Source organism: Perca fluviatilis, chromosome 12, assembly GCF_010015445.1.
Source record: "Perca fluviatilis chromosome 12, GENO_Pfluv_1.0, whole genome shotgun sequence".
NCBI lineage: Eukaryota > Metazoa > Chordata > Actinopteri > Perciformes > Percidae > Perca > Perca fluviatilis.
Window position 1 is genome coordinate 24,611,036 of NC_053123.1, and position 144,179 is coordinate 24,755,214.

General features: G+C 40.8%; 5 protein-coding genes across 7 annotated transcripts; 1 reads left to right on the forward strand and 4 right to left on the reverse strand.

Moving 5' to 3' along the window:
* Positions 1-30,408: 30,408 nt before the first annotated feature.
* Positions 30,409-33,007, reverse strand: gdf3 (growth differentiation factor 3). The gene is made up of 2 exons (XM_039818016.1): positions 32,618-33,007; positions 30,409-31,564 (listed from the first exon to the last, which is right to left on the reverse strand). The coding sequence occupies exons 1-2, from the start codon at positions 32,904-32,906 to the stop codon at positions 30,711-30,713; spliced, it is 1,143 nt and encodes a 380-aa protein (XP_039673950.1). The 5' UTR covers positions 32,907-33,007; the 3' UTR covers positions 30,409-30,710.
* A 1,984-nt stretch (positions 33,008-34,991) lies between these two features.
* Positions 34,992-59,802, reverse strand: trappc10 (trafficking protein particle complex subunit 10). Its single transcript, XM_039818017.1, has 23 exons — positions 59,622-59,802; positions 56,350-56,431; positions 54,720-54,855; positions 50,811-51,010; positions 50,413-50,608; positions 49,610-49,721; positions 49,225-49,472; positions 48,817-48,963; positions 48,441-48,555; positions 47,855-47,931; positions 47,550-47,641; positions 46,695-46,835; positions 46,208-46,317; positions 45,326-45,858; positions 45,077-45,218; positions 44,339-44,497; positions 42,564-42,793; positions 41,886-41,986; positions 41,558-41,681; positions 40,223-40,387; positions 39,199-39,379; positions 38,253-38,447; positions 34,992-37,277 (listed from the first exon to the last, which is right to left on the reverse strand). The coding sequence occupies exons 1-23, from the start codon at positions 59,680-59,682 to the stop codon at positions 37,030-37,032; spliced, it is 3,795 nt and encodes a 1,264-aa protein (XP_039673951.1). The 5' UTR covers positions 59,683-59,802; the 3' UTR covers positions 34,992-37,029.
* A 384-nt stretch (positions 59,803-60,186) lies between these two features.
* Positions 60,187-67,976, reverse strand: cnga4 (cyclic nucleotide gated channel subunit alpha 4). Its single transcript, XM_039818316.1, is given in 10 exon segments — positions 60,187-60,191; positions 60,628-61,167; positions 62,368-62,533; positions 62,701-62,946; positions 63,065-63,263; positions 63,265-63,601; positions 64,298-64,404; positions 64,499-64,600; positions 65,579-65,700; positions 67,840-67,976. Coding segments are annotated over 9 exon segments (1,758 nt in total). The 5' UTR covers positions 65,635-65,700; positions 67,840-67,976.
* Positions 67,462-95,377, forward strand: fhip1b (FHF complex subunit HOOK interacting protein 1B). Its single transcript, XM_039818466.1, has 12 exons — positions 67,462-67,819; positions 74,978-75,489; positions 79,371-79,775; positions 80,046-80,276; positions 85,811-86,056; positions 86,568-86,734; positions 87,380-87,460; positions 88,054-88,217; positions 88,861-90,252; positions 92,067-92,245; positions 92,693-92,855; positions 93,404-95,377. Exons 2-12 carry the CDS (start codon positions 75,361-75,363, stop codon positions 93,706-93,708), a joined length of 3,462 nt encoding a protein of 1,153 aa, XP_039674400.1. The 5' UTR covers positions 67,462-67,819; positions 74,978-75,360; the 3' UTR covers positions 93,709-95,377.
* A 15,262-nt stretch (positions 95,378-110,639) lies between these two features.
* Positions 110,640-133,315, reverse strand: ankrd50l (ankyrin repeat domain 50-like). 3 transcript variants are annotated; one of them, XM_039818535.1, is made up of 5 exons: positions 133,070-133,315; positions 127,741-127,858; positions 127,041-127,624; positions 117,632-117,849; positions 110,640-117,291 (listed from the first exon to the last, which is right to left on the reverse strand). In XM_039818535.1, exons 3-5 carry the CDS (start codon positions 127,466-127,468, stop codon positions 113,735-113,737), a joined length of 4,203 nt encoding a protein of 1,400 aa, XP_039674469.1. In that variant the 5' UTR covers positions 127,469-127,624; positions 127,741-127,858; positions 133,070-133,315; the 3' UTR covers positions 110,640-113,734. The 3 variants fall into 3 exon arrangements, with proteins under 3 accessions (XP_039674469.1, XP_039674468.1, XP_039674470.1); XM_039818534.1 differs by lacking the exon at positions 133,070-133,315 and adding an exon at positions 127,947-128,139 and having other exon boundaries at positions 127,041-127,858; XM_039818536.1 differs by lacking the exons at positions 127,741-127,858; positions 133,070-133,315 and having other exon boundaries at positions 117,632-117,844; positions 127,041-127,179.
* Positions 133,316-144,179: the final 10,864 nt, after the last annotated feature.

The window sequence follows — 144,179 nt, forward strand, 5'->3', positions numbered from 1 at the left end:
AACTTCTACCATGTGCCAAGCGTGGAGGAGAACTACAGTGGCCGATGCAAAAATGTGAAAGACCCTATCTAGAGCAAGTGTTTGGTTTGTCCGTTCTGGGCTAACATGACGGTGCAACATGGCGGACTCTGTGGAAGAGGACACAACAGTTTTTTTTCAGGTGATTATGTACTAATGAAAATGTAGTTATTCATATTATATTATATTTCTGCTGATATATTGCCTTAAATACAACACACTAAAGCTTTAAGGCTCTGACACACCAACCCGACAGCCGACCGTTAGCAGAAAAGGCAGTAGGGCTGACTTGGTCAAAAAAGTACCTGAGAACACACTGAAGCGACGCCAACTTGAGCGTACGTTCTGCGCATGCGCGAGACATAATATGTCTCCATAACAGCAGGCGGCGCTAATCTGTATTGCCGCTCCAAAAATGAAAACCGGCACCTGACTGGACGAACGCGTCACGTGGGTCTGGCTTCTCCAGAATTTCAAAGCCAGACCATTATGGCGGCTCGTTCGAATTACGATCTCATATTTTACGAAAATAGTTCACCGAAACGTGTTTCTGAAAACATTTTAAGTGAGAAATAGGCCATGCAGTTGCTGAATCTGTCTTCATTTCTGCTCAACAGAGGTCAGTTTAAAAGATTTTCGTCAAATTTTTAGATACTCACGACTCTTTAGTCACGTTCATCCCGCATTTTTTACAGTATGTTTCTATCCTAACATTCAAGTATCTTTGTGACAAATTTCTCTTAAAGACTGTATTATTCAATGTGAAAAAGATTGCTGTAAGACAAAAGATTTAATGAGTTATAAGGATTGATTGATTGATTGATTGATTGGTTGATTGATTGATTGATTGATTGATTGATTGATTGATTGATGGATTGATTGATTGATTACAGTTTTAACCTTCAGGCTGATTAACTATGGCTTTAGCTTCATATTCAAATAGGGTATTGGCCTTTAAAGTCATTATATGATTGTTATTCCGTTACACCCTTAATCGTTATCCTATCATTAAGGTATGAGTCCTGAAATGTATAGAAATAACCATTGCTGTTTCAGCAGAGCCACCATGGAGAATCAGTCGCCTATTATATTGAGTTGTGATTAGAATTTATTTCCACGACTGTTTTGATGCCCTGTGTGACCAACCCCTTTACAACCAGTATGACCCAGCACATCTCACATTCTGGTGAGCAGTAAAGAAACACCACTAGCATTATTACAGCCTTCTGTGAATACACACAAACAAGCACCCACAAATTTATGCATGCAAGCAACGTGCACACATCTCCCCGGCAACTGTCTAGGGCTACTCTCCTCCTCTCTACTCTCGTTCTCTTGTTCTGCCTCCTATAATATATTTTCAGGCTGTTGTGTCTGCACCCACAGGAATCATGTAATAACAGCTTGTCAAGGCTTTTTGTGCTGGAAAACATTTGCATATTCAAATGCATTGAGGAGTAAAGCTTGCCATGGCTGATTCTCTAATGTGCATATTCACACAGTGGGTTTGTGTTCATGTCCTGCACAGCTAATGGATGCATCAGGCTCATTGTTTTTCAGAATTTTTTTCTGATTTTCACAATAAAATAAAACAGAGAGCGCTTGCCTGAATTTTTGTTCCTCACCTGCATATTTATACTTGTGTTTGTGCACGTCTAAATTCCCTCATACCAATGCACAAACACATTTCTGATTTACAGCCCGTTTATTCCCTGCCAAGAGACGCTATCAGCCTACAAATAAAAGATAATGGAGGCCAAGTACACACTGAGTGCACTGAGACCATTCCAACACTGCAGCTTTATCACATCCACACACACAGATGTAGAGATTTCGTTTTAAGGGCTTCTCAAATCATAGAAAAAAAACATATTTTCCCACTTAGCCTCAGCGGTTTCCAGTCATGCAAATGTACTTTCAATTTTACTTGCAGTTTAACGTTTTTAGATAACCGTCTCTGAGACTTATGCCGCTTCCCCAGCACAATAGAGCCAAATGGAATTTCATTTGTAGCATGCAAATCATTCAAAATGACATTTAAAAACTCAACAGCAATGTCTCTTTTTATAAACAATGTCCCAGTCATTCAGAATAATCCACAGACCCCACTGAAGAACTTTATTAAAATAAATCACTTCTGATATCACAAGCTGCTGTGGAGTTTTTCCATAATACACTGAATTCCATTCACTCCGTTGTGTTGTGGTGGAAGCAGAAAACTCAGCAGATATGACATAACCTTGTCAACAACAACAAAAACTATCTAATTAACTCTTATATATATATATATATATATATATAATAAGAGTTAATTAGAAACGTGTCTTTTTTGGAATTTGTGTGAATTTGTCAGGCTAATCCCAGATAATCTAGGGACAGTTCAATGATTTTTTTGCCAAAGTGAAGGTATATATAGGCAGTTACAGGTGCTAAGTAGGGATCAGGTTCAGGTGAGCACAAAGCAAAATGGGAACTTTGACAATCTTGCCGGGAAGGAGTGGAATTGGGCCGGTTATACTGCAGGGCTGTAGCCTTGGTAAACCCTGACGAACTTCCGGCAAATATGAGATTTGCTCTGCAAGTCAGTCTGGCGAAGAGCCCATTCAAACCCATTTCCAATGTCCCCAAAATCGAGGCCCAAATCAAAACTGTTAAGGCGGGCTTTACGTGACGACGATAGCACAGCGACGGCGAGCAACTTTCTGTTTACATTCAACATGACGGCTACCGAAGCGCAGCGTCACCCGGATCGTTGGTCTGATTGGCTGAACTATCCAGTGCGCCCAGAGGCATTTGAGCGGCGTCCGTTTGTGACGCCCCTTTGGAAATGAACCTTTCCCAGACCCACTCTCAGTTACAACTGAGAAGGGTCTGGTGTCAGCCAGGCTAGCAGGGCTGATGAGGGAAAGTGGAAACAGGTGAGTAGATGAATGAGGGAGCCATGTGACTAGGGCAGGTGGAAAAGTCTGAGGGAGACAGTGGACAATTAGTGAATGGCAATGAACAGGTTAAGTGAGAATGTGGTTGAAGGGAGTAAGAGAGAAGCAGAATATGACATGGAGAAATGGCTTTCAAACCTCATTTGTCACTCCTGTGGCTGAAAGGGAGAAAGATTCTCCAGCCATGTTGATCATCTTGTGGAAAGGCTGACACCAGAAGAGTGGAGGCTGTTAAAACAAATTCCATGGATTTTGAATAAGTCATTGTAGTGCATCAAGGATGGATGATACCGACTGCACTGTATCCATTTTACACAAAAGGAGAACCAGGACCATCATATGAGGAGCCCGGTGTGTCAGTGTATCCCTGGTGGGCCAGCTGCTTCAGAGAAATAGTCATGGCCTGTAAGGTCTTTGGAAGCTGCTTTAAATGGACTTGTCAATTAGAAAACACATAAACATTTATATTGCTTAAGGCTGAAATATGGAAAGCAATGAGCCTTTCATAAAACCCAATTGCTCTCCTAGTGTTGAGTCATCACACATTAATGACAATTTCAATACTGTCATTAGCACAGGCACACACACACACACACACACACACATAATGACGGTGTGCGCACTAGCAGCAGTTCTAATATTTCTACCCTAATTGTAATGGGTGATGTGACTCGTGGCTGTTTAGAGCTATTGACTGGAGCTAAAGACACACTGTTTGTTTAAGTCATCATTAACACAGCCTTCAATAAGGGTTACTGGCAGCAAACACTGATTAGTGTGTGTGGAGTGTGCTTGAGTAACAGTATGAAAGAGAAGAGAGAGTAAAAACAATTTACACTCTCCTTTTTCTCCGTTTGATGAAGGGAGGATTGACAGTTATGACATACACAATCGGATACTTTGGTTGGCTTCAGCAGGTCAAACCTCTAATCTGTCATCCCCAACTCTCCATATGTGACTGATATTTACCTCCGCCAAGGAGGTAGTGTTTCTGGTTTGGTTTGTCTGTTAGTTTGTTGGTTTGGTTGTTTGTCTGCTATGCCCCGCCTCGCATCGCCCCACTACGCCCTGAACTGCTACAACTACATTTATAGTCATAGTTCCACTATCTTTATTGTTACTATAATTGCCACTGTTCATCATTCCAACTGCTACAATTATTATGAAACATTTTTCTCTATATCTGTATATCTGTATCACTGTCTGTGTCTAAACCGGCAGTGACAGATGCCGCCCACAAAAAGCTTGGGTGTGTCGGAGGTTTCGGTCTAAAGGAAGTTGTTCCTCACCACTCGAGGTTTCTGCCTAAAAGGAAGTTTTTCCTCGCCACTGTTGCACCAAATGCTTGCTCGTGGGAAATTGTTGAGTCTTTGTAAATTACAGAGTGTGGTCTAGACCTACTCTTACTCTTGTTATGATTTGATAATCTAAATAAAATTGAATTTTATTGATTTGAATTGAATACAGGAAAACTACTATCCAGGTTTTCAAGATACTTGGTGGAAGGGAGTATGGAGGGAATATTTATTCATAATTCAAATTGAAAGTCCAAAGAGAAAACGAAGCAAGATCAAATTAAAAATAGTATTATTTTAATTTAAATAATAGTATTATTTTAATTAAAAATAGTAATATTTTACTCCAATACTACTATAATACTATTTTTTTATTTGATCTTGCTTCGTTTTCTCTTTGGACTTTCAATTTGAATTATGAATAAATATTCCCTCCATAAAGGGAGTAGCATGGGCCAAGGAAGAAACCATTTGATTTTGTAGCTAATTCTTTTTCGCATTTGTTAACATTGCGAGATAGAGCATTTGTGTTGCATTCATGTGGTGTTAGAATAATCAGAAAAAATGTTTCTGACAGGGTAAATTAACACTACATTAACATTGTGAGATACAGCTGCCTTGGCGGTGGTCTGCGCTCTCAGAGGGCTCTTCTAGTTGGTGTTATAATACACAAACTTGGGAGGCTTTTTTCAGACAAATAAACAAGTATAGAAGAGACATTTTTCTGGTTTGAAATCAACAGGAGCCCATGTATGGTGCATCTGTTGGATGGGTTAATGTTGATGTCTGAGTGAAGGAGAGAAAAGTCAAAACGTTAAGGTCAGAACATTACATCCATGGGACATACGTACACTGTATTAAAATGGGATCATGTCCAGTTGGATATGATGGATGGGATGCAGCGTATTGGATTACATGTATAGGCTACTGTTAAATTGATCAATACTTGAGTGGTTTAACATGGAAGACCTTGACCTGAATTGATCCAGCGGCATTTTTATCATGTTCCACTCCCAATGCATTAATGTTTTATCATTATCAAAATCTGGAGGCAACACTAGTTGGTAGCCAGGCCAGATCAGGAGGCAAGATCTGAAATGACAGTAGAGTTAGTGATAAAGCAAAACCAGATGAAAACAAAAAGTTGTTGGAATTCATGACACTATACACGGTAACCATCAGCCCGAGCAGCCATTGTTATGCCGAAGACATCACCATTTGTTGTGAGAAAATTTAGAAAACGTCTTCATTTTTAAATGGGAACAAAACTGTACTACAGTTTCTCACATTTATCTAAAACTGACACAGAATCTGAAAGTCAACTACTGAATATTTTTATCAGAATTTTACAAAGTTTAATGTTTACTTTAGCTTCACCCTGCCATTAGTAACGCACAAAAAATGTAAAGCTCTTTGATTGGATGATTCACAGTGGTATTCTCTCTTTCATTTTTATGTACCTTTTACTTTTTATCAAAGAACCACATATTTTCCAACACAGTTGTTCATCTTTTGCACTGATGACTCAACCAAGAGAGTCCCATGTTCATCTAAGCTGCCTTGGGAGTGCTCCAACTGTCAGTTGCCTAACATTGTTTATATAGAAAATTAATGGGACTTCTGGACACCTGAAATAACTCTGCCTCCTCCTTTGCCACCGCACAGTAAGTTAGATCATCTAAAAGCTTCCTGATCTCTGCTGTGTTCTCACGCTGGCTTTGCTGTTTTCTGCCCCACCACTCTGATCTTTCTTTCAGCCTCTTTGCTTCCTCCATCATTATTCTTCTCCCTCTCCATGTCCCAGTTCTCTCTCCATTGCTCTGCTCCCCTTTCCCTCTCACCCCGCCTCCCTACCTCCATCACTCCCTCCCTCCCTCCCTCCCTCTCTCCCTTCCTCCTCTCTGTCGCCTCAGGAAGAATTCAGCACCAACTGACAGTCTGATTTAGTTCCAATACCAACCTCCCATCTCTCTTTCTCTCTCTCTGTCTCTCCCTCTCTATTTCTCTCTAGAGAGAGGGTGTCGCACATTAATCTCTGCTGTAGCCATCTATTACCTTCTACATTCGAGCCCTGACCTAATTCCTCCTCGTCTCCAATGTGTCAGTAGGTCCAGGATATAGTGGCCCCAATGTAGTCCGTCTCCCTCTCTCTAATCCGGACTAAGTCTTTGTTTCATGGTTAATACATTTAAAAACACTGTCTCATATTATCTCACACCACTGATAAGACAAATTGCCCTTATATATAGTTCACTTTATTTCCCTAATCACCTCTTCTTTTCTCTGAAGGTGTTCAGATGCAGTGTGTGAGTGTGTGTGTCTAAAATGCTGACAATTATATATATTTCACTCTAATTGACAATGATTGACCAAGCGCTGTAGCATTATAAAATAGACAACTTCAGCCATTTTCAACAGGTCATTACTATTCCTCACAAGATCGAGATTTATTATGAGACTTGTTCCTAATCTTTACCACCCTCCTTTGGGTCTAAAGCCAAATGTACCCCTAGTGTTAGTGACTAATAATAATTTATTTCCATCACACTCCAATATATTGAGGCAAGGGCATTGTTAAAACCTCTGGTCCCCCAGAAACAGCTCACTTGGGTCCCCGAAACAGTAAATATTGCCAGCCCCGGAGGCCCAGAGCTGGATGTGGGTCTTTGCTCACCTATTTGCCCCCACCCCACCCCCTGCATGGAGGCGCTGATCAAGCTGATCTGATAATAGTTGTGCTCTCATGTGATGACTTTTATTGCACTTCTGAGACCATTCTAGTTAATTACACAATTCATTTTAATTAACAAGTAATCACCAGTTAAGCTGACACACATGCAGGTCAGGTAAAGTGGAAACTTTTTTTATTTCCACTTTAGTGGAAAAAAAACAATGAATATGCAAAGAATTTACAAAGAAAACAACAATGGATTAGACAAATAGAGGAAAATCTTCACAAAAACATAGTCAAACAACAACATAAAAGGCACAGCCCAGTAAAAGAATATAATCAATTGTGCATCAAAAATCTAGGAGAGGACTCTTCTGTTTAACTTTTTTTGCAGCCATTTTTTCTTCATTTGCTTATGTTTTTATTATTTAAATGTGTTTTCTTAGCTGCAGTCTGTGAGCTGTTGTCCACCTACTTTGCAGCTAGTTTTGGCACACAACGACACTGTGGTGCTGATCCAACATTATCAACATCTTTGAGGCTACAGTATGCGGGGTTGTTGTGGTCTATCCTCTATTATGTGGATGAAATAGCACACAATATCAACAGAACATCATTTTTCAACAGCTCATGTTAGAGTGTCCCTCAGCACAAAAGCGAAGCAGTGCCATATTATATGTGGATGGACATGTCGGACCTCCAGAGGTTTATACTTTCAAACGTTCTCCTTTTAGATCCAAAGTGCACTCATCACAAGGATTCCATCAGAAGCAAAAGCCAGGAGGGACTAAAAAGAAATGAAATGATCAGTTCAGGCTGCAGTCACACTGTGTTGGTATGTGGTAGATGGCACACTGTGTAGTCAGCAATAAAAGGTTGGCCTGAAGGTGCTTTGAAACACGTAGGCCAATAAACGAGATTGAAGGGATCAAGTTGAATGCACACAACACCATTCCTTGTTTTCGGAAAGAGAGCAACAGTCATCTGCAGTGACGTGCTTTCAAATGCCACTAACCAACAGAGATTCAAGTTTTACAACCATCTCAAAATGTAGAGCTCAACACAAACCAGATGTTGAAATGATTGATACGTTTGTTTAGTTGTTTTGTCCTGTCTAAATGAACATTTCTTGCCCTTTGGAATATTTATTCATTAGCGTCCCTCTTCCAAAATCCATTTTTTTCCTGTATTGTATATACATGTGTTCCCTTAGGGAAATGTTGATTTATCTGTTTCAACTGTTATTCTATTTAAAAAATAAATAAATTATCAAATACACGTAACTTACGTTTTTCCTTTTTGTTATGTTTATGCCATTATAACTTTGTGGAGTTAATCCTACTTCTGGCCATGGTTGTGCTTGTTAATGTTAGATGCAAAACCTTCAGATAGAGTGAAAAATTAGCTCACAGTGAGTAATAATTTGACAGGAGCAAAAAATGCCCAAAAATGGGTTAAATACTGGTTGTTGTCATTTTGAACACTGTAGCTTGCAACTTAAATTTGATGGAGTGTTTGGAACATCCTGAACATGCAGAGAAGTGAACTTTCGTTGTGGATGTGTTCATGGTTTTTGTCTGCTGTAAAAACTTAATAACATAACTTAGAGTTATAAGTACAGTGCAGAAGTGGAAGAAGTATTCAATTTACTTAACTTAGCAATACAACAGTGTAAAAAAAACTGAGGTAAAGTAAAGTTCTGCATTCAAACTTGTTCTTATATAAACGCAATATCAGCTAAATGTACCTAAAGTATAAATAAAGGTACTGAAGAATAACCCAGTGCAGTATAATATTGTTCATTGGATTGGAGCATTTTAATGTTGTAGCTGGTAAAAGTCTGACTATAGATTGAATAGTTTGATCTACAAAAATGCATCATACTTAATGAGAAGATAATATGTTTTGAATGCAAAATCCTTATCTACAGAGTAACTGTTAGTAAAATGTACATTATTTGCCTCTAAAATGTATCAGCGTCAAAGTATAAAGTGGCATGAAATAGAAATACTAAAGTATGAGTACCTCACTTTAATACGTGTTTGGGTTACATTGTACCACTAGTAGAGTGACAACAGTAACAGAGTCTGTAGATTCCATTGAAATATTGCACTACTTTAAAACATATTTTGTGTTTCTATCAACTAACCTTATATGCAAATATTCCTAAAAACATGACCAGATTACATAATTAATGGAGCACCAGTAACTCTGCTTCCCACCTGGCATGATGATTTGTATTAATATTTTTTTGATGAATGAATTTGTAGTGTCTTTATCAGCCTCCATGGTAATAGAGAGGTGGAGGGCATGCAGCGAAAGTCCATCTGGACTTAAAAGTACACCGCTGACATTCCTGCTATTCTTAGTCTTTATTGACATCAAAGCAAGTACGTCCAAAAATCTTTATCAGATCTTTTTTGATATCATTTTTCTCAGCCAAGCACAACAAGTCTCTCAAATGTCTGGATATGTGTGTGTGAAAACATGTGGACGAGACATGCAAAGATGCAAAGTCTTTTGCTGGTGTGCATTTCAGGTATTGACAGGGGATATTTTAGCGGGTGGAGGAGAACAGAAGGTATTTCTGGACTTTGGAGGAAGGTTTAGAGGTGGTTTGAAGGTTGGCGGATTAGAGGAGAAGGAAATAGGTTGACGGGGACAGAGGGATAGGAAAAAGGATGGAGGAAAAAAGATTTAGTTCAGGTGAGAGAGAAGCAGATGGATTTGAGGTGAAATGAGGAGGAGGGATAATCAACTCAGCACAGAGTGTAATGAAGAAGAGGGCAAGAAAAGATATTTAACTTTTGTCTCCTTATTCATTCCCCTCTGTGTGTGTGTGTGTGTGTGTGTGTGTGTGTGTGTGTGTGTGTGTGTGTGTGTGTGTGTGTGTGTGTGTGTGTGTGTGTGTGTGTGTGTGTGTGTGTGTGTGTGTGTGTCTCTTGTACATCTATCTTTGTGAGGACCAGCTTAAATGTTATACCTTGAGATTAAGGACATCAAGGACACTATAGAAAGTAAGAACATTTTGTCCTCTCCTTACTTCTTTAAAGGGCTGTTTGAGGGTTAAGACCTGGTTTGAGGATTAAGGTGTCAGTAATGGTCCTTAGAGGTGTAAAAGTACAAACAGGTGTAAAGAAACACCGCCTACACCATGTTCAGTCTTAATCTGCCAATAAGAATTTATCTAATACTCCCTTCTCCACATTCTCCTCTCTTTGTTTCCTCGCTCGTTTCCTTTCTTTTTTCTTCTATTCTTGTTTCTACTGTTGCTTTCAATGTTTTTTTAATTCTTTCTTCTTCTCTCTCCCCTTTTTCTCCTCTTCTCTCCAATGTTTTCTCTCCTATTTTATATTGCTTCCTTCCTCTTTCCCCTTTTCTTCTGTTACCTCCCCTCTATCCTTTCTTTAACTTGTGTCCCCTCATTGCTTCCTGCCTCTCCTTCCTTCTTCTTGTTTGCTCTTTTGTCTTCTCCTTAGCCTTGTTTTTGATGTCTCTTGGTTTCCTCTCTCCTCTCCTCTCCTCTCCTCTCCTCTCATCTCCTCTCAGCAGGATTATTGATGGCTTCTTATTCTCTGTGGCCGGGCAGACAGGAAACAGAGACCCCTGCAAAGAGTGAAACAGCATCACAACCCCTCAGGCAGGTGACCAGGTAAGTGACTCTTTGTGTGTGTGTGTGTGTGTGTGTGTGTGTGTGTGTGTGTGTGTGTGTGTGTGTGTGTGTGTGTGTGTGTGTGTGTGTATGTGTGTGTGTGTGTGTGTGTGTGTGTTTGTGTGTGTGTGTGTGTGATGTGGGATTTGGGCCCAGGTTGGAGTTATAGGGTTGCGCTGACAGAGGAAAAAAGGTAAAAGGGGAAAAAGAGGGAAAGGAGGAAAAGAATTCATTTTATCCAGTAGGATGAGAGGTTTATCTGTATGTGTGTGTGTGTGTGTGTGTGTGTGCGGCTGCATGCATGCGTGTGTGTGTGTGTGTGTGTAGAGTAACAGTGGACTCCTGCTACCTCCAGCCCCACAGGCCTCTCAGAATAAATGGATTTTCTTTTTCTATTCTAGGACACACTGGACCTTATTTCCTTCTCATTCTCCTCTCTCTTTCAATCTCTGTCTCCATCTCTGTTCTCCCCGAGCTACAAGAACATGCTCACAGATGTTTTAACCCTCACACTCGGCTCTATTATCTCACAGAGGACCATTAATAGACTTTAATTTAATTTAATAATACTTTATTACAGTAGACTATAAAAAGGAGCAGAACTGATCAAAGCAAGGCAAGTATCCCAATCAGTGGTGTAGTCTATTGTAGTGGGTATACTGTACCACATTACCTCATATCAAAGCATCAAAGACTAATATCCTGCATTCTGATACACTTTTATGCACCAATTAATGGTGTGAATACCTTTATTTATCCTATGAGAAGGAAAACACAGATGACATTCAAAATATATCAAAAATATAATGGAATATAAAGCAGTAAGGGAGCTTTCACATCAGGAGCCTAAGCCTGGATCACAAAAGTTGACCCCAAAGCAACGAGGACAAAATAAAATAGGCTACTTATATTAGTCTTAAATGTGTGGTGAATGGAGGATACTGGCATTAGTGTAGGCGGAGCATTTGGGCCTGGTCGCTACGCACACACTACGCACTGCACTCAGCGAGGTGCGGGTTGATGAAAGATGAGAGAAGTCTCTCTGCATGTTCTGCAGTGTTAGTTTAGTTTGCTGTCACATTACTCGACCCCGTATTGGTGAATACAAATATCTGAAGTGAAAGTTCTGTCACAAAAATATGTTGTTGCGTATCATTACACATTTTTAAGTGGGTTTATGGAAATCCTGGAGATTTCTTAGTGGGTATACTGCGTATACCTGCGTATCACGTAGACTACACCACTGATCCCTGATCATACTGATCATACTGTACAATTTCAAGTGAGGTTAGAACGCACTAAAAGGATAAGAGGGATAAACAAAATAATAGTAATAGCAAAATAATCATGAGCATCAGTATTGTTGCTATGGACAGACTGAAATATGTTAGGCACTGCTCTGTGTGTGTCCCATTTTCTACCGACAAGTCAACGTTGGCTTCGTTTAACCATGATCGTTCCCTGACCTTAACCACCTGGTTATTATAGTAACCATGACAACAAACCATGATGAGCCACGTTAACCCAAACCAAGATGTTTATCTAACTCTAACCAAGTCGTGTTTGTGCCTAAACCTAACCACACATTCACCATCATAATTTATTTGGAAAGTTTTGGAACGTACTGACAAAAAAGGGTTTCTATGCATTGTTGTGGAGGGCAGTTACAAACATCAGAAGACTTGTTGGTTCCATTATGGTGCCCCACTCATTTTTATGTACAATATTCAGGCTTCTACATCTTTGGGCCCATAGAACATAGAGTCCTCTTGACACAATGAGCGAATTCCTGCAACAGAGACAGGAGGACTGAAGTGCAAACAAATACACACCAGGAGAGCAGGGAGGATATAGAGAAATGTTCTCACGGCGATGGTACGGGACAGGTAGTCTTGCATTGCCAGACCCTCCTCAACAGCGCTGCAAAGGAGGGTCTGGCTAATCCACACAGCATTCCGGGATGGGAGAGAAACGTGGTCTGGTTTATTGGCATTTCTTTAAACGAATTACAATTGTCTTGGGCGGCGCCAGACAGAGCGTGAAGCCGCTGCAAAATAGCCTTGGGTGGTATGTTCTAAAGTTGTTTTAGTCGTGCAACAGAAAGCTCAGATTGGACAGATAGTCTAGCGAGCTGTCTGGATTTACCCTGCAGAGATCTGAGGAGCAGTTAACCATAGTTCTCATTAATCTACCGGAGTTTAAAATTCCAACACAAAGAAAGCAGAAGGTGACGGACATCCGGCCGAAAAGAAAGACATATGGCGGAATTTCCGGCGGCAACGGAGCAATCCCGGAAGCGAAAGTTAGTGGATATAGACTAAGGAACAGGCAACAGGTCAAAACACAGAAACAGATCTGGTACAGGTTTGGGTGGAAAGCAAAGACATAAGCAGCATTGACAATGTGGCGGGAAATGAGTGGAAATGGGCTGGTTATATACTGCAACGCTAAGTTTGAGAGAATCTGGCAGATGGATAGAGAATGGTAATGCAGGGAGCAAGGGAAGTGAGAGTGTGGGTGAGGGGAGTGACAGAGACCTTGTGACACCTGATGTATAATAATAAACAGTTCACTGATACAGCACACTTTTCATCAGACCAAATGCCTCATTTTGAGATAATAGAAGCAATTTCAGGATGTCTGTGACGTTTAGTCAATTTTTTTCAAGGTTTTACAGCTGCTTCTTTTGTTGTGTGTGTGTGTGTGTGTGTGTGTGTGTGTGCCTCGGGGACACGGTCGCGAAAACAACACGCAAGACCGCAACATTTTTTTAAATGTCCCGGGCTGTCAGAAGACAGGGTGGTAAAAATGCACAGCAGCAAACCATCGGTAAAATGTTAGCTCATAAATGCTCTGGTAACCTGGCTATGTAGCCTAGCTGCCTTGCTATGCTTACAATGAAATGCAATGTCCGAACATGCTAGTGGTTGACCTGTCGGCTAGCTGAATCATTTTGAGTGTTTAAATCTACAGTGGTCTATTTGGTGGTGTGTTTGCCCTGTTTAAGTTCGTGTCACATATAAACAACAATCCGTGTTGCTACAAGCGTCAATGTTCGCCAACAAAACATGTAATCAAACAAACACACAAGTAGCCTAGCTAGCTAGCTGCCTGGCTAGGCTACAATGAAATCCAATGTCCGAACATGTTGGCTAGCTGAAAAGTTTGAGTGTTTAAACTAACAATGATCTATTTAGTGGTGTGTGTGCCCTAACTACGTTTTTGTGTCATATAAAACACAATTTGTGTTGATAGAAGTACCAATGTTCGTGTAGAAACATTTTAATCTATATCATATAATCTAGCTAGTCATGTTATGATGGGAAGTGGAAGTGACTATGCTCTTCTTCTCCTTTTTTTTTGTGGATTTCTGTAGCAGAAACAGCGCCGCCATTTACAAATGGATTCGTTTGGACGCAAACATTCTTGAAACGAATCCAGGGAAAACGGGTAAAAAAAAGATTGTTTTGGTACGTGTGGACGTGGCCTTAATGACAGAAGCGTTATGTCATAAACGTTTATGACTTGTTTATAATGTTGATGACACGTTCATGACAGTGTCATGTTACTCTTATGTAGATACCTTCAAGTAAAGTGTGTCTATCCCTTCAGACATCAACAGTGTTAACGCAGTTTGTTATTGGCCCACAGGTAATGTCAGCCAAAACAAAAATACTGTTAAGGTTATTTTTCAAATCTTATCACCAGCTAGAGAATTGCTGAGTCCTTTATTAAAAAAAACATTTCATGGCATAGTGTCTTAAAGCCAGCATGAAAAACAGGATTCAAATTACAATGTTCCAGTAAAACTGCAACAAAACATCCCAAAGCTTTAATTCTCACCCCGAAAAAACATAAATGCACAAAAAAAGCCCAGTCACCTCTTCATATGAAAGCACTTTATCAAAGTCCACAAGGTTGCTTATTATCAAGTTTACATTAGCCGAACAGGATTAGCTTTGCTGTGTTTTGTGTTCATTACCGGTACTTCTTTGTTCTTGTAGGAATAAAGTCTGCACACATGATAAGCCACTGCCTGCCTCCAGCTTTTAGTTTCATTAATTTGAAAAGGTTGGATGTTGCAGCTTTACAGTAAGTAGTGCTCTTTCTTGTTTAAATAATGCTCCTCCAAAATTCTTTTTGGTAACACGAAGCTGCTGAGCTGATGTTCATGTAATCTTTGTCATTTAGTATTCACACGGTTTCTTAGTTCTTAGTAAAACTCCTACCCTTCAAGTTGACTTTTTATATTCTAGTGTAGGCGTCGTCCATCTGCTCCGGCTGTCAGCAGCTCTGAAGCCTGGAATCAAATCTACAGAGAGACAGTGAGGACGCTTGACATTGTCCAGAGGATCTCCATGGTGATAACTGCATTATGTCAAATCTTATAGTGGCTGGGAGAGCTGGAGAATGGAGGAGGAAGAGATTCAGTTTCATCGCAACATGCAGGTTGAATATGTTAAGATAATAGATTTATGTCAGTATTGATGGGAATGACATTGCACTGTATATTATAACTCTCACACACACTCGAATAAACCTAAAGATGATAATCAGTTCTCTCACTGGTTAAAAGCTCTGATTAATGCTCCCTGCAAACAAATGATTCAGACATATTAAACAATTATAATTACATACTTCATATACAGAAAATGCTCATTCAGCATTTCTATTATTGTCTTTCTGAAAACATTAAGAAATTGAAATCTTTGTGATTTAAACAAAGTTGAAGGGGCTGTACTTGACATTCAGAACATGAATATAGCAGTAAACGGGCGCCCATATAGCTCAGTTGGTGGAGCGGGCGCCAACATATAGAGGTTTAGTCCTCGATGCAGCGGGCTGGGGTTCAACTCCGACCTGCAGCCCTTGCATGTCATTCCCCCCTCTCTCTCCCCTTTCATGTCTTCTGCTGTCCTATCAAAATAAAGGTTGAAAAAATGCCCCAAAAAATAATCTTTAAAAAAAAAATATAGCAGTAAACAAATATTTTCTATGTAAAGCTATAATGGAGTAATGTCGTCCTGAGAAGTCACACTCGCTCTGTGTGTGTTGTAATCTAAACTACTCGCTGGTCCGCCACGCGTGCATGTTTATTATTACAGATTTTTTTTTTTCAAACTACCATCCTTATTAAACATTTGAAGCAAGCCATATGTCCAAGGCTGGATTTTTAGTCTTTAGCGTTGCTATAATTGTCAATGTTTGAATGAGCTTTTTAAGTTGAATAATTTTTGACTCATGTGGATGCATCTTCACCGTAATTCGTTCCACCTGGCTGCAAATCTGTCTGACTTTGTATCCAGTTGCACCACTAAAATGTGCTTCACATCCAGTCTAAACACACGTTTACTTTTACTTTGGCTTGAGTTGGAATTTGTCTCTTACGTTAATGTCCATGCTGCTCCATGAGCTGTTGCCCAACCCTGGTTTGTCGAAGAGCAAAAAAACTATAATGGAGAAACAAAATTCCAATACATGTACAACAAAATAGGTAATTTCAATCTAGCAGAATCTCAGTCAAAGTGAGACATCTGATTGATTTCGCCCTCTGTGGTTGAGGCTCTGCTGTTCTCTGAAATCATCCTGTTCTCTGTGGCATATGGCTTCACAGGTTTCACAAACAATCATGTTCAGTTGGATTGTTTGCTTTAAACCTGCCAGGAGCAGCAGATGGGCAGGGATAACTGATTTCAAGATAGACTGCCTGAACTTTCACGTTGCCTTGGGAAAATTCAAGCAATCCCAGAAAAGTAACCGAGATAATGTTTTCTACACGCTGTATGCATGTGGATAAAGTGCAGCCAATGAAGTTAAATCACGAGTCTGGACTCTGGTGGAGGAACCTCTTTGGCAGGAGGGAATACTAAATATTTTGGCATTGAAAGCCAAAGTGTGCCATGATATTTAAAGCTGCAGTAATGAAACCCAAATTTGCAGCTCCCTTTGGCTCTACGAAAAATTTTGGAAAGTCTTTCAGCTCATTGTTTTTGGTTGTACGGCACTGTATGGTTCAGTCTCATCAACCTCATTCATATCAAGCACTGATAAACCAACTGTACTCTACAAGCACAGCTCCAAACAGGAGACATATAAGTTACAGTTAGTGACTAGCTGGTGAACTTGTAACACATATGACAATGGATCCGGCCCAGCTTATATCCAGCTTACATCCAGGACATGATTAAACCTTACACCCCTGCCCGTCCACTCTGCATCAGCCAACCTGCTTGCTGCTCCTCACTGCGGGGGACACCTAATCACTCAACGAAATCCCCACTGTTTGCTGTGCTAGCTCCTAAATGGTGGAACGAGCTCCCTATTGACATCAGGACAACTGAAAGTCTACACATCTTCCGCCGCAGGCTAAAAACACATCTCTTCTGACTGCACCTTGGCTAAGAAGATAATGGTTGTTAAAAAAAAAAAAAAATTGCATTTACATGTGGCATTTACATGTTGCTCTTTGTAGTTTGGCTTATTTGAAGCTAATGTGCTTCTATGTGATTCTTGTTGTCCTGAGTTTGTACTTTCATGGTTGAATCCACTTATTGGAAGTCGCTTTGGATAAAAGAGTCAGCTAAATGACTTGTAATGTAACATAGAAGAACAACAGACAGCTTTTCTTTTCTCAGGAGGAGGTGGAGACCAAACCAGAGCTAAAAAGAGAGTGAATATTGGACTTACATTCACCAAGTGGACAGGAAAACAACTCTACTCACTAAACTATTGTTGTTGATTGGTTACTCATTAGAAACGGAGATAGCATTTTTGTAGAATTATGGTTAAAAAATAAATAATTCAATTGTGGATGACAGCATTTAAATACATAAATGACAGACACAGGAAATGTATGAATGAAAACTGTCAACAAGTAAAGAAGTAAAGAGAGTGGAAAGTTTCAAAGCAAAATATTCTGAAAGCCTCATTAGAGCACATCATTAGCACCCTGCTGGGCTGGTATATAAACTGTTTCAATAGTTTAACAGAGATTTAGTAAAGTGTAATAAAAGTAGTAAAGTGGTATAGCCTACTGTATATAACGTTTGAGCAAATGGTATTATGTAAAGCATGTGTTCATATTCATAAAGTCTGCATATCGGTCTATTTATCTTTGTGGTGCTCTTTTTTTGGTATGAAAATTGTCAAATTATAAAACAAAATATCAGCAAAACATACAGTAAATATGGTCACAGGTTGCTTCAGTAACTAAAATGTCAATGGCACCCTTCAGAAACTAATTTTGGTTAAACCTATTCTATAATTTCTGGCTCAAAATGCTAAAAGATATAAATATAATGTATTTATGGCCTACAATTCTCAGAGCATCATGATAGTTTCTCCTGCCTTCCTCACTGGCAATGCACATCTTTTAACCTTCCTTATTAATTATTTATTCTCAGAATAAATGGCTGACACTGTCAGAGAGTCAGCCATATTATATTTAAGACTCACACATAAAACTGTATCTTACAAGGTGGTGAAAGAATCATTTATATTGATGTGAACACTGGGCTCTAGCTTCACTCTGTGTATAAACACTGTACTGTTTTTGGTTATACTAAGTGTATTTATGTGTAATATTGTATTAAAAGAGGACTGGACAGCCCCCTGCATAAATGTGGTGCAGGATGTTTCTGTAAATCAGCTTTGTCAATGTTCCCTGGAGAAATTAAAAGGTTAAAAAAACACCCTTTTCGTCCTTGGGGAGTGGACAGGTGATCATCGCCTGCTGCCATTTTTCACAGACCTACAAACCAGACGCACCTCAGGCCTCGTGACAGACGTTTTTTTTTTCTAGAGTCAATTTTCTTTTTCTGAGGAGAAATTAATCACTTCTTGGTGTGAACGCCCACTGCATGCTTGTGTGTGTGTGTGTGTGTGTGTGTGTGTGTGTGTGTGTGTGTGTGTGTGTGTGTGTGTGTGTGTGTGTGTGTGTGTTGGATGAGTTAATATTCAGGTTGTGGAACGAATGCTAATTTAATCAATATGCTGTAAATCCGACTGGGTGCTTACTCATGCTGGTCTGAGAGTCCCAGCGGGGGGAAAAAACACTGAAGCAGTGTGTTCACACACACACATAAACACACACACACATACATACACACACACACACACACACACACCACACACACACACACACACACACACACACACACTGGTCTTCCCATCTATTCTGTTGTCTCTCTGGTTCAGGTTGTTGTGTGTGTGAAGATCTGAAAAGGTTTCCTGGCAGTATCCCCTCCATCACCTCAGACTCAGACAGTCTAAAGCTTCATTCAAACAGGATTTATTTCTCCAGAGGAGGTTCTGAATTAATATTGCATGTGTTGATTGTTGATTTTAATCAGTGCACCTGTGTGTGTGATTTTTCTCGCCTTATTCCAACAGTGATAAGAGTCCAAAATATGTTCTGGGTTTCCCCCGGAATTCTAAATGCCAACAGTGACTTTGCATGTTTTAGCCGATTTACTAAAAATCACATGCTGTTGTGGTTTAGATTTTTGTATGGCAGCCATTGCTTTACATTCAATTCCATGAAGTAAAAGAAAATCATGCAGTATACTGCTTAGACCTGACAGTGTATAGTAAATCATTATATCTTTCCTGCATTCATTGTTTGCCAAAGCTACTTTGATGTGTCTGATCACTGTGATGGACATACATAACCCAAACACATAAATACCAGAATTATTGGAAGATTATTTTTTTTTACAGGAATGGAAACCTATGGCTACTGGGAACTGTGGCAAAAATTTGATAACTGTCAGTAAAAATGTGAACTAAATGAACCACACTGCCATGCTCCTGTTTTTTTTTGTTTTTTTTGTAGGTTCTTCTCATGTGTTATGTCTTGTTTTACTTCCTTCCTTGTGTGTTTCATAATTGTCTGGTCCGTCTTGATGTTGTTGTTTTTTTAACCTTTATTTATCCAGGTATGTCGATTGAGAACAAATTCTCATTTGCAACGACGACCTGTCACATTCACACAGTTACACATTCATATCAGGAAGCTGCCCAGTACAACCACAGTCCAATCTGCTGGCCACTGAGCAGCTCTACTGGAGCGGTTGGGGTTAAGGGCCTTGCTCAAGGGCATGGTAATGAGAGAGGGACAAGCGCTCCTCTTTCACTTTCCCCACTCAGATTTTAACCTGCCGGTCTGGGGATCGAACTGGCGACCTCCCGGTCCCAAGCTCACTTCTTTAATCTTTAGGCCACCACTGCCCACCACTGTGTTTCACCTGTTCCTCGTCAGCCATCGTGTCACCTGTCCCTCGTTACGACCCTGCTTTCTTTGTGCTGTTCTCTTGTTTCAGTGTTTTAGAGTACGTTTACTCGTCGCCGGCTATTTTCCTAAACGGACATTTCAATCTCTACGTTTTCAAAAATAACATTGTGCACAGCTGTCAGTTTTCAGAAAAGTGTTTGTTTACACGTACCCGTCTATATATGCCGTCAATGCCGTGAAGAGCATGCCAAACCTGTAGGTGGCAGTGTTACCCAATCAGAATCCCAAAAATAGCAACAACAGCAACGAATCACTTCCTCTCTCTTCTCTTCCTCATTTCCTCGGCTGCCTAAACCTCCGTTGGTCTCAGTTTACGTGCAAACGTGCAAACAAAGTTTTCCAAAATCTCCACTCTGGCCAGAGTTTTTAGAAAGAATCGTTTTCAGAGGCGAATTCTCCGTTTGCGTGTAAACGAAGGGCACCAACGAAGGGAAATGTCTTTGTTTTTCTAAATAACCATGTACGTGTAAACGGGGTATGATTTTCTGTGTTTGTTCCCATCCTTTCAGTGTATTTTCTAGTGTTAAGTGTTTCTAGTGTTCTTGGTTTTTATTCAGCCTTATGTTTATTAAAGCTCACTTTTTGTTCTGCCAACCTGCCTGACTGGTCTCCTGCTTTTGTGCCTTTTGAACTCTCAAACCGTGACACACACAATATACAGAGTGCCACACAATACAAAATAAATATAAAGTCACACTATAAGCAGGATCAGTGTTCAAATTACGTGGGAGCCAGAGGGAGCCGAGCTCCCATAGAGTGTGGACTGGCTCTCATGAAAGCACCAAAGTCAAAAATCTGAGGGGGTCTCTCATATCTGAAGGTGTCTGCCATATGTGGCATTGTAATTTAATCTTAATCAATGCTCATTATCCATCCCTGTATGATCTCTTACCATTAAAGACGTTAAATTAAAATATAGGCTACTAGGGACGTAGACCTGAGCCTACCCTACGATCATGAATGCAGCATGACTGCACTTCACCACCACACCAAATGTGGCGGTGCTGCGGTTCAAATTCAACTCATGTTTAGTAGGCTACATGCTAACTCAAAGATTCGCAGAAAAAATATAAACGTTGGAGGCAATTAATCGGCGCGCAAAGTCCTTGAAATCCATTCTGCAGTAAACATCATATAGCCATGGCAAAAAAGAAATTGTGTAGCGATGACATTAATAGCACGACTAATTCACCTGTTGCAAGCCCTGTTAGCACACCTCCCACCGGGGGGGCAACGCAAGAAGCTGAAGAAATAATGTCCTCTCTGGCTGAAGATGATCCTGACCCCTCTCGCTCCTCTCTCCCATTTAATTGGAACAGCCAGCAGTGGAGAGACTGGAAGAGGCGATATACATGGCTGTTTGTTAAGGGTGGAAGCTTGGGCTGTGTCGCTAAGGTCGAATTGAACGGAGGAATTATGTTATTCTTCAGTAGCCTGAGTAACTTTAACTGTTGTTCATGTGAAATCTCAAAAACAGCCTGATGCTTTGTTTATAGACTATAAATAGTTTATAGTAATAATTTGTGGGTGGCTGTTTGCAGTTTGACCTATCTATTCCTGTCGATAAAGTATAATAGGGTAAATCCTGTATAGTGCATACACTTGTAGCTGTTATGTATCTTTGTAAGTCATTGTAAGTCGCACGTGCACGAACACTGAGCAGAATACTACATCATTTACACATCCTCGTTTTGATTCTACAAGTTAACAAAAGCCAAAATAACTTCAGGTCCCTTCCTGTACTGATTAAAAAAATGAAGTCATAGCAACAGGAGAACTGAGCCAATTTATTCTCCAGCAATTATATAAATGGAAGTCAAGACGGACTTTACATTTTCTGACATGGAGCTGTGTTACTGAACCGAGACCAATCTTCAAAAATATGGCAAAAGGATACATTAACCTGAAGAGGGTCAGTGACCTGCGTCTGACTATCTGACACAGATTAGATGCTCGTTAAAATCATATTTGTGTAAGAATTAATGTAAGTGTGTTGAACTCTATCAGCGTGAAGCAGCAGCTCAGCCGTATGGTTTGTAATTAAATACTCCAACTGCCACGGCCCCTCCAGCTGCAAACAAACACACATTCACACACCAACAGATACAGGCTGTAGGGTCAGGGGTAATGGTGTCACCTCTCTGTGTGTGTGTGTGTGTGTGTGTGTCTCCAGGTGAGGTGTTAAAGTGTGTGTTGGTGGAACCTGCTGTCCCCTCATTAAAGGACACCCACGGCCACAACTCACGCTGACATCCAGGGGCCGTATTCACAGAGAATTTTATTTTACCACCAGGAGTTCTTCTAAATGGCACTAAAAAGTTAAGAGCTAAGAGTTTTTCCTCTTAAGACTCATTCACAAAGCTGCTGGGAGCAACTATAACTGAGTAATGGATAATACTATTAAAGACAAGTATAATATAATAGTTTCTGTTTTATCCCTCTACACTTTTATCCCAAATTAGTTGACTTTAATAGAAATTTGCAGGGAAACCATCTAAGTTTTTACACAAGGTGAAACTTAACAGGTCAAGTTGTAATAACACAAAGCGGTAAGTTGGTGCAGTAGACAAATCAAGTTTACATTAGTAGTCATCACTAAAAATCATTAGTAAACATAAATTATTTATTTCTGGAGTCATGTTTTCTAAAATAAGCATGTTAAGTTAAAGCTTTAGTGCGTAACTTTTTTATATTAATCTAAGTCTGGCAACTTTTGCACGCAGAAAATCGAGTGAAGATAATTACCTCTTCTGAAGAGTTGTTCATGTTTTTTAATCCTGCGTGGAGGAGGGGTGGGGGTGGTGTGCGATCACGGAAGGCTTGTATCATGTGGATGGACCAACAGTTTTGTTGTCATTACTTAGAATGACTTTAAGAACAATGTATTCAATACATTTGTTCTAAAATATCATGAAGGACAACATATACATAACACATTGTAATATTCCAATGTAGTGTACTGCGCGGAAAATGTTTTACTCAGGAGACAGAATTACTAGTTTTCAGTATGTAGATGTGCCAAAGAACATTTTCTCACTGCCCAGAGGCCATCAGTCCCCACCCGGGTCTCGGTCATGGTGCAACAATAAATGTAGATTAAATGCAGTTCAAATGACCGAATGTAGCTGCCTAAACATCCAGCAAATACAGAGCAACATTAGCATTCATTTTGAGTTGTGTTTCTGTGCACCTGATGACTGTAGGTCCAATATTCTCCTTACTACTCTCCTATTCTTCTTTTAGCACTGTTTTGGTTTCCACCAGCTCCTGAGAAATATATCTGGCTCCTCAGCTGCAAAATGTTCCTCTGTCTTCAACAGCTAGCTGATAACTTTGTCAGCTTTTTTGCTGAAAACAACTGCCTAGGAAATAAAGGTTGATGAGAGTGACGAGACTGAACCAAACAGTAAATGTGTCATAAAAGAATTCATCAATTTTGTTGGAGCCTTAAACGTTACAAATTCTCATCCAACCTTTTAGGGATTTTCGCGGCACGGTGACGGCATTATCTACTGTGTAACAGCTGGTTCAGTGTGCATTAGAGTGTACATACATGTTCCGACATGCAAACGTGTATGTGTGTGACCGAAAGTGTAGGTTAGCATGTTAATGACACAGAGGCTTGTGTTACTAGGCAGGATACACAGTGATTCTATTATCATTGATTAGGTGACAGTGTGTGTGTGTGTGTGTGTGTGTGTGTGTGTGTGTGTGTGTGTGTGTGTGTGTGTGTGTGTGTGTGTGTGTGTGTGTGTGTGTGTGTGTGCCAAATGCATGTCGGTGTGATACACACTGTAAAAGGATTAGAAATATAGGAGCCAAGAAGTGTGTGTGTGTATATATTTGTGTGTGTGCGTGTATGCGTGCGTGTATGTGTGTGTGTGGTGACAGATCATTAGTCAGAGTGCTTGTCCTATCAGACAGGGTATTACTGTACTCACTATGGAGGTCAATGGAACGATGAGTCTGTGTGTGTTTGAGAGAGAATAAGTGCCTCACTGTCATCTTTGCCACTCATATGATCATCTACTCACATTAAAGGTGCGGTAACATCTAATGGAAGCTGTAAGCAAGCTACAACAACACTGACACACTATATTCGACATTGGGATTTGACAAATATTACCACTCATGATCAATACATTTTTCCAACACTTGAGTGTATCATATAGCCTCTAACAGCCTCTTACATCCCCAAAACACACACATCAACAATCACCAAAAACATGCCAAAAGTCAGATTCTACAGCATGCAGAATAAATTGGCAGGATGCCATGTTTCCTTCATGCTTGTTGCCTTTTAAAATAGAATCCTTAAACCTGCAATAATTCTTTGTCGATTAAAGGCAGCAAGAGTAGAAGAATGGAAGAAAGCTATGTACACTACACTGTCAATTTTTGATATGTCACTAAGCAAAGTTTGCTTTATTTGAAGTTGTGTTTAAGGCCACTAAGTGAATTTGAGTTTAAATTTCACTCTCCTTTTAGCTCTGTTTATGGTCTCCACCACCTCCTGAGAGAAACATATGACTCTTTAGCTGCTAAATCTATGTTCACCAGCTTGTCTGGACAGATATTGTACAGCAGGTTTTTAGAGCTTTTCACTGAAAACAACTGCCTGTGTGCCTGTGAAAACAGCACTATGAGAGCGGTGAAGGGTGAACCAAAACAGAAGTTGTGGGCCATAAAACCAAAACATTTACCAGAAAGTCGCTGTGTAAAGCTGAGGGGAGCTGCAGAGTCAGGTGATAAATAAGCTGTAGCAGAAATTGTACACACACTGATAATGTCAAATAGTTTCAAAACGAAGGTTGATCGCCAAATATGGTGTAAAATAACTTTGACACTTTTTTATATGTTCATGTGTGATTGCATTGAAATGTTAAGAGACCATGCTTGTATGGGAATTAATAGTGTTTCATTAAAGGCCCAATCTGTATTTGTATGTCTTTTCACAAACATTTCAGACATAATTGACATTACTGAAGAGTGTTAGCCTCAGATGGAAATGTTTTGTGCACAGCATGGGTTTAATTTGAAAATACTATATGGGTGTATATTCCTGGTATGAATACATCTTTGTACAGCACCAGCAAACATTAATCATAACGTTCATAAGTGCAAGTCTGTGATGATGGCAGGTTGCCATCATTTTTGATGATGGGGCAACTGCGTTGGTCATTGGAACAAATATACGGTTTGACTGTGTTTTGAATGACACACTTAGTGTTAAATAAAATGATAAACATTGAGCCCTACACAAACACATACACACACACACACACACACACGTCCCATCCTCACTACTGATGGGCTCTGCAGTGGTCAGCTCAGCACTTACCCACTGCTAACCAGCAGCTACCTCATGCTGAGAGTATACACACATGCACGCACGCACACACACACACACACACAAGCCAGTCAGCTCTGAAGCCACATTGCCCCCTGCTGGTTAATAGAATAACATTGCTTAAACTAAGTGTCAGAAATTATTTAGATCCTTTACTAAAATAAAAGTAGTTGAATAAAAAGTGCAATGTTATCCGCTGAAATGTTGTAAAGTTGAAGTAAAGTAGCTTAAAATGATATACTGTATATTCAGTAAAAGTACAAGCATCTAAGAATTCAATGTATGTACAGTGCTTGAGTAAATCCTGGTTACTTTCCACTGTTGTTTTATGGTTTCTCGTTTTCCTTTTCTTTCTTTTTGTTTGTATGATTGCTTTATTAAATGTCATGCTTTTCACCATAGAGTTTGGCTTACAATGTCTTAGAAAACTAGAAGGGCCCTCGGAGAGCACAGACCTCCACCAAGGCCACGCAATGTTAACAAAAGTGAAAAATAATTTGTGTATTTGCCCCGTGATTTGGATCCACTCCAAAATGAACTGGGTTCTCCCTTGGCCCACAACAATGGAGCCAGTAGTTTTTCCGTAATCCTGGTGACAATCAAACCAGCCAAACCGAAAACATAACATCCTTGATAGAGGTAATGGAAAGGAATTATTAATAAAAGTATTTTCATAATGCTTGTTTCCTGGTTCTATAGGGAGTCAGGGCAGCAGCAGATCCCAGTCGCTTCAACAATCTGATGTCTTGATGAATCAATGAAGTACCAGTACCTAAGAAAAAAAAACAGCTGTTATCACAAATAAGCAGAAGTTAAACATTCAAAAAACGTGCAGTATCTCCATTTTTTTTATACAACAATAGCAATCAGATGAGTAAGAAGTTACACGGCATGACATAAAGTATGCAGACAATTGAACAATACACCTATTATTGAACATGTCAGTCCAAAACATAGACAATAAACTGCTCCTATAACAGTCTCTGCTCTTCTGATGTCAGCCTTTCCAGTATTAGTGAGGTCCAACACTGATGTTGAGAGCCTCACAGTCAGTGTTGTAGTTCATCAGAAAAGTGTTCAAGGCCTTCCCCAAACTGCTGCCACAAAGTTGGAAGAACACTGTTCTAAAATATCAACGTATGGTGTAGCACTTATGATTTCTCTTCCCTTTAAAACAGAAATGGATAGAGGGCCTGGAGACAGAAATACAGTCAGGATGGCTGAGTCATACTGGCTCCGCAGGCTCCACCTTGACTGGTATTGATTATTCATTTCTCATTGACTGTGCAAATGTGGGAGAAACTGCAGAGGAAGGAAGAAAGAAAAAAAGCCATTATCCACTGTCCGATAACATCTGAACTGAGGTTATGATGCCAGTCAATAAAAGCACAGACTTTTTGTCAAAGTGTGTGAGAATGTACTCATTTGTGGTCAACAGGTATGAACAGTACATGCATTTTACCTACTGGAAATGCTAAATGTAGTTAGTAATCCTAGCCTAATCACCTAATTCCCAAATCAACCAGCTGTTAGCTTTGTTAACTGCAAGTAACAAGACAGTAGCTTGTGAGACTGCAACTCGGTCAGATTTGAATTACAGGAATCATTTCAGAAGTTTTATACTATCTTTTAAATTATTCAGAAGCCGTTCATTTTTTGTTCGTTTTAAAATGAGACAATCCAAGTTGAAATTTGGTGGAGTCTGTGATTTGTTTTTGGGGATCACCAAAGTCAATAAGATTCATCCTCTGGGGACCATGATTATCTGTCCCAAATCTCATAATAATCCATCTAACAGTTGTTGAGATGTTTCACTCAGGACCAAAGTGGTGGACCATAGAACAACGCTGCTAGCACGGCTAAAAAAGAAAGTGGTACTTTGTCCCAGACCCCAGGACCCAGCGAAAAAGGTTGAACTCTGTATCTTATATTCTGAGAGTGTTAAAGGAGCTCAGGGTGTCCCCAGGCTTCACCACTGACGTAAAGCTTAAAGATAATTTGACTCTGTGGCTCGTCTGTAACTCAGTGAAGATTCATTTGGGAGAAGGAGAGAGCGAGTGTTTTAGTTTTAGAGACAGGAAGAAAACACTTCTGTGAGTCTGACTGTTAGAGATAGAGTGTGTATTGTGGGCCCCAGAGGGTAAAGTGGAAATGACTTTGTCTTTGACAGCAAAGTACTGGTGAACAGCCTGAGGCTTCTTCCTTTTCCCGTCTATCTCTGTGCTGCCTCTCTCTCTCTCGCTCTCATCTTCTGTTTCAGTTCAGTTATGTTACACATCAGAGGAAAATAATAAAATGATTGGAAAAAAAACTGGCAGAGTAATAAACAGGAAGGGATGCAAAAAAAAAAAAAAAAAACCTAATGGTGGAGAAAAAACTTCACTGCTTTCAGATCTAACGTCTTTTAGGAATCGGAGAGGTCTGGATTGACTTTAATCTGTGGTCAATGGTTTTGCTGTGCAGCTCCCAGTTAAAAAAAAAAAAAAGAAGAATTAAAGAATTAAAAACAATAAAAAGTGAAAACTAAAACAAGTTTTAGTTTTGTTTAGATGACTATGTATATTTCAGTGTGAAGTAGGTGCAAACTACATGATGAAATATTGCAATTTAAATGCTGTTGAAAATCATCATGTAAAAAAACGTGCAAAGCAGTGTTTAAAGGGGCACTCTACCTCTTTTACACAAGGGCAGTTTACTGGTCATGGTTAGTCTTACTGACCCTATTGGTTGCATTATGGGAAATGAGGGACCCAGTGTTTTTTTTAAGCTCGACCCATACTAGGGAATAAAGGTTAGAGTATCACGGCCTCTACTACACAGATTTTGCCAACTTAATTAAAGTGCAGTGGAGTGCCCATTTATTGGGGTGTGGACGTGTATAAAAAAAAAAAGAGGGAAAGGGCACTAGCACTCTCTAGTAGCTGTACCTTCCTGCTATTTTCTGACTCTTCAAAGGAAAGTGTTTATTTCCTGCACACTGCCAGCACCAATGTTTTCAGTCACATTCACCACAAACATTGCATTTTCAAATCTGTTTCTGTTGCAGGATTTCTCATGAACCTGTCAACAAGGTGTGCATTAAACAACACTTAATTCACTTTACTTCTAGTCAAGATTCCAAACACACCAAAAAATGCCTAAAATAAGTTGTGTTTTAGGGACATTTCTATGAATTGATGCTCAGGGCATCTACAATATTTCCATTTGACATAGTTGTAGCAATAAAAACATACTTTCCTGACTTGGTTTGAAATATTTACATCAGTATTTGAGTCAGTAATGTTGTTGGAACCATAGACTGTATAGGTTGGAACAAGTGTGAAAATCAAAAGGTGAAAATTAAAAGTTCAAAAGGGTTGATAATGTTGTTTCAGAGCACTTCAAGACGGTTCTCATAACGTGGGAATGAAAGAGAGACAGTCTAGGAACCTTTAAAAGACATTTGGGAACGTTAGGGGAACCTTCTGGGAGCCAAAAACTACTCACTGAGTCTCTTCTTCTCTCCTCCTTCACACCCCAAACTCTGTCTCTTACTAATTAGTACTACCTGTCAGCCTCTCTTGGTTGCTGTGGTGACCAGCCGTCGTCAAGGCAACCCCAGTGCCTGTCTGTCTGGCACAGTGAAGGAGGTGGTGGCCGGTGGGGGGTGTTATCAGGCAGGAAGGTGAGATAAGAGTTAATTTCTCCTTTAGTAGATAAAAGGAGTAGCTGGTCCCCGTCAGTGAGACATTGAAACCACAGGAAACTGGTGGGGACACGTAAAGGCAGAGAGAATTGCTGCTGATCTCAATATTTCTATCAATATTGATTTTGACGTTATGTGAGGCAACAATCCCCAACAAGCAGTGAGTGAATATTCCAAAACGTAACAAATCTGCCAAGAAAAATATGATTGCAAAGCGAATGCATTGAGGATATCTCGTTTCCAATGTTAAGCAAATACTACGCTATATAATAGTTCTTTAAAATGAGCATTTGTTTTCCAAGAAGATGTAAGTTTTATCTTCAGGATACAATTATGATTTTGATAGTTGATTTATCGATTAGTAGATCAACAGAAATCATTTAAGCGCACATTGACATTCTCTGCTTTCAGCTTCTCAAATGTGAGATTTAAACTACCAGCTTTTCTTTTGAAGTAACCACTTACTTAAGCAGCATTGTTGCAATAAACCTAGAGCAGTACACTAGGGACAAAGGAGAGGAGAAGTAAAGACAAGTTGCTCAGTTTTAGATTAGCCAGCTGTCTGATAGGACATCGACATTTCAGTCTCATAAGGGTCTGTAATTTTGTTGGGGGAAGAATGCTGAAAATATAAACTCACTGGATGATATCCAATCTTCCTAGTGACAAAAAAAAAAATCACAGAACATAAGGTTTCTTTCATTAATGTCAGCACAAACCATCTAAAGATAACGCAGGATTTATTCCTCACATCTGTATTGCGGTTCCAAAGCACTGGTATCCGAGACGCTGTATAGTTGAAATTCTTGCAACACTGGATTATTTCCCCCCAATCCACTGAGGGGACCCATAGGAGAGGATAACCTGGCCAGTGGCCCCCATGTGATTTGAGTTTCAGCCCCCTTATCTTAAAAGGTCCAGTGTGTTTAGTTCTTCATTATCAAAATCTGTGTTGCCCGTTCACAAACTTGTGCTTTTTCATGAATATTTACCACCACCATCAATTACAAGTATTCCTTTTGGCTTGAAATTTTACATTTGCATTCGCATTAACTGGGGTAGACGCTCCATATTCATGCGCCATCGTGAAATACGTTAGCCGGTAAGGGACATAACATACAAGTCCGCCTTTTGCGTTTTCGCTGTCACATGATGAACTCACAGGTGCTGCTAATGCTGCTAATGGGTATCGCAGCTTCCCGACACCGGCAAGTTTGAAGAAAGAAACATGGAGGACCACACATATTCAAAGTCATAAATTCAAGAACAGGAGTCTTCTTCTTCGCCCAGAAAAAGGATATTGAAAAGAGCAAGAGACCGGCTTTTTGAAGCGTGAAGGCTACCGTAACTGTAATACGTACTTTGAACTGCGTGGTGCGAGAGTTGATTGCGATATATGAGCTCAACGCTAGATGGGAGAAATTCCTACACATTGGACCTTTAAGTGTGGATTAGTAAAGAAAGCTCCACCAAAATTAGAGACTTAAAAAAACCTTGTCTTTCAAATTCAGAAAAGTGTGGCTTTATTGCAATTTTTATTAACACCAGCCTTCATATTAAAAACAAAACAAATGTGTACATTTCTGTCAGAATACAAATGTTAAAATTCTAGGCTATATCATTGACTGCAAAGAACATTGTACACTGAAGACCTCGTCTGACAAACAAACAAACAAACAAACAAACAGCATCAAACAAACAAACAGTATTAAGAGTCACATTAAGAAATTGAGACTCCTAACTTTGGACCAAGAAAAGCTTAAAACAATAACTGGTGGATATTTGATAGTGAGAAATGTCCACCGACATCATCGACACCCGCACTCATCCACCACCATGTCCTGGTAATGTCGGAGCACCACGTTGTCGTTGTTGTCGTAGTAGAGCATGGAGATTGGGGAGAGGCGGATGGGGACGCAGCAGGGCTGTGGCGTGCCGTGCGGGTCCAGGGAGTGCACCAGGGTCTGCAGGATGGCGTGGTTGGTGCCGTTCAGACTCTCACTGAGCGGGAACGGGCACTCGCCGTGGCAGTAGTTGGCCATGTAACCCTGTGGAGCGATGATCCAGTCCTGCCAGCCCACGTCTTTAAAGTCGATGTAGAGGCGGCGGGCCTTGCACACGTTGCTGGGTGTCACTGGGAGGTGGACGGCGCTTCTTCTCTGTCTGGAGCTACACTGGTGGGGATTAAGGGACACGGCCACCAGCGAGGCCTGGATCAGCGGCAGGGTGAAGGCTGGTTCCAAAGGGAGCGAGTTCCCGGGGTGAAACGGAAGAAACTCCTTTGAATCTGTGCTGAGAGGAAGCAGCTCTAAAACCAAACCGTAGTTGCGTCCCGGTGTGCGCCAGCTCTCTGCCAGCGAGGTGAGGTCCATGGTGATGGAGGCGGGCTCAGGCTGCAGCTGGACTGACTGGGACAGCAGGAGTCTGCGGTTGGCCTGGGGATTGGCTCCCCTCAGCGTGGCTCGAAGCACTTTAAACAGAGACACGCCGAGGGCCCGGGGCCCCTGCAGGAGATCTGCCGATCTGAAGGGCTTCCAGTGGAACTTGATCTCCAGCTGAGCCAGAGACAGCAGCTCCACAGGCTGCAGGACGGACATGTTGAAGAAAAGCTGCTTCTCCAGACAGGCCTGACAGCTGCTGCTCCAGCCTGACATCAGCCTGCCTGCAAAACATCAGCGGGGAGAGGAGCATTTTAACAGCAGGGGTTTATTTAGGTTTTATATTTAAGTGGAGATGGGATGCATGATAACCGAAATCATGGAGAATAATCATTTGTCATGACCGATTACTTCTCTCTCAGACACACACACACACTGGGGTGAAAAAAGCACATTTGCAGTAGGATTTAGTGCAAACACCTTAAAATAACAAGCCTTTTGTGGTCTATTTTTATAGAAATGTTGACAAAAAATTAAGCTGACATGTTTTGACTGATTGCTCTGCCATGTTTTTGATAACACTTTGATCAATAAATAAGTGTGTATTCTCTCTCTCTTTCTCTCTCACCTGAGTGCAAATCTTGGCTGAATCTGCTTTTTTTTAAGATTTTTTTTTTTTTTTAGCTTTTCCGCCTTTAATGGACAGGGCAGGTGAGAAAGGGGAGAGAGAGGGGGAAGACATGCAGGAAATTGTCACAGGTCAGAGTCAAACCCTGGACCTCTGCGTCGAGGCATAAACCTCTAAATATGTGCGCCTGCTCTACCCACTGAGCCAACCCAGCCACAGGAACCTGCTGTTTTTCCTTTGCACAACCACAACACATATGGAATATGCCACTATAAGGCCAGTTACACAGTGATACTGATAAAAATGCCCTATTTGTGCGACCGAAAACCTTTAAATGTTATTAGCCAAATGGAAAGGAATATTATTGCTATGCAAGTACATGTGAATTATAAGGTCTATCCAAAACTCCACAAGTAGGCCTACTAATTTACGATTTTCACATCACATTTTATTTTCTTCAACATTGTGTGCAGATTTTAAGAAATGTATTTCAGAAGCATAATTACTAAACATATCTAAAAAATATATATGTTTGAGTTCTGCCTTTAATTAATTAGAAGTTTAAAAGGCAGAATTTACATTTGATCGTTCTCCATCCAGGCCTAAGTTGTGGTCATGCGGAAGCAACTACACTTCACATGACAACTTGAGCACATTTGGACTTTACAACCAGTCGCCATTAGCCTACACACTAAATATGATGAGCTACCTTGGTCTTGCACGTATCGGATGATGTTGCCGCGGACTCCGTACTCAGACACCGTGCAGGGGTCGCTCTCCCGGGCCTGGATGTTCTCTGACCTCCGGAACATTCTCCAGAGCGGGGAGGGGACGTGGCGCCGGGGCTGGTGGCTCCCCGCGGGCCGAGGCCGCTCGGAGAGCCCCAGGGAGCTGAGGAAGAGCCGCTCCTGGCTCCTCATCTCCTCCACATGTGAAAGAGCACGCACAGCGAGGAAACACGCCGCTAGCAGCAGCACAGGAGTCACGTTCGGCCTCATGTTTGATTGTAATACTCAGGTCTGTTGGGACCTCACCTGTAACGTTGCTCCCAAAGAGAGCGGGGCGTTTGTTTTACCCTGTGAAACCTCCCGGTGTGCAGCTGCATAATTATGGTAATGAGATGCGGGCAGACAGGCAGAGATAAGGTGAGTGGGGCGGGAAGAGACTTTTACCATATAGGTGTGAGATTCACCAAGCCCAAGAGTTTGAGTTATAGATGAAGAAGTTAAAATAGAAAGCTGGTGAATTGATTAAAGGGTCAATTTACTCAAAGTAGGCCCTATAGGCTATATCAAATTAAGATAGGCCTACTATAAGATATTATTACTGGGGTGGACATTACTTCAATTTCATTCAAAACAACAAATATTAGGTCTATTTAAAAAAGATATCCCCCAATGAAACCATTGTTAACATTGGGATGTTACTGGCACTACATAAAAGGTCAGGAGATACAACATCATTAGGATTATCATCTGGAGACCGCAAATGTCTGCCCCAAATTTTTTTGCAATTTGAACGATGCTAATGTGACTTAACATGATCAAAACATAGCAACGCCAGTTTGCCTGAAATCTTTCTCTCCTGCATGTTTACATCTAAAATCAGTTTTCAACTTAAAGTCATTGTTTGTTTCACCCCCCCTAATCCCTCACGAACACTGATTAGGCTAAACATTAAAACCACTTTGTGTAGAATATGAATACATAAATAAATAGGAAGAAAAAAAAAAGACAGACATCACTGCACACTACTAATGAGCATGTCTACCCGGTATCTATCTGCAACTAAAGAGAGATTGTAGCTAGAAATACACACACCAAAGCCAACAGGAAAAAAAGCTAGATCAGCACGTTAAACTAATGCTTGAGTTTATTCAGCAATATTTCAACCCAAAGCTGTGAGGTCTGCAGTGTGTTAGAGGCATTACTGAACAGTTCTGCCAGCACTTTATGAGTTTCTTACGCCATCTCGTGTCCATTACAGGTATTTCCTCTCTGTAATTCTACAAACTGACAGCACCAATACAAACAACCACACAGCTCTCACCAACAACCGTGTGTTGAGCTTATTTTGTTTTTTCAATGTATTGTCATTTATATAAGTGGTTCACAACATTTTTGGCATGTGACAACTCATCATAGTTTATAGTTCAACATTCCCCTTCAGATAGTGTTGTTTATATTTTTAAATGCCCAAGGCGGTAAAAACATCCAGTATTTCACAAAAAAAATAAATAATTAGAAAACAAAATTCACTTGTTTCTTTCTCATCCCTGATCTTGCAACCCCACAGATTTAGTCCTGACTCCCATGTTGGCAGCATCACATTTTAGTATCCAGCTCAGTCTTTGCAAGTCAGTGTTGTCTGTTGTCCCTCCACAAAAAGAACTTGGTGCCCAATTCCTACTTAAACCACACAATAATCACAGCTAAACTTTTTTTTTGAAATTGTAAAGTTAACATTTTTTCTAAATAAACACTTGGACTTAAATGTTTTTTTTTCCATTTGTCACTGAACTTCCAAAGATTATTGAGCTCCTTCTGCTTCGTTGTGCTCAGAAGGTTATAACTTATCCATAAAAAAAATAGTTTGTTTCGTCTTTTTTTTCTTATGTTACACTATATGGAGTTTAAAACCACTGTCAACATTCTTAATACTACAGCAAACAATACTATTTCAGACAAGTGTTCTTCCAACTTTGTGTCAACAGTTTGTCTCATACTTTAACATGACAATTCCTCTGTGCACAAAGTTGGATCCATAAATAATTGAGTTTGGTGCGAAAGAACTTGACTGGCCTGCACGTAGTCCTGAACTTAACTCCATTTAACAGCTTTGGGATGAACTGGACTGCAAACTGAGAGCCAACATCAGTGTTGGACTTCACTAATGCTCTGAATGGGAGTAAATTCCTGCAGCCAGGTTCCAAAATCTGGTGGAAAGCCTGAAACCATGAAAATGGAGGCCGATACAGCAGTAGATAAATGCACGTTTTAGACAGGTTTAACAATCACTTCTTGTGCGAGACCTTTAACTGTAATGTTCTTGCTAACATGCCGTTATAAACACCATACATCGAGTCAGTTCCAATGATTTTTTAATATAGTTGGAAATCAAAGAGGATTTTGATTTGAATCATTATTTACAGATCAGTATGTACAGTGGTCAGAGAGGAGCTGGAGGCTGTAGTTACACTGTGTGTGTGTGTGTGTGTGTGTGCACACCAGGGGGGAGGGAAAGGGGGAGGGTGAGAAGTAGCTGACATTCATGCTCTCAAATAAATGAATAAATAAATCCAATAAAGACTTATTACATTCATCTATTCAACACCTAACGGTATGTGTGCATAGCTCGGATATGGATTTGGCGACGCACACCCAAACACACAATAAATATACACACACTGTATATGAACAATCCACTGATAAGGTAAGACAATAGATAGACTATAATGTGCACTGGCTGATCTCACACACACACACACACACACACACACACACACACACACACACACACACACACACACACACACACACACACACACACACACACACACACACACACACACACACACACACACACACACACACACACACACACACACACACACACACACACACACACACACAAACTACAGCTGAACCCTTCCAGTCTATGAGCTGAAGAGATACACACGGCACACACCGCTAGACTCAGTCGGAAACTCTCATGTCGTCAATGGTTTTACATTTGAGAATTTTGTGCTGATTTTTGCATTTCTCTTTTTGTTCAAAATGAATACAGTTATCCAATAAATCTTACTTGTATGTTTTAAGACATTTTCATAATCACTGGCGACTTTGCTACGGAAGCCCTGAGAGGCAAGAGAGAATTTTCTTTTGAAGGGTTTGTTGTTGTAATACTCATTTCGGCCACAAGAGGCTGAAGTGCACCACTACCCCTTTCACCCATTTTCAGAGATGGGGCAAAAAAAGAACAACAAGAGAAAGAATTAGCCTGGGAATAAAAATATTTCCCCCCCCCCAGACGTTTTCAGATGAAATGAATAAAAACTCTCTCTTGCCTCTCAGGGCTTCCATACTTTTTTTTATCCTGCCTGTACAAAAACTATTCTCTTTGCTGTTATACTTGTAATAAAACTGATATTTAGAATACATTATTTAGTATAGTAATGTACAATTTTTACCAAAACTCTACTGTGGAGGGCGAGCAGCAGCTTGATCTAAATAAAACCTCGCTACAGGTAATAGTTTATGAATGGTTGAATAATCGATCAGCAAGCACCATAATTAGTTACAACGTAGCAGTATTAGTTTAAAATGTGTCCAAATTTAAAATACAAAAGGATGCGAGAGACAACTCAATTTCACATGACAACGTTACAACCGTCCAAAAGCTGAAATTTTGATCATTTTGGGACCATTATCAGGCTGATACTATGTAGTCTGTTGTCAGAATTAATATTCTACTTCAACATACATCAGAGGGAATGGTTTTCGTATTGGCAGGACAGAAGAGTCTGGATGGATGGATTTGTCTCCAAAGATGCATTCAAGTTTGTTAACCTTCCTCGTTTTGACTTCTGTAAAATTGAAGCAACTCGAAGACAACCATCAAGGCAAAAGTCTCAAATGTAAAAATGATAACCACTTGAGTGGCACAGGAACAGCACTTACAGCTGGACACACTCGATCAGCTACTTAAGTACTGGAACTTTGACTGAGGCGTACACACATCTAGGGCTTTGGTGCATCATGGGACAATCAGGACTGTTTTCTTCAGTTCGAAAGGAGCAGGACAGGCGCCGATCTGATTGATCAGTCCATATATATATATTTATAACTATAAATCCATCCAATGAGCTATGTACAAAGTATGGCAAAGAAACATCTTTATTTAAATTTTATCAGCAGATGTCATTGGCTCTTCACTGCGTCTAGTCTGTAATGTCTCCAGTGATGTGAACGTTTCATGCTTAGGGGTGAGTCCATGCCGGCAACCTGCAGCGGTCTTCGACAAGGACTCATGGACCCGATCTGCCCCAGAGCAAATGCTCAGCAGAGTCCACCCAGGGCCTGGGTTCAGTTCTATAAGAAGCGGGCGGTCTTGCCACCAGGGTCATGTAGCGTTGACCTCCAGGATGTGGTCGTCGGTGGCGGGCAGCACCAAGACCTGCTGTGCGTGGCTGTGGTTGAACACCTGTCCGGGGCTGAAGGGCTCCAGACGCGGCATGGCCACACCCTTCTGCTGCTGGTCACCGCTGCCCACAGAGTGCACGCTGCCCCGGCTGCGGATGCTCGCTGTGTCCCCCTGGTCGTCCAGCGCCTTGTCCAGCAGGGACAGACTGTCGTTCTCCACGCAGCTGTCTGAGGACGGGAAGAGACAAACTAATTACTGAGCGTCCACAGGATGAGAGAGAAGATCAACAAGTCCGCAGAAGTCCATTTGCTATAATGTTGTTTTCACATCCCAGGTCCATTAGGTTTTGACGGACCAGTGTGATTTCCACTCCATTTAATCTAAGCTTATTTAATGTATTCTGTTTGTTTACAAGTTGTCCAAAGCTAAAATTAAAGTTTGTCCTGAATGATGACTACATCTTTCCTAACAGACAGTGTTTTGGAGGTTAATATGTTGTTTACCTGACATTTAGCTGCCTCTTACTCTTTGAAGACATCATGGAACAACCTTCCCCTAAATAAGCAGCGGTCTCTCTTACCCTAACCCACTACTTGCTGCTTGAATGACATTTAAGTGGTTTTCCCTGGTTTTTCCTGCTACATAACATGGGACGAACATCTACTGAAGGCCATTTTACAGTTGTGCGTCAAATCGACGGCGCAGGGTCCGGCGTAGACGCAGACCCCTCTGCGTCTACGCCGGACCCTACGCCGTAGCCTGACGTGCACCTCTCGAAAAATGTAACTACACGTCGCAGCGACGCACGTAGCTCGGCCGTGGCTTGGTAGCGTTGCATTTCTCCCGACTCATTTCCTGGTTCTTATTCTCCATAAACAACATGAAATCAAGGAGAGGGTTAACTTCTCCTGCTACATATTTCCCACTGTAGTCAGAACGCACAGAGGAGACACTTTGTTTCTCTCACTATGACTCTAGAGTCGCTACTCGCTCCGAGCTCCGAAGGTAATCGCCGGCACTCTCTCACTTCTCTCTACCACACACTCCCCACACACACACACACGCAGCTCGACGCACACACCAGCGCACAAGTATAAACATCAGGCCACTTTTTAAGGCTACGGCGAGAGCTCTGCGTGGAGCCGACGCACAACTATAAAAAGGCCTTAAGATGTGTGGTTTTGTGTTTGGGGAGGTCTTACCAGGGTCTGGTTGAATGGCCACTGCTGCAGTGTGAGGCAGGTACTTCAGCACTTTGATCTTGGGGAAGGGCAGGTGTCCTGCAAACAGAGGCATCACCTCGATCTGCACCTTGCGAGTGGTGTCGGCCACCATCGGCATCAACACCATCCCCGAACTCTTCCCGCACACCGCCCAGTTACTGCTGCTGTCAGCCACTGTAGACAGACAGACACACACACACACACACAGACACACACACACACACACACACAGAAGTCACTGATGTTTTGTCTGTTCTACAGTTGGTGACTCTACAGGGACTCTAAATATCAACATATTTGTATTCATATGCATGCTTATATGATCTACAAAGTGATCAATCTACTTCTAGAAATATTTGCAAAAATTGCTAAACTCGCATCGATGAGCCTTTGCTGTGCTTACAGCAAACAGCTGACAAACACTTTTTTTTTTTACTTTTACAATTTTTTACTTTCAATATTGTCGGCAACTAATGAATATCTTCTTTAATGGTTAGCCTATCAAATATTTCTTTCATCTAACTGATTAATTTAGTTTTATTTCAGCACTCATTTTGTTTTCTTTTTGGAATTTTTATTATCTTATTATTATTATTATTATTATTATATATTCTTATTATTATTATATCTTCTTCTTCTTCTTCTTCTTCTTCTTCTTCTTCTTCTTCTATATTCTTATTAGATTAGTATTATCTTATTTACATTTTTATTTCATCATATAATCATTTGTCACACGTTACCAGAGCTTGAAGAAAGCTTAAATTTGATCTTTTTATTTCACATTTGAAGCGCAGATGATATACATCTTACTGAATAAAAGACTTCATTAATTGATAATTCATTTTTCAGTGCTAGTATAATCCCCATTCCCCCTGCTTGTGTTTTTCCATCATTTTAGAAAACCCAGATAATAAACCCGACATACCTTCATACATGAGTTTGGTGGTTTTGAGGCCATCGGTGTCAGTCTTGCTGTCCTCCGCCATCTCTCCCTCCGCAGGCTCAGTCAGTCGGGTTATACACACCTCCAGGCCACAGAGGTAACCGGAGCGACAGTGCTGCTCACCAGCAGGAGGCAAGATCTCAGCTCTCACACTGTACAACGTCTGACCAAAACAAACAGTGGTTATTTTTGGTGGAAAGAAGTCTCTTAATGTGGTAGGAGTGTTTAGATAACCAAAACTCACAAAATAGTATATGCATGTCTTTATACTACATGAGTAACATTTTCACTTATTCAAACCAGGAACATAATTGCCTGTCCAGATGTTTTAAAAACATCTAGATATTTAAGTGCCACATGCACATTTAAAGAGGTTACTTCCCCAACAAAAAGACACAAAAGAGGAGCGAGGAGTAAATTATGCCTAAATGTGTGCTGTCTCAGTCAGCAGAGATAATGAAAAAAGTTGATCTACAGGAGAATACATGAACACAATACAGAATGCCTAAGAGCCTTACTGCATTATTTACAATTATAGTTTTACATTTAGAATTGTCATCTATGTTTCCCTTTACATAAATAAAGATATTTCCAGCAGAAAACGGTAGAAATAGGTGCATCTAATTCACCAGAATGCAGGAAATTAAATGTTTAACGCTCAAAACTGGACACATTTGATGTGTCCACCGAAATGGAAACAAAACCTTTGCCTTGGTACCTGGCCAGCTGTGATTAAGCCAAATGTTTGTGCCATCTAACTAACATCTACAAACTGGGCAGCTAAATGAACAGAACACGGCAAACTGGGAAAGCCAATCACCGCTTTTGTGATCTGCGTGCATTGCCTTCAGTTTATTTGAATGGGTCTGGGCTAAGCCCCGCGCCTCATCAAGTCCTAGAAACGCCCCTGGCTCGCAGATGCGTCTGGCTTTCGCGACACAATTACAGCTTCACTTATCAAACTCTCAGGACAAAAGGGACACAATAAATGTTTAAGTGGACTTACAGTGACTCTCTCCAACTGGAACTGGTAGTGGAAGGGTTTGAAAGCAGAGACGTCTTGCTTGAGTGGAGAGAAGTTGGCAGAGAAAACACACTGTAGACAGGAGGGCAGGTCATCCTTCCACCTCACCTCCCACAAGCAGAACACGCTGTGCTTACTGCACAAAAGCTAAAAAAAAATTGCATAACTATGAATTAGTGATTGATGTAGTTTTGATGTTCTTTAACATCAGACGACACTAATGTGGACATATTTTCAAATGTTGTTTATTTGAGAAATAAGGACTAAAACGGGGCCAAAAACAAAAACCTTAGGATCCAAACTTAAACCAAAGCAATAAAGCAACTGTAAAAGTGTAAAATCTTTTCCTCCTGTTTCGGTCAGTGAACAACAACATTCTGTATAACTGCCATCATGGTAAAGACTAAAGAGTGTGGCTGAGTGGGTAGATCCTTTTGACCTATTTCCAGATACTCTGCTTGGTATTTGTCAATTCTGATTTTCTTTGTGAAGACCTCCACAGGGAGGCATCCAGGAGGATCCTGATCCGATGCCTGAACCATCTCAGTGGGCCACTTTAAATCCCTCTGGATATCGGAGCTCCTCGCCCTGTCCCTACGTCTCAGCCCTGCTAAAGAAACTCATTTTGGCTGCTTGTGAACACAATCATTATTTCTGTCACTAGTTCATGACCATGAATGCAGCTTGCAACATAGATCAACTGGTTAATCAAGAGCTGCATCCTCAGGCTGCTCCCTTTAGATGGAAGGCTGAAACTAAGGGGAAAAAATAAGTATTTTCATATTTATCCTCGTTATTGTGAACATAGTCTATATGGACGACATTCCACTTCCGGGATTGTTCAGGTGCCACTGGAAACTCCGCCGGATGTCCGTCATTTTTCTGCTCCTCAGATCTCTGCAGGGTAAATCCAGACAGCTAGCTAGACTATGTGTCCAATCTGAGCTTTCTGTTGCACGACTAAAACTACTTTTGAACGTACACATGTTCCACCAAAACAAGTTCCTTCCCGAGGCTGTTTTGCAGCGGCCCCGTCACTGAGCTTAGCGGCGCCCAAGACGATTGGGATTAATTTAAAGAAATGCCAATAAACCAGAGAACGTTTCTCTCCCATCCCAGAGTGCTGTGTGTAGCCAGACCCTCCTCCGCAGCGCTCTGGAGGAAGGTCTGGCAATGCGAGACTAGTAAACATGGCTGTAGAACCCATCTTACTCATATCGAATATTTTCCCATAAATATAATGAAATGTATACTGGAAGCCATCTATGGATCCATCCTGTAGTCAATGACATTTGTTTGATTTTTTTTTCTGCTCACCTGTTGAGTTTTAGTGTTGAGAGACTGCAGCTCCAGTGACGCATGCTGCTTCTCGGCCAGCTTTACTTCTGCCAGCGTGAAGTTCACATCTGACATGTTCTGCACACACACCTGGATGTACTTCCTGTGGGGTCAGGTCAAAGGTCACAGGTCAGGCACGTGTATGAGCAAATTGGGGAATGTAAATGGTAAAGCATGCTGCTAATTAAATTAGTAAAGGAGGTTTTTTACGATTTTATGTGTAAGTGAAAATATTTCCCAAGGATTCCCATGGTTTAACAATTAAAAATGGCATATACAGGTTATTTCTACGAGAATGGAGGCTCACCTGTTACCAGCAGAAAGCAGAGAGTGTTTGGTCTTAAAAGGGATGTAGAAGGTGAGGGCAAGCAGCGTGGAGTAGATGGACCACGGACAGTCGATGGACATCTGGGGACAGACACCAGCGGGACTTTACTATCAAATCTCTTGAAGTAGCTTATTTCAAACAGCTCTAACTGGCCTAATTACAAAGAGCAACTAAGGTTATTTTTTCTTTTTAATCTGCACCGGGTTTTTTTTTTCCCCAATTCAAATCATCGGTCTATAAAACATTAGAAAACAGTGAAAACAGTATCCTTGAGCCCAAAGTGACATCCTCAAATGTCTTGTTTTGTCTGACCAAAAACTCCCTAGCCCAAAATTATTCAATTTACTATAATGTAAGACAAAGAAAAGCAGCAATTACCGACTGCTGAGAATCTGGAAATATCAATTATTTAGCCATTTTTGTTTGAAAAATGACTTAAACAATTAATCAATTATCAAAATAGTTGCCGATACACTTTATGTCGAGCAACTAATCTATGAATCCATAATCATTACAGCTCTAGATTACCGTACAGATACCGCCTAAGCCTTTAAATCATAGTTGAACACATTGTGAGCTGCGCCAACAGAAATGTTGCTTCCATCGCTATTTCCCTGTCTCACACTTTGAAAGGGTGTAATTGTTTGAGAGGCTCACCCTCTGGTCGATGGCGGTCATGGGCGTGTCAGGGTGACTGTAGCTGCGTGGTCGATGGCGGACCTCCCCGTTGGTCAGCCTCTCATTGGCGGGCCGGTCGGACCCGGACGGGATGATGCACAGAACCTCCAGGAGGAACTCCACGGTGTGGTAAGGAGGGGTGGCGGGCAGGCTGATGCTGGTCACCTTCTCAGACGACTGGATGAACAGGGCGCTTTCACCCACCAACTCTGAACACAGGAAGGGGAATAGATAGCAATGTGAAAAGCTGTAAATGGGTTCGTCAGTGTGTTTATAGGCACACAGCTTTCTGCAGGAACCAGATTTTTACGAGTTGAACATTACGTACCCAAGAAGCATGGTCTGACAAAAACAAAGAGTGGTTATTTATGGTGGGAGTGTCTCCTAATGTGGTAGGAGTGTGTTGCGGCTGTAAGCAGTCCAACAAAGTGCGGCCGCGAGGGACTAAACACTGAGATGCATAAACACACTGTGACGCGCTCAAGATTGTACTGCAATGATTTATTCCTCCACACGTAAACTAGTACTGCAGTTACCAAATGTAAAGTATTTTTTTTGAGTCGAAAAAAGCTAGTGTTGCGGGTCAACAGAAAGTGTTCACTCCCAGGCTCACCCCCTCTCTGTCAAAGCCCAAAATGAACCAGGTGAACAGGTGAAGCAAACAAATATAATGTTATCACTTCTGCTCAAGCCGCGATGAACACGGCCACCACCTACAACATAAGTGCACAATAGGCCTGGACGATAAATCATTATAAAATCGCGATCTCGATTCACCCCTGTACACGATTTAACTTAGATTTTTTTTTTTTCCTCCTTCAATTAATTTAATAAAAGCATTTGACATTGACATGTTTTAATTATGTAAAGACATGTTCGAGGAGTTCAGATAGAGCCTGTATCAGGGCCATATTTTGTTCAATGTGTTATATGTCACTATTTTTGATAGCCTACTGTACTTAAATGGCCAGTATGTACTTTTATTTTCTTTATTCATTGAAACCTCTATGTTTACAGGCTTGTGGTGATGCGGAATGTGCTATATGTGCCAAAAAAATAATATCTACATTTGGTACTGCCAATTTGTTTTTGTTTTGTCACGGTTCATGTGTGCAATTAACATTACACTTCGTGAGAAACAAATCGTGGCAGAGAATCGGGATATCAATTCTAAGCTAAAAAAATCATGATTCATATTTTTCCCCGAATTGTGGAGGCCTAGTGCACAATATAATAATCAATAAATAATATAAAATGAGACCATAAACAACATACCTACAGAGTGCTTAGATAATCTAGAACTCACAAAATAGTATATGCAGGTCTTTATACAACATGAGCAACATTATCACTTATTCAAACCAGGAACATAATACATAGTAGTCTCATTTTTAATTTGCCTATCCAGATGTATTAAATACATCTAGATATTTGAGCAACTGACAACACAATTACTAGCCAGGCATCGCTAGACTATTTCTCAAATGCGTACTAGTCTAGTCTACATTCGGTAACTGATTGATCGATAACCCTGATTAGGGTTATTAAGAGAAACCAGTTAACAAAGGTAGATCTGTGCTGGAGGAACCAGATTTCATATTTCAAACATGGTTTTTACATGTGGCCTTCTGCACACAAAGATTTCAGACGGGGTAAGAATGACAGTAGAGAGATGGATTGTCAGGAAAGATCACTACTCCAACGGCGCTCCCTCAGTGGCGGATTCAAATAAAGCTTTTCAAATGTGTACTGACCAGCTGTTGGGTTGCTGATGCGGGCGGTGCAGCTGGTAGAGGGCAGGATGGGCATGGTGTCTGTGTTGCTGAGCTGCAGAGCGTCTCCCTTCTTCACTGCGTAGTGACCCGTCAACAGAGTGAACTTCACCATCTGAGGCAGACCGGCCAACAGTGGCTCTGAAAGAACACACAACCACAGTGAACAAAAACGCTTCACACATGCTGCACTGTGGTTTATATACAATCATAAACGTGATATGGTGGTAATCAGAGCGGCAGAAACACATGTGATGCAAGCTCAGGTGATGATCATACAAATATTTGCATGACAGCAAATGGAGAGTCAGCCCTGCATAATTATGTAAATACAGAAGGCTTGTACGGAAACAGTTAAATAATATGATACACGTTGCTGTCAAGACTCTAGACTTGCTACATGAGCATACCCAACTTATACTAGACAATGACATAAACACTCATAACGTGGTAAGCTGAAGAAGCCTGGGGGATAGTGTGACACGTTTTGGTTTGCCAGCTGCATGTTTGGTTTGTTCAATAAGAGAAATATGTGAAAAGCCGAGTGCAGCTCCTAAAGTAAGCAAGTGATATAAAATTGAGAAATCAATGTTGCGCAGTTTTAGTGTTTCATGGAATTAAGATCATGTAGTACACAGCAAGCACACTTGAAAATTGAAACCAATACCACAACCTCAGATTTTAAGCATTCACGCCAGCCATTATATAAAGCATTCAGACCTGAGAGAGGCTCCACGGTGAGTTGAGGCTCCTGAGAATAGACTTCATACTGGACCGATGGGTAGATATGAGGCAGTACAAACTGCACCTGACCCACCGTGGCATACAGCTGACGCAATGTGTAAGTACCTGGTTGTCCACTCTACAAAGAAAAGATAATAGTGACAGAGCAAAAGTGATTTTTGAAAAAAGGGTCACATTTTAGTGTAGTTTTTTTTTCATTTAAGGCGGCAGCAAAGTTTCTCTTACTGGTGCTGTGAATATGATGCTGTTATTCCCGGGCTCTAACGTTACATCCTGCACTTTCAGCATCTGTGCTCCTTCCTGGATGGTAACAGCAGGAGGGCTGACACAGTTGGGAGTGTCCGGCAGCGAGATGTTGTCATGAAGACGCATGACCAGATGAGTGTTTTTACACACCACTCCTGTAGAGTTGAGCGAATTGTCCGAAGGACTCCTGTCTTGAATCTCATCTAGCTCTAAAGGGGGACCAGCAGCTGAGGAGGAGGGCGGACCCGCTGACGAGTTAACTTGGTGAAACTCTATTGTCCCTGGGTTTGTTTGTCTCTGATTTCCCTTAGACCTTCCATTAGTCCCTCCACGCTCCAGGTCAAAGTGAATGCTAGCAGCTAGTTGCTGTATGTGCACTGCCACAGGCATCAAACATCGCAGAGTGAGCTCCACCTGCAGGACGGCTCCAGAGTGCACCGAGGCTGTAGCTGGACGGAACTGTAGCCGTGTGAGTTGAGAAAAAACACCCATGCTGAGAGTCACTTTGTGAGCTGTGGAGGAAGAAAATTAAATTTGGTGTTAAAGACCCCCAGAAAGCAGTGAACATCACAGACTGATGATATACAACAGAGTTTATGAGGTGGTTTTGCCCCTTTAACCCTTGTGTTGACTTCGGGTCACATTGACCCGTTTTCAATTTTTGTTTTATATCATAAAATATGGGACGTAGAAATAAGCGCTGAAAATGTGTACAAGAAAAATTTAACAATTTAAAACGTTGGAAAAAGCAAAAACAAACCTTGGAAAATAAGTGTTTTTTTCAAGGTTGACGGGAAGACAACACAAGGGTTAAGCTTTGTGTTGAGAAGGTAAACTTGTAATGATGGCATGATCACTTACACTGATCTTCAGACTTGTCTGCAAAGGTCAGAATTTCTTGACAAAAGTGCTTCCTCTCCTCCGTGGTCAGATTCACATCACCTGCCAACAAGGCACTGGTTTGCAAGTAGCTGCAGTGGGCTGTGAAGGAAACCAGACACTACAGTGCATTGGTACAAGAACACCACCTCTATCAGGTCAACACAGGAACACCTTTGTTAACTTGCCAATGCCCGAGCATGTTGGATGAGATTTTGGATCACCAATGGGCCAGCCTACTTTAACTCTGACTGAAAAGATGGCACAATACGACCAACTCAAAGCTGATTAATGTATTTCTCTAATGTACAGCACTATAAGGCTTTGACTATTTGAACAACTGCATATGCCACAGAACACTGAAGGTTATTTCCTTTTACAATTTAATCTTGGTACTACTGTAAAGTTGACATATTTGGCCCTTAATTGGTCTTCTGCCTATACATGGTGTTTGTGTTATGAAGGATACTCTTCAGTTCTGCCCAGCAGCTTCTGACACTCCGCAATCTGTTTCCTGGTGTGAGTGACGGGGAGGCTCCATCCCTCTGATACGTACGACTTCAAAGCTTCCTGTAAGAAGGTTTCTGCCCGCTCAGGGTCCCCCTTCTTCCTAATAAACGCACAAACAGACAGAAATACATCACCTTGTTTCTCATACAGTATCTATAGAAAAGCACATAGATAACTGACAGAATGTTAGCTTTTCCACATCCTTTTCCACAATGCTACTTAGAAGTGAAATTAATTTAATAATTTAAAGACCAAAGTAAAGGCAGACAACAGATAAGAGTATCTATACAATTCATGTACTAAGCATAAACAAATTAAGCTTTTTTTTTTTTTATATTTGTAAAAGGTATTATTTTGCCAATTAAATTGTTTTTAAAGGCTGACATCTACTGTGAATGCAGAATGATGAACTATCCATCTGCTTTTGGCTGGCATTGGGCATTGGGTGATGATAGTTATCTAAAAAGTGATGTCAAAAATCGGCCTCTTAAAAGCCACTTCAAAACCCAGCAAAAAGAAACCTGTCACTGCATGATATACTATAATAAATGTGTTTAAAATGTTACTTTCAACTGCACATTTATGGCTTCACATTTATTTAAAACCCCATTCACACCCATCGTACCACATTAGTGTTTTCATTTATTCTGCCTAATTAGACCTCTCCACAGGAGTGTGTGGGTGTTTACAAGCAGTAACTGATTGACAGTTCTGGAGAAGAGGCCTAATCAGCCAGAAGACCTGAAAATACCAGCGTGGAAGCGTAGCAGCTTTAACCCTTGTGTACCCCAAGGGAAGTAGAAGGATTACTTACATGTAGAACTCAGCCAGGCTTTTTCCCACCAGTCTGGCAGACCTCAGCCGGCCGATGGCCCTATACATCTCCATAGCAGCATGAGAGAGTTCCTGATGCAAGAAGTGGCCAACAAGGTGGTGGAGGAGGGAGAGGGTGAGAAGGGAAAAAGGAGGAGAAGGATCATTTCCACTGTGGTTTCCAGGAGATTACATCAGAAAATAATGATTTAAGTTTTGGGACAGAAATTCAGAAAATGTGTGTTAACTTCCTGCTTTGCCAACTACAGAAATACAACACCAAGCTGTGGCAAGATATTGACTTACAAGATAGTGCCTTTCAAAAGCTTCCACAGACGACAAGGCTTCTTTCAGCTTTTTGTAAGGGCTCTGCAAACTGTTGACTGTGGAGGATAACAAAAGGAAAATGAAAACAGGGCACAGGTCTTTCAAATATGAGTGTTCATTCGGTAAATAGTATTTGGAAGTGGAGTACAAGTACAAATGTCTGATAAAGTGAATATGTCTGATAAAAAGTTGGAATTAGTGCTGTAAAGTTTTGCTTTGCTGGCGTTTTCAGCCCATGGCCGTCTGCTTGTAGAAGAAATAAAGAAAAGGCAGGGGCAAAAGATAAGGAGAAACTGCACTAAATGGGTGAAATCCCAGATCAATCTGTCAGACACCCAGTCAGTCCTGAGTCAGCTGACCCACTGACGATCACACTGCAAAAGCTACAGGCAACAGACAACCACACTCGGCACAAAGATGCCCGACTGTTGGTGTGTCAGGGCCCTAGATCACAATTTATGTGTTGATGTCATCAATGGGAGGGGTTGGGACGCCTGTAAACATTACCACTCAGCAGGACTTGAAAATGAAGCTAGTTTCATTTAACAGCAGTCTGAAAACTCACCAGTCTCGGGCCTCTCATCCCCCAGTCCGGCCAGCAGATCCACAGTCCTGTTCAGGTCCTCTGATGTGGGTCCCTTCTCTGACACCAGGCCACAGAGTTCCCCCAGGGACTTCAGCTGGAGAAGACAGACAGGAAAAAGAAAAAAAGAATTTCATTTGAAAACGCTTTTATTAGTCGGAGAAAAACATTTTTACCAGCTATTAAGTGCTCACTATTTAAATGAATAAGTCTATTTAAATGAGCAAATAAATTCCTCCTCTTAAGTCAGAAATGTACTACTGCTATATAAAGAACAGGACCCTTGTCCTCTAAAGGTATCATGACACATCTTGGTCAATCGAAGTCAAAGCTACATGATTCAGTAATTTTTTGTTACCTTGTCAGTGGCGTAGGCCCACAGCCCCACGGTATGGGAGCAGTTTGCAGCTAACTGGGCCTGATCACAGCAGCCCTCGATCCTGTGCAGAACCTCCAAGCAGCTGAGAAACACCCAGCAGTCTAGCGCCCCCTCCAGCACTGACACCTAAACAACAAGAGCGACAACATACAGCATTAGGATGAGTGACACATTTAGTTCAGTCCGTTTAGGCTTTTTATGTAGGGTTGTTTAGGATTTAGGATGTAGCAATTCATATGTCAAACAGAGAATTATCCATTTTTATTTTGCGTTTTCTATAGATGGCTACAGATTTTGAATACATTTTGAGATTCAGCCTGTATAAAGTGCATGTAGTTGATTAAAGTGTAATATACATGACAGAAATGTCCCTTTAGGAGTCTGCACCTCCAGCAGGCGGAGCTCCTGGACACAGTTGTGCAGCAGCTCCAGGGCTCTCTGTGTGACCTCCCAGGGCCTCAGGAGGAAGATGAGTAAGGTGCACTGGCGGGAGAACAGGTAGCTCCTCAAATCTAACAGGCTGGCCTCTCCGCGCTGGATCCCATCCCTCTTCTCCATGTCGATGGGCCGCCGAAGAAGCAAGCCGTTCCAGCTGCGCACAGGGGCGCAGAACGATCCGAGCCAGTTAGCTGTATCTGTGGATAGAAATAGACTGGTCAGACCAAAACCAAAAAACTAGAATGGACCTTTGATCATGAAAACAAAAAATGCATGTTATTTTACTTGAGAGGACTGCCATATTGAAGCCAACCATTAGGTGGTGGTAACTTACCTCCAGCTCCAAAGTTAAGGACATATTGGGTAAAAAGGGCATCGAGTTCATCATACTGGACCAAGGCATCTTCAAACTGTTGTAGCATCTCAAAAACAAAGGCCAGCTCTTCCTACACACACACACACACACGAGAAACAACTGAACTGGGACACTTTAGCACCTTAATCCACAACACAAGGCACAGAATCCCTCTACATCACACTGATGAATAGGTTCTTGACTGAGAGCCCCACTGAGCACTCGGACTCTGATTCTCCACCGGGCGCGTCTATGCTGCTTTCGGTTTTGTTCCGGCCTCCCCCGCGCGCCATACCACACCGGGAGCGCCTCTGAAGCGGAGCGTCTTGCTGCCCGACTCGCAGGTTTTATTGTCTCTACAAGGTAAAGTAGTTGTCGCGTGTTTATTAAGTACGAGACTACAGTATATATGTGGAAGGTAGTGTGTGTGTGTGTGTGTGTGTGTGTATATGTATGTATGTATGTATGTATATATGTATATACACACATATATACACACTGTAGTCTCGCAGTTTCACTTCCTGCCCGGCTGTCCGAACGTATCGTATTATAGCGGAGAGCGGCTTCACGCACGCGCCATGGCCCAGCCGGTGGAATATCAAGCATAGGCAAGAATCAAACGGAGTCGCGGTGCCTCCGGACCGCAGCGCAGACGAGCCCGGTGCAAAATAGGGGTGAGGCTGGTTTGAGGAGACTGGACTGGACTCCGTTTCAGTCATTACACATCCTCTACTTCTTCTTTCTGTGCCGACGCATTCCTGTTGTTTTCCTACAGTATGTACCTGGACCATGAAGTATTCACAGAAGCTCCAGCCAGGCTGGGTGCGTTTCTCTCGGAGCGTACGCATGTCGTCTTCAAAGCGCCCCAGGTTCTTGGTGAAGGACATGAGGAGAAGAGTTCGCAGCTTGAGCAGCAGGGAATTCCAGGATTCCTGAGACCGAGATGAGTCCTTCAGAGGATCGGACAGCACCACACACCTGCGTCAAAGGGGAAATAACCTTTATATACTCAGGGAAGGTTGAATCAACATGGTTTCTTATATTCAGCGGGTATTGATTATGTTGCCTGCTGTGAGAGCATATAAAAACGGCAGCAATAAGTCCGTCTGTTACCAATTCTCATGGTCCTCTCCAAAAATTCACCAAAATCAACTTGTTTATAGGGTAGGAGTGTTCTCACCTGTCGTTCTGCTTGTTGCAAAAATCGCTGCGGATCTTGTCCACGATGGATGAGCGAGGCAGGATGTTGGTCTTGTTCTTCTTCTTAGTGTCGTTGGTCTCCACGACGATGATGACCCAGTCTGCTGAGCCATGAGCTCGCAAGCTGTTCTGCCAGCGCATCATGTCCTCCTTCACCGTGCCCTTATACACCTCTGTGTCCTACAATGACGTTACAAAATAATAGGTAAAATAATCATTATTTACAGCAGGAGGTTGGCAAACAGTATCCTCTCACTCTTGATTGCCTCATGTGAACCCCCAAAAATGACGTTAAAAAAAACAATTATACATGTGAAGGAATACAACATGAAAAACTCTTGTTGATACTGAATTTGGGGGAAATCAAGTCTTGTAGAAATTAATGATTGAATGATGAAAGAAAGGGAAAGGATACTTCTCCTTTAAGTGACCTGTATGTTGTACACAATGAGGAGGATGTTTCCACATCAGAAGATACCAGAGGACAGAAACTACAAAAAGAATGCTGGCCAGCAAGTTTACATTTTATAATAACTTACTGAATGCTGTGACTCAGTGAATGACTGCTACTTGAGGGAGTTCTTTTTAAATTGGTTGGGATGAGCAGAGGTGGCATGTATTAAGACAACTCTGTTATTACGCAACAGTGTCCAGTGGTAGGGAGAGGAACTGAAGCCCTGGTGTTTCACAATGTTTTGGAAGTGAACTTCTAGTTACATTTGGCAGGATCATTTTTGGGTTGTGAATCTTGGTGATCAGCCGATTGACACTGCACATGCAATCACGTGTTGATAGAAATTAGAGTCACAGTTTCAGTCACTAGACAGCATCTAAGGCACAATTATTGCAAGTGACAGTTAACCGTAAAGGAAATTTTCCTTTTAGATGATAGTTGTTTATCAGGGAAGTGGTGATTCCCGCTCTGACACAGTCTCGAAAATGTAACTTTAAATAATAAAACGCACAAAGGCAGTCTTTATTGCAGGTCTATTCTGTAGTGAATTGTAATACTGTACAGTAGATAATGTTGCTGTGCTCATCTGCGTACACATACGATACGCAGGCTCACTACTACCACACTGGAGGCATAGTTCTTAAGAAAAGTCATGAGTCACACGCTGATGACAGCACTTCCTTAAACTAACCTGCTGCTCAGCAGGTTCCTGTGTCCCTATTTCTTTTTTCCTATCTGCTTTCCCTAAGCAGTGGCCTTGCACAGTTGATGTCAAATTCAGTTTAGGTTGGTTGTTGCAGGCTCCTAAAAATCCATCAAGTGTGCACAAACGTGCTATTTTCTCCTTCCATTAAAAAATGCTCTACAACTATTTACATTTGAAAATGCTATTTTCTGGGTGTTGTATGGACAAGGAAATTAAAGCTTTGTGTGTGCCTGTTAACCTTACGAGTCATGGGAGTTATGTCAAAATACTCTTAAAGGGGTGATAGAATGATTATATAGGGTATTTCACACTGTTCCTTATGGTCTCCTAATGGGGTATGTAACATTGGTTGGGCTGAAAATGGCCTGGTTGATATTTTACTGGCCCTTATGCATCCCTGTGTTTTGGCCCTATTTGTAACAAGAGCTTTTCTTCCAAATATGGTATGGTCATGAATATTTAGATGAGCTGCGCGGTGATTGGTTGAGCGACTTGCCATACGCAGACATTAGAGACGCGCGCTGATTGGTTGAGCGAATCCCCAATACACATAAATTAGAGAAGCGACAGAATCTCATATTCCAGACACTGCAATGTTTCATTACCAAATTCACTTCTGAGACTTTTTTAAGCGAGAAATCAACTATATAAAGCTCAAATATGGGCCGTTTTACAAAAATTGATTGCTAATTGCAAATTTGGTAAGACGTGTCGGACTTTAGGAGCTCCACACAGTCTGACGAGAAAGCGGCAGCCTGCTGGGCTCCATACCCAGGGCAAAGTCACCCTTTGTGGATACTGCATACGGGGCTCCGCGGCCAGCTGCCCGCATAACTATATCTATAAATAATACATTTACGGTTTTGAATGTCCCAATGTCTTATAAAGCTAACCGATGTGTCCGATTTGATTTTAAGGCATTTTTATGACGTTGGCGTCTTTGTAGGACCGAGCAGCTGCTTGCTATATGTCCCATTCATTACAATGGGGAAATACCGCGGCTGCTAGCTACACTTTCGCCATAACTAAATTATATTTACAGTTTGAATTTCGTCCACACCACTTATACAACACATTCCCCAATGTCTTATAAAGCTAACCGTTGTGTCCGATTTGATTTTAAGGCATTTTTATGAACGCAAGGCGTCTTTGTAGGACGAACAGCTGCTTGCTATATGTCCCATTCATTACAATGGGGAAATACCGCAGCTTGCTAGCTAGCTCTCATTGGTGGACTCCATCTCACCGCGGATCTATCAATGAGACTCGCGGACAAGAGGCGTTTATTTCCCCGATTGTTTGTTTAAATAACTCAACACACATACCCATTATAAGATTAACTGGAACCTGCGGGCTGCGGTAAAAGATTGCGGGCGTAACAAGCTCGCTGACACTGCGGTCAGGGCGGCGATGTAGCAACCCAGGCAGCACCAACACCGGCACTAAACTCCGACACACAGTCGGAGAAAATTTGCAATTAGCCATCCTTTTTCGTAAAGCAGCCCATATTCGAGCTTTATATGGTTGATTTCTCGCATAAAAAAGTTTCAGAAGTGAATTTTGTAATGGAATAGCAGAGATCTGCGTGACCTAGCTAGATTCAGAAAACTACCTGATCTCAGGTCAGTTGTGTAGCCTATGTAAATATTGGGGCGTGACTGTTCTCTTAAGGTTCCGGATTTTGAGATGCTTGCGCAAGCAACTCAGCTTTGTTGGGATTCGCCCGTTTTCAGAGGCAGTTTCAAAATATGAGATTTTCATAGTAAAGGGGTGTCAGTGGGATTTTGAGCTTCTATGTATGTCCTATTTACCCACCGAACTGTCGTTATTCAACTATGACAGGGTAAAATCGGTTTTGCATTCTATCACCCCTTTAACTTATCTTATAGCTCTTACACTATGAGTTTGCATATCTTGCTTACAGAGCTGTGTGACCTATTTTTCCCAGATAAGATGCCCATAAGTACTCATCTATTCTTAGGAGGGTAGACAAGCAGACATTGCCTATACTCCAGAACACATGAAATAAACAAACTTTATGAAGAATCTGTGTGTTTTCTTGGGAAAAAGTCAGGTAGCAGCAATATTAAAAAGGCAGACTTTGTGTTGCCGCCACCGCCTCTCTAGGATTAATCAGTTTGTACGTTAACGTAACTGATGGCATAATAAAAGTGTTCTTATTGATGTGTCTTTATATTTATAGTGTCAGACAACTCAATTGTAATGGCCATAATACAGTCAACATTTAATCCAATCTCTAACAGTAGCAGCAATATCTTTCATTAGTCTTAGTTGACAGGAAGCTTTTATTGCCACAAATCAAGTCATTATGCACGCAACTGTCTGACAGCAAACACAGAAAGCTATCACAATAACCAAATCATCTGCACCGAGTTCGACTACTGAAACACAAAAGTGTTCACAGAGAGTTATATCATTAAAGCACTTGAGTCTTTGCACCAGATCTGCCAGCAGGATAGAGAAGAACGGAATAGAATTTAATAGAACAGTGCTTTATTGTCCCACTGGAACAGGAAGACAAACCTCCCTTGTATCTTAACACACTTTGTTCCCAGTATTGTTAATGAAATTACAATTGAGTGACTGAATGATGATGGTTGTTGTGCATGTGCACGCGCGTGTGTGTGTGTGTGTGTGTGTGTGTGTGTGTGTGTGTGTGTGTGTGTGTGTGTGTGTGTGTGTGTGTGTGTGTGTGTGTAGCTACTCACACAGCAGTCGGTCCAATAGATGTGGAGAAAAGGGAAGGTGAGGAGAGCCTTGTTGCCCTCCTTGGGGAGCAGCTCCTCTTTAAACTGGACAAAATTAGCTTCAAGGTGGATCATTTTTGGTGCACGGCCATAAGTCCTGTATGGAAAAGAAAGCGGGTTTTATAGGATCAATTACATGCTGTTTACGATGAAAATATATATATATAAAAATATTTTTATTGTTGGTCCATGAAAAACTGTGGCCATATCTATGGAAAATCCATGCCAGATTTTTTTTTTTTTCCCCCTCCAAACATTAGCTCCACATTCGAGACAGAGGGAGAGAGAAAGAGAGTTCATGAACATTGACCCCTGAATCTGTCACTGGATCAGCAGCTTTCACAGAAGCTTAGTTTAAAAGTGTTTGAAGGACAATTCAGTTTCTCATACTATTGTTGTGACTAAATACTGTCCTTTATCAAATCCCTCACCTGAAGAGAGAACAACAAGGCATTTACAAAAGTATGTCATTTGTCAAAACTATGATACTCATCTCTGATATCCTTCATTGGCTCATTCAAATGTATTCCTAATAAGTAATAACCTTAAAAAGGGAATATAAATGCAGACATCACCATAAAAAGCCCAACAAACTCTTAACTCTCATTTCAGCTCATAAAAAAGTCAATGTGAGACAATTTCTCCTGCTCCATCTCAGCCACCACAGAAAGCATTCTTACATCATACGCAGCAGTTTGTTATGGCGGTCTGGATTGTCTGACCTGCATTTTAAACTCCAGCACATTATCAATAAGTCATCCAAAATCACCAGCACTCCCATGCCCTCGTTAAATGTCTCTATCAGAACGTAAAGAGGATCGTAAAGGGAGAGAGTCTCTGGCTCTGCACACCTTGTGAGTTCTTGCCATGCACCGCTACTATTCAAACAGTCTTATATTTATGTACATCCTGCACTCACTACTTCCTACATGCTTCTTGTCTTTTACTGTAAATGTTTCATGCATGCAATGTTTCGTGGCTATTATTGTGGCTATGTGTTCAAATAATTTTCATTATCAAAAGGATAGACAGGGCCACTGAAGATATATTAAAGTTCATTTTACTTGAGAACCCAACAAGGAGGCAGTCTCCGCACTACAGAATAGTACAGACAATGACCTAAAGAAAAGCTCTCTACAGCTGCTTTTTATAATATTAAGTTAAAATGTGATAAATCATGATACAGAGTAGATGTCGTCAATTGTTGTCTCTCCTATCTGGTCTAGGAGGGCATGTATGTCCTCAGGAACACACCGTGCTCAGACAAGGACACACAATGACTCCATGTTATCTTGTTTAGAGTATTCAGTATAATATTATTCTATGCAAACAGTTTAATAATAACAACAAGAGAGAAAGTTTGTAAATCAAAATTTCTTTAACACTATGTAAGAAATTAAAAATGCATGGTGTCATGATGTTAACCACCTGGAACACCTGTACCAAAAACATACCCACTGACATCAATGAGAGTGGACAAAAATTCAAGAGCAGCCCATCAACTCCATCCTCTCTGACACAGTGGCAACGTGGCAAAAGTAAAAGCTATTGCAATGTTTTTCCATTATACATTCACCAGAGCAGTACTCACCTCCTCCACTCCATTGGCTCCCTGGGAAGTTGTTGGGCCAATGAGGTATAGAGAGACGTAAACAAGCCCTGGTCTCCAGCACCTGTGATGAAAAGGGCAGAACAAAAGGGCAATTAAAAATTAGTCCGAAATTAAGAATTCAAATAGGGACACAGATACTTTTTTGGCAAAATTAAGTTTGCACATAACTGGAAAGCTCATTTGCCATCATACTAATGTAAATACAAAGAATATAGGCTTACCCAAAAAAACTCAAATGAAAAGCAGGGGTATAATGTGAAAAGGGTAGGGTACAAATGCTACAAAGAATACTTAACTAAAAAATAGAACATTAAAGAACAAAATCCAGAGCAGAAGTCAGAAGCTGTTTTTGCTCTCCTCACACTCAACCATTGTACTGATGTTTTTACACTCATCACAGTTAACTATTTCCAATATACACTTTTTTATATATATTGTTTGAAATGGTCTTTCCACCCCAAAGCAATGAATAACTTATTGGGCTCTGAGCTCAATGTGCGCCGTCACCACCGGAGTTACTGCAAGTCTACTGGAGAGTGGAGGAGAAAAATCAGCAAAAGTTGCCATGGTTGCCGTCTTTCTGGGAATCACCGAGCAACACGAAAATGATATTTTTCATTTTAACTGTGCTGTGCAACGGATTATTTACTCAATTCTAAAACTGTAATTTCTGTCTTTTCCGTTGAGCGACTGATAAATGCCTACTTCCAAAGCTTTGGAAAATTGTTCTGTATTGCACTGGATTCATATGTCCGTGCACATTTCATGCTTTCTACTGTAATTGTGCTTTAGGGAGGCGAATGTTGAAAATGTGTGGCTGAACTGACAAACGCAGTTTTCTGCAGAGCGGTTTCAAATCACTGAGTTTGTCATCGTTTGTCCCAGAGAGTTTTACGATCTGTACAGCGAGAAACACCCTCTATCCTTAAACCCGGTTTCATCACCATGTCATATTAGTGCACAGTCTGAGTCTACATAGAAGCCTTTTAACAACACAAACTGTACGAGCCATTCCTATTAACATTTTGTCTTTTCCACTTAACTAGCTGCTCACATCTCACCAGTGCTTTAAAGTAAAAATCCACCCCTTAGATCATCTTATACTTGTCAATATGGAGAGCAGTCCTTAAGTACTGCAATATATTTGTTGTGACACTACACTGAAGCTCATGACTATGAGAGTAAGGTGCTGATGCTCAGTTTTAAAATCGCATTGAATTTTTTTATTTTTACAGCTGGTGAGTTTGTGTAAATAAGAGTCTAATATTTGGCTCCTAGGCTGTGCAGATCCATTTTTGAGGTTGGTCCATCCTCCAATTCCCCACCAGTGCTGTGGACCAGGCCCTGCTCCCCACTGGTAGAATCCCCAGTCCAGCTCAACAACAAAGTTACTTCAATGTCGCCGCCAGTTCCCCATTTCAGCAAAGCTCAATCGGTCATTCATGGAAGCTATGTGCTTTTCGATAAACAGTGACTTATACAGTAGGACTGAAGTAATTGTTCAAGCTATACTGGAACTGGGCTACATCCGATGAACCATATAATAAGCCCTTTTTTTATAAATACCCCCCAAGGGGAAACAGGATAACTAGTCCTCACTATTCACACACTGTTAATGTAAACACCTTCAAACATCCTGCAGGACAATCGTCAGCCCTAGTGAGTTCCATTTACATTAGTAACTGGTAACTGATTTAGAATGGGTCTTTGGGGGGGGCATATGCATTTGCCTGTTATTTCTCACAATTTGATAAACAAAAATGTATATTAAGCTTGAGTAAATAAAACCCCAATCAACAAAACTGTCTAAAAAAATAATATTATTTAAATACTCCCGTTTAAATCCCCAGGAGAGACCGACACAGTCAGACTCTGGGCGGTAAAACTGATTAGTTAGGTCTCATATTCAAGTTTATGTTCTACTTCTTTAAATGTTATTTGGTAAATTCCTATTAAACACATTCAGAGAGGATTTGAAGTGCTATTTTAGGGGGGGGGGGGATTCTTCTATGCAGGAAAAACCCTGGTCACTCTTAAAGTTCATGACTGCCAGCAAACACTATTTGTATTTGGTGGGTTTTTTTTTCTCAATGTCAATTCAGCATGAACCAGTGTGAGGCTGCTCTGATCTGAAACCTTGTTAAAATGCAACAGTTTACATATTTAGTTAATGCCTTGGTGTGCGTTAATTGATGCCATTAATCTTTTTAGGGTATTAAAGCTCCAGTAAAGTCTGAACAAAACTGAACTTTGAATGTTCTACAAAGGCTATCAAAACCTGTTATCAAATACAACCCAGCAAAGCAAACACCAGTATAATCCCTGTGCCTGTGTAAATCAACATACAGCGTCAAATAACAGCTAAAGTACAACACTGCTCATCTTGCTGGGGACACCACTAAAAGCAGAAGGAACAGAGAGTTGCACTTTTGCAGGGTTTACTTGTGATTTTTTTTTTTTTGTGTTATGTTGCTTATTTGTTAATCTATTCACCAATGCAAAAGTCCCAATGTAACAAAGATGATAACCTGAGTTAGGATACGTGATAGCCCCTCAAGAAACAGGCTGTTCCCTGGATCCCACTTGGGGAAACCTGTGACTTAGATTTTGAATACACCAACAAATCCCATTAGTCAACGTTCACACCTATGCTTTATATTCATATTCCGACCCCTCTGTGACTATGTGCACTCTGTCCTAAAAATGGAGCAGGCTGCGGTGTGAGAGGAAGCTGGCACCAACTAACGTTACCAGACTCGGCTCCTAAAATAACCTCTCCAAGAAGCTTCCATAAGATTCCAAGGGATTTATGAATGGCAAACTGACCCCACCGCCCAAACATCATGTGGTAGCTAGCTAACTAGCTACAGTCTGAGCTATTAACGGAGAACACTGTGGCCGTCCATCAGGGAACAAGGTGATATCCTTCCCAAAACTGCAGCAACTAACCGTGACGTTGTATCGTTAGCTAGGCCTGTTAATCGATGTAGCTACAAACTAGCTGAGAGAAATGCCGCTACACATGTTGACATTTATCACAGACAGTGTTGCAGTGTATAAGTATGAACCTATTATAGCCTTGACGAGTAAAAAATTAAGCCACACATCACTACACGCACCATCTCCAAGCTGCTTAATATGAGGGTACCTGCTAGCTTAGCTAAAACGAGCTACTGAATGTAGCTAGTTGGCTGGCTTACTGTCAAGACCAGAAAAATAAGACTGAACGTCTCCTTTTACTAAACACTCACATGTCACAATCGGCTTGTTTTCCATAGTATAGATGATCGGCTTTTCCTCTTGACACTCCATATGTGTTAGCGGTAGTACTCCATGAAAATTATATACAAACCGAGCTTTATTATTAGTAAATGCTTATGTATGCAGTTGTGTTGAATCGATGGGGCCTGTGTCCCCACTGCACTTCCGGGAACTGCGTAAACCGTGCGTCATTAAAGGGCCGACCTGTGCTTTTATGACACCTCATGTTTACTGTCGATGCACCATACATCCATGCTATGCACCCATTACAGGTGTTTTATTCAAGTAGCCTATCTGACTCGGAGGTGAAAAATTAAATAAATTCTTCAAGCCCCAAAGAGACGAATCAAAATAAATATAGGCCACAAATAACAAAATCCCATGTAACATTTTTTTCATTAAATTAATTCAAAAAGAAAAACCAATTCATCACCATGGAACCTACAAAATGTTTATAAAGTATTTTATTAAATTAAAAAGAAAAAGATAAATGAAAAGTTAATCTGTCATGTAGGTCTCGTTTCAACACCTGTTTTGGATGATACACACATTTATCTACACTGCATGGGGAATACAATGCTGTCACCTTGGGGTACAAAGTTGTATTGCAGAAAGTGTATCAATGAGATGTTAAAGTTTTCAATATTTTTATTAATATAAAACCGATAAATGCCTACAAATGAAAATACACAATTACATTTTAATCATTCTCCTTTTCAGTTATTTTGCTTTTTCATTGTTATTTTTTCTGCCCTTCACCTTTCTCCCCTGTCTTTTCTTCAGCCCTTTCTCTCCCCTCTTCAGATTCTCTCTCTCCACTTTTCTCTTCTTTCTCATCTTCAGGTTCAATTTCCGCTCCATCTCCTTTCCCAGGTCTGTCATCTCCTTTCTCTCTCTTTTTACCTTCATTGTCTTCTTTTTTATTTTCCTGATTATCCGGGTCTTTCAGCACAGATTTATCTCCCTCCACCATCCCTTCTACATCTTCCTTTGTACTTTTAGTGCTCTCCCCATCTCCCTCTTTGGTCACATCATTACCATCTTCTCCCTGTCCTTGTTTTTTTACCTTTACATCTGAACCCTCTTCTTCCTCCCCCTCTGCCTCTTCTCGCTCCCATCCAACCTCCCCGCCCACCCCTTCACCTCTTCCCTGTTCTCCTTCCATCTCGTCTTCTGGCAGCTGAGTCTCCAGTGTTGCCACCTCCCACTCCAGCTGCTCCATCCTGGCCTGCGCCTTTTGATTAGACGACTCTAATTCCAGCATAAGGCGAGCTAGTTTTGTTTGCAGGATTTCCAAGTTGCTCTCCAGCCTGCTTATCTTGGTTTCAACTTTCTCTGCCTCCGCCTCCTCTTGCTCCCCGGTCTCCTCCAACATGCCCATCTTGGTGAGGATCTGTCTGCCTTTCTCCTCCAGGTGACGTTTGGCTGCAGGGAACTCGGATAGCACGTCTGTCAGGTCTTCTTTGGACAAGCTGAACAGGTCAGAGTAGCCAATGCTTCGGATGTTGGCAGTGCGACGATTGCCTGACTTGTTACCTAAAAGGTAACATGTTGTAATTTCTTGAAAATTTCAGTGAGATTTAAAAAAATAAAAATATATCATGATGTTTCCAACTCATGTTCTATTATCTAAAGCGTGGCCATTTCACAGATTAAAGGGACATTAGGGAAACATTCTTTTTGCTGCCTTAAATGAGAAAGTCAATAGTGTTAACATTTAAAGGTGCCCTGCCACACGTATTTCATTACTTTGTGGTAATGCCAGAAGTTTTACCATGGACTCTGTAACATTTTTTGTGGAAAAAATGCCTTGGTTACCTTGTTTCAAGCCATTCTTGCATGGTATAGAAAGCTTGCAGGTAGACTCAGCTCGATTTGTGTCAGTTCTCATTAATATTCAACGAGCTAAGCTGCTTGACTCTGATTGGCTAACATCTAGCCAATGAGAGCCTGGCTATCAGCATCCTTTAACCAGCGCGACTGGGCAAGCTCATGAATAGTAATGAGCTCAGGCAATATGATGTCAGACTGACCAGCTTTTGTAATTGGCCTGATTTCTCCGCTTATTTCTTTTCAGTGGCTAGAGCTGACAGAGGAGGTAGCAGTTCATTTTCACATTCACGACATAACACAAACACATATGGACCTAACATATTTCAAAAATTACAAGCAAAAACGTTTTTGTGTGGCAGGGCACCTTTAAGTATTAATATTTCACAGTTATGTCTCTCAGCTCTGTGCTTTACAGCCTCACTCAATTTCCTTTCATTATGTTCATCTACATTTTGTTTTTCTACAGGGTCTTCCAATGCTCATTCTCCGTGACTCAAGTCACTCAAGTCATACGACTGACCTTTAATTTGAACACAACTACAACCTTTCAAATTTTCCAGTCTTGACCAATCTTACATCAGGTGCTTTAGACAGTTTTTAGACATACTTAAGTGTTGCTTTATTATTGAGTGTTGGACCCTTCACTTCATAATTGCAGAGCTGCAGTCCTAAAGCACCAAGTTTCTTCTCTTGGTACCAACTCATGCTTGTCTTCTTGAAGCATCTATAGTCTAGTATTCTACCTTTTTGCACTGTTGACCCAATCAAACTCTCTATTCCGACTGTATTTTTTTTTTTGTACAATAAAAAAATGCTTTGTATTGTGTCAAGTATTGACCTATTTCCCCCCACATACATGCATTAATAAATGCAGTATGACCAAGTACTTGACACTTGACCTACCTTTGATATTGAGGATACTAATTTCCCCAAAGAAATTTGATTCACTCAGCACAGCATATTCTGTGACCCCGTCATCTGCTACAACTGCAAGTTTGCCGTCTGTGATGATGTACATTTCATGGCCCACATCTCCTTTCCTGCAGACATACTCTCCTGGACTGAACACCTGCAAGACAAATGGCATGAGAAACCTCCTCATCCTTAAACAATTCTTTTAGATAAGAAACTAGGCAAAGAAACAGGGTTGAATTCAAATCTACATGACACATATATGCCACTGAGCCATTGAGTATTGAACCTGATGGTAGCAGGTTCACCTGTATCCCCCCTGACCTGAGGTGTTAGTTTGAGCACCAGCTCCTCCAGCAGACTTTTCTCACAGCTCTGGAAGATGGTGACTTTGGAGAGTGTGGGAAGGTGAACGCTGACAGCGATCTCTGTCCTCAAGTGTATGGGCAGCTGTTGCAGGATTTCATTCTCTCGGATTATCTTCTTGTTGATGTAAAGATGCTGGTACCAGTTGTTGATACGCTGATGAAGCTCCTTGCTAATGAGATGGCTACGCAGGTAAGCCTTCACCTGAAAGAGGACACGATTAACCTTATTTTCTATAAAATAATGAAATTACCACATATAGCTATCTGCCCTATATATGTTACAGATACCGACAGGAAGAAGACTCAGTTAAAAAACGTACCAGCTCATGGTTAGGGAAGAAGACATTATCACGGTCCCTTAGGCTTACGATGACATCGCCAACATTGCCAACAACCGATGCAAACACCAGTACAGCAATGAGCAGGTCTGCAGTCATGAACAAGTACTCTTCTTCCCTTTGTGCCTGGGGGACGTCTCCCACTGTGGTTAAAATCAGGGTAGAGAACCAGAAGCAATAAATAAACCCAAACATCACTTCCACAGCCCACGTAGCTCGACAGTGCAAAGTAAAAACAGGCGTTCCAGTGGATCAACACAAAGATGTAGATCATGAGCTTGGAGATGCGGAAGGTGTTGGGGTAGGAGGTTCTCGTCTCTATGCGATCCAGGGCCTCGTCAAGTCGTGGCATGCGCAGAAGGCGGTTGATCCTCACTAGCGGAGTTTGGATGCCAAAGACAAAGTAGAGGACGTCGGTGGGCAGCAAGGAAACCAGATCCAATAAGAAATGTTTCGAGTGCAGGTAGCGCTTCCACAGGTGAGTTAGGTCCTTGATCAGGATGCCCTGATCCAAGTAACCTGGAGAGAGAAGAACACGGTTGAACAAAGCTCAGAGTACACTTCAAACACTGGCAGAATGATAAAGTCAAAGCGTAATTTGTCACTAACTATTCAGGAATATCAAATCCATCTGACTTGCAAGAGTTAGTCCTGCTTTCATATCATAAATGGAAGATGGGAAAGAGTTCCATGTTTATGACTTTTCAAGCTTTCACATCATCTGACATCTCAAGATGATTGTTTGGTTGCAGAGTTGCTCATGTGGGGGTTCAAATACTGTGCATTGTCAAAATAGCAATATATCCATTGACTGTTATTAAATTACACTGAACAAACGACAAAGGCTGATGTGAGGCAGCCATGCCTCTTTGCTTTTTCAGGTACTTATTTATTATTGAGCACCAAATCAGATACATGGGAGGATCTAGACAAATCTGAGTTTCATACGTCTCAATTACAACTTGGAAGTTGACATAAATGGTATTTACCAGTTTTAACTCCAATGTGACACGAATGCGACAGTAACCCATTAATATGGAGCTAACGACTGATAAATTAAAATGCCATCTCAGTTCATTAGAAAGAACTAATCTGATGACATTCTTTTATATTTCCCATTTCATATGACTACATATCTGACAAATAAAAGTTCATTTTTAAGAATTATTTTCTATTTCAAAGTCTCAAAAAAAAAAAAAATTAAAAAAGATTTACCTGTGTGAACAGTGATGATCATGTCAACCATATACATGAGGTCTGACAGATAGTCCAGTGTAAGCCACACAGGCAGGTAGCTCAGTCCAATTGTAGTGAAGCATGTCCTGAGAAAACATTTCCAATAAGAACAGGGATGTCAAATGATTACATGTTAAATGCTTACTACTTGATATTCTATATAATCATATTCTGTTGTACCTCAAAATGATGATCACCCAGTTGTAGACGATGGGGAAGATCATGACCTGTAGCCAGACATAATAAAACTGTTCTGCCGGATCAACCACCCACTCTTTCCAGCTGAGCGGGAAATGATGATGAAGAGTAGAGAGAGGGAAATGAGGATGATCAGTCATTATGATGTCAGTGTGAAATGTGGGGAACTGTCACATACAGACTGAGGTTTATGGTTCTCATATCTACATGAATAATAAGCCAACATTTGTCAAGGTATGTTTTTAATACATACTCTAAAACATAATTTTAAATTACAGTGTTGATCTGTTGATCTGTCTAATGGGATGAAAATGATTTTAACTTTTTTTCATCATATACAGTCTATGGCTTTCATGTACATACAGTATCGTACATCATTAAGATTCTGTGGTAATTATTAGAATATTTAATGTTGTTCATATTGCCTACTTCTGCTTGTTTATAAGGTCTTAAACATATGTCTATAACTTTAAAATGCAATTTGGTAGATGCTTCTTTTAAATGTAAAACAAATTAAGATACAAAAATAAGAATATACAATGGTAAAAAAAAAGCTCTCATTGTGGATACAAATGCTCCCTATACATTAGCTGGACATGTATTCTCTCATCCAAGAGGCTTGCTGTAGTTCTTCACCAATTCAGAAGTGATTAAGTCTGAAGAAATAAATAAATGTCTTCACACTAATTCAAAAATACCTTAAAACCAGATATCCAATTATGATCCATTACTTACTTAACGTTCAACTTCAGACCTAGATTGGTGTTATGTTTCCCTTTATCCTTGACTCCATCTTCTCCTTCCTCAGTCACTTTCTCGCCCCGATGCCACTGCAGCAGTCTCTGCCATTGGTTACCTCTAATACTAACATTGCCTATTTTATCCATTCTCCAAAGTGAGGCCTTTTAAACTAACACATTTTTCTAAGTGAGCATGGCGTTTGATCTTGTTCCATCTTGCATGACCGTTGCACTTTCTTGGACAATAGTTCAAACAACCTTGTTGACATGCATCAGGAAGTAGGCTACGTGGTTCACCTATATAACAACAAACCAGGTGTACCTGAACACTGCCTGGTGATGCAGGTCTCCATGGAAGAAAACCACAACAGATGTCATGCGTCCTCAGGGAATTCATCCTTTGCCTAGAAAACCAGAGAGGTCTTCCTTTGCACATCCCAGTGGCTGTTAGAGACAACAAACAATAAATGTTGTGTATAGAGCCCAAACTATAGCACATGTATCACTGTCAATAAACATAGAGTGCAGTGTAGGCTATATGTTGATACTATAAATGCGCCACATTAGAAGAGAAAATTGAAAATTATAAGAAACAGTGGTGTTTTCATTTAGTGATTCTATTTATTCGTATTAGTTTATAATTAGGGATAATCTGGCCAAAATGAAATGTTTATTAAAAAAATATATTATTAAATGAAATACATTTAAAAAATATGTATATGCAAATGAAAATCCCTTTTTCTTTAAATGACAAATTTGAAAGTGAAATTGTGAAAGTGAAATTTAAAAACTTGAAATGAGAACATTGGAAAAACTCAAATGTATAGCCTACATGTGAGCCTGGAAATGTGGAACTTCAGTTTAAATGAAAAGCTTTACAGTATTGCATCTTTTATTCCCATTTTCTGCCCTCCATTTTGCATTTTGCTCTCTTTGCACATTATTCATTTGAGTTGACTAATTTCAATCACATTAAAACTTTTCTGTTTTGCTGATAATACTTCTGTACTTTGTAATTTTGAATCCAGAGCTACTTGAAATGATTTTTTCTTTCGATCGGTCTGACTGCCCATTATTAGTTTCAAAGACATCAGCATCAGCATTTCGATAAAACAATCCCATCTCAAAGTTCACTTGCTATCTCCCCCCTCCAGAGCTTTCAAGCATATACCCACTGATATAAAACTGTTTTATATGTATGCATACACCACTGCCCTTTATCAGAGACAGAATGTGTCAAAGTAGTATTTCCAAGGTCAAGAATGAGCTTAGAGGTTTAACTTTTAAAGGGGCACACTACACATTTTACACATGGAGTTCAATGTACTTGTCACAAGTAGTATTCCTCCTGTATGATGTCTTCTGTGACTCTAGAGGGAGCTTTTTCTAAGGTTTGAAACAATAACCAATATGTCATGTGTCATCATGGGGTCTCACTGTGGGTTTACAACTTGAGACATTCTCTTGTGTTTTAGTCCTGTTTTGGTCTAAAGGTGTTTAGCCGTAGCTTTGTCCCAATTCATTGGTGTTTTAGCTGTTAAGAGTTAGTAAAACGTTTGCCATATTTTACTTCTTTCCAGAGAAATACATGCATCAAATTTGTAAAACATACACTGATCTGTTTTTGTGTGTGTGTTAGTGATCAGCCATGTTAAGGGGAATTTTTAACAGAAAGCTTGTATTACAAACTGACTGTGTGGGGTTTGGATTTAAAGAACTGGGCATTTAGGAGGCAGGGGAGGTCTAATAAAAGACAATTGAGTTGGAAATAGGATGCAGCTTTTTTTGAAGGTTGACTGACCCATAGTGGGGGACTAAAGTCAGGGTATCTTGGCCTCTGTTGCTACAATTTTGACCACTACGTAATTACGCAAAGTCAGCTACTGAGGTCACAACATATTTTTAGCAACTAGCAAAGCAAACTGATGAGATGCCATATGGTTGAAGGCCATGAAAGACAATTGTTTTGTCAAATGACTATTTCCAGGATCAAGAATGATGTTCAGTCATTATGAGCTGCTTTAAGGACTGATTTATCATTTTTAATCAGTTTCTCGCGTAGGCCTAGTAAAGACCAAAATAGAACCGTTACTACACAATGTACATTTGTCAGTAGGTATAGAATTGGGTCACCGTGTTTTCTTCTTAATTATGGCACTTTAAACCCTTCCGACAGCAGGGTGAAGCAGAGAGGAGCAGTGTCGCTGTGGGTGTGAGTCAGAGGAGTCGTGTGGGAGGAGTTAAAGTAAGATGGCTGCGGGAAAGGGAAGAGTGTTTGAGAAATCATCGAATGGGATGTTTATCTGTCTCTAACAGGATGCACAGCTGCCCGAATGAAGGAGTGGTTAATTTGTTAGCTTCCCCGGCTCAATATGGTCTAGCTCGCCAGTTGTCTCCAGGTTACTTGCGCGCTGGTCATCCGTTTACTGCTCTGACATTGTGGAATTCATTAGCAGCTAGTCGTTAGCAACCTACCAGCGCTAACTTACTAGCAACCAGCTAGCAGGTATCCGTGGAAATCAGGACCTCGCAACAACTGTTGAGACTCCCACAAATATTAAAGGTAAATAACTATTGTATTACCTTCTATTACAGTGCACAGACAACTTGATGAATTGGCCACATAACATGGGTGACATTTCTAAGATAGCTAGCTAATTATATTTGCAGTAACGTTACCAACTAGCTTGCTACATCATCTCGCTATTGAAATGCATTGATTGTTGTTTTTCGGCGGACCCTAACGTAAGCCGCTTGGGTTGGCTAATGTGAGATCTGGCGCAGGATGATGACTACAAGATCAGGTGTAAATCCCAAATGCTGTTTAGATAACGTTAATTAACCCATCAGTGTAAAGGCAATGTTGTGGAGGCTTGAGAGCTAGGTGCCCCATTGTCAGACTGAAGGGGGCACATGACCCAAAACACTGCAGTGATTGATGGCTGACTTTGCATGATACAATCTGTGAACGTCCTGATTAAATAAGAGGATATTGTTTTCCCTGAAACTTTGCTTTGGTAGTTATCTTTAACCCTTGTGAGCTGTGGCAAAAGCACTTAATCCTTCAATAAACTGTAATCTAAACTCTCCTCCAAATTGAGAAAATCAAAAGGCGAATATCTGAAGTTGATTTAACAGGTTATATTATGATAGTTATTGGCTAATTCAATTCACTCAAGTGTAGGGCTAGATACCAATATATCAATAGTATTGACTGAAATGTGTCCGTAGTGTTGAAAAGTATGGAAAGCAACAAATGCTTCACCAGACTCCTCGTCTTTTTTTTAGTCTCTGTCCTCCTGTTTTAAATCATAATTTTGGTATTTTGACAAACTGAACTCAAGACTGTCATTATTAGCAAGGTCAAGATTGAATTTTCATGCTCGAATAATTTAGCAAATTTTAGACCGCATGAGAGCTGAAACGATTAGGCTTGTCGATCCACAAAAATGAATCAGCAACAAGGTGGACAGTTGATCAGTTTTTATACAAGAAAACTGGTTTCAGCTTCTCCAACGTGAATATTTGCTATTTCTCTCCACAACAGTACATTAAATATCTTTAATAGAACAAGCAATTTAGATATTCACCTTGGGCTCTGGCATTGTCTGACATGTATCAAACAAGTATGCAATCAATCTAGAAAATAAGCTGCATATTAATTGATAATGAAAGTCATTGCTAATTGCAGCATCGGCCTGCATTTTTAATATAGGCAAAGTTTGTGTAAAGCTACTTTGTATTAAGACAAAATGAATAACTGATGCATTTGAAGTTTGTCTGCTTCACTTGGGTAAAGTCACTGACATCTTTCATTAAAAGTGACCCACCTGAGTAGAGCCATGACAATATTTTTGTAAAGTTTCTAGTTGTTGTCTGGAGTGTAGTTGTACCATAAATTAACTTTGAATGCTGCAATCTAGTCTCTCAGAATAAGTTTGGATAATGCAATGAGTTCCATATCAGAAAAAGGCAAGCTATAGGCTTCATACTTCACTTATTTTTATAGAGACAATATTTGAAGGTGGGCCGAGAAGCTGGTTGTCATGCTGGTGAGTGGTGGGGGTTACAGAGTTACAGAGCGTAAGTATTTGTTGGTACGGGAGATCAGTAAACAGGCTGCAGGAAATAAATTATTTAGCATTTAGACAGCAGCACAAAGGTAGCCACCTTTCTGGTGTGTTTTTAAGATCAGCTTTGCCACTGACTTAAAAATGCACATTTGGTCGAAGTCCGTATCAGCTCATACCTGTTGCAGCTGCTGCTATGAAAGCTCCCTGCCTCTACCTCTGCAAACACAGATGTGATCGGTGAAGTTCAACAGTAAAAACGGATAGGGACAGAAGTCAAAATGTGAGGAAAGGGAAGGACACCTTGGAGCTCTGCCTGTTTTTAAACCTTTGAGCGCCTTGAAAATTCCTGCAGAAAGCAGGTGTGGCTGTCAGTTTGTTGTAAGAAGTCACAGTAAGCTTTTCTCCACTTCTGTCTGAACATGTGAGAGAGTATCTTGGCCTTTAGACATTGTGGTGTGAGATTATATACCAGTAAAGACTAGTTGTGTTATGGCGTGTTTAACCACTAACCTTTGACAAGCTCTATTGTCTTTATGATGGCAGCCTCCCTTTAGTGGAATCTGTAGTTGAACTTTGAACTCATTTTATGGGTGCTTTTTTATATAGTTGTGTGTGCATGTGACATGGAAATTAAACACATTTTAAATTTGCTGAGGCAGATTGGCAGACGTGCATTTAACTTAATTGCAATTATGCTGAATCATAGACTGTATTTTCACTGAGCTTGTTTTCAGTCCGTCAATTTGCTGTAGATAGCCTATCTCTCTGTTTCGACTCTTTGTGGACTGAGTTTCTCTCCGCTTTCATGCCTGTGAATGGATTCATTTAGTGCATTTAAAGAAAAGATTGGATTTAACTTTGACTCACCCGCCGAGGGCTGGTTAATCATTAAAGAAGCCTGGATGTTAATTTGACCTGCCTTTTTCAGCGCTGTTTGTGGACAGACCTGTCCACAAACAGCTGTGAATAAAAACAGCTGGTGTATTATAAATTGAACAAAGAAAACCTTGGTGCATTATTGATTCGTTTGTCATCAAATCTGTTACTCGTGTCTGACCCAAGTCCAAGTCATGTGACTTCAGTCCACATTATGTGGTCATTAATAATACAAAATCTATACTAAGTGTGCATTAAACCCATTAACCTATTGAACCTTTCTGGACCTACCAGAGGGCTCTTATCAATTATCTTTTATTCAAACACTCAGGAGATAAAAGCAAACAAATTCACACAAATAGCTTTCAGGTCCATTAAAGTGCTCATATTATGCTCATTTTCAGGTTGGTAATTGTATTTAGAGGTTGTACCAGAATAGGTTTACATGGTTTAATTTTCAAAAAACACCATATTTTTGTTGTACTGCACATTGCTGCAGCTCCTCTTTTCACCCTGTGTGTTGAGCTCTCTGTTTTAGCTACAGAGTGAGGCATCACACTAATGTTCCATCTTTGTTGGGAGTCGCACATGCACAGTGCCTAGGTAGGGACTACTACCCAGTCAGTCAGAAGCAGAGTATGAGGGAGTGCCACGCTAGCAGCTAGGTGAGCATTATAACGTGTGTTATAAAGTGACGCACGTTCATCACAGAAGTAAAGGCTGGACTACAACAGAGCTGTTTGGAGCAGTTGGTGAACAGTGTTTTCTGTTGGAGATGGTAAGTCCTTTTGGGGTGGAATTTGGGCTTTTTCACTTTGTAAACCTATAACGTGCACAAAAAAGATATAACACAATAAAGGAAAGGGGAAAAGCCAAAAAGCATAATATGAGCACTTTAATAACTAATGCTTGTGACATTAACCTTGGACTAAATGCATTACAGGGAAATCCGGTTTCTCCAGCAGAAATCTAACTTTGATTACCAAGTTTCTCTTCTCTCTCCCCAAAGCAAATCTATCTTTTAGGTATAAAATAGGCATGTTGGAAAGGTGGGTATCAGATGTTGGTTCACATTAAAAAAAAACAAATGCATCAAAAGGGTTATTGGGTTACTGCATTATAATATACTTCTCCAATGTTGATCCATCTGTTCAGTCCTTTCCCGATAATCCTCACAATAAATTACTAAATATAATACTTCCAGCAAATATTTGTGGAGCTTTTCAGGATGTGATGGCAGAAGTAGCATCTCTAGCTATGCTATGGAAAAACAATGAATGTTTATCAACCATAACCCGTTAGTATTTGATACTCAAAGATACTTTTGACAGCCTATTTCCATAATACATTTCCCCAGTTAAAGGAATCCGTTTCAAGTTTACATAATGTTGAAGTAATCGGGTTACTGCAGGGAGTCGACAGTAACCCTGTTACTTAAACACATATAAACACATAGAGAGAGGCTCTAGCAGTGCACAAAGGTACAGCATGAGGATTTGTGCTTATCTTGGACATTGATTCAATACTTGCAGGTGTTTTTAACAGCTGAATTGACTGATTAAAAAGTATGTGTTGTAGCCAGTTTGAGCCCAAACTGAAATTCTTCATCAGTTCACTGTGGCTGCTTCCTCTTTTATCTTTTTTTCACTTGCGATGACATGCAAAACTACAGACTTACAGAGAACATACTTTGCATACAATTTATCTCTGACCATGTTAGTTATCTCATATTCTCAAATAAAAACTACTAAGATCTGGGCACTGTTTTATGTTTTCTTACTTGAGATCAGCATTTGTTATACTCAACCTTTTTAGTTGATACAAGAAAAGATTATGCTTTGCTTTAAATTAGCGATAGACCGATTTTATCGGCGGGCCGATATTTGCGTGCCGATACGTGGCTGCTGCGTTTGCCGATAGTTTTTTCCTGGCATTATTTACAGACAGGCGTCCACAGGCAGCGCTGTGTTGCTGAAGACGCTGCAGACCCTGCCCCACTAGCAGAGTGCTGGTGCTGGAAGCCTGCCAGGCTTAAATTACAAATCAAGCACTTTATTTCAATGGCTACTTTTCAGGTTTGTTGTTTTCTTAAATTATTTAAATGTGTTGACAAAGGACATTTTCTGATGACCTGATTATATCTGTCTTATATGTCAGAAAGCAATGCATCATCAAGGCTGTGTTGTAGATGTTGATGAAAGCCTTTTACCCTTGCACAGTTAACCATATGCAGTGCATCCATCCATATGATGCACATTGCACACATCATTTGGGTGATATGAATGTAAGATGATTGCAGAAGTGACACTGATCTGTGTTTTTGTTTATTATCTTTAAAGAAATGGCAGAACAGATTCTGAAAACAAATCCAGTGTGGCAGGGTTTACATTTTTATTGAGGGAGCAAAAGCAGTATCGGCTCCAAATATCGGCTAAAGAAAATCGGCAGCCCGTATCGGTCATTGACTAAGGCTGATGGAAAAAATTCGGTATCTGCACTAAAAAGTCCATATCGGTCGATCCCTAATTAAAAAGTATGTGTTGTAGCCAGTTTGAGCCCAAACTGAAACTCTTCATCAGTTCACTGTGGCTGTTTCCTCTTTTATGTTTTTTCACTTGCGATGACATGCAAAACTGTTCAACCACATGGTTTATCAACAGAGTTCCAGAGAACATACTTGGCATACAATTTAGCTTTGACCATGTTAATTATCTCATATTGTCAAATAAAAACTACTAAGATCTGTTGGGAGATCTGGGCACTGTTTTATGTTTTCTTACTTGAGATTAGCATTTGTTAGCCTCAACCTTTTTAGTTGATACAAGAAAGGATTATGCTTTGATTTAAAGTGTCTTGCATGTTGAGCAGCGAAGCCTTTCAATTGTGCGAAACTTTAGTTTAACTAGGACTGGGTACCGAATTCAATAATTTTTAGGCACCGACCGAATTTCCTATAAAATATCAAAAAATGCCTCGTCATTCAATACCCAATTTCAATACCTAAGGAGTAAATCTCATCAGCGTCAATAAGCCAATAAGCATGCTTCTACCAAGATCTAATAATGTTTGTGATTGGCTGTCTAACGTTTTACGAGACACCCAGGAAAAACCCTATGTTTTACACAGAGACTGGGCTCACGTAGTAGGAGCTGAAAAATATATAAAAAGATAAGCTAATGTGTAATGTTGTAATTTCTTTTTTTTTAAATATTAAAAAATATAAAAATTGGTGTCAAAAAAAGTATCGAATTCACAGTATTGGTATTGGTACCGTTATCGAAAATCTTTTAACAATATCCAGCCCTAAGTTTAACCTTCCTTATTTTTTAGCCAGTTTTTTTTGAAAAAAAGTTGGAGTTGCAATTTTGAGTGGGCAGAAATATTTTTGATAACACACTGTATATTAATATGGTTATGGGGCAAAAAAAATCATTCAAGGAAAGCATGCATCTTGTAAGTTTATAATCTTTAATGATCAATCTGTCGTTAACTTTGATGCAAGGAAAATGCTTGAAATGGGCATGCATAATAGAGGACAGACCATTTCTCCCATGTTCAGCAGAAGGTGGACTGGATGTAGCTTTTCCACAGAAGGACAAAATGGTTTCCCTGGTAACAACATACTGTAAAGGCTGTTTGTTTAGGAAAACACGGAAAAAACACAGATGCTCTTCAGCATAAATGAAATGATTTCTGAATGAATGGGAGTTTTGATATACACTACATCACTTTAATATATCTGGCTGTATGAGACCATTCCATGTTGCTGTTTTGCAAATTAATGCCTTATGGAAATACCTGACTGCATTTTCTTTGCATCTATGTATCTCGATTTAACAGAAAGTTAAATGTCAATTATGTATAACTGGATTAGCCAAAACAGACATTTCCATCTGGTTAGCGAAGTTTTAAGAAAATGTTTTCATTAGGTCTATTTGGATATCACGATGCAAAACTAAATCTACTGTGATTAAATATTTTGGTCATGTTTCCCACCTGGACTGCTGGCATGAATAATACATTTTCAGACTTTTGATGAAGTGGTGGGTGTCAGACACGCATTAGTGTAAGCTAAAACACTGCACTAGCTCAGACTGGTCTGGATTCCCATCAGTTTTAGCCAAGTGTGACCCACTGAAACATACACAGTGACTACCATGAATAAAAAAAAGGCTATTACACCAAACTAAAGCGTGATTTATGCTTCTGCGTTAAATCTACATATGCCGTGGCTACGTACGTAAGTACGTGGCGATACGGACCCTACACTGAGCCTGACGTGCACCTCTCGAGAAATGTAACTACGCTTAGCGTTGCATTTCCCCCTACTCATTTTCTGATTCTCCTTCTCCATAAACAACATGAAATCAGGGAGAGGGTTAAGTTTTCCTGCTACAGCTTTCCCACGTGGTCAGAAAGCACAGGGGAGACACTTTGTTTCTCTCACTATGACTCTAGAGTCTCTACTTGCTCCGAACCTAATCGCCGTCACTCTCTCACTCGCTCTATCACACACACACGCACACACACACACGCCGGCCCTGCTATTCTCTTAAAGAGATTGACGCACACACCAGCGCACAAGTATAAACTTCAGGCCACTTATGTAGGCTTTAGGGACATACAGGAACATATTCAAGTAGCCTAATATACACTTTGAAAAAAACACAATTCCATATTTTAACTTATCAAGGTTTAAAAGGTTGTGAAAATGCGTTCTAGTTTGTGCCCGCAGGTTTACATGCTAATATGTTTTGTGGTTGTTTACGCAGAGCAGAGTGGCCGTCCTGACTGGCTATGGAGTGGTGTTGGCTTCAGACTGGATGACAGGGTCTACAGGGCGGACAGGGTCGCACCGATTCTGAAGCAGCAGCGGGCTTTTCCTAGATGTACACTGACTGGCTGTGACAGCGCATTCGCAGCAGACCTCCTTCCCCTCCTCTCTGTTTGGAAACACTCCCCCTCCCCCTTCACCCTGTCCTCCTCTCCTCCTCCCACCCTCATCTTTTCCTTTTTCTTCCCCCTTCATTTCTTTTTGCCTTCTGTTGCTCCAATACTTCAACCTTTTTTTTTTCTTTCTTTTCTTTTTTACTGGAACTCCTTCTCTGATATTTAAGTTCTTGTGACCTTTGACCTGCCTCTCACCGGATCCAGAATGAGCTGGCTGAGCAGGTTGAACCCGCGGGCTCCGGGGAATCGGTCTGGACGGAGCGCCGCCCCCTCCAGCCCCTGCACTGCTGACCCGGAGACCTGCCTCATGGTGTTTGAGAACCACTGGAGACAGGTGAGCTACAAACGCCCCTCTCTTGGGAATTTTGACACAATTTTTCACAACCTGGATATTAGTTTGCTGCAGGGGCGTAGTCAGTAATGGGCCAGGGCGGCACTGGCCCGCCCACTTTACTCACTGGCCCGTCCAGCCAAGTTTGATCAAAATACGTTTAGTTGTGAAAAATATTCAAATGTATGTAAAAAGAAAAGAAATGGTAACAGAACTAGTTGTGTGTGTGTTTAATGTGTCTTCTCTTCTGATTTAAAACGAAACGGCTTAAAGGTCCCATGACATGGTGCTCTTTGGATGCTTTTATATAGACCTTGGTGGTCCCCTAATACTGTATCTGAAGTCTATTTCCCAAAATTCAGTCTTGGTGCAGAATTACAGCCACTATAGCCAGTCCCACAATGAGCTTTCCTTAGTCAGTCCCTCCAGAAAAATGCGATTATGCGATCACATAATTCAGTGCATAGTCAGCCAAAGTCTGCATATTTATGCAGGGGCCGCATTTTTTTCAAATACAGGAGGGGGGTGTGGCCTTGACCAACTGCCACTTTGCTCATTTGAAAGCCATGATGTCTCTCTCTTTCTCATGGGCGGGCCAAATTCTCTGGGCGGGCAAAGCAGAGAAAGGGGAGGTAACCTTGCTCCTTATGACCTCATAAGGAGAAGATTCCAGATCAGCCCATCTGAGCTTTCATTTTCTCAAAGGCAGAGCAGGATACCCAGGGCTCGGTTTACACCTATCACCATTTCTAGCCACTGGGGACCATAGGCAGGCTGGGGGAACTCATATTAATGTTAAAAAACCTCATAAAGTGAAAGTTTCATGCTATGGGACCTTTTAAACCATAAAATAATGATCAAACCAATAGGAAGCCTTCGGAACGTGGGTGGTTGCTATGGTAACAACAGGCAGACTCTCCGGGCTGCCTTCAGCAGCTAACGTTAGCTAGCTGGCTTTTTGGACAATGTACCATGGATGTGTTAAGCAATGTACTGTTAAAAGTTACCGCAACAACAATGGCTTCTCTTTAGAGTGGTATGGACAGTTTTCTTGGATGGAATCCAGTGGAAATAAGGACGAGCTTTTCTGCAGCATGTGCAGCCATTTCCCCAGCGGAGCTGACAGCCCTTCAGCGAGAGAGGAGTTCGTTTGAGTGCTGCATGGCTTCTTGCGTTATTATTTAAGTAACCTAGTAACCTTCCTATTTAGTAAGAAATCCTAAACACTGATGATGGCTTCTAGCTGAAACGCATTTGTGTTTTGCCCACATTAAATAAGAAGATGACTTATCTGTGAGTGACATAGTTATTAGTTTTCTTTGATCCTGTCCCTGCCGTAGACTCGATACACTGTCTAAGATTTGGTGCTTTGCTGGCCGCTTTTCATTATATCTTTCATAATTCAAACAATTCTTGGCTGGAAGTTTTTCCTTCTTTGATTTTCTTTTACTGCTGGTAGCGCATTTGCTGCTCATGATCTGACCATAGTCCTGAAGCAACAACGCTGTTATGAATGCACAAAGGATATGTTACATGTGCGATTTCTGTCTGATGTAGGCTATTCTATGTCATGGAGTATGCAAACGCCTTCTCTTCTGTTTGGGTTCATGTTTAGTTGCCACTTAGTGCAATAAAATGGTTAATTTTATAACAGTGCTGTGCAGAGCCAATGCTGCTGGTTCTGTCGGTGCAAATATATTTTAGCCTTGAATAGGTTAAAATTGACAGGTTTTTGTCTATATTGTTGTGTAAAAACTTTTTAGACTGAGCTTTGTTGGTTGAGCATGTTGTAGACAGTACTGCTATTGCTGTTGTAATGCGTTATGTTGGAAGGTAAAATTGTTGCTGTTTGTCCTTTTTGCTACGTCTTTTTGAAAATGGCCCACTCACTTTTGTACTGGCCCGCCCAAAATACTATTTCTGCCTACACCACTGGTTTGCTGAATAATTTTTTTTACTCACCAACTTAATGGTTGAGATGTGGAGACAGCATCTCTGCTATGCTCACGGTTACCATCAAGTAGAAAGATTTTTAAACAAGTCACAAGATACAATATTATCCAAACCGCACCTCCTCTGGGTGAGTTGTCCATTTCTCACTCCTTCTTCTCTGAGTCATCACTCAGTCACTTCTGAACACACAGACATGATAAAAAAATTTAGGATTCAGTGTGACTTAAACTTTCTGAGGCTATCATTATACTGTATCGGATGTTATGGAAAATAAACATCCAAAAAATCCACTCAGAAATCACGGAAAAACTGTCTCCTTATAACTCCAGAACTTGCCTAAAAATCTTCACGTTTTTTTCAGTTCTCTTCAGTGTCAAAATAATCCGGTGATGGTTGTCTGTACGTCCATGGGTACATTGTAAACAGGAACTGCTAAAAGCTAGTTCGGCCATGGTGCCAAAATGTGAACAAAATATAGGCTAAAAAAACTGGGCTCAAGTTGTCTCGTTTGTGTCTGAGGAGGGGCCCACAGTGTCCCCTGGTTCACCCTGTTAAGGCAGAAAACAGTGAAACATTTGACATTTCCCAGACCTCAAGCTGACTTATTTAAAGTGCTCGTTTTCTCCAACCAACAGTCCAAAGATTCGGTTTCCAATTATATAAAACAGAGAAAAGGCTAACATCCATCTATCTGAGAACCAGCAAATATTGTTGTTTGATAAATGACTAAACTTTCCGTTTCTAAACTGATGGCTAATCATTTCAGAACTAAATCTGTTACACCCCACACTCATCAGTCACTTACAATGGTTGACTTTTTTTCTTTTCTTTTTTTTTTTGCATGTTTAGTTTTGCTTTGTGCAGATACAAAAGTAAATGTTCACTTTTGGTTAACAGTAAATGATAATCATCATGTTTTAGTGAATGATAATCTGTCCAGACACCAAGTGTGGATGTTCACACATTCAGTTAGCTGGGCCAGTGCTAATGGGAGTGGTCAGTCAGTCTACTGGAACAGTGTGACTGGCTTATGGCCAATCACTGACTGAATGTTGTATAGGTTACAGAGCCTTGCCACTACCTGACTGTTGAGTTTCCTCATACGCAATATTAGACATCTGAGTGATATTTATTTGTGTGTGTGTAATTTGCTCAGACTTAATAGGTGGATATGTTGCAACTAAATTGCAACATATCCACAAGATGTTAAAGTACTCCTACATGTCACTAAATGATTCCTAGTACTGTACCTAACCTGCATGTGTTTTGGTGGAAGGAAAGTGGAGCGCCCAGTGTATATATATTTTTGAAATATCAATCCTCCATGTTTTCCTAGTTTGTAAGGGGGAGGATGGAGGTATATGTGTCGATAATCCAGTTACATGTAAGTGGATATGACAAAATAAAAACAAGTGGTTTTGTGGGAGAGTGTGTTTTTGCAAACACAAATGTGTTGTGCAACATTCATCGCAAACTTCAAGCTGCACAAACACAAAGAAGCACATCTTTTATCTGCACAAGCTGTCTGCAGCTCTGTACATTCATAATTGCTGTAGTCATGCTGACTGGTCGACCCTTTGATAAATTGTTGTTGCGAAAACCTCTCATTTGTCGTTTGTTTTCCACACCACAATTATGCAATTTTGTTGCATTTGATCTTCAGAAAATAACTGTTGCAGTGCCAGTAATTACTTTTTATTGCATTTATATTATCTGTCAACATATTTAGATCTTAGTAAATTAATTTAAATTAAAGAAATATTAAAGTAAACTTTTATATAATAACCTACATTTAAAAAAAATGTTAATGTTAAAAGAACTGAATTGAAATGTAATGAGGCCACCCTTTAGTTACTTCTTAACTCCTCATACAAGGACAGCAGCAATGTTAAGAGTTAAACATTACACTAAAACACTGTTCCTTTATTCAGGTCTCTTGGGTGTTGGAGCAGCAGGAGCCTTCATCCTCCAGCGATGACCTGACGGCAGTGAGGAATCACACCGACCAGATGTTATGTCTGCTGGCAGAAGAGCGGCCTGCTGAGAGCCCAGAGGGTGCCCCCGGCGTGGCACCCATGGGCCCCATACTGGAGCTGGTGGTCACTCAGAATATTCTGGCGGGCCTGGTTCAGTGGCACCTCCGCCGCGGCTTGGACCCAGACAGCCAGGGGGCGCTGCTCAAACTGTTTGAGATGCTCATCGGCCAGTCCCAGCAGCCTCTGCTGCAGCACACAGCCGTCCTTCACCCCCTGCTGAGGCTGCTGGGAGCTTGCGCTGACCCAGAACTTGGTTGTCCGTTAGCCCTGGAAAACAGCCTGGTACTGCTGCTCAATCAGGTACATTCACCTACAGTCTTTATACTGCTCTATTGTGTATATTGTTACCTACAATCTACATAAGAAGTTATTGGTTTTTGCCCTTCTAGCTATATTTGCAAAACATAAACTAAAGGTGAAAACAGACTGTGGGATTATTGAGACCTACAAACGGCAGCAATTCCAATAGAACACTTAAGGGGAGAATTAGCAGACCGCAGAATGCCGTCGTGTTCAACCAAGCCGTGTAATATTACTGTTTATAATTGGGACTCTGTGAATCCACACCAGATCTGTGTGTCCATGGCCCGGCAGCCCGTGGTTCTAGAGATGTTGTTTCGGGCGGCACCGGCTCAGCAGGGCTCCACCAATCTGCTGATCTTCTCCCTCCTGGTGCCGTTCATCCACCGGGACGGAGCCATCGGACAGCAGGCCCGAGACGCACTGCTGCTGGTCATGGCGGCCTCGGCCAGCCACGAGGCTGTGGCGCGTTACATCGCTGAGAACTCCTACTTCTGCCCAGTGAGTGATGGTGCTCATTAAAACATGTTTGTTATGGAAAATTTGGGAAAAAGTTTTTTTTAGACTTTAACTGGGGTTTTAGTAGAGGATGTAGTTACCGAAAGTGATACATTTGGACCTGTGTCTGGGCATCTTGTGTTTTGCTTATACAGTAATAAAGGTTTTCTTCCTGCCTGTTGCTGTTGAGGCTCTGACTGTTGACACATTGTGGCTGGTATTGGACTCTACGAAAAACTTGATTTGGCTGTAACTATTTCCAGGCACTTAATTACAGTATATACAGTATGTTGTAGTTATTTTGTCAGTTTGTGAATTTGAAGTAAAGTTAAAGGATAATTCCAATATACCATGGCCACAGAAATTGATGTTCAAGGTTTTTGTCCATTTGTTTTAAAAACCAGCACAACTTGTCATATTGCTACATTATTTTCAACCTGGTTTTGGTATTTTGGCATATTTTTGATAGCTGTAAAAAAGAAGGAAAAAAATCAAGCAAAGTAGAGTGTCTTGACTCATATTCAGGCATTTATTAATTATCTTTTTCAATTGTTAATAACTCAGAGTAGGGCAGAGATCCATTTATTTGGGTTTGATGGTTTATTAAAATCTTCAATATCCTGTCAAGTTTAGTTCCATCCACAAGTTAAAATCCTACTGAGCTTCTTTCAAAGTGATGCATTTGAAAATGTAGAACCTGTCAAAAATCTTCTTTTTTTTTTTTTTTTTTACTCTTACCGTAACTGACTTAACAGTAATTCACATGACTATGCATAATATCAAACTCGGCTCTATTATTTATGGTCACTTTGGCTCTTACAGAAAAGGGCCATCCATATTATATACACATATATGACCTACTCTTTAATGATGTGATAGTTGAGGACAGCTTATAATGTGTGTCTGTGTGTATGTCTGTGTTTCTAATGCATCAGTGATTGTGTGTGATAATGGAAGGGGAAGGACGTGACTGTGCACTCTGACAGACCGTTCATCCTTATCTACATCCTATCAGATCTGCCTCAACTTAGAAAGCTTTAAAGGAACACGCCGACTTATTGGGACTTTAGCTTATTCACTGTAACCCCCAGAATTAGACAAGTCGATACATACCCTTCTCATCTCCGTGCGTGCTGTAATGCTGTCTGACACCCCCAGCATTAGCTTAGCCTGACACAGATCCTGGAGGTAACTGGTTCCAACTAGCCTACTGCTCCGAATAAGTGACAAAATAACGCCAACATGTTCCTATTTACATGTTGTGATTTGTATAGTCACAGGGGGGGCCTTTCTATAGTCTCAGAAAGGCAAAGCTGCTCTGGGCTTCTCAGGTGCTGCAAGCATATCACTCCGCCCAAGTAGCAGTGCTTCGCCCTTTCTGAGAATATAGTTCCCAGTTTATATACAGTTACAAGACGGTTGTGTCTCATGTGACTGTGTTATTTGTACACGCTGTGATTATACAAATCACAACATGTAAATAGGAACATGTTGGCCTTATTCAGAGCAGTAGGATAGTTGGAACCAGTTACCTGCAGGATCTGTGCTAGGCTAAGCTAATGCTGGGGGTTTCAGACAGCGTTGCAGCACACACAGAGATGAGAAGGGTGTATGTATCGACTTGTCTAACTCTGGGGGTTACAGTGAATAAGCTAAAGTACCAATAAGTCGGCGTGTTCCTTTAAGTAGGCATTTAAAAAAATAACCACCTCACTCAACACCACCAAATCAATAATCTCTAACCACTACTTTTTTCTGCTAATCTACCGCGACAGCTAATCAAAGAGTTGAACTGAAACTTGATGATGGAACATAGCAGTTGATGTAGCAGGTACCAAAAAAAAAATAAAAAAATGTAGATGATGGTTTTCCATGTATTTGTGATCGCGTTTAAATGAACCATGATTATTTCAATCAATAAAATTCTACTTTCAGATAAAATAGAAAAAAACACTGTTTGGACATTTTCATTTAGTCTGTAAATGATCAAAACAGATATAGAAGGTTGAAGCTGTTTCTGCCTGTGTTGTTGTAGTTTCTACCTGCTGCCACTAGGTGTTACTAAAGAGCCATACTTTGCTGATTGCACTTTAAAATGTATTTCGTACTAAAAAAGGCTGTACTAACTTGCTGGATTTAATGTTGAAAGTGACTCAGTGCGAGGCGCACGTTTGTGTGGACACATTCTAACGTCAGGACCATCGTTCTGAATCCAGTCTTTGCAGCCAAAATCTGGTCTGAAATTACAGCATCCGAGCAACCCTTTAGCTTTAAAACGGCATTAGGACAGCGTTGCGTGATGAGTGTGGCTGTATACCATAGTTTAATGCTATGGTCAGTACTGCTTTCCTCTGCCTGTTCACTCTGGTATTCAAAGAGCTAGCTCAGCTATTCTCTGCTCGTCCTCCTTCCAGCAGCTTCAGTCTGACCTACTTACAGGCTAGCGGGACCAGTGGAGGTGGCATCAAGGACCGAATGCTCCTCCCTGCCCGAGGCTCACTATTTTCTGCCTGTGCATGCTCACATTAATCAACTTTGTTTGACATTTGTGGATGTAGCAATAGATTCTGTGACGACTGTAAAAGCCCTCTTACTGTGTGGTACCGTAAGCAGTGCTCATCACAAACCCACTCCTCTTTCCTCCCATGTATCTTTTTATTTATTTAACCAGGTAGGCCGTTGAGAACAGGGTCTCATTTGCAACGGCGCCCTGGCTAAGAAAAGTGTAAGCATGCGAGACAACATACAGTTTCACATTCAATACAATACAGGGATACAGAATACAATATGCTACATAAAGGCTACTTAAAGTGCAGATTAAGTAGGCATTACAAAGCTGGCACAAACGTGTGGTGTAAGTAAGCCGAAGGATATGCGAAAGTGATATGGTGATAACCCAGTATACATTAATAATCTACATTAGGGCTTACAGTATGTGGCTTTTTATCTGTGACATTTCCAGCATGTCTGTACATACTGGAAGGTCATTGTGCTTATCAAACTCATTTCTTAAGACTGCACTAGGTTAAGTGAGCTGTTGTACATTTCTGTAGGGTCATTAGTGGTGTTATGAAAACAAAATGTGTTTCAGCCAAGATACAGTACAGGCCAAAAGTTTGGACACACCTTCTCATTCAATGCGTTTCCTTTTTATTTTCATGACTATTTACATTGTAGATTCTCACTGAAGGCATCAAAACTATGAATGAACACATGGAATTATGTACTTAACAAAAAAGTGTGAAATAACTGAAAACCTGTCTTATATTTTTTTTTTTTAAGCTCATTGAGAGAACACCAAGGGTTTGCAGAGTTATCAAAAAAAGCAAAGGGTGGCTACTTTGAGGAATCTAAAATATAAGACAGGTTTTCAATTATTTCACACTTTTTTGTAAACTACATAATTCCATATGTGTTCATTCATAGTTTTGATGCCTTCAGTGAGAATCTACAATGTAAATAGTCATGAAAATAAAGAAACACATTGAATGAGAAGGTGTGTCCAAACTTTTGGCCTGTACTGTACAAGAGAACACTGCAAAGTATTATGTACATTATAAACATGCCATCTCTGGGACTAAAACAGGGAAGGTAAGGGTTGTTTGTTTCTAGACCATATGATCTATTGGACTTATTATACGGCTGCAAATTTGCTGATTATTCATTATTTTTTAATTTATTAATTGATTAATCATTTGGTCTATAAGTAAGTTTATTTGATTAGGACAATGCACATTAATCAACATTTCTGTGAATGCGCCAGTGTTAGCCAGTCGGCTAAATTTCAACTGTAGTCCTAGTATGCGTGTCTTTATGGTGGTAAGAAACCAAAGCACCCAGAGGGAACCCACGCAAACACGGGGAGAACATGCAAACTCCACACAGAAAGGCCCGGAACGACCTGGACTCGAACCCAGAACCTTCTTGCTGTGAGGCAGAAATGCTAACCACTGAGCCACCGTGCTGCCTTAAAAATATAAAATATTGGATAATTTAATTATTCATTATATTGCATCAATCTGCTAATCAACATAAAAAACATTGGGCCTCATTCACCAACCGTTCTTACGAAGAAATGTGTTCTTAGACCCCACTTGCACACTTTTTACGAAGATATTGGCATTCACTAATGTTTTCTCAACTTGGATTTGTTCTTGGCTAAGAACAAAATCTACACTAACACTGAAAAGCACTCTTACGCACATTTGAGTGATGACAATTTGCTCCAAATAATTGGTTACTGCATTTTATTTCATTCTACAGTTGTTTACAATGATAGTATTGTACTGTAATGTATTTCTGATCATTTGTTGAAAAAAACATCATAGTATGCAAAAAAAAAAAAAACATTATTTGGTGATTGATCATGCTATTTATATGGCCAAAATGCAGTGGTGGAATGTAACAAAGTACAAATTCTTCGTTACTGTACTTTACTTAAGTAGACTCAATAGTGCATAGCCTACTTTTGACTTTTACTTTGTTACATTTTGCAGCAATTATCTATACTTTCTACTCCACAAAATTTCTACAACGTTCCGTTACATTTTCCTTTCACTTTTCCCCCCCGCCAAAACTTCTTCCTGACCATCACACGTTTGTCTCACCAGTGAAGTTTGGTTGCCGTAGATATATATGGGACACCGCCGATCCAAGCCGGCACCGGTGCTCCAGAGCCCGGGCACAGCGCCGCTGACCCTCGGTAATTCAGCCTCCGGCAAAAGTGAAAATGAAAATGTTTGTTTTTTATTATTCCCGTTTTTAAATCCTAGTTGGCATCTTTTTCTCTCCACAGCGTTGTTTACTCCCCCGCCAGGCTGCGTAAGACGCGTTCATATCATATTTATTTGGCTGGACCTCTTGACATTTCCTCCCCATTTTCACGGCTTCACACACTTTATTTACTTACTTGCATGATTAAAGAAAATAAAACCGTCTTAAAATACATCCATGAATAAAAGCAACCGCATTCCGATTTAACACATTTCCGTTTGATGCTGGTTAGGATAGGAACTTCTTTTAAAAGCCAGGCCTTGTTTGTGGTAGTGACATTTTCTACTTTTACTAAAGTAAATATGTCTCTGGTTATTTGTACTTTTAATTAAGTACGGAGATTCAGTACTTCCTCCACCACTGCAATGTACAAGTCCTCTGCGACTCCAACCATCTCTAACGCAGTCTCCCGCTTCGCAGGAGGTGCACAGGAAGCGTCATGTCCTTATATGGGAATTTGTGGGCGTTATCTTATGTTAATTAGGAACAACTGGCTTTCAGTTACGAAGACGTGGGATTCATCAATCCTAAGAACACAGGTGCGAACAATTGTGCTGTTTAAGAACACGTCATGAATCCGACGTAGACGTTTCTTAGGGACTTTCTTAAGAACCTGTTTAAGAGAAAACTTCGGAAGATATTGGTGAATGAGGCCCATTGTGCGTTAAGGATACTCCCACATTTTTACCTGAGGGCTGTCCGACACCTCAACCACCTACTGACCCACAGCTGTCTCATCTAAAGCCTCTCTGTTGCCTTCTCAGGTGTTGGCGACGGGCCTCAGCGCTCTCTACTCCTCTCTGCCGAGAAAGATTGAGGTCCGAGGAGACGACTGGCACGCCCTGCGGCGGGAGGACTGGATGGGCGTCTCATCGCTCGTGCTGTTCATGAACTCTCTGGAGTTCTGCAATGCCGTGGTGCAGGTTGCTCATCCCCTGGTCCGCTCCCAGCTCCTGGACTACCTCCACAACGGCTTCCTCGTACCCGTCATGGGCCCCGCGCTGCATAAGGTACAGTACGAAAGGGACGGGTTATCACGGACCTCCCTGTCACCAGTTTACTTTCAAACTATTTTCATGTTAGAAAATAGTTTCCATGGTTCTTTTTTTGCAAGGCTTTGTGGACCCCAAACTATGCACGGCCAGATACCAGTCAGGTTTTTTTTTTTTGTGATTTGGATAAACTGATCCTGTAAGTAAAACAGGATATGGTGGACCACACAGATGGAAATTGACCACTTGTTTATGGCTGCTCTTGAGTTAGTGGAAGACATTATTTATTGTGTATCTGAAGTGAATTAGCGGGGGAACAATTGTTAACTTGGTAGTTTCTTCAACAGATGAGTCAGATTGTGAATCAAAGCAAAAAATGATGAAGAAAATTTGAAGAAATTGTTTCATTGTCGGTTTTTAATCTTAGACTTCATCTTAGTCATAGGACAGTTATCGTACTGCCCTCTTTTGCAGTTTTTATACAAATCCCGCTGTGTGTGTGTGTGTGTGTGTGTGTGTGTGTTTGTAGTCGTCGGTGGATGAGATGATTGCCAGCACCGCCTACCTGGACCTTTTCCTGCGCAGCGTGTCAGAGACGTCGCTCCTCAAAACCTTCCTGCGCTTCTTCCTGCTGCATCGCCACGACAACGACACCATCCTGGACACATTACTCACACGCATCAGCAGCAATTCAAGGTGTGTGTGTGTGTGTGTGTGTGTGTGTGTGTGTGTGTGTGTGTGTGTGTGTGTGTGTGTGTGTGTGTGTGTGTGTGTGTGTGTGTGTGTGTGTGTGTGAAGGCCCTTGTATGAACTCCATTGTGTGGGTAGTGCGTGGGCTGAGAACAAAAATTGATTGAAAGTGATTCCAGCAGTATATAGAAGTATCTGGTTTTTCAGAACAAACGTGGAGAGAAATGTCATGTCTCCTGCATCTATGCATGCTGTATTGTACGTTGTCTGTGGTCGCTAAAACAATCCGCAGTGAAATGTGCAGATAATCTAAAAATTAAAAACATTTTGTCGTAGAAAGCAACAATGGAAACTTAACAGAAAGTAAAGATTTCAGCTTGAAAGGAAAGCTGTGCTTTTTGACAACTTCAGTCTTTTTGTAGTTTTGTTCATCGCTCACACAGTAACATTTAAATACGACGGTACCACTGAACACAGGAAACCCATGTGGCCTGGGAAATGTTTTATTACTGAAATACACCTGAAAAATGAGAGGAAAAGTTAAAAATGTCACATTTTTTTGTGCATTTATGATTTGTTTTTATGATTTTTGGAAAATTGCAAAAATAAGACAATCACAAAAAAAACAAGTTTCCTTATGTGTGTGTTGCAGCTCTGTATGGTTTCGTTGAGCCTCTTCAGGACTCTTCTGTCTCTGAACTGTGAAGACGTCATGCTGCAGCTTGTTCTCAGGTATGTCTGTACATCTCAGCATGTCCTCCCCAAGTGTAATATTTGTATTAGGATCATTTAATATGCAAAACATGGCTCTAGTAGTAAATACTTTTCTCCGTACTTATTCAGATTAACTGAAGGTTGATGTATGTGTCAGAAAGTCAGTCTCTGTCTTCTGTGTACAGCACAGAGTATTTGGCCCCCGCATCTTTTTTGTAGATGTACTACCTGGGTCCTTTTTTTTTTTTTTGTGAAATACCTTTTACATACTGAGATGTGTGCCCTCCTTCTAGAATTTTGAAAAAATAAGCGTTCCTCTGCCCACAAATCAGAACACACTGTCTTCACATTTAAAATTTTAAACTTGCAAACTTCCAAGGTCAGTTTTGCCTTTTTGTTTATAGGACAACAGCAAATACAGCTGCTTGTGACTTTGTACTTCTTGGTATCTTCTCACCAGGATGATTAAGAATCTTTCTAAACATGTTAACTAAAGTTTGTAACTGCCCACGGTCACAGCAAGATAGAAAAGCCAACGTTGCCAAATATAATGTGGTATCGAAAATGACTGAGTTTATTAATGATTTGGGCATGTGTGTGTTTGCTGCCAGGTATCTACTGCCCTGTACTCATGTAATGCTGAGTCAGCGTCGTGCTATCAGGGAGGCTGACCTGTACGGAAAGTCAGCAGACAAGTTCCTGTCGCTGATCCCGGAGTGCTGCCGGCTGAATGCAGGGTCCTCTGCTGACGAGGACGGTGCATTCTGGGGAAAAGGTGAGCTACAAACACCTGTGTGGGGAAAAAAAAGCTATTTACTCTTTTAGCTGTGGCTGTGACACAACTGCGGATTTGTTGTTGTTTTGTTTTCATCAAATTAAGTAATCCAGGAGCACAAATTATTAATTTCGGCATAGGACCAAATGTCCACACATAATTATTGTAATGTCAAATCAAGACAAACGTTATGTCAGATTCAGAATACTTTATTAATCCCGAAGGGGCAATTCATTTTTACGGTCTATCTCATCCATGTAAATAAATAAGTACATAAGTAACGGCAACAGTCAGCATCCACATCAACATGTCAGTGACAACACGAGTATACTGTAGATCAGATAAACAGGTTGTGTTCAGTAGCCTGATGGCTTAAAATCTTTATATACACCTTTTCACAGATGTAAACATAAACATTCTAAATGGCCCCAAGTTGATTTCCTGTTGCAGTGTACTGTATGTGAATGAAATCAACTGACAGGAAGTTAACAAGGGGCCAGGCTGTTGCCTAGCAATGGAATTACATTGAAAAAGTCTATATTATATCATACCGATAATCTTGATGTGTAACTCTTTATATAACTTAATTTACCAACAGTGTGAGAAAGTTAACTGTTTGCATCTGTATTCTTTCACCCCACAGTACTGAACAGTCCCACCGCAGAGTCTCCAGCCCCACCCAGACCCAGCACCCCATCCCGCTTATCCTTCTTCATCCGCCAACAGAGCAGCGGAGGTGGATCAGCAGGAGGGGGTCCCTCTACCCCCACCAGCATGGAGCCGCTGCAGTCGGGTCCTTCCAGCTCCCACCCGCTGTCCCCTGAGAGCCCGATGCACCAGCAGCAGACTAACACGGAGTGTCTGGACTGGGATTCGGGTTACCTGGAGTACCTCAAAGACGCCCGGCGGGGCATCGAGATTTGCTCCTGGGCCTGCCGCGACTGGTCGGCGCCCTATGATGGAGAAAACCCCTCCCCGAACACAGCCCCTCCACCCCCACCTCCCCCTACGTCCAACCCCTCCATGGCTATGTTCCCCGAGCACTTCTCTTTGCAGCAGGGAGGAAGCAGTAACACCCCGCCAGGCCAGCAGAGGGCGCCCACTGTGGCTGCAGCACGAGCCGAGTGGAGCAGCTCAGAACGGGACAGCGGCGAGTGGGACGTTACGATCAGCAAAAACAACTGCATCAGCCTCACGCCACGCTCCAAGAAACGCAGCCTGCAGAGAGAGGAGCTCCTGCCAAAGCCTATACCTCATCTCGTCCCCTCGTCCTCGTCCTCGTCCTCGGCCGCCCCTTCATCGACTTCCCACCCCGCCTCGTCCCCAGCACCACACAATCCCACCTCTGCCATCACCGTTAGCTACCAGGCCGTGTATAACGGAGTGACGGGGCAGGGGGATGGGGGCTCAGACAATCGGGACCGAGGACTGGAGGTAAAGAAAGTGAAGAGAGACTTGGGGGAGCAGCCGTATTTGGATGAAAACGCAAATCAAAATGGATCCCTTGTCACCTGCTCCTCCCAAAGCTGCACCACTCTCCCACAGTCCATTTTTAGCAACAGCGAATTGGGTGATCGCCCTAACCAGATTTCCTCTCAAAGCTCCATCACCCAGCCAACGTCTGACACCAAATTGCTGACCAGCGACACCTCAAACCCACCGAGTGCATCCTCCGATCTTCCAGAAGCCAACCAGACGCAACAATCTGTAGAGAGTCTTATCCAGGAGCTGTTGGAGCAGGCACCAGGAGAAGCGCCGCTCCCCGGGGAATCCAACGGTCAGGGCATCAGCATCGAGGCCTTCACGCAGGAGCTGAGGGAGCTGGAGGACCGAGTGAAGGAGCGCAGCAGAGCAGCCTGCCAGCAGGAGGAAAGCGCCAGAGAGTCCCTATCCTCTGAGCGGCAGGAGGAGGAGCAGCAGCTGTCCTCGGCCCTGGAGGCGAAGCTGACAGGTGACCCCAAGGAAGACGGGCCTGCGGTGGGCCTCTGCAGTCCTGCCAGACCACTAAATCAGCCTGTCTACCAGCCATACACAGGTGTGTGTGTGTGTGGTTGTGTTGTGTTGTGTGTGTGTGTGTGTGTCCGTCCTAGGCTTTTTTATTTGCGGAGAGCGGCAGTGTTGAAAGTGTGATGACTTGTTGGTTGTATTTTTTTTTATATTCTATTATTTTAAAGCTATGCCCAGTTGTGAAATTATGGGTAATCAAGGTATTTTATTTTTGGTTCTGTCTCTCTCTCTCTGTCTCTCTGTCTCTCTCTCTGTCTCTCTGTCTCTCTCTCTGTCAGCATATCTGTGTACACAGTCCAGGATCCAATACAAAAGCAATACAGATACATTTGTAATGATGATATTCTACGATTCTAAATAGAGCTGGGCAATATATCAATATTACATCGGTATCGTGATATGAGACTAGATATCGACTTAGATTTTGGATATCATGATATGGCATAAGTGTTATCTTTTCCTGGTTTTAAAGGAACGCCGACTTATTGGGAATTTAGTTTATTCACCGTAACCCCCAGAGTTAGACAAGTCAATACATACCCTTCTCATCTCCGTGCGTGCTGTAAAGCTGTCTGACGGCTCCAGCGGCATCAGCCCATCACAGAACAGGCAGGTGAATGGTTCCAGTAATCCTACTGCTCCGAATATGTGACAAAATAATGCCAACATGTTCCTATTTACATGTTGTGATTTGTAGAGTGACAGCGTGTACAAAAAACAACGTAACATGAGACACAGCCATCTTCTAAAGTGCTTCTGACTTTTTGGTTGTTCACCTCAGTCCCTGGGTCAGTGTCATCCTCCGAGCTTGGTATCTTCAGTAACACTGTATGGGCACATGTCCCTGATAATAAAACGGCACATGGCTTCAGTAAGCTGAAGGACTTTAGGGGGTGTTTGGAAGTAGCATAAGCTACCATTAGCATTAATAACTGCCTCTCTGTCAGCGCACACGCCGCCCTCTTAAATAAGTAGTAAGTTGTGTGGTGCCACTACCAGAGTTTTTAGCAGCAGTACCCACACACCAAGACTAAACTTCTCTTTTGTACTAATGTTTCTTCATTGGCACAGTTTTTCATTAAGTCAGTCCTGAAATCATAGGGGATAGATTACAGTTTTTTTTCGGCCAGTGGCAGGTTTAATTGTCCCCATTTAACCTCTACAAGCTGTTAAAGTGCTCATATATTTTGGCTTTTTCCCTTTCCTTTATTGTTGTATATCTTTTTTGTGCACGTTATAGATTTACAAAGTGAAAAAGCCCAAAGTCCACCCCAAAGAGACTTACCATCTCCAACAGAAAACACTGTTCACAAACTGCTCCAAACAGCTCTATTGTAGTCCAGCCTTTACTTCAAAGACAAAAGTGCGTCACTTTGTAACACACGTTATGATGTTCGCCTAGCTGCTAGCGTGGCACGCCCTCATGCTCTGCTTCTGATTAGCTAACAGTCCTTACCTAGGTACTGAGCATGTGCGACTCCTAACAAAGATGGAATAGAAATGCGATGCTTCACTCGGTAGCTAAAACAGAGAGCTCAACACACAGGGTGAAAAGAGGAGCTGCAGCAATGTGCAGTACAACAAAAATATGGTGTTTTTTGAAAATTAAACCATGTAAACCTATTCTGATATAACTTCTAAATGCAATTATGAACCTGAAAATGAGCATTTTAAAGCACCCTGCTGACTATTTTCTTTACACTTTGACAGCCTCTATGCCACCTCGCTTATTTAAAAATAGCTGTCAAAGACACCTTTTTATTTCATCCCTAGTTTATTTGCGTGCAGCTGAGCTGAAATTGTGTGTTGTATCTTTGCACTCAATGGTCCTTCTCTGTGCAGGTCCGTTCATGTTGGTTCTGTTTTCCAAGCTGGAGAACATGCTCCAAAACTCGCTGTACGTCAACATCCTGCTCACGGGCATCGTGGCCCAGCTGGCGTGCTATCCTCAGCCCCTCCTACGCTCCTTCCTGCTCAACACCAACATGGTCTTCCAGCCGAGCATCAAGTCACTGATCCAGGTACACTGCACCATGCCAAACCTGTGACATACAGTATTGACCCAAGGATGCTCTCCATGCTGTCTATTATACTTAAGTGCATTACATTTCTAAACCAGTTGCTCAGCACAGATTTTTTTCTGTATTTCTACTTGAAGTGATGCCGTCTTTTAGTCTATCGTTTGTAGGCATAGTTGTCCGTTTCCAGCCCACCTCACTTCTGTGCTAGCTTCTGTTCCAATAGGATCAGGCCCACAATGCATTTGCATAGTTTCTTTTTCATATTCCATTTCTTTCCGTATTCTTATATGCTGTAAACGGATGACTAATACTATATTGGACAAAAAGCATAGCACTTTAGTTTGGGTACAGTGATCAGTCTTAAATAAAATTGACTGACTAATCAACGAACACAAGCCAGCTGCCTTTTGAAAATCAATCAAAACTTTTTTCGCCGACTCCCATCAGGTTCTAGGTTCTGTGAAGAACCGTATCGAGGCGTTTGCAGCCTCTCATGAGGACTTCCCTGCCATGCTGAAGAAAGCCCAACAGTACCTGGTGGCCCGAGGCAAGTTGGACTGGGCTGACTCTCCTGCAGCAGTTCCTACCCTTCGGCGCTCTGATTCATTAGGTGAGCATGGATACAGGAGGCATTTACACGTACTGTGTATTTGTGTGTCTGTGTCGTAATTAAGTTTTGCCTTTTTATGCCTTCCCTACCTGGCTATTAAACTGGAACAGAATCCGATTTCCTCAGTTTGTAAGAAACGTCTTTGCATGTGATTCAGTTAATTACCAAGGACTCAAAATGCGAAATTGATAAGTCGCTGTCTTTATTTCCACACAGAAATCTATGTAACAAGTTATTTCTCTATTAATTTAGAATCTGAAGTGAAGGCACGTTTATTAATAAAGCACAATGCATACACATCAAATATTTTATTTATTTTTAAAGAGAAACACAGATCACAATGATTTTGAAGTTATTGATCAATTAATAACTTAATCTTAAGTTGAAGGATACGGATATGTTTTTTTTTTTTACAGAGCTTTCAGTCATCTTTGAAAGCTCTGAATTAAAAAAAACTAGTAAGTGGACCTTGAGTTGAGAATAATTTCAAGTCCCATATCCTTGTTAGCCCTGGGCTGACTTGTAAACCTAACGTTCTCTTGTTCCAGTGAAGAGTCGTAAGCCATCTCTCGGAGACCTGATCCTTCGTCACACCAACAGCCCGACCCGGGCTCGGCACGCCGCTCAGCTGGCCCTCGCACACGTACGGGACGGCAGCCAATCGCTGCACAGCGCTTTGTTCAGGGGCGGCGGAGGGGCCTCTGGCCTGGAGAAGCAAGCTGAGGCTCTGCGAGTTAAGAACGCCGTCTACTGTGCCGTTATCTTCTGTGAGTTCCTCAAGGAGCTGGCTGCCCTGGCTCAAGAGCACGCCGTCACTCTGCCTTTCCCTCACAGCCCGGAGGCAGAGGAATAGACTGAAAACTCCTCAAATCTAGCTCTTAGCCTCTTTTTGATTAGGCTGTAAAAAAATAAAATAAAAGTTATATAGGATTCTCCCACCACCAGAGGACAGACTAAAGCACTGAGACTTTTCTGTCACTAAAGTGGGTCGTCTGCAATGACACTGACAAAAAGCAAGATGGAAACAGTGGCATTTTTGTACCAAATTGTTATAGGATACCTATATGACTGGAATAATTTTCCTCATCTGTAAACTTATGATATTGTGCATATCATGTATTATATTTACATTCTATACTCGGAAAATCTCAGTAAATGCTTGAGATTTAGGAGCTTGTACATACACATACCATGTCATGGTATAATGTGACACAGTAAAGCCACAGATAAAAGAAATAGGTGCACATATTGGTGCTAGTCTCTTTATGTTTTAAGTTGAAAGGGTGCTTTCAGGCGGCACAGAGGAGAAGAAGGTTTTTGTCCTCAACAAAATAATAACAAACGCCAAAAATAGTTTGGCAGGAAAACATTGAAAGTGTAGACTCGTCAGTCACCTACGAAATGATCCCATCAGCTTTGGCCATGTCTGTACGACAAGCTCGTCTTTGCTTTGGTCCTCTATCAAGGACTGGCCAATAGAGGAAGCTCACACAGAGAGATGAAAACTGGAACACAGGGGAGGGACAGTGCCACTTTCTCCTGTGAATCAGCACGGCCAACGCAAAATGTACTGGAAAACTTTGGATAACGAATACCATTGTTATCGTATTTTGTTTTAAACATGTTTGTCTTTTGCATTTGCACCATTTTCTAGACATATCAGCAACGTGTGGGAGCAGGTGTGTCTGTCGTCATGTATGCGAGGTTTATTTTAACAAATGACTCCAACTCTTCAGGCCATTAGTAAGCCATTCACCTGTTGCCACAAAGGAGGCTGCGGGATTGAAAGGCAGCACTGCTTTACAATTCATACCTTTTGTCTGTCATTTAGTCTTTTTAAAAGACCTGAGAGAGTCTGCCATAAAAAGGTGAGAATGCAAAGAATTATTATTTTTTTTCCAAGGGTGTGTTGGCATGATTTCCATTTACTTTGAACTGACATTTGAAAAATGTCCTTGTGAGGTATTCACTCACTTTTCTCCATTTGTTTGTTTGTGTGCTAAAAATGAAGCAATCTCAATTTCAGCTTTTCCATTTTAAGTTAGCTTCAAAATATTGTCTCCTTTGGATGAGACGGGCCAAACTGAACATACAGTACAACTGTTCATCTTGGAACTTAACATGCTGCTATTTTTTTTTTTTAACACTAACACCCATTTTTCACTTCATTTCATTGTTGGGTACCAAGTATGAATGTGCATGTGAGGATGTGCCAGAGTCAGTGCCAGTGTTGTGGTCGGCATTTAATTTATTTTCTTGTGTCTGAGGTTGAATGAAGTCGCAGCCGCCCAGTGTTAAAAGCATTTGCCAAGACAAAATTCTCTTTTTTTTTTTCTTTAATGTTCAGCAACCTTTTGAAGATTTGAATTGTTGTCTGTTGGGAGTTTGTTTTATAAGATGGTTATTCTTTAAAGGTCCTATGACATGCTGCTTTTTGGATGGTTTTTATATAGGCCTCAGTGGTCCCCTAATATCTGTATCCCCAAAATTCAGCCTTGGTGCAGAATTACAGCCACTAGACAATGAGCTTTCCTTAGGATGTACCATTTCTGTGTCTGTAGCTTTAAATGCTATTGAGGAGGAGGGGGGGGGGGGCAAGGGAGAGTGGGCGCCTTGACCAACTGCCATGCTTTGCTCGTTTGCAAGCCATGAAGTCTCTCTCTTTCTCATGGGTGGGCCAAATTCTCTGGGTGGGCAAAGCAGAGAAAGGGGAGGTAACCTTCCCCCTTGTGATGTTATCGAGGGAAGATTCCAGATCGGCCCATCTGAGCTTTCATTTTCTCAAAGGTAGAGCAGGATACCCAGTGCTCGGTTTACACCTATCACCATTTCTAGCCACTGGGGGACCATAGGCAGGCTGGGGGAACGCATATTAATGTTAAAAAACCTCATAAAGTGAAATGGTCATGCCATAGGACCTTTAATTCACAGGTCCATAATTTTGGACCTCTTAAATGAAGCATTGACTGGTTTGTAAAACCCATCTAACTATGACCCAGCTTTCTGTGAATTTGTTTGGTTTTCTGCACATACACATTCTCTCTCATCTTTTAGCAGTAGAGAAGCTGCTAAAAGTGCCTGCCATCCTGCGAAGACAACCGTTTCATCTGGACAAGTTGAGGCCTTCTCATCTTGTCAAAGCCATATCCATGGTCGTCATGTTTGTAAACGTAGTACTTCATTACCGCTGTAACTCACTTTTCTATGAAATTTCTAGACACATTTCGTAACACCCCACTGTTTTAATACCATTAGTTAAGAGTCCCTGCATGCCACTTAAGGCCAGTTTTATAATTAAATAATAATTAAATAGCGTAGAGTAAGTTTTCTTTGGTTTGTGCGATAGTGCTGAACTCAAAAAAGCTTTCATGCTGTAGGTTTTAGTGGTTAGTGACTAATCTGGCTGACTGAGATCTGCGGCGGCAGCAAAGAACACACTTCACACTGAATGTTTGCACTCGCTAGATTAAATTGGTAGAGAAATCACTTCTGTATTTTACCCACTGCCATTCGTCCATCCATCTGTTCACCTTAGTCAGATTAATGTTTCCCTTGCTCAGATAAAAAGACCACAGGGTCTCATTCCCCAACAGTTTGTCTACCTTTACACGCACGATTGTGTTTTATAACTAAACTATTTTTTATATTTTACTATCAAACCGTTCTGTTAATGACTATATTAGTTATATAGTATTTTCACAGTAGTACTATCACTTCCTTGGTCAGTCGCATTGTAACCAAGCCGTTTCAGTCCGTTATCTGTATTTCTGTGATATATTCGTGGACACCAAAGACAATTTCTCTCTGACAATACTGAAACTTTCAGTGTAACTGTTTAAGCAATCTGACACACAATCTGTAACAAACCTTAATCATGTAGCACTTTCTAAATGCTGGAAGTGCTTTCAAAAACCCCTGCAAAAAATGCCTAAAATAGTACAGGTGAAGCTTATTGGACAGGGGCCAGGTGTGTTTTTGGGACTTTAATTTAAACAAAAAGGGAGCTGCTCACAAACCCTGAGATGCGAAACTTGGTATTGGTCCTATGTGACAGAATTTTTTCTGATTTGGGATTTTAGCCCATGTACATGTATCTACACATCCTACAGTCATTTTTTTTCCCACTGCTTACTGTTTATTTATTTTTAATAATACAGACATAGATGTGGCAAAGTTTGTAACAGGGCGTTTTTTTATAAGGGATTATTTCCTACCAGGGACTTTGACTCCTATCTGGAGAAGTCTGATGACCGACTGTGAGCAGAGCTTAATTTAGTGCAGCGCTCATATGGAGAAACAGACCTCGCACACAGTGAAAAAACAAACCGTGAGTTTGCCAAATATAATGGAGGCTGTGTGGTCCCTTCCTGTGATGGATTACCTTGTTTTATGGAAGTTGTTTTTCACACTCCACAAGAATGGCAGCCAGCAAATGGCTTCCTCTGCTGGTAGAAAAGTGAGCCCTCCAACTGTTCAGGCACTAGAAGGGATCATGGACATGGGGATAGCCTGTCAAAAACACACCAATACTGATCCAATGTTACATTTGGGAAAGGATTTTGAAATATGCAGCAACTACGACAGGTGCATGCTAAAGCCAGTGCAGAACAACAAAACCAAATGAATTAACACCCTTAGAAATAGTTAAATAGTAAATATCTTCCGTTTGTGTGTTGGCTTGATAAACCGACGTCTCAGCTGTGGTGGTTGCTGTTTCCTTGTCTCACCTCAGCTCTACTCCGACTCCAATGTATTTGTTTGATCAAATTATGATTGTGTTAACTGACATACTGTAGATGGTGGTGAGTGGTAAACCCAAAGCTAAGCTTCAGAAAATGTTGTCATGTTTATATAGATTTAGTTGTTTGTTTTTTTTCTGCTGTGTTCTGTGTTTCAGACAGATGTACTTACACTACAATTGATCCATCAATGAGTTAAAAATAGAATATTTCAGATCTTTCAAATTCCCAAGCTGTTGAATTGTGATTAAATTCACAGCATGCAACTGACCGTTTCATTTGAATTGGAATTATAGCATGTACCTTGGTTTTAGGGTTATGATTGGCTGTTCCATCGCTTCAAACAGCTTCCACTTTGTAACCTATTTCAGTTTCAAATGTACGTACGGTTACAGTTTATTTCTGCAAGTGATTTTGACTGTATGACTATAAGAACTGAAACTGTTTTTGGCCATTTAGCTTTGGAAACATATACAGTTCATCTAAAGGGACTCAGTTGCCGGTTAGAATTTGTTGTCACAGCTGATTTCTTAACACATCATGTGTACACGTTTGACTTGCAATGCTTATCACGGGATGTACAGAATCTTCTCACTTTTCCTTTGAAAAGCTTTGACTCCCCCCTGAACGATTTCTCCCCTGTGATCTATGCAAATCATGCTCTGGTGTGTTCCTGTTCCCCCCACCCTCCTTCTTTTGAGACTGAAAGATGATGTGGACTGATTTTAATGTGTAAATAATGTAAAAAAGCAATGGGTTAAAAATACAGAGGTATGTGAAATAACCAACGGGACAGAATGAAAATCATGCGAAAAATAATGTAATGATGAATGTGATCAGAAATATTTTTCTATATTTTGAAATCATTAGAAAAAAAGGACAAAAATACAAAGTGGGAAAGAGCTGTCAGGAGAAAAAAAACACTACAAAGGGAATGTTTTTATTAATTTATAAATTTGCCTAGCAATATCGCTTTTGTCCTTGTGTTCTTTCTTTGTCGTCTTGTGACTGTACGAACATTTCTCTATCTTCCACGTAAACCTCATATCTCCAGTTTGGTAAAACAGTGGTTCCCAACCTTCTTGGCTTGTGCAATAAGTCTACTTCATGAACTCTTATCACAGATTATGTATGGCTTTGGCATGGACACGTTCAACCATAGATGGACTTTCCTTTTTGAATAGTTTGAACCATTTAAGGCCTAAAATAAAATGTAAAACTATCCACTATTTTACATGGAAACACTAGGAAAAAAATCTGAAAGTAATAAACATGACTTTGTTTGCAACAGAAGCATCTGATGATGTTGGAAACCACTGTGCTAAAAGACTTTGTTAACATGCTCGCTGCACAAGCACAAGGCAGCGTTCATTTATAATGTATCCATTTGGGGGGGCCAGGGCCCATCCCAGCATGTATTGAGCATTCCTGGAACACCAGTATCTCAATTTCAGGTTTTAGTATCATGTTTATATGTTTACACATCCTGGATAGCCTGGTTTTGAGAAACAGCTTTACTCTGATAGAAACAAAGATAGTGTTCTATATAACACCTTAACCAGGTTCTGATCCTTATCTGCCATGGGTGCCGGCGCATCTTTAACTCAGTTATGTACTAGTTATGTAAAGTTAAATATATAATAATAATAAGCAATAGTCAAAAGTCAAAGTATACTTTATTATCCCAGAGTTGGGAAATTTGTTTGGTCAAAGTGCAGCACATTTAAGACACACATACACACACACACAAAAAAATAATAACATATAGGAATGTAGTTGTCACCAGTAGAGCTGAAATAATTAGTCAATCAAGTAGTCAACTAACATAACATTAATCAGCAACGGTTCTGATATCAGTTAATTGTTGAATTACTTTTTTGAGCAAAAATGAATTTGTTCCAGCCTCTCAAATGTGAATATTTGCTGGTTTTCTGCAACAGTAAACAAAATCTCTTTGGGGGGGGGGTGGGGGACATCACCATAGAGTCTGGGAACTTCCCACTATTTGCTGACATGTTATGAGCGATTAATCAATTAATTAATAAAATAATCTGTACATTAACTAATAATTATTTAAATAATTGTCAGTTGCAGCCCTAACATCACAGAAACCCATCCGAGAGCATATTAAGTCCATGCAGAAGGTACAGGCTCAAACCCAGACAGCCTGGTCTCACAGAATTCCATGAAATGATCACGAACTGTTAACAGCGCATTACGTGGTGGTGGCATGAATGTGTGAAAATTCCGTCTGGCCACCACGGAAGACAATGCCAATGTAAAGTCAATGAGAAAATGACGTAGCATTAAGAGCGACTACGGTAGCGAGTAGTATAAAAGCCCGAAAATCCGCGTAGGGAGGTTGGTGGGGGTGGTGGATGGGTCAAACAACACAGGACTTTAACCCAGGAGACTGGGGATCGTGTCCTTTGATTTGATTTGATTTAATTGTATCAAAAAAATGCCATAAACATGAAAAGACATCTAATACAATCGAGGATAAAAACACAATAAAGTCCAGGACTTATTTCCATTGTGGTCCTCAACACATCAGGACAAGACAAGACAAGACACGTACAGAGTGTGTGATGAAAATCGACATGACATAAAAACATTTTCCTTAAATAAATAAAAATAAGGAAAATGTTTTTATGTCATGTTGATTTTCCTGCTTGTCACGTTTCCTAAACCCAACCGTAACCGCCCGTTCTTCTTTTCCTAAACCCAACCGTCCCGTTGTTGTCCCACATCCCGTTATTGTTTTCCTAAACCCAACCATCCCGTCGTCGTCCCGCGTGTAATGGAAACGCAAGCCCACCCACGACCTTTTCCTTAACTTAAGGGGCCGTGTTCATTTCACGGAATTCTACCGTGGGCCCATCATGGAATTTTTTTGCGATTCCATGAAACTGCCACAGATTTTGAGTTAAGGGGCCGTGTTCATTTCACAAAAATTCTGTGAGATCAGGTTGAAACCCAGAACTGAGTATGTGCCAAACACTAGACTGCATGCTAACCAACTCTACAAAACAATGTTTAATGCAGATGGCATAGTAAACCCTTACAATCAATGCTACACAGAAGCTCATAGGTGTATTTCACAACATAAAGAAGAGTTGGTTCCTCAGGTGCTTTGTGTTATCAATACGTTTGCTCCCCGCTCTGAATCTTTACTACTTAATGGGTTCTTCTCTAAAACAAGGCAGCGGGACCCCAAGTAAATAATACAGTCCACAGACCAAGAGAAATGTCAATTGTGAATGCACATTCTGAGTTTGCTCACAGAGAGGAACTGGAGTCAGATTGGCGGTCTCCTAGCAACAGCCAACAAGAGGGGAAACCGCGCAGAGGGAGGGACAGAGGTTAATGGTAAAAAGTGAGGGAGTGGGGAGATGTGTAGAAGAAGAGCAGAGCATGGGGTCGTAGCAGCGCTGGTACCTGACTGCAGGTAAGATACGCCGATGGATTTGTGCTTTTATCATATTTTTTTTATTTCAATAGTTTTATTATAAAGTACAATTTGATTAAGTACTCGTTGATTTCATTTCTATTTTGTGTGAAAATGCAAACGCGAAGAGGTGCTTGTTTTTATTTCTTTTTACAAATATTACAATTTCACAATATCTTTTGAGTACTTCTGAAGTTAAGTCTTATTTTTTTGATACGGACATGTAGTAGTAACTATATTTTCCTGATGTGACCCAGTTATAACACAGCACTCACAGGATGAGCAACTGGAACCCTCAGCATCTATAATGTAGTTGGGTAATGTAAGTGGAAACCTGGTGTGACACAAAGAGATGGGACTGGCACTGTGCCTAAAAAGCACCTGTCACTTTATCTAAAAAACTTCACGACTTAAAATCCATTCCATAAATACAAGTAGCTACACCACAATGAACATACAGTGTAGACCAAGTCACTGCAAGTAAAAGAACAAGTCAACAAAAAATGTAAGCAAGTATCAAAACTACAAGACTGATATGAAGACTCATATGAATAGAATAGATACTGTTTAATTAGTAATGTGTAAAGTAACTTATACCACAGCAAAAAGACTTCCAGCTACTTAAAATATGCATACCCCTGATACAAATGCCACACTAATTTAAATATATTAGGTACACTCTCTCAACTACTACATCAACCTCTACTCTAGTTGTTGGCTCATCGATGCTTCTAAATAGCATCAAGTTAAGCCCAGAGTCAGGTACCCATGCTAACACCCAACCAAGTTGAATGCCTTTCTGCCTCCTCATCGCCAAATTAAAACAACTAGCTAAACAGAACATAAACACTTAAAAAAAGCTATGCAATCCAGACATACCCACAAAGAGACTTTAAGGAACTTCCAAACCATTTTGTTCTCCAACCTTAGCGATGACACTTTCTGTGATGGTGCAGTCAATTAACTCCGGTGATCAGGGTAAAAGATATCACTGTAAAGTGAAAATTCGAAACATGAATGCGAGTTAGAATATGTGCGGTTATGTCAATTAAAGTGCAGGAAATAAAGACAAGGAAAGGTATTACCCATAGTGCCTTGCACAAATAAAATTGGGGTGAGGGTTAAGGTTGGATTTAGAGGGGAAATATCAGGGACAAAGGACTAGACTGTTTGGAGGTTCAGTTTAATATTTTGCATTCTTACTGATGAATTTATAGCATTTTTAAATACAGAGAAAATATGGCTTCTTCCTCTCTTTCTTTTCCTTCCTCAACATCTCCCTTTTGCTAAACTATTGAATGTCACTAAATAAGGCTAGTTATAACTCAGACATGTTGTTCAGTATCAAGGGTCGGTGCAACAAAACACAAAGTAATTCTCAACCAAATGTACGTCCAAAAAGAATATCACTAATTATCTTTCTTTACATTCTCAACTCAAGCTCAGAAGAAATTACCATGCTATTATTATTCTTATTATATATATATATATATATATATATATATATATATATATATATATAATAATAATAATAATAATATATTTATAATATAAAATATATATATATATATATACACACACACACACACACACACACACAAACACTACTGGTCAAAAGTTTGGGGTCACTTAGAAATTTCTATTCCACTCCATTATAGACAGAATACCAGCTGAGATCAGTTGCATTATTTTTTTAATCAGGGCAGCAGTTTTCAGATTACATTATGTGCTTACATAATTGCAAAAGTGTTCTCGAAGTGGCTGATCTTTAATGCAATATCTACATTGCCCATTATCAGCAACAATTCATCCAATGTTCCAAAGGCCCATTCTGTTTACTAATCTGATATCATTTGAAAAGGCTAACTGAGAAAACATTGGAGAACCCTTTTGCAATTATGTAAACACATAATGTAATCTGAAAACTGCTGCCCTGGTTAAAAAAACAATACAACTGATGTCAGCTGGTATTCTGTCTATAATGAAGTGGAATGGAAATTTCTAAGTGACCCCAAACTTTTGACCGGTAGTGTATATATATCTTTTTTTTTTTGTGCCTTTCTTCTCTTTTCTTTTCTGTCCTGTGGATACATTTAGCTATATTGTCCCTATTGTTTTGTGTGGCTGTGTTTAGGAGTATGTGTGTGATATGTGTTAATTTGTGAATAAAAAAAGAAGAAGAAATTACCATGTTGTTTAGTTTTCAGTATTGACCACTTGTTATTGAAGATGTTTGTATGTTGAAACTACATATTGAGCTTGAACATACAGATTAAAACATGTAAATCTTCAGTAGCGCTGGAATGAACCATATAATAATGGGTCTGTATGTGAAGTTCTTAATTGTTATACTTGTGTCCAAAACCATTGAGTAAACACATTGTGAAGTATGAGAAGTTGTCACTGAATACTTAATTCAATATATCATTTGTATTATTCTTAAACATATTTTGCAATTTGGAGTCATACATTCATACTGCATTTATTACAGCTGTACAACGCCCTTGTACAGCTGTGTTAAATGTTTGTTAAAGTGACTTATTTTTCCATTTAAAAAAACTTGTTAAACTATAAAGTAGCAAAAAAGCATTATAAAGTATTCATACATTGGACTGGCATACCCATTTCTATAAAATAGTTTGGGGCCATAAACGTCCTGATGTACTCCCAGAATGCTTCTTTGTGTTCATTATATGATGGCTCCCTGGGGTTCCGCTATTATCACAATACATCACACGGAGGACAGACATCTTTCACTGCCCTACCACTGCGTTCTTCTCATGAATACAATTTCAAAGCGGGGTCTGTATGGAGAACTGGGGAGTTGAGAAGTATTGTTGTGTTGACACTTGGGCTGTCTCTTTACCGCCCACTCTTGCCCTCACTCTGGATGCTTCTGGCTGTCTGCCTCTATTTGAAGTGCTAATAGATGTTTTTTCAGTGTAAAACTTCCTTCTTCCTCTAGTTCTCTCTGCCCACAGAATTGTCTCTCCTATGCCCTTCCTTCATAGCTGTATCACCTTTCCAAAAGCCATCTGTTCACTTGGCAGCATAACAATGCCTCTCTCTCCCCTTTCATTTCTTCAGCTGTCCTGTCAATAAAGGCCTAAAAATACCGACAAAATAATCTTAAAAAAAATAAAAAGTTTGTTAAAAAAGTGGTTGCTCAGCTACCTTTGCCAGGCTGAATTAATTTGTGTCAGATTCACTAAACTACATGTGTGTGGCATGGGTCATATTGGGGTAATATAGTGTTGGAGAAAAGCATTTGCTTGTTGAAAAAGATGTTGGGGCTGAACAAAACATTAGGTGTTAGCATCATAAAATCACAATCATTTTATATACTCTAATATTACTCTTAATGTTAAACTCTGAATTACCTGACATACTGTGGTTCATTAGGCATTTATTATTTTAATGATCTTCACTTTCCGCCCATTATGTCTTTCTGTAGGAACTCGAACTAAATGCTAGAAAATAAGGAAAGATCCATCCATCCATTATGATGTTTGTGGGAACTCCTTTGGGTAGCAATTCCTCCTCTCCTGTTCCAGCCCACAGCCCCAGTCCTGTTTGTCATTCAGATGGTCCTTCCCCTTCTCTCCTGTCTCAGTCCCCTCCATGTTGGGCAACACAGGCACGGTGCGACCTTGCCAAGGCAGAGGCAGAGCTGCATCGCCTACAAGAGCGTCATGCAACTGAGACTGAATCTGTGAAGCGGGGTGTAGAGAGGGCCATCCTGGGAGCGCGCAGAGAAGAGCGGCGCCTGCTGGAGAGGGTGGAACAGGACCATCGGGACACTCAGCAGCATCTGGAGCAGGTCCAGAGGGAGAACATGGCAGCAGCCCGGGTCAGCCAGTCCCTGTTGGACCAAAGGCTCCGTAAACTGGCTCAACTTCAGCATCGGATTCAGGAGGTGGGTCAACAGTCACGTCTGGAGGATGGTGGGCCAAACCAGATGCTGAAGGACATTGCAGAGTTCCTACAACCCTGGGAAGTCTCAGTTTCCCTAAAGAAAGTGAACTTCAAACCCAGCTCCCAACCTCATGCTGTCAACTTCGGAGATATCCGCGTGCAAGAACAAAGCCTGTGCCTGCATGTCGGAGGTTGTGGGCCACAGGGGCAGCTTTGTGCTCTCCATTCACCGGAGACGCAGTGTGAAGACACAAACCATCAAGGTGCTGGAGGAGAGAAAAGCAGCCTAGGACAGGGGTGGACCTCACCAACAGGCAGGGTTGCCAGAAAGATCAGCCTCTCCACCCGGAGTGATCTGGAATCAGAAGAGGAACAAAACCTGTCCTCAACAAAGATATGTCCCTGGCTTCCGAAGTGTGAGCAGTCTGACTGGGAGTCATCACAGGATGACGAGATGGAATCAGCCTCTATTCAGCCACAAGTAGAGGATGCATTTCTGGCTGCCCCTACGGTACTTATAAACATGGATAGTGAAGGCAAGCAGCAGATGTACAGGGTGAATAGTAACGGAAAACACTACTCTCCCAAAAATTTGAGGAAGTCGATTACTGTGGTCTCTGGTAGGAAGCCGTCCCCCTCACCTGAACGAAGATGGAAGCATGCTAAGAGTCAAGTGAGTCACTGCTTGAGTTTAGACAGCCAGGGTGGATATAGAGGAAAAGTGAGTCAAGATTCCAATAGTAGACTTTTGAGGTACAGCAACAGTGCCCTATCAACTCCCAGGATGACTCCAAGAGAGCCTCTGACCAGCCAAAGCTGCCTAGACCTCACCTCCAGGGGGCGACCTCACTCTTGCCTCAGCCAGTCCTCTGATGAACACTCTATGGGGACCCATGGTGACTCTGGCCGAGCACCATCCCCCACAGACAGCCTGGACTCCAGCTATACTTTCATTGTTAGCCCACCTCACGACTACAGCATGAACAGAGGCTCTCTGAACTACAATTCCCGTCTATCAAAGTCTGCAGTGGACTTGACACACAAGACTCACCCGATGATCGGTGGTGGGACGAATGAGCAAGTAGGAGTGTGGAACGTGAAGTGTAGCAACTCCTTGTCGAGCTCAACCTCCCCAACTCTCAGTAGGGGGCCTAGGGTCTCTGACATGGGGCAGACCCTCTCATACCCTACATATAGAAGTCATAATATTCTGCATCAGCCACAGAAAAACATCACAGTGGCTGGCTCAAAACAACCCCCGGTGGCTAGGTCTTTATCCATGCCCATCATAGATGGTTCCACTCAGGAGCCAAAGAAAGGCAGAAGAGAGAGAGGAGAGTCGGCCCTGGTGGAGTTGGAGGAGGAGGTAGAATCTTCCATGACAGTATTCAACCACAGAGGAATCCATCTGATCCGGAAGTTTGGGAAGCAGGGTTCGGGTAGAGCTGAGCTTACGCTGCCAAGTGGTATCCATGCAACACCACAGGGCCAACTCTATATAGTGGACTGTGGAAATGCACGTGTTCAGGTATGTGTTGTGTTAAAATTCTTTCAGACATACAACATACAGTGTGTGTACTATATCAAATGAAGTTTCCACCCATGTTAAAACTGAATCCAACTTTGAAACAGGTGACTGACCCTCGGGGCAATGTCCTCCAGCAAGTGACCTCCCCGACTTCTGATGGCACTGCCAGACGTTGTCGGAACTACTTTGACATTGCCGTCAATGCTAAGGGTTTGATTGCACTAAGCTGTGCAGCAGAGCGGGCCCTGCTTGTCTTCAGCCGGCATGGTCGCCTGCTCCAGACCTTTGGAGGATCAGGGTTAGGCTCTGCAAAAGATGAGCTTGAGGCTCCCAGGGGTGTGACTGTAACCAGGCTGGATGAGTTCTTGGTAGCTGATATCCGGAAAGGTACCCTCATTGCCTTAAAGCTTGACCCTAAGACAGGCTGCCGTCTTGAGCGCACAGTAGTGACTGGATTCCACCGGCCTTACTTAGTGGCAGCATGCTTGAGCTCAGGCATGGTAGCTGTGTCCGAAAGGGGTAATGAAACAGGTTGTGTGCCTTGCATAAAAGTGCTAGAACCAGGCTGGAACACTGTGAGAGTTCTAGGTGTATGTGCTGGTATGGGACCAGTCCTGGCCTGCCCCTGGGGCATCTCTATAGATACAGATGGTAATGTGCTGGTAGCGGACTGGGGGGAGCAGCACAGGGTCCTGTTATACCCAGCACAGGGAGTCGGGTGGCCGATAGTAACCCAGGGGTTGAGTAGTCCACGTGGACTGACCCTGCTACCTGAGGGCCAACTAGCTGTGTCTGACAGCATGCACCATTGCATTAAGATATACCAGTACAAAGTGACCAAGGAGTAGAGAGAATATGTTGATGTTTGAAGATACAAGAAACTGTGGTAGGGTAACCAATCCCACCAGAGATCTAGTGGGTATTTATTCTTAATAAAACTAATTTGGGTAATTTTACTGCTGAACTGCAACTACAATCAGATGCAGCTCCTGTGCGGATACTGTAAACTTCACTTGTGAAACCCAACTGCATTTAGACTGACAAACAATGTATTGGTGTTTGGTCTAGCTGTACATTAAGAGCAGAGTCAGGTGTATTTGTAAGCCAAAGGCTATCAATTCATCATAAAGGCAAAAGCCATAAAGCTAAGCTATAGAGACAAAAAACAAATAGCTGGTGCTAAATTGAGTTTAGTTTGGTTTTGCTGATCTAAACTGTTCAAGGTTAAACAAAATTGCTGATTGCTTTTCGAATATAGTTTATAGATTTAGAGTTGAATTATAGTCTGTATAATGTCTGTGTTGCCCTTAATTTTCTGTAAGAGTTTTCACCCACAGCTGCTTACCTGCAGAGAATAGTACTGACAAATCAACTCTGAAAAGTATTCCCTGTTATGTGTATGGATTTAATAAATTCAACAAGATTCAAGACAAATGTGAATGCAGTATTGTTTTTTCAATGTGGCATTTTTATTTTGATGTGTTCACTGTTGTCACGATTTGCTTTAATCATTCCTGCAATTCTACAATTTTTCACGCCATCACTGATCTTTACTGACAACCAGTAGAGCTTGGTGGCTTTTTTCAGTCCTCCCACTCCATTCTTTCACCCGCAGCGTCTGTCATATCCACCACTCTTTGATGGATTCTGTATTTAACATGTGGATACACTGCTGCCAGAATGTACAGGGAGGGTGAATCATCAGCAGTGAAACCAAACTGTCATCCAAATTCTTTTCTGTGATATGTGTCTGTTAATAGCAGATCAGGGGAACATTGCTTATTTGGGATCAGGCAAAGTTGTATACACAAATACAATCAATTTGCAGTAATCGTACCTAGTATATTTCATTTTTTAGGAAACTTTATACTTTTACTCCACTACCACTTACATTCAGTTTGATATAAAGTCACATTACCCATTGGCAGTCATTTTTCGCCCTATGAGGCTGAAGGCACGGAGGTCGTGTTTGTGAAGTTGTGTGTGTGTGTGTGTGTGTGTGTGTGTGTGTGTGTGTGTGAGAATGCGTGCATGCATGCTGTATGTGGTTGCAGCTATTTTAAATTTGCATTTGTTTTAGCTTCAATTATGCATTTTTGACATTATCTCATCAGTTTTTGAAATTGAAAGAGGTTAGACTGGAGGAGCATGTAAGCCTTCAATTAATCTAAAAGTATAACAATCCTCTAAACTTGAGATATGCGTTATGACATATTGCTGTAGTTTAAATCCCCCAACAGTATCATGAAGTAGCTAAAGGTAGATCAAATACTGCTTTGATGTTTAAACATCAATAATTTAACACTGTGACAGATACCATTTGATACTTTAGTACTTGTTACCCCTAATACTTTTTACTTGTACAAATGTGATCTTTTCCTCCTGCAGCTTGTTTTGTTTCGTATGACAAACTTTTTTTTATTTATTTTTTTGTAAATCCTGGTATTATCAAGTCTTATCATCAGGACTGTCAGCAAAATTATAAGGTTTTCCAGAAATACAATGGTGGAGCCACAACATATTAAAAAACCTTAAACATATGGTTTATATTGTAGCAATACACAATGGAACATTAAAACACATTTTAAAATATTACAGCTAATTTGTGTATGGAGTCATCCAGGTATTGGCGTATATATGAATTTCTGCAACTACAAATTAATTTACAGAATGGAGAATCTGATTATTTTTCAATACATTACAGCCATTTTCTTCATTTCCTATCACATTAGCAGCATTTGACACTAACTTAACAATCATTTGTCAGCCATCTCTTGCACTTGTGGGGAATCACAACTTAAATCCTGCAGTACACCAACCACAATTAGAATTTAAATGCAGATGAAAAATTATTAACCACAAAATGAACTTGCAGTGAAAAAACTGAAGGAGGAATCTCGTGGGTCTAACACCCACTTATTCATATTTGTTGCCAACTAAAGAGTAACATACAGTAAAGGCTTTGTTTGCATCAATTTCTTGCATATTTGAGATTCAAACCACCTTTTGTTTTTCATCATCCGCTAAAGGGATTTTTACCAAACCATGTTATGTAACCAAATAAGAGCAGTGTTCTTTAAAGTTGCAAACGGTAATATTAACCGTAACATAAAAGCTGTTACCCCAGTATAGTCAGCTGCTCAAGTTTCAAACTTTGAAGACAGGCAGCTCACCCAGCTGTCTATTGCTCCACATTCTTTAGTATTTGCTGGGAATTTTCTGTACAAGGTTCCCTGAACTACCTGGGTGTGGCACTATAGTACGGTATTTGCTGAAATTGCTCTACATCTCAGGCCCCAAAAATATTCAGTCAGTTTGCTCTTCACTTGGTAGAACTGACCTAAGATTTGGTGGACAGGCAACCCATAATGTGATGTAGCTAATAGGAGCCACATAAGATTGTTGTTGATGAAACAAAGCTATGTAAGCTAATCTCTACAGCATCTCTCATAAACATTATACAAACATCCAATAGTGTTCTGATTGTGTCAGCTAAGTTTTTAAATGCACACCACACTTTATTCAGCATGCCATATATTTAGCTTAGTGCTAACACAAATCCCCTCACCTGAGTCAGGTTGTGCAGGTGGAGACGAGGATACACGTCAGTGCAGAAGGCTAGGCTGTTATACAAAACCTTATGATAAACAGCCTCTGAGTCAAGGCAAGACCTATTTTAAAGACTTAATTATATTTAGGGATACCTGCTGGGTGATGACAGAAGACACATTGTTGTACGTTCCTGCCACTACCACTAGGTGTTACTAAAGAGTGTGTGTAAGAGAGTTACCTTCCTGTTCCCCGGCATCAGGTTCACCAATTTCAGCTGTTTCCTAGCTGTGGAACTATCCATTGTTCTCCAGTCAGCCAGCCTTCATGTTTCCTAGCCAGCTGGTCATCCTGTCATCAGGCTTTCCTGTTCCTCAGTCAGCTAACCCCTTCTCCCAGTTCACTAGCCCTTTCACTTGCCCAATTCTGTAGCCAGCTCTTATACAGTATTTTATTTACAGTATTGTTTGGATGCTTCCAGGCAATCTAGATTTGCTCACTCACCTAACATTATCCAGCAAAAATAACTGTCCTATATTTTCATACATTGGGTTTGAACACAGACAGAAGCTACCTAAATTATGGATTTAAAAAGGAAATATACAACCAGCACAAGATGTCTTTAAACCAAAGTAAATACACTTACCAAACACATTTTACATTTGTAATTTTGTCTGGAGCAAGCATTGTTTAAATTATAGATGAATGCATTTATATAATAACATAACATTGTGCCCAATGTATTCATTGAACACTTGAGCTGTTGAGGAAGAATTATGGAAATGACTGGGCTCCTACACACAAGACACCAACGCAAAATTACCAGATTATTTACAGAGCATAGTGCGTTTGCACAGGATAAGAGGCTCATAGTTTCAGATTCTCAGTGTCAAGCAAATACCAATTTTAACCAGATGTTTACCTTTGGAACCCTGTCGACCAAGCAGGGAATGTGATCCTTTTCACAAATGTTACACTAACACATTTCCAAAAACAAGTTTGCTTTTGTTCTTCTTTCCTTGTGTTAAAGTCAGTGTGTAGACTGATGTTTCAACCAGAGGTTAAAGAGGGGCAGAGTGGTTGAAAGATCATGCCGACCTTTCCAGCTTGTCCTTATTAAAGCAGTTGTAACCCAGCTGTCAGCACAGATCAGTGAGAGTTAATTGTCTCAGCTGATCATTGTACTAATTAAACTCTCCCTTTATATGCAGTAGTGTGCTCGACCTTTGGATGGCAGATGCTCTTGAAAGTGGGGTTTCCGTAAATGGTCAGCATAAACACTGTTGCCTGTAAATTGTCTGTCTGGGCTGTGATCTGTGTTGAGGGTATCCCACGGTGGCAGCAAATTCTGCTACAGTATGATTTCAAAGCACACTTTTTTTTTTTTTTGCCCTAGTTGACCGTTCTGCCACAGCAAGCTGACATTTTCCAAACTAACCTTCTTAACACCCCCAAAAAACCTGATGTATCACTGTCTGTCTTCACAGACACGGCTGAGAAGTCAGATTATCGAACAGATGCAGCTGTCTGACATCAGAAACATGTCAGTGACAACAGCTGTATTGTGTTTGCTTGGGTATAGAGAGCCAAAGTCCCACCACACGTCTGGTTTAGCTTTTCTTCCATTATATCCATTTTCCTGAAAAAACGGTTTCCGTGGGGGTTTCTATCAGTATTCTAAGCTAAACGGGTATCTTCTACAGTACTGGGTAAACATGTCAAGTCCTTGTCAAAATGTTTAAAAAATAAATTAATTGTCAGTACAACACTGTAGTGCAATGTTACAGTACTATGACTGTAAAGTAAATGTTACTGTCCAGTAACAGAGAAGATACACATTTAGTTTGGAATTAGGTCCCAAGAAACAAGCAACTGATGAAAGAATCACTCTGAGTAAATGCATTTTATTACAAGTAGGAAGGAGCATAGCTAGAGGCTATAAAGAGGAGAGGCGTGGGCTCTCTATACTGAAACACAATATAAGTATCATAGAAAGCTGGAGGAGACAAAGGAGAGATTTAACCTGCTGGGTTAGCGGAGTATCTGGCCATGTGCTGTAGATTCAAAGTAAATTGGTGAAAGAATTGTTACATTTTAGCTTGAAAACTGTCATTTTGAGAAGATCGTCACACTCCCGACACAATGCTAAGGTGCAGAAGGCCAGGGCTCTGTGTCTTCGGTCCAATGAAAGTATTAAATAATAAAGCTTTTCAGGTACTAGACTTCGTCAGGGCCAATGTTGACAAAAGAGCTTATAATGACATCAAAATAGCACACTTGTGCTTTTATAGAAATGTAGCTCCCAAAGTCTGAAAAGCTAAAACGTTTCACAGATGCAACACATCACAAAAATGGAGGATGTCACACTTGGGCCTGCCTGCAGATCGCTCTCCCTTCTCCAGTTTCTAAACCATCCAAAAGTGCTTGGTTTTATACTCCCAGGTGGCGACCATCAGCCCACTAACAGACTTTCATCTCTGCATGATGCGACATCAGAAGGTTTCTGTGACATACAGTAGTAAAGTGCATGAAATAAAACATGACATACACATTCACGAATTAAGCAGACAGGAAAGAGGTAGACATTTTTATGGCACAGTTTGCCACTTTAATGTATGAATGTAATTAAATATTAATCCAATGGAAAATGATAAAAGAACTCAAAATGTCTTTGGGCCACACACAAGTTTTGGAATTAACAACCCTCCCACATACACCCTCAGTTTTTATGGTCCAATTTTCACTTTCCTTCCTGTTTGCTCACAGACACACACTGTTAGCAAGCCAAGTTGGTTCAGTACACTTGGCTGTCTTTTATAGTTTGTATCATAAACCCCGCACCGGGTTAGGCTTTTGGTAGGCTTGCTTTTCTTGAAACTGTGTTTGGTTGTCAGCACTGGACCTATGGGGGGGGTGGACCAGTTTATAGTAAATATTAAAGGCTTCAATGAAGATCAAGGCCACAAGCTTAAAGCTCTTAAACAAGGTTGTTTACTGCTTTAAAAAAGGGATATTTCCTTGCAAAAATAATAATTTAAAACATAACCCAACTAGACAGTTGTGTTCCAAAATATGGAGTGTTATATACGGTCCCTATTGAAAATGAACAGTCATGCTTTACAGTACACTTTAAATGAATAAGCATGTCTATTAGAGCTGTTAGAGCCCTGCGCAACACACACACACACACAACAGGCAACGGAAAGGCAGGAATGTAAGCTTTGATGTCATTCGGTTTGTTCTTCCTGTGGTTTTCTGAAGGGGGTGGAGAAAGAGATCACTTCCTATCTCTTCCCAATCCAGAACGTCTCAGTGAACTCAGTAAAAATATATCCATCTCCATCGAAAACAAAGATGTCATTAGAATTTAAATGTCTGTGGATGCTTTAAATGTATGGTACCACAAAATAGCCTGTAAATACCCACACTGGGGCGGCAATTTAGGATTATTTCAGATTAATTGATCTGTCAATTATTTTTTCAAAATAACAAAATTACTGAATCCTACAATATTAATTTGAAATGACCTAAAACAAAGAAAAGCAGCAAATCTTCACATTGGCGATGCTGAGACCAGAGAGTATTTGGCTTGATAAATTACCTTCTTTAAATGTACTGTTGATGAACTAATTGTTTAAAGTAAAAGGTTTGTAAAGGAAGTGTAACAATTGCTAACTTTAGTCACATACTGGAGCAGCAATCACAGGGGTGTCTCTCTCTTGTATAAGGCTGCACTGGTGGGACCCTCAAACTGCAGTTTGATGGCCTGTTTCAGATTAAGCTGTGGGTCTGTGGTTGTCATAGCAATCATTACATCCTCTGGCAAGGCACTGCAAGGTGGGACTGGGGAAAAACTGTAGCAAGCAGGTGACAAAATGTTCTTCTCGGGTTGAGAATCCCAAGCTTCCCCTTGAAGTTGGCTCTGTAGCCTATATGGGTAGCCCAGAGGAGGACTTTCTCTGTTTTTAGCACCTACTGCAGGGCTGTCTTGCCCTGGCATTATCCCAAGGGAAGTCATGACTGAGTGCCATTTACCACCAGCATAAGTAGTCCTGTCTGGTGTTATTAGGTTTGAGTTTTGGCTGTTCATTTTGTCATGATATTCAAGTCCAGATGACAAGCCTTTCTGAGGCAGTTCGCAGTTGTGCACCATGGCAGCGATTTTGCAAACAGTGGTAGGAGGGCTGCCCTTGTGATGCCTCTGGCTGCTTCCATGGAGGCTGCCCCTGCCTGAGCTCCCTGGTGGGGGGAGGGTGGAGGGACGACTACGACTGCGGGGCAGTGAGTGCTGTTGGATCTGCTGAATGAAGCGGAGGCTGTCGGCTGGCACTGTCTGCACCGTGGCCAATGAGTGGCAGGTAGATGAGGATTGGGAGCTCTGCGTAGAGTGGAATCGTTCTGCAGTGGAGCCGGGAGAAGATACTGAAGAGGAAGAGGTAGCAGCTGTGACTTCACCTCCATTACTCACCAAGATGCCCGAAGAGAGGATCTTGTTGGGTTTTGCAGGGGAGCCAGTTCTTGAGTTAGGCAACAGGCCTACGTATGGCTTGGCTCCATAGCTCTCCAAGAGCCTGACAATGTTAAAGTGCCCATGTTTCCCAGCCACTTTGACTGGACTGCGGCCATATTTATCCATGTGATTGGGATTTGCGCCTCTTTCCAGAAGCATTGCAACAATGTTTGCATGTCCCTCCTGGGCAGCGATGCTCAGAGCTGTTGCCTTCTGGTGACAAGCAAGGTCTATATTGACACCACTGCTTTCAAGGAGATGACGTCCTACTTCAGCATGTCCTGTCCAAGCCACTGAATGCATTGGTGGTCTCCCTTCTGTATCCTGTGCATTGGGGTTTGCCCCATGCTTTAACAGTAGGTCTACCATCTCCACACACCCCTGCCAGGAAGCCACATGAAGCGCTGTACGGCCCTCAGAGTCTCTGGACTCCAGGGGCACCCCCCCCTTCTCTATGAGGAGAGTAGCCTTTTCAAGGCGGTTCTCCAACACTAGGAGGTAGAGCAGAGGCCTTCCCTCTGCATCCCGGACATCAGTATCAGCCCCTCGCCTCATAAGCAGCTCTGCAACCTCAGCATGGCCCTCGAGGAGTGCGGCACTCAAGGCAGAATGGCCATCATATGCCCTGTGATCAATGGGAGAACGTCTGTCCAACAACAGCCTGACAGTGCTCCAGTGACCTTCCTGGGCAGCCAGTATAAGAGGGGTGCGTCCTTCAATATCCATCTCTCCAACACGTGCCATGCTGCCTCGCTCTGTCAAAGCAGCACACACACCCCGATGGCCTTCACAGGCAGCAGCGTGCAGTGGAGTCCAGCCAAGGTCATCCTTGTGGTTCTCGTCCAGGCCACGGTCCAGCAGGGCACGAACAACCTCAACGCTGCCTCTTGCTGCTGCAAGGCAGAGTGCCGTCCTGCCTTCACAATCAATGGCATCCACAGCTGCTCCCCAGAAAAGCAGCCGTGACACCGTCTTCATGTGACCCATTGCTGCAGCCGCCAGCAGGGGAGTAACAGCAGCTGCAGCAGGGACATTGCCATTAGGGCCAGCAGTCTCATCTACATCAGCACCAGCTTCTAACAGAAGCTCAACTACATCGTCATGGCCCTCATAGGCTGCAAGAAGCAATGGTGTCATTCCATCATGGTCTCTGTGTGCTGGATCTGCTCCACGCTCCAGCAAGAGACTTGCTACCTCACCATAACCTTTGACCCCTGCTGCTGTAGGGACACAGAGGGCAGCGACTGACAAAGCAGTGCGCCCATCTCCATCAGCTAAGTTAACTTCTGCATTGTGGTCCAGCAATATCTCCACAGCTTCATGATGTCCCATATAGGCAGCAGCAATAAGCGGCGTGCGGCCCTTGCTGTCAGCTTTGTCAACCTGTGCCCCATAGTCCAGCAGGGTCAGGACAATTTCCTCATGCCCCCCCCAGGCAGCAGCTCTGAGAGCAGTCCGGCCCTCAGCGTCACATCCATCCACATCTGCTCCTGCATCTAGCAGAAGCCGGACAGCCTCGCTGTGTCCTCCCCAAGCTGCAGAACGCAGTGCTGTCCAGCCTTCATTGTCGAGATGCTCCATCATCCGCACTGCAGTTTCTGGCTCCTGGCTTTTGGTCCATTCCAGGAGCACAGACAACACTTTGACATGGCCCTGCCTGGAAGCCAAAGTCAGTGGCGTTTGACCCTGTTGATCACTGACCAGTGGATCAGATCCGTGTGTCAGGAGAAGTTCAGCTACGTTTGCAGAACCCTCGTGGGCCGCACTGGCAAGCAAGGTCTTTCCATCTGTAGAAATAGGCTGGTTTACAGACACCCCGCTGCCTAGCAGCTTCTTTACAGACACCTCCCTTTCAAATGCCTCTCGTAAATTAGTTCCCTCTTCCCCTGTACAATGCACTCCAACCCTTGGGTCTGCATGTGAAAAACAGGCTGCAGAGACGAGCCCACTCCTCGTTAACAGCTGAAGGACTTCCTGACTGACCAGAACAGGAGGATGGCTTACGGATGTGGTGAGGGCACTACTGCCGCTAGGAGTAAGGGCAGGCACACCTGCCCACAGCATCCACAGGGCCAATAATGAGGGGTTATCTTTATGGTGACCTGAGCAAACTAAATGTGTGGCGAGCTGGCAAGTGTCCTCAATGTCTAGGTGGGGTCCCTGCAAAGTCAGAGCCATGGCAAGCATGCTGTGACCTTCTGTTCTGCTACAGAGGTACTTCTGCGTGCAATACTTAACATCCGTCAGCCACTCAGCAAAGCTGGCATGAAAAAGTAGTTTGGTGCCCCCAGGGCCATCGATCAGGAGAGGTGCAAGGGTTCGGAGCTTGTTCTGGAAGTCCTGGAGGCTGAGCGGGGTGTCATGTGTCCAGGCTGCTGTGAACAGCTGCTGGGGCGTGAGGGGCCTTGGGGCAGCCAAGAGGACATTGAGGAGAGGCCTGACATAGACAAAGAGTGCCCGGGGGAACAGTCTCTGGCATAACCACAGGTAGAGGCCATTGAGAGTCCCAGGGATGTCTCGGATCTCCCGGAGTCCCACAAGTGCACCTGCCACCCCATCCAGCACACGCTCAAGGAAGAGAAAGCAGCCGCCGCTCTTAATATGCAGCAGATTCAACATGTCAGCTGTGTCAGGAGTGAGCTGACGGCGAAGTGTTGCATCTTCATCTAGCCGGCACAGGATGTACTGCTGCACATCACGGACTGGCGGGGGCTTGCGCAGATCATCCAGACAGAGCCTACGAAAACCTACAACACAGAAAGAGAGTGCAGGTTTGTTAACCCAATATAGTTTTGCATATTTGTCTGGAATTTATCAGTCCAACATTGTGTTATTTGGGTTCTTCTAGTTTTCATCTCAAAAAACAATTTCACATCTACTGTGTCACATCTACCTAGGTAGTGGTTCTGAAAATTGTTTGTTTACTGTATGTCAACCAATAATCATTAAAATGACTCGATCAATGATTTCACTCCCCAATAAAGGATATCCACCACATGCAAGCCTGAGGTAGTTCATGTTTGGTCCCACTAACAATAACATCTTAAAGTGCAAAATCCACAAATGTGAATTATTCTTTCTTCTTACCTGAGAACATCTTGGACACAGCCTTGTTGTGGCGGCGGACAGAGCAGACCAGCAGCAGCCAGCTGGGCAGCAGGTGTTGATTGGCGGCCAGGAGCTGTGCAATGGAGCCGCTGTTCCCAATTCCTTCTCCTGCTCCATACCCTACATCCAGGGAGTCCACCAACACCATCAGAGTCTGGGCGGGAGGAGGAAGGTCCAACAGGGCTCCCAACACTGCTCTAAGGACGGATGTGAGAAAGAGACAGACACAACGAAAGAAATTACATTTAAGTCAGCCGTTTAAAAAAAAATGCAGGAGTTGTGGGCAGATGAGGGAGTTGAAAATAACCGTGTGAGCATTTTCTTTTATATTGACTACAGTGTAATTACTTCACAGCAACACAGCAGGTCAAACATTTTAAATATAAAGTCAGTGACATGAAATGAGATCACTCAAACACTATGCAGGTAGCTATTTTGCCATAACTACTTGAGGCAACTCCACTTTGTTTTTGCTTTTGCTTTGTATTTCACTAATTTTAGAAATAATCTTACCATACCTCTAAGATTTTTAAACACATTTAATTCAAATCATTTCAATGTAAACAACGGACATGTCACTCAAACCAACATCACAACAGACGACCAAAGCAAAATGTTTCTATCAGCGACATAAGCAGGCAGCGTGACTCAAATTTGGCATCCTTCTAACCTTTTACTCATAAAACTGTAATATTGAGACATTTACCTCAAACCTTTAACACTGAAATACAGCTGTGATTATTAGGGAACACAAATAGCAAACAATGTATCTTCTACTGTGATTAAACACTGGAATTTGATATAAAACGGTGAAACAATGCTTAACTTGGCAAAAACCCAAATCACAGTGTAACTTTAAAGTGCACAGTCAGCAGCCACACCCTGCTGTGATCTGATGGTGACTCAGGTTAAAGGAACTTCTAAAAAATGCTGCTCCACCCTATGCCCACACACACACACACACACACACACACACACACACACACACACACACACACACACACACACACACACACGTGTCAGTGTGTGTGTGTACACAGGTTATAAACACACACAATCCTAACATACCCAAGCAAACTTGTAATGTGCACCTCTCCTTCTGAAGTACTTCCTCTGACTATATTAATTTCAGGACCTTTAAAAACACCAAAAAATGGTCCACAAACCATAACACATTAAAAACTATGTCCTTAAAAAAAACATGTCTTGAATGAAGACCTGAACCCTGTGAGGGAGCACAGAGATCAGAGGTTTTTTGGACCTCCAGGCTATTATTCCTGAATCTAAACTTAAGACCTGAGGCAAGTTTATCTGAGGAGAATGAAATCCTGCAGTCATCACGATGTACTGTATAGCGCTGTCGGAGCATGAAAACTTCATGATGAAAGTGAAAGTTAAATGAGGGAAGTGGAGGCGCTTCCAGATGAATATTGTAGCTGCAGTAAAAATATGCATAAGTCAAAGTCACACAAATCTTCGGACACCTATGATAATGTTATGGCAACTGTACAGTAATAGTAGTTATTATAGGAACCCATGTTCACCCTGTCCTAACAAAGCCAAACAGTGTCAGACCTGTGTTTAAACTGGGCCAGGTGAGGGTTGTAAAAGGAGTGGATTACTGACATCTTCAGGCATCATCAACCATAAATAGTGGCATACTGAATCTCCATTGTAAACATTTCAGAAACCACATTAAATAACCTGAATGCATTTTTGCCAGGCCTGGTTTAATTCGGTGTTCCGCATAGCAGAAATTTGTACAGAACTAACATACTGACAGCGGTCTTGTTTCAAAAGGTGACAAACAATGATTAACCTGTGACAGCAGTCTGGTATGAATGGGTCACACAGAGGCTAAGCTTAATTATCAATTATCCTGCAACAAACACAGGGTGTATGTTTGTGTGTGTGCGCGCTGTCATTAGTGTTAATGTCTATATTTAGAAATAAGCAGAAGGTCCAGTCACCTTTAGTCACCAAGCAGGGGTTTTTTTTAATCCTGATTTTACAAAAACCTAGAAAAACCTTTTATCTTTTCAGCCTTTTCAGCGTGTTTTTCCAGTGCCTAATAATAGCAAAGTAAGCAATGTTTCCAATCTTGTAAAAGCAGACTATGCTGCTACCAGGAAGGAAACAGCTCCAGCAGTGTTTATAAAACACCATGGAGAGATCATTTAACCTGTAAACAGAGCTGTTATGGCAGAGATGCATGACAATTTCAGTTTACTCTGGCAAGCACAGAAGCTTGGTGAATTAATCAGAAGCAGAAGCCTGTGAAGTTGAATAAGTAACTAAAAGCAGAGTCATTAGCTGAACGTGTTGAGGTCAACAACAAAGTAGCAGGCTCAGATTTAGCATATGCGGGGGGGGGATTTCAACATCACAGAAATTAGTCATCCATAACAATTAGACTTTGGCAAATGATGCATAAAATTTTTTCGCCCTGTTTAAGCTACTGTCATGAAATTGTGCATTACATGTATGATTTTGAAAAACACAAATTAACTATTAGCTCCCCCATTAAAACGTCATAAATTAATACATTACATTTGTCCTCACTTAATGGACATTTTAACTAGCATCGTTTATTGGTGTATATTGGTTCAGGCTTTAGCCCAGGAAAGTATTCAGCAGTGGTGATAAGCCACCCGCATCCTGACATGTCTCAACCCATTATAAATAATTTAGAAGAAAGCAGCCTAAACAGTAATGAGACTCAAATATATAGCACTTGCTGTGTGGAATAACACGTCTCATTTTCCCCTGAAGGAAATAATTAAATTTTTTATGATGTTAGTTGAGGCTAAGTCTTTCAGGCAAGGTGTCCTGCCTCTGCTATAAAAAATAAATAAAAAAAACAGCAGCAACCCCTGTAGTTATTTTATACTTGCAGCAAAAACCTCTTCAGGGCTGCAACTAAAGCTTATTTCCATAATCCATTAATGTATCAACAAATCATTCAATCAATAGTGAATAAATGCCCATCACAATATCTTTAATTGCTTATTTTATGTGACCAACAGTCTAACACCCAAAAAATATTAAATTTACAACAATATAAAACAAAGAATAGTAGCAAATACTAAAATTTGAGAGGCAGGAAGCAGCGAATGTTTGGTAATTTGGGTTGATTTGCTGCAGTGAAGAGAATCAAATCACATTTACTCAAGTACTGTACTTAAAGGACCGTTTTTGAGGTACTTGTACTCTACTGCTGCTTTCTACTTCTACTCTACTACTTCTACTTTTTGTACTTTAAGTATATTTTGATTTGAATACTTTTGTACTTTTACTAAAGCAAGGTTTTGAAAGCATGACTTCTACTTGTAACAGGGTATTTCTACATTGTAATATTGCTACTTTTACTTAAGAAAAGATATGAGATCTTCCACCACTGTTGATTTGGCTTTCTACAACACATTACAATTAGTTGTTAAATGTATTTTTGATTAATTACTGCTTTCAGTACTAAATCTAATGTGCTGTATGAGAAATACAAACCAATATACAGTACTGTAGGTGAACAATAAAGGCCACACCAAGCAAATGTCTTTAGTCAGAGAAGTTCACATCAATCTTGTATCTTTCTGCAAGATATTACAGACCAAGCCTTAATGTGTCAATCATATCATTACGTTAAGACATTGCACCACGCGGTAGCCTTGACTTTTATCATTGAGCACATCCTGCAATTAAAAGCAGATTCAAACCCTGCCCTGTTTGACGGCTACATCTGGGTTACAACAAGCTTATCATAAATCTGTTTGCTTGAGTCATCTGATTAAAGCGACACTCCCTCACCGGGCACACGTTCAGGGCTGCTGTGGAGGAAGTGTAATGGACCTTTTATTGCTGCTTAAGGTTTACCGCTCCATTCAGCCCACATAGTCCTGGACACAGGTCTGTGGGTGACCTTTGACCCTGAGCTTTAATTCAACTTGTAGAGGTTGGCATGTCACAATCAAACCATGTTTCCTCACATCCAAACATATCATTCCAGTACATCACTTCACTGGCTATCTAAAGCTGCTCAAGGGCTACAATCAGATCAGAGCTCTCAGGCCATCAGGTAGTCTGAACCTAGAGTAAGATTCAGATTGGTTGAGGGGGGCTTGGTCCTGTTCTCTGGAACAAACTGCCTGATGACCACACTGAAAAGCAACACATATTTTCAGGCTTTTTGAGTATGCCAGTTATTGTACTATACTGTATGTCTGTGTAGCTGCAAGTCTGTAGTTTTTATTTTTTGTGGAGTTAGTTTTTTTCTTGTATTCTGCATCTTGGTATTGTTCCCTTTTCTTGTAGCTTATATAATATATTCTTCTGCACGTTACCTGTTGCTGCATCCGTTTGAATATAAAACATTCAGTTTACTGGTAATGAAATGGACAGTATAATACAATACATAATCACATTGGGTTGCCTTGCTACTGAGCTCAGGAGCAAAGATTAGTTAGAAAACTGGGTTTTTATTTTTTTCACAGTAAGGGATGACCCGATTGGTGGTAAAACTCCTTTTTAGCAACACTACACTGGTAACTAAAGTGCCTTGGGCAAAATAGGCAGCAATAACAATGAGATGCAGACTACTGATGTAAAAAAAGTTTAAAGAAAATATCACAACTTAAGGAATCAAACATAAGAGTTTGTGATTTAAAAGCAGAGTGGGCCCCCCCAGGATAATATGATAGTAGCTAAGATATGTCAAGCAAACCATCTGTATAATGTATGTATGTATGTATGTATGTATGTATGTATGTATGTATGTATGTATGTATGTATGTATGTATGTATGTATGTATGTATATGTATATGTATGTATGTATGTATGTATGTATGTATATATATATATATATATATATATAAAAAAGAGGATTTGTAACCATGGTAACATTTATGTATGCATATTGTCAGCATGTGGGGGCGAGGATTTTTCCTGATTTGACAGACACAGAAAAGCAGTTAATTGTGCTCGTGTTCTACTCTGTGTGTTTTGGCAAGTGAGCGCATAACATTACAACATGCAACACCTTTTTGTCCTGTTTGTACCTGTCCGTCATTAAGGATGTCATGTAAAGTCCAGAAGCAGTCTCCACTAATAGTGCTCAATCAGCTTTGTTCTAATGAGCTCTTTGAGACACTAAGAGTGGTAAATCCCACTAAAGCAAAGCATTTCCAATAATTGAGTGACCTGTCAGTCAATACGAGGATAGGTTTACTCTTCCTGCAGTGGTGAAATGTAACTAATTAGATTAGGTACAATTTACTTAAGTATTTCCATTCTAAGCTACTTATACAACATTTCAAAATGTTACTCCAATATATTTCTTTGACACATTTAGTACCAGTTACTTCTTACATAAAACATGATATGCTTATATCATATGATACGTACTATACTACTAATCTACCTGCTAGTATACAAAGTATCTAAATTGCTAAAATCTTGGCTCCACATTGACGAACAGCATTAAAATGCTCTTACATGAATATAATGTTCTAAAAGACACTGTGAAAGGAGCCATTCTGCATAATGAGTAAATGATTCTATGCCATGGTATTTCTTTTTTTACTCAAAGAGTCTGAGTACTTCTTTCACCACTGTCCTCTTGGTACGTTTGTAATAAGATAGTGTGAACATGAAATGAACCAGATCTAAGAGGCAACAGTTGATCATTTCTTCCTGGGCCAAGTGAACTGAACTACATGTGTGAAACTGACCTAAAATTGTCAAACAATAACACATCCAGTTGTTACTGCAGCTATGATTCACAGAAAAAGACCAACTTTTTGAACTTTAAATCTAACTGTTAAAAGGTTTCAGTCAGAGGGAGCAGCACCACATAAAAGAGTTAGTTTTTTTTCTGATTGCTAAACGACAGTGGGCACAACTGGAGTCACGTGTGCAAAACTCTACAGTCTGCACAGCAGCAGTTCATGTAGACCAAACTCTAGTTCCCATTTCATTGCTTGAACACAGTTTACAAAACTCTACACACTTATCCCATGACTTTAACCACAACCTGCACAACACTGTGGACTTACAGCACTTTGTTCAAATGCTAACACACTGCTGTCAAAACTGTTATAAAGAATGGATTTCAGCCTGGTGCATTTCAAACACTGCTGATTGCAAGTTCAACTACAAGCCTAAGCACAGGTGTCTTGTTTTAGACTTGTTAGTGAACGCATACTGTGTGTGTGTGTGTGTGTGTGTGTGTGTGTGTGTGTGTGTGTGTGTGTGTGTGTGTGTGTGTATATATGTATGTATGTATGTATGTATGTATGTATGTATGTATGTATGTATGTATGTATGTATATATATATAAAGAAGAAGAAGAAGAAGAAGAAGAAGAAGAAGAAGAAGAAGAAGAAGAAGAAGAAGAAGAAACACCAAATAAGAACAAAACAGTTACACACTAACATTTGAGAGAAACAGCAAACAGGTAAAAAAGCAAAGATACAGTCCAGGTAAGATAAAGGGAGGACATCCAATACGATGGGCCCTATCTTGCACTCAGCGCAATTGCCTTTGTACAGCGACGCATGTATCATTCCTATTTTGCACCCGACGCACAGTGGACTGGTATAATAGCAACAGCGCCCGAGATCCGCCCACAAAGCTACTTGCGTTTCACGTTTGATACTTGCGTTTCAGATCGTTAAAATAGGGCCCGATATGTTGATGGCCTGATGCTGGAGAGAGGCAGGATTAGCCCCACTATTCTTTGTTACTATTACATACAGTACTTAGTTTGTAAAAACGTTTGTAAATTTTTTTTACCAGTAATTACGTAAATGATTAGACAAAGTAAAAATATATACCTATTGAAGCAATATTGGCTGAAAAGACATGTATCCGGCGGAATATCCGGCGGCACCGGAGCATTCCCGGAATTGGAACGTCGTGGATATAGACTATAGCTCAGGTGACTGTTAGTAATGTAGACTGTGGTTAGAGTTTTGCACATTCGTCAGTTGTGATCAGTGTCATTTAGCAATCACAACAAACGGTAATGACTTGCTGACTACAACCAGTTGCCTCGAGGCATACATCCCATGTGCTGTATGCCCTTTAACTGCCAACTGAAGCCCATGTTTCAACAGTTTGTCAACGGCTGTTCTCACATGGCAACGTTTCACTCGCAGCCACTTTCTCTCACAAGAGCTCCAAACACAAACAGTGTCTGGCTGTGAGCCAGTCTGAGGGGAATGAGGAATCTAGCTCGGTACTTCACACCAGAGGTAAGCAAACACAGGAGGAGCGTGAAAGGGCTCAGACTCATTGCAGAGCAAACACACCGGGAGAGAGTGAAAAAGTCCTGGAGAGGAGGGTGACCTCGCTGACTGGTGCTGAGACGGTCACTGGGGTACTAGAGGCATTTTTCACCTCTTTGTTCTTTTTTCTCCTCTCTGAAAGGAAGTTGTGTCGTAAATAACACTGTAGCATTCATTCAGACTGGAGGCCCATTGTGTGTGCTGTGAATGGGCTGCATTATGAGAGGAGAAATAAATATAAGACGAAGAAGAATAGCTGCTGCCATCTTTTTCCTGTGACTGTCGTGGCCTCTCTTTGCTTCAGTTATGGACACTTTTGTTTTTTTTTATATTTACAGGCTTTGCAACTCTTTTTGTCTGCTGACAGTCTAAACACCTGCAGCGAATCACCGCTGTTTATACAAGAATAGGTGCAAACTTAAAGCTTTCAGCGTTTTCCCACAACATGAGCAGGAGCTGCTGCTGTGTTTGACACTCAATCACTAATTTTTCTAGGCGTGGGGAGCTTTTATGCATTTTATTATAGTGTTACTGCCAATGCAGTGAGGGCTGATAATCCAATATCATTATTAATCAACTTGCAGTGGAATCAGAATCTTATGACATCATACGCTTGTCCAGCGTAGTGATGCTAGGCAAATTTATAAACTGACAAAATCGGTTTCTTTCTTTCTTTTTTAACAGTGCAACATGGTTCACTGTTTTGAGAATCAATTGGATTGATTTTTTATACACATCCTATAAGGTGTTATACTGGATACCAATTTATAAAACCAGTAGCTCAAATCAAATAACCCTAAGACTAATACAGATTATGCAGATATTATCAAGAGATACCAACCCCCCGCTATAAACAATAAGGCAACATCTCGGGACAGTGGAAAATCAACGACTTGACATGACCACTTTCCTAAAGCCAAGTGGCGCGTTATCTGTACGCATTTTGAGCTATCCGCGTGTATGTCTACGCTGTGACAGTCTGCAATGTCACACTGTAAACATACACGCCACTTTCTAAAGTCACATGGCGTGTTATCGCGAGGCTACGTGTTGGGTTTAGGAAACATCACACGTGGGTTGGGTTTAGGAAAAGAACAAATGTGGAAAGGAAACGTGACACAATCCCCGCTCTCCTGTGTGAAAGTCCTGTGTTTTACCCATCCTCCACCCCGATCGACCTCCCAATGCGGATTTTCGCCCTTTTCATACTACTCGATACGGCGTCAATTCTCGCAATCGCAAGGTGATGTAAGTCAATTGAGGCCAAACGGCGTTGATAAACACGCTAAAAAGCGAGTATGTGTCTTGATAACATGCCAATAATAGCATACGAATTGGCTTATCATACATACGCCACTTCATGAGATCAGTCTGTGGAAAATTGACTTAGTCTCATGGTATATACTGTCATAATACCCAACCCTACTGATCATGGAAAAATATTCTTTTTGTCATACTGATTTCAAATCAGCCAGCCATAGTTTTTACTGTTGCAATAGGCTACAAATCAAATTCAAATTTTCCATACTGAGTAGCATTAAGATAATCAAGCTAGCTTTTATGTTACAAGACAAATAAATGGGTCCTTATTGGGTCTATGATCTGAAATCTAAGCTTGTCTGGTTGACAACAGACTAGGTTACATTCTCATGACCACGGATATCACGTCTAAAATGACTACAAACATTGAATGTTTTTGGTCACAACAATCAAACTGACCATTTACAAAACAAAAGGAACTCGTGGCACAGGTTTTCACCGTGTTGTTTTCACCAATAAACCACTTGTTTCCCCTTTGACACGTGTCAGATGCAACGTTGTTCAGCTGCTCCTGCTTTCATCAACAATAATCACCATTTACAGAATGTGATACCACACATACATTTTGCTGTGTGGAGCTGGGAATGAGCCTCACTGTTGAACATGCACACACATGCCAAGCGCCTGCATGAGTTTCAGGCTTGCTACCTTTGGTAAACTTTTCTCTCAACCTTGTAATCTCCCTCAAATCGGCTTCAGTAAAGAATAAACCTCTTCGGATCAAGTGTGTGACTGTCACATCAAAACACTTCTAAAGTAAAAGTCTGAAAAAAAATGTGATACAAACCTCTTGAAGGTATCATCAGGGTCTCTTTGACAGGTGAGAGGCTCCAGAGAAGCGGATACAGACGGGCTGTTGAGGATCTCTTCGTACCCAGGAGAGAGGAGAGGTGAGGCCCTCAGCTGCTCCACCAGGCCAAGGACAAACCTCCACAGCACCGTGCTCCTCTGGTCCTCCCTCTGGCAGAAGTGGGAGGCCAGGCAGCGTTGTGCCAGACCGACTGCCAGGCCAGCCTTCGAGGTGGGCCACGCCACCTCAGTGCACAGAGCGGTCTTCCCGGCGCCGGGGCCCCCCATCACCAGCAGCCCTGCCGGTTGCCCCGGCACGGAGCGGCTGTCCAGGCAGCGCCGCAGCTTGTCCAGGGCCCATTCCCGGCAGTAGAAACGTCGGCCCTGGAGCAAGCTGGAGCTGCTGCCAAATCCACTGCTACTCATTGGTTCCTGGGGGTTTGACTTCCAGGCGACAACTCACTGCTCTGAACTCCGCGTTCCACCATGCTCCTCCAGTAGTTGTACTCTGACTTTTAGGTTGAGCTGCAGCTGTTAACACCTCTGGTTTGAGACCGCTCTGGGTATTTCCTGACAGAGTTCCTGAAAGTGTTGCATCAGGTGATTATTATCAGTGGCTGTCCGTCCCCTGCAGGTCTAGAGGTGTAAGGCTGACAAGCAGAGGAGTCAGAGAAAGGTTAAGTCAGCTAATGGTTCACCTCTTCATTTTCTTTATTCTGATTTGTCATGATCTGTTTGTTGCACGGTTTTAAGCGCTACAGCGAAGAGGATCCATGGTTACCATCGTTCATCGTGCCTCTCCTGGAGATCGTGAAGCTGAATCAGAAAGGGGGAAAAGGAATGAGTCAAGAGGAACTGACAGCATGTTTTTCACAGATATAATGACACAGTATCTCGCCCCTACCCTGACTGAATGTTCCTTCATCTTCCAATTACAGCTACAGTCTTCCCTCCTCTCAGTTTCTGTCCCGCTTCTTTTAAGACTTCGAGCATCGATCCCAAACTGCAGCTTTAGCATGAAATGTCATTTTCCTTTCTCACGCCTTCAGCTCTTTACAACCCTTGGTTGCGACTTCACACCTCCCTCTCTCCATCTATCTGTCTCTCATGCTCTCCGGTTTTTCCTGTTTTGTTTTTTTTGTCTCCTCCCTCCCTTGGTGTTTCTCGGCATGTCAAGACATGCACAGGAGAGCAGAGAGAGAGAGAGAGGGGAGGAGAGAGGGAGGACTCATGTGGCTGTGAGCGACTCAACAGTTGACAGGTGGGAGGGGTTACCTGGGATCAAGGTTCAGTCGCGGGGCAATACTACACCTTAAGCTTTAGTTTTAGGTGATTTATCCATGTAAAGTCACATCATGCCATTGAAGATTTGTTCCATGAAATTTTGCTTTTTAATCTTCTGAGGTGCTGTTGTTGAATTTGATTTCACTCTTATCGTTAAGTATAGATCTGAAAACAACTAATGATGTCAACAAAGACTTAACTTGAGACACTTTGGAAAATGTATTAATCGTTTATCAAGCAAATAGAAGAAAAAAAATCCCGTGGTTTCAGCTTTTTAAAACATAGGGACTTGTTTTTCTCCGTTTCATGTCATTGTTAATCTATCTTTTAGATTTGGGTGGTTGATGTCATATTGGACGTTGGGAAGTTGTGATGAGCCTTTTTCACCATTTTACAGCATTTTATAGACTAAACAAAAAAAATATAATCAACTGATTCATCAATAATATTAAAAATAATTTGTTACTAATGGCCCAAGTTAATGCATTTTAAGTTTATCTGCATCATTTTCAATTAAGGGATTTTGTGGCAGTTTGGTTTCGCCCACCCTAGTGATTTTTAAATTATACTAAATTTTTTTATATATTTTATTATTATTTGAAATCCTTTTTTTTTTAGCCTTAAATTTGATTAAGTTCACATATATTTCCTAAAACTGTTCTCTCAATTTTCCTTCAAACTATTAAAACAAACTAGGTTAGCTAGGCTAACTTTTATGTTAAAATACAATGACCTGCACCTGAAGTCAATAAAACTTGGACCTTGGAAAGCTGCTGTCAATCTGAAGACTTGCAGTATATAGAGTTACTGTATATATAGACATGAAATAGTTGGTGAAAAAAAATGCTTTCAAATGAATTACAGTAGTAATGCAATTGTCTGGTTTTAGAAGCTGCCACATTTCTTCCCACTGTATAATCAGCTGTGAGCAATTTCCACCATGCATTCATTTTACTCCACGATGTTTCCATCAACAGCACACTCAACATTCGATCAATTTTAGACTGCATGCTACCACTTGATTAAGTGAATGTAAAAAGCCATACATGAATCCAGCAGAAGAATGTCGAAGTACGGTGGCCGGGAAGTGCAATGCAACATTACAAAGAATGAAACACTTTTACATTTTGGAAAACAAAATAACATTTTGGAAAACAAATTTACATTTTGGAAAACAAAATAACATTTTAGAAAACAAATTTATTACAAAACAAAATAACATTTTAGAAAAACAAATTTACATTTTGGAAAACAAATTTACATTTTGGAAAACAAAATAACATTTTAGAAAACAAATTTACATTTTAGAAAACAAATTTACATTTTGGAAAACAAAATAACATTTTCGAAAACAAATTTACATTTTCGAAAACAAATTAACAAGATGCAAAACACTTTTACCAGTCCGCAAACAAATTTACAAATGACAGATTCTTCACGGAAAGGGAATGTACCACATACCGGAAGTGATGATGGTTTGTATACATGTCGCCTTGACTACGCCAGTTATGGATCGAATCGTGCAATAGAGCCGCCATCTTGGAACAGGGGACGCACTGCCTTATATACTGTCTATGGGCGGCGCCTTTAATGCATCAGCGTCAATGTAGGCAAAGGTCTAACGGAAATAAAATCACTATAAATCGTCAAAATCTCATGCGATGTTCTAGTTTTTTTAAACAAAAGACAAAGAGACTAATTAATGTGTTAATACAAAGAATATTTATTATAATCAGTTCACAGATATGAGTACAAACGGAAACTTCACCCTTCTGAACTAAGAGGTTCTTTTTCAAAGTGAAGTTTAAACAGACTGAAATGTCCAGGCTCACTCCCCCACTAATGATTCATTTATTTCTGCATGTATTTATTTATTTAACGAGACTTAAAAGTCGTGTTTCGTCGCTCCACAGTCCGAGTCCCGCCAGACTCCCTTTAGGAAACCTGTGATTTAAACTTCAGCAGGCTGTGACAGCCCGCTCGTTCAGTCCTGGATCTGATTCTCCCGGGCTTCCCTTCCCTCCAGCGGGCCCAGCAATACGGCCTGGGTCTCCAGCTGCGTGGTGTCGTTTTGGCTCCCAGGAATGGGCAGTGAGCTCCAGGTCCTGCAGCTGCAGACGGACTCAGCTGCCCCCGCTGTAGCCCTCCGGCCCGCGGCTGCCGATACGTTCCCCGTTTTTCCAATGTTTCCGTCAGGTCCGCGTCATATAAAAACTTCAAACACCGACCACACGTAAAGTCACCATAAACTTCATTCACGCCATATACTCACTCACAACAACACAAATTGATCGCGCGTCACCAACAACACCTCATCACTTCCGGTATGTGGTACATTCCCTTTCCGTGAAGAATCTGTCATTTGTAAATTTGTTTCGGGAACTTGTAAAAGTGTTTTGCATCTTGTTAATTTGTTTTCTAAAATGTAAATTTGTTTCGAAAATGTAAATTTGTTTTCTAAAATGTTATTTTGTTTTCCAAAATGTAAATTTGTTTTCTAAAATGTAAATTTGTTTTCGAAAATGTTATTTTGTTTTCCAAAATGTAAATTTGTTTTCTAAAATGTTATTTTGTTTTCCAAAATGTAAATTTGTTTTCTAAAATGTTATTTTGTTTTCCAAAATGTAAATTTGTTTTCCAAAATGTTATTTTGTTTTCCAAAATGTAAATTTGTTTTCCAAAATGTAAATTTGTTTTCCAAAATGTAAAAGTGTTTCATTCTTTGTAATGTTGCATTGCACTTCCCGGCCACCGTATCGAAGGCTTCTGTGACAAAGCTAACATGGTAAGTGCTTCGCATTTCAAGTCAATGACTAATTCAACATTAGTTACACTAAACTGAATTCGCCAGATTATAAATGTGATTGAACACTTCAGAGAATTGAGCAGAAAAAAAACTCACTGGTGTGCATGTCATCTGCAACATGATAGCCTGCTGACAGTATGATTCAGAGAGCTAATTGTAAGCATAATATCCCCCTAAAGGTGGATGACATATGTCGTACATTTACAACATCTGCTGACAAGTGCCAAATACTGAAAACTAACTGGAAAATGAAGAGATGTGTTGTTTTAGTAGGACGCTGAAGACTGACACCAAGCAGTGAAGTTGTCTACATTCTTGTCATTGCTTGTGGTATTTACAAAGCACTCTAAACTTGGCGTGTAGCCTGTAAAGACGCTGGTGCAGCAACCAAAGCCTGGAGCAGCGTCTTTATAGCGCATCACAGACATGCTGTCTATGCAGCAGTCAAGTCAATTTAATTTATATAGCCCAAACAGGCCACAGACCCTAATTAGGAGGCATGACTTATTTTACTGTAGCCTATTTAATTTAACTGTGGTAGTTGTATGGCACTGCTTCCTGGTCCGTACAAGACAAAGTGTCTGAATTTAACAAATGGTCAAATGTTCAGTGGAAAACAACTTACTTAGACTTCTACAAGTGCCCGTTTTAATTTAAGTCTGACTTCAGGTGGAATTAATTTTGAATGCAATAATGTATTGCTTCATCTAATGATCTCTACTTTCATTCTTTCATATAAGTTTGCATCCATGCCGATGACGTTTGCTACACTAACAAACAAGGCCTCTCCCTCTTAGGAGACAGGAAGTGTGTACAGTTTTAAACCATTGGGGCAGTGTAATTGTTAACAGCCTTTGGTCCCGGAAAAGAAATAGTCTGGCACATGGCCTACACTTCAGTTTTTGCATGGATTGAACAAACAAGATATAGTGTGTTAGCTAGTCAGCTTTAGGTGCTGGTAGGTAAATTCTGTTACCTCTGGACAGATCCAGGCTAGCGGTTTCTCCCAGTTTTTAGTCTTTATGCTAAGCTAAGCTAACAAGCTGCAAGCTCCAGCTTCGTATTTATTGTTATGTTGGTAGCATTAAGCATGGACCTAGAGCAAAAATAAGCAATTAGCCTAGCTTAGCATAATGACTGGAAACAGCTAGCCTGACTATGTTCAAAGTTGAAAACAAATACACCTACCAGCTCTAAAGCTCACTAACAAACACACTGTACCACATTTTGTTCTTTCCACAAACAAACACATCTTAAAATGACAAGTTGTGGGTTCAAGGCAGAGTTGCTTTTTGCAAAGAAATAGCCTATATGGCTATCCAGAAAGCAGGAATCTAATGATGTTGCCAGGCAATCAGCTGAGATGTTGCAGCACAAAACTCCTCCTAAAAACAAAAAAATCAAAAAATGTTGAACAATTCCTTAAATTGACTATGTTCGTAAATTAAGATGTTATAGGCTATTGCATATTTTAAAGGGATTTTTTTTAGGATGAATTGGGTCTGTTTTAAAAAAAAAAAATTAATGAACAGATTTGTACGTGCTTACAGTCAACATATCACTTCTGCTTAATGTGCCCCAAATGTGGCATTTACTGTGGGCTAGCTACAGCCAATCAGCTCCCTCATAGTCGTCTCGCTTTTAGGCTCTACAGGTGATCCTCCACCTGCTGCTTCTCCACGAACAATAAGATGATATTCCCTACAAGCCCAGCCTAGCCTACTATAAAACCATAATCTACGTGCTAATGTGTGTTTTAACAACTGACCTCATTAATTAGGCGCGGTGGTCGACGCCATTGTAAAAAAAAAAAACTCACAAAACGCTGCCCAAAATACTTTGTCAGTTTATGTCCGACAAAAGTCGCTAAAGTCAGAAATGCTGTTCATTTCCAACTAAAAAAATACCGCGACTGAGCTTCAAAATCATGATCTTACCTGACAGACACGCTCTCCATCTCCGTCGCCCTCCTTAGGCTACCGACAAACCAGCACTTTACCGGCGGATTTTAATCACATGTAGACTATCCACTCCCACAATCCTCCACACCATCACAGTAAAGGTGAAAAGTGATTGTTATTTCTGGTATAGATGTCCTATATGTTTCAAAGACTGTCGTTTTCTCTCATTCCGTCTCTCAGGGGGCTGCTCTCTCTGCTTCCGTGCACACTCTCAAACAGACTCTCAAAAAGGATGTTCGAAAGGAAGAAGAAAAAAGACAAGGACACAAGGACATCCTCTGCAGGGCTGGTTTAACAAAGATATGTTAGACTGGACTACACATTTTTCTTAGTTTTACTGTATGCTATGTGTATGGAAGCCCATTTTTGCCAGAAAAAGACAAAACATAGATGAAATGTTAGAAATGACAGAAATTAAAATATTCATGCAAACAAGATATTGAGTTATTGTGAGATGCAAAGTCAAAACTTATGATCTCCTAATGTTGCCTAAACAAGTCATAATTGTTAGGCTACATTGTATCTTAACTGTTTGACTTAGAAAGTTTGCTTTTGTATCTCATGATTTTTACATAAAATTGTGATTTAGTAGCTCATTGTGTTTTTACCTTACTTTAAAAAGATCAGATATTAACTCTAAATAGTAAGTCAGAACGTTGCATTAGTCTCTAATGTTCATTTACAAGGTGTCATTTGGTATTTATAATAGTCGTAGTACATTTTCATCCTTTTTTTCCTTTTAGGCTAATGGCTTCCAGGCTGATTTTAAAGGCACAATCTGCGATCCAAACTATAAACAAAAGCCCCACCTTCTATGTTCATAAATGGACAACAAAACAAATCTAATTTTGTTTTGTGATGCTAAAAGTTTAACATTTGGAAATATAGCAGTGAAACAGGCTTATAGTGACTATTTGATCCGTTCAGAGTCACAAAATAAGCAGATTCAATGTGTGAATGTGCCTTGCCTCGAATTTATACTTTACAAAAATCATTAATTGGGCCTCGATAGCCTATATTCATTATTGATATGAAATCACTGACACCTGCTGACCAAAAATGCCATTTGCATGGTGTTGACCAGTTTGGAATTGTGTAAGTAATACTTCAGCCTGTACTGAATTCTCCCATTAAGCTGCCCAGAATTCACAGCTGACTTGGAGACATGATGTTTTTTGTCCAAACCACATAAACTCTGCTTTAAATTCTGCTCCAATAGGGGCAGTTAACTGTCCCAACTGACCTCACAGTGAAATGAGAAATGACCTTTTCACCCTGTTAGCCAATTCTGCACATTCTAACATACTTTTGAAGACTAATAAACACCACAAATCTCTGCTCTTACATAATGACTTTGATATATCCCACAAGATATATCCCACAAGATGTTGTCGTTAACATATATTTGACATCTCTCAAATGTTCAAATTTAAGAGAGTGACAACAAAGACACATGCACAACGCTAGATTTCTTTATTTTCTTACCTCCTGGTTGCTGTTTCACTTGAGAACTGCTGCGACAAACCCTAAAATAAACAGTACATTTTTAGAATACTTTCTCCATGTCTGTCAGTCTTCGACTATATTTACAGGGGAGACCTCTAGTGGATCTCTGTTGTAATACAGACTTCTGTCAAAACTATTCGGGTGAAGATGAATCACAATCATGTAATTTTTTTTATGTCTCACATAATATGCCGTTTTATTAAGAATTTGGAACAGACTTTATTTTGCAAAACAGTTTTGGTTGCAAACATCATTCAAAATAATAAGCCACAGTCGTTCAAAACCAGCCAAAAAATCAAAACAAACCGACCAAAAAGATGTTAGACATTCTACCAGAAATATACTGGACCCTGTATTCAGGTAGTTACACAATACATACTTTCTCCTCTTCCTTCTCTCTGCTGATGTGTCATCGTGCCTCAATGGATTTTTTTGTAATGCTGAATTTATTACAGTTTTTCTCAATTGCTTAAAAACATTTGCCCACTCTGACATCACATTTTCAAAACAAAACAGTTAACACACAGGATAAAACTGAAGCTCAATGGCCAAAATGACTCATTTTGTTAGCAAAATGCTCTAACACTCACAAAAACTTAAAAGCATGCAACATAAGCAAATATTTCCATTAAACACCACAACTTGTGGTCAAATTAATTTATTCTATCAATCAATCATTACACAATGGACAACAAAATACATCCATCAATATGAAATAGGACACTTTACAAACTCAAATGGATACTGAAAAAAAAAAAAAAAAAAAGCTACCAAAGGAAACTTATGGGTGAAAATACCTTTAAAAAGAAAAAAAAAAAAGATATATATTTTATCTATCACATTTAGTCCATTCATTCTTGACGATTATGCCATAGGTTCTCATCAACGTCGCATTGAAGGTTTTCCCTTGCAATGCACCGAGGGAAATACCTCCTTGCATGGCGCATCCATCCCTGGCAGTCCTGCCAGGCAACCAGCATTCATTGCCTCCAGGAGGGGCATCTGCTCATATGGCCGGTGATCATACACTTTCCACCTCCAAGCAGAGAAGAACTCCTCGATTGGGTTCAGAAAAGGGGAGTATGCAGGAAGGAATTGCATCATAATACGAGGCTGTGCTGCAAACCATTCTTTCACAAGGCGAGAGTGATGGAACAGAGTCATGCCAGGCCTAAACAGCCCTCTCTCTTCGGGTGGAATCAGTATTTCTTTCAATGAATCAAGAAATGTGATGAGGCATTCTGTATTGTATGGGCCAATGGTTGGTATGTGGCAAAGGACCCCATCATTGGAGATGGCAGCACACATGGTGATATTGGCACCCCCTCTGACCTGGCACTGTGACAGTGGCCCTCTGCCCAATGATGTTCCTCCCACGTCTCCTCACTTTACAGAGGTTGAAGCCGGCTTCATCCACAAAAATGAATTTGTGATGTGCCCCTTCAGCTTCAAGCTCCATTATTCTCTAAGAAAAAGAGCAAATTCATAAAGCAAATTACAGTATTCCAGACGCATGTAACTATGGTAAACAAGGTATTACAATAACAAAATCTGTACCTGCACATACTGGAATCGTGCCTCCTTTACGATGTCAGAGTTTCTTTGAAATGGAACTCGGTACAGCTGCTTCATTCTGACATGGTGTCGTTTAAGGACTCGATCTATAGTTGCCAAACTCACACTGTTTAGGCCTTAATGATGAATTCAATCTCAACATTATGTTGGGTTAATTTGATATTGATATATATGTTCTTTTTACTTCCTTTTTCTTACTAGTTCTTTTTTCCTATTAGTTTATTCTCCGTAAACTTCCTATTGTACTTGAGAATATGGACTGTTACAATGTAGTCTAATTAGTGTGATGATTCATTTTTGAATGGACTATGTTCCCCTTGATTAAGTGTAGAAAAATATTGGGCTATGACAATGCACTAATTATCCATTGTTTTCAAATGTATTGAATGGTACTTTTTTCTGCCTTCAAGGTCTGTGATGGGAGTGCCACTTTTGTGAATGGATGACGTCATTTGACGGCTGGACTCGATTGATCCTGATTAGTCAGCCAAACTATTTTGGGTTATGGTTGAGGTGAATGTGTGAATTTACCTGATGAGGGTCTGGGACCGAAACGTTGTATTTTTCTAAATAAATTATTGCTTGCGTAATGGTCAGTGTGCGTGATTTTTTCTCAACAATGGATCCTATAAAGTAAAAGCAAAAAGCATGTCAAAATTGACATTACTGTATGACAGTCACATAAATGGGATTGATAAAACATCTGCATTACTGTAGACACAGTTTGTTCTGCTAACAGGGCAATACAGTAAAGCTGAAATACACAGTGGTATACATTACAGTACACTGTGAATTACATGTTCTCATTCCAAAAAAGCCTGACAATAGATGCCACAGTGCTCCGAGTCAGAATGGGCTGGACCCTTTGTCCAGCCTCTCTAAAGGACAAGCCATGATTGATGACATGGTCATAATTGTTGCCCAAATTTCATTTGAAACTTGAGCTTGATTTTGTCCTCTTGCTGCTGCAGCTCCTCCACCACGCATACGGGCTCCTCTTCCTCTGGCCCCTCTGGCGCCTCTGCCATGGCCTCTTACTCTATGGCCTCTTTGATCCATGCTTGCAAATAGCAACACAGAGGTGGCATCGTTTATAGATGGATGAGGACTGATTGCTGATTTAAAGAGTTGTGCAAATGAGTTTCACACAGGTGCATAGAGTTTTATAATTATGCAAGTACTTTCTATCAGCTGTGAATAGATGTTTTCCTTTTGTTCAACACAGTGAATCCAATAGAGTTCGGGGTCTTTCAATGAGATCTGTGGTAACTGTTTTGACAAAGGGTGTGAAAAATGTGTGAAACATATGAAAAAGTGTTAAAACATTTGCAAGAGAAGACTTCTGCTGTGCTAATAATGTGATGATGAAGATAAAGCGAATCCCAGTTTCATTTAGTGTGTCTTAGCAAATGAGAAAAACTGTAACGTCAACAAAAGCTCTCTCCACCATCTCTGATGCGCTGAGGCACCATCAGGGAGTGGAGGCGAAATGCATAACACCATTAAGTAACCATAACACATTCTGTAATTAGATTTTTAAAAAAAAGGGTTTTAAAACATCATTTAATTGCAAATTTAGTGGATTTTGGACCTCTGAAGCACATAATACAGTTTTTTTCGATTTCGTAAACGACAGTAAGCACAACTGGAGTCACATGTGCAAAACTCTAACTACAGTCTGCACAGCAGCAGTTCATGTGGACCAAACTCTAGTTCATTTTTCATTGCTTGAACATAGTTTTCAAAACTCTACACACTTATCCCATGGCTTTAACAACAACGTGCACAACACTGTAGATTTACAGCACTTTGTTCAAATGCTAACACACTGCTGTCAAAACTGTTAACCACACATTCAAAACTGAATAGATTTCAGTCAGGTGCCTATCAAACACTGCTGATTGGAATTTTAGCTGAAAGCCTAAGCAGGTGTCTTGTTTTAGACTAGTTAGTGAACATATATGGTATTTATACAGAGAAAGCTCAGAAAAACTTTTTTGTATATAAACACCAAATAAGAATAAAACAATTATACACTGTACTGTTTGAGAGAAACAGGTAAAAGAGCAAAGACACCAATATGTCCAGGTAAGATGTCTGAGGTTATGTACACAGCTATAAAAAAAAGTGAAAAACACTATATCTTTACAATAGTAAAACTGCGTTCTTACTGTTTTTCAGAAAGTAATGTAAGTAAAAAAGTTTTTTTATAGCTGTGTACATAACCTCAGACATCTTGGACATATTGGTATCTTTGCTCTTTTACCCGTTTCTCTCAAACGGTACAGTGTATAATTGTTTCATTCTTATTTGGTGTTTGTATACAAAAAAAGGCTTTCTGAGCTTTCTCTGTATAAATATCGTATATGTTCACCAACTAGTCTAAAACAAGACACCTGCTTAGGCTTTCAGCTAAAATTCCAATCAGCAGTGTTTGATAGGCACCAGACTGAAATCTATTCAGTTTTGTGTGGTTAACTGTTTTGACAGCAGTGTGTTAGCATTTGAACAAAGTGCTGTAAGTCCATAGTGTTGTGCAGGTTAAAGTCATGGGATAAGTGTGTAGAGTTTTGAAAACTGTGTTCAAGCAATGAAAAACAAACCATAGTTTGGTCCACATGAACTGCTGCTGTGCAGACTGTAGATAGAGTTTTACACATGTGACTCCAGTTGTGCTCACTGTCGTTGAGCAATAAAAAAAAAAACTATATAGAATCTATATCTTTTCCTTAAATAAACTATTGAGTAATGTCAAGTCACTTAAATGATTCAAACTGTAAAGATGAGAAAGTTTGTAATTTCTGTATTGGTGTTTGATGCTAGTGTTTTTACTCTCAGTGTGTTCTCAGTGACAGTGTGTGTTATCTCAGTGAGGATTGTGCGTAGTGTTTGGCTGCACTGAGCCTGTTTTGAGACGTGTGTTAAGAGTTGTGTTGCTTTGAATGAGTTTTGCAGGTGATGTGAACAGTGTAGTTCAGGTGACTGTTGGTAGTGCAGACTGTGGTTTGAGTTTAGCAATCAAAAAAATAACCTGTAAAACATTGAACCCCCACACCAATACAAAATGAGAGGAATAAAAGGGGTAAAGGCATTGGACCAAATAAAACTGCCCATTTTGGTCCATAAAATGTCCATGACTAGTTTGAAATCATTCAAATGTAATCATCTAAATATACACCTTTCAAACATAAACATGAACTTCTGGGCCTGTTTGCATTGCACCCACAGGCAAAGATAACCTTTGTTATTAATCTCTTTTGTTTGATCAAGAATGTCAACAGCAATAAAAACCAATAATCCAGGATCAACTGAGTTCACAGACAGAAATGTCTAAAATGCACCAGATATCTCACTGAACAACACAATGATTCATGGCACATGCAACTGAAGTGTTATTAAATAATAAATGACAATTGACAAAAGATTTTAATTAGTACAAACTTGAGTAATCATATTTTTAGAGCTAGCAGGACAGATTTGTATGCAGTGAACAAGGTGTGTGGGATCTAATATCTTATTGCACTGAGGATGCTGTCTGTGTTTGCGCTGAAAACTTGTTCAGCTGTTACAAATCTGTCCCTGGGAGCTCTGTGTGCATTTTGATTTTTTCTCTGTCTCGACTGTTCTGTCGATAATGATGTTCCATAAATTAGCTATGATCTCATGCCCTGTGTGCGTGCGTGTGTGTGTGTGTGTGTGTGTGTGTGTGTGTTTGTGTGTGTGTGTGTGTGTGTGTGTGTTTGTGTGTTCTGGGTTTATCTATTGAGTAAATGTATTGTAAAATGTGTGTTTTCATTAAAAATGAAATTTTCTTTCTTTCTTTCTGGGTGGGTGTAAATAATAGTTCAGGTTTTGATGACCAGTCGCTACTATACGGCACAACATCAACACACTGATTTTTCAAAAACAGTATAAAACTTTATACTTTTAATTCAGATTCTAGGTTTAGCATCAAAACCCCATGGGAGCTATAGTTACCTACTGACTATTTTTTTCTTTGGTTACTATGATATCATGTGTACACATATCAGCGAGCGGGCTGCCCATGGACAGGTGCTCCAAGCAGGGGGTCAGTGCCTTGGCAGTGCCCAGGAGGTGAACTGACACTGGTATACTGGTATACTTGGTCCATACGGGGACTTGAGTTAGCGATCCTCCGGTTCCCAAACCAAGTCCCCCCATGGACTGAGCTAGTGCCGCCCCTGCTCTGTCCTCAGAGCGTGTTAAGGATTAAAGATATCCACTGTTTTTTACAGCTGACGCCAATAATGGCCTCTTTTTAACAAGTTATTGTATTAAGATGTTATGGAAATATTATTATTTTTATCTCATCATAGCGCACTCGTTATTACCTGATATGTAACAGAGGTTAATGTTCTAGATTCAACCACCTGAAAGACTCCATTTTGCAGTCTGAATTGTAAGTTATATAGCTCAAGAAAATTAATTTAAACATCTAATAATCAGATGGAATACTCTACTTTATGAACGACTGTGTAATGGCTTAGTGAAACAAAATGAGCACACAGATGCATGTCTCTCAGAGAGAACAGGTAAGGTCAAAACAAAGTTTACTGGGTTGTTGAGTTTGTGTGTCTCTTTTATTCAGTTCTGCTAGAATTGAATGGGACCTCAGGCACCTTTTTACAGTGCCAGAACAAGCACAAGTTTGGGCTTTTCACCAGTGGAGGGCACAAGAGTTCCACTTCAGTAACCAGATAATTGTCATGACAGTAAAACATTTGGCTTCGGTCTGTCTGTATGTACATGTATGTTTATATGTCTTAGTCTTGTTTCTCTCCAGCACAGATAAGTCAGTGCAGGTGTGATATCATACACTGTGATTTTAGTTAACCACAGGGAGCTTTGGCTTTAGACTGAATGCGGAAGATGTCAATTCTTATTCATGTGAACCCCCACAGACCCACTGCAGTTGGCAGAAACCCACCTGTAGTTTTCTTTCTGGTGACTAGTGTCTGCAAAATGACAAAGAGTTAGAACCTTCCACATTTTTTAAACCCACACAACTCAATTTACACTTCTAGGTCAAGCTTCTAAAATGTAAGAAGATACCAAATATGTCAGCCTTTTTCTAAATCAAACGATTTATGAGGTTCAAAGTAAAAATTCAAGTTCAATTCGAAGATTTTTCACTAACCTTTCCGTGCACAGGGCTAATAAGATGTGTGGCAAGGCCTGCTTGCTGCTGTCTTAATATTCTATTGTTCCAGGATTCAAAACTTGACTTGAATGTTTTTGCTTTCATGTCAAGTCTGAAGTTAATCACGCTTCGGAGCAGTCAAATCTCATATTCTCAGTTTTGTGACTAAAGTCTGACTCGAATCCATGTCCCAAGCGTCTTTCAAAAACTTCTTTCATTCAGTGTGAAAGAGTGGTTTAGACCTTCATTTGCTATACAGGAATGACCTTTCAGTAAACCAGGCCTAATAAACAGAAGAAGACTTTGATCATTAACAACACAGGCTTTGCAGTGATTTTGGGGTTCTCCCCTCCTGTCCCCAGTGACCTGCTGTGTGCATCATGCAGCTCTAAACTGAGGCAATGGGATGATGTCAGCTTCATTACCGGGGCTGAAGTCTCTGATAACAGCACGCTTCATTGGATCACACAATCCCTTACTTCACCCCACGGCCTGCTGGGATGACAATGGAGGGAGAAACACTGAGGCTCTTCACCAGCCCTGATATGATGCAACAGTCAACTGCAGTGGCTGCCAGCACAACAACAACACCACACACAACACACACAACACACACACACACACACACACACACACACACACACACACACACACACACACACACACACACACACACACACACACATCTCACATCTCACAACTCTGGGTAATGAGAAGAACATGTTTGTGTTAGGCCAGTAGTTGATTTTAATGTTCATTCAAATCTTTTAGTCTGCAATTAGAAGTATCTAGTCTAATTATGAACGTACAGTGCAGATGCCACCAGACACAGCTCAATAACACAGTGTGGACCCAAAACAAAAAAAAAGTAAAAGTAACGTTTACAAAAGGGCAATAAAGCAATAAAACAAACTAAATCCTCCAAAATGGCCATACAGTTAAATCAACACATCTCTAAAAATGTTCAAACGGAACATTATAACCTTCAAGAAAGATTTATTGCAGCACTGTCGTATTAGAGTACATTAGTTTTAGCTAGGTGTACCTGATAAACTGGCAACTAAAGTGTATATGCTGGAAAGTTGATGAGGGAATTATTCGTTTCCCTGAAAATGTTGTGCATCCTTTATGTGGATTTCTGAACTTTTGGCAAAATAAAATATGGATCAAGGGCCCATTTCATGAAATATTCAACATGACATATAATTTCCTCTCAAATATTTTGACAAATTCTACCAATTAAAACAAATGCCATGCTTGTGACGCATGCATGAGCATGCAAGGGCCCTGCAATACTCACTAAAGTATCCATCAACGTTTACATCAACTACTTTTATAAGAACATGCTGCATGTCCAGTATTGAGCAAATTATATAATTACTGTTATCAAGCACCAGCTACTCTGATACAGCAGTTTATCTCTATTTCAACTCAAGGGGCCTTTGTGTTTGCAAACGTCATGCCCCCTCTGCTCTCTACCTCTGCACTGTTAGTAGCCAGTAGCCCCAGTTAGGACTCACCACTGATCCACTGAGTGGAAAAAGGGTTACTAGCTGGATAGCGATAATTTTCTATACAAAACCTTTAACTGAACCATAACAACTCTATAATACAACAATATATCACAAAGATACACAACAGTACAGTTAATGACACTTGGCACAACTGATATGATGCTGTAACATCTCTGGTTGCAGCTTTTGTGTGACAAAATGTTTTGTGCAATACATCACGCACACACACACACACACACACACACAAACACACGCACACACAAACACACACACACACACACACACACACGCACACCTTCTCTTTAGTTAAGGACAAACAGCCGTTGGACTGTCCGGCTGTGGGCATGTACAGTATGCTTGTGCATGTGTGTGCACACGTGCATGTGTGTGTCTCCATGCTGTTTGTGATGCTGCTTAATTAACTGGACTGGGAGGGTTGACGGACATCTGCTCTCAGCCTGTCGTTTAGGGTAGCTTGACCCCCAGTAAGTAAGTAAGTGTGTGTGTGTGTGTGTGTGTGTGTGTGTGTGTGTGTGTGTGTGTGTGTGTGTGTGTGTGTGTGTGTGTGTGGAACAAGCAGGTATGGACATTGGCCAAGACTGTGCCAGATAAACGTTGGATTTTATGACCAGATGGTGCCAGCTAGCGTCCCCTCTGTAGACTGGTGACCGCTAAAAAACACCCTCCCGATGCGTAACACGTACGTTCGCAAAACTGCCAGGCATCAAACTGTCGGAAGAGCAGCGAACGAACATGGTAAAGAGCAAAAAACACCACACACACACACACACACACACACACACACGTACACAAACAACAATATACAAAAAAAAAAAAAAAAAAAAAAAAAAAAAAAAAAAAAAAAAAAAACACACACAAAAAAAAATTCCCACACAACAAAATGATATGGATAAAGCTCAGGGAAAAAGCCCTTTAGGGCAGTTGTTCTTAAAGTATTTCAGTTCTTAAACCTTTCTACCACCGATGTGTTGCCCTTTTGATGTATACCTTCCTGTTGTTACCTCTTATGAGTTTCTCCTAATGTCAGCAAAGACATGGCTTGAAAAATAAACAAGAAGAAAAAAATGATATTAAAAAATGCTGTCAGTAAAATATGACTTAAACAACAAAAATTAACAAACTCGATTTGTTATTATCTATTTTATAAGTGATCGTTTTATCTGATTTGAATTTGCAATAGGTTACTGATAAAGTTTAGTACATCAGTTGACTGTTGTATTGTGGTCCAAATGTGGCTTGCGTGTCCACTTTGAGCGAGCAGTGAGCCAGATGGTCAGCTCTGTACAAAAAAGCCTAACTAAAACAAGAC

Bases quoted from the DNA above. Each gene is read 5' to 3' on its own strand.
- gdf3 (XM_039818016.1), bottom strand. From the start codon at position 32,906: ATGAGGCCGAACGTGACTCCTGTGCTGCTGCTAGCGGCGTGTTTCCTC. The intron at 31,565-32,617 runs GTAGCTCATCAT...GATGTTTTGCAG, and splicing joins CCGATACGTGCAAGACCAAG to GCAGGCTGATGTCAGGCTGG.
- ankrd50l (XM_039818535.1), bottom strand. From the start codon at position 127,468: ATGAGTAGCAGTGGATTTGGCAGCAGCTCCAGCTTGCTCCAGGGCCGA. The intron at 117,850-127,040 runs GTTTGTATCACA...ATCCGTCCTTAG, and splicing joins CCTGATGATACCTTCAAGAG to AGCAGTGTTGGGAGCCCTGT. The intron at 117,292-117,631 runs GTAAGAAGAAAG...TCTGTGTTGTAG, and splicing joins TGTGTCCAAGATGTTCTCAG to GTTTTCGTAGGCTCTGTCTG.
- fhip1b (XM_039818466.1), top strand. From the start codon at position 75,361: ATGAGCTGGCTGAGCAGGTTGAACCCGCGGGCTCCGGGGAATCGGTCT. The intron at 80,277-85,810 runs GTGAGTGATGGT...TTGCCTTCTCAG, and splicing joins AGAACTCCTACTTCTGCCCA to GTGTTGGCGACGGGCCTCAG. The intron at 86,057-86,567 runs GTACAGTACGAA...GTGTGTTTGTAG, and splicing joins TGGGCCCCGCGCTGCATAAG to TCGTCGGTGGATGAGATGAT.
- trappc10 (XM_039818017.1), bottom strand. From the start codon at position 59,682: ATGGAGTGTCAAGAGGAAAAGCCGATCATCTATACTATGGAAAACAAG. The intron at 49,473-49,609 runs GTAAGTTACCAC...TTCTATCCACAG, and splicing joins CCTTAACTTTGGAGCTGGAG to ATACAGCTAACTGGCTCGGA. The intron at 45,219-45,325 runs GTAAGAGAAACT...TTTTCTTTGTAG, and splicing joins GCATCATATTCACAGCACCA to AGTGGACAACCAGGTACTTA.